This window comes from Balaenoptera ricei, chromosome 1, assembly GCF_028023285.1.
Source record: "Balaenoptera ricei isolate mBalRic1 chromosome 1, mBalRic1.hap2, whole genome shotgun sequence".
Taxonomy (NCBI): domain Eukaryota; kingdom Metazoa; phylum Chordata; class Mammalia; order Artiodactyla; family Balaenopteridae; genus Balaenoptera; species Balaenoptera ricei.
In genome coordinates this window covers 3007589-3151106 of record NC_082639.1, presented here as the reverse complement: position 1 = coordinate 3151106, position 143518 = coordinate 3007589, and the positions used below count along the sequence as shown (strand labels likewise).

The following is a 143518-nucleotide window of genomic DNA, read 5'->3' as shown; positions in this document are numbered from 1 at the left end:
CTAGATTCTAGGATGAGGCTCATGAACCCCATGTATTCATGAGCTGCTATAATCACTATCATCAGTGTTTAGCACAGGACCTGGCACTTGTGGGATGCTCAATAAATATCGGTTGCATAAATGAATGTACAGATGAAGAAATAAGGGTTATGTTTACATTGAATGCTCTTGGCCCCATTAATGGAAATAACAGAATCAGAAACTTATAGGAAGTCAGAGTTAGAAAAATCCTGAAGGAACTTAGTCTAATTTTCCATTTGGTGCAGCCATCCCCTTGCCTCTCCCTAGTAAATGGTCAGCTAGGCTGTGTTGAACCCATTCAATAATGGGAACTTACTCTTTGTCATGGCAGCCTGTTCCATTTCTGAACCGTTTTCCTGTTAGAAATCACACAGAATCTTCTGCATAACTTCCATCCATTGGCCTCTGTCTTCCCTCAGAATCTGTGTAGACAAGTGTCCTACATTCCAGTGATAGCTGTTAAGTATCCAAAGACTTCCTGCATCTCCCAAGTCTTCTTGATAATGATAACAATGACCGCTATATTAGCTGATATTTATCAGGTATTTACCTTCTCATTTGAATTTGAAAACAATCCCCTGAGATAGTTCATATTATGAGTACCACTTTAGAGACGAGGAAACTGACACTCACAGGGAGATCACAGAGAGAGAGATGCAGGAGTCCCAGATGTTTGAGTCTCCTCAGCTCAGGATCTAGACTCATGAGTAATGGAGCCTTCAGAGGGCTCCAGCTCCAACTACCATCTGACTGCAACCAGGTGAGAGACCTGGAGGGAGAACTGCCCAGCTTGAGCCCAATCCACGCTCAGCAGAGTTAGAGATAAAAAATAGAATGATGACACGTGTTTTTAACCACTAACTTTAGGATGGCTTCTAATACAGCAATAGACAACCAGACCACTGACCTCATCTCTTGCTGACCAGAGTCAGGGAAGACTCTGTACGCTCAGTAGATGTCACCTGTTGCTCTACCATGGCCTCCAGTGCATCCATTAGAGTGATGGGCACTGTACCTCAGACCCAATGTGGTAGGAGTACAGGACAGGGGTGGACTAAACCCAAGTCAGGGCAGGTGTTACAAGAGAGGAGTTGGAAATAAGAGTGTTCTGAAGGAGGAGGAATTAGAGTTGAGCTGTGCTTGGAGAGTTTGAATTATTTTTCCTGGGAGAAGAACAATCTAGGCTGAGCAAACAACTTAACGCATGGACCCCAAAGAATAAGTCATACCAGGGGGAACAATGCTTTGTTCCCTGGGGTTGAAGCATAGGACAAATGGCGAGGGGGCCAAAAAGACTGGGAACATGAGGAGGAGCCCATCAAATGTGATGTCTTTTGAGGGACAAAAGCAGCTTCCTATTGGCAGGATGTATCCAGGCTTTGGGCACACCTTCAGTTCATTCTCCTGTGGTTTATCTCACCCAAGTGTCAGAAACAAGAGGAATGGCCCCACCACCTTTTCTCAAGCATGAACAAGGGATTTATGAGATGCTAACAGAAGGACTGCAGCAGTAAAGGACAAAGCCCTGTTTTGGCCATTGTCCCATGACATTTCCAGAAGTTGACGTTATAAGGTCTTCCTTGGGCAGACGCTCCTTCCGTGCTCAGCCCAACATCCCAGACTGTAGGCGGGGTGCTGTGGGGTGCACGCCTGTGCTTCTGGAACACATCCAGGAAAGAGTAAAGCAGGGGAAGGCTGTCTCTCCCAGGTGCCCAGCAAGGGCCCCTGAGTGCCCAGCAGTTTGATTTGCATGTTTTCTGTGATGTTTGATCTTCTTACACCCATCACTGGCCAGAGCCTAGAACTTAATGAAAGGAGAAAAAAGAAATCCATTTTTGGTGGTGGGTTTCACCTTGGTCAACCCTCAAACAGGGCACAGATGACAGTCAATACCTGTAAATCACTGGCCTAACCATAAATAAATTTGAACCAGAAAACCTAGGTGCAACTGAGAAGTGAGAACCCACCATCAAGGGAAGGTGGAACATACCTTTAAGAGAATTAGGCTTTGTCTTCCATTGAATAAAATAAACCTTCCCTTGGGTATCAGTTTCTAAAGGTCTGCTTTTCCCTAGGCAAAAGGTGAATTCAAGAGCGTCCATCCCCTGAGTGAGCAGATAAAATGAAAACCCAAGCCTTCCCTAGGACTATCACAAACACAGACAGCAAATGAGTTTGGGAGCTCTGTGAAGGCATTTGGGCCAACAGAGATTTTGTGCAGAAAATATCTGAGGTCAGATTTGTGATGGGCGGTGAGAAGAGGTGAGAGGGTGGGCAGACCAACAAGAAGGTGATGCAAATGGATGGTTGAAAGGGCAGCAAGGCTTGACCAGAACAACATGGGAAAGATAGCGAGGGAGGTTCTGATCCATTACTGCGGAAGCAGGAAGAGCTATGGGGAGAACCGGCTTTCCTAGTGATGGGGACTTGATTTCTGGGTGGCCCCCTTGCCTTCCTTAGCTCTGGGCACCCCCACACACTGCTCAGGTCCCTGTCCTCCTTCGACAGAACCCACCCCAAGTCCTTCTTCACTCATTGACAAGTGCCTCTCCTGCCACCCAACCTCCAGGCAGAGACAGGCATCACAGTGGGCAATGGGCTAGATGTGGGGCCATGGGGGAAAGCCTGGGAGAATGGCGTCCTCTGGTCCTGGCTGGGGTCCTGGTGTCTGCTTTCTCCCGGACCACAGCATAAACCATCCACCCCCGCCCACCCCACCACCTTTGAGACTTGTGCCTGGAGCAGCCTTGTGCGTGGACATATTCCAGCATGGACATCTGGCTTCCTGGCCCCAGATGGTCATGGAGACGGCTCTGTGCTCTGTCCCTCCCACCTGCAGATCCTCCCCCAAGGCCGTGGGTCAGCCTCGGTGGCCTTGTCCCCTGGCTGACTGCTGTCATGTCTCCTCTCCAACCACTGGCTCTGGTCCCATTTCCCTCCAACCCACTGTCCGTGCCCTTTTATCTCAAACTCTGCTCCATTCACATCAGGCCTCTGCTCAAAATCTCCAGTAGCTCCTCAACGCCTGAGAAAGTGAACCTGCTCCAGTGGGGTACGTCTGCTTCACCTGGGACACTTTCAAAACCACACCCATTTAGTCTGAATGTGAGCCTCTTGTCCAGCACTGAGATGGTCTAGAGCGGGACCAGACTGGGAAGGATGCTTCAGTCTGGCTTGAGCTGGTGTCTCTCATATTTCCCAGGCTGTATACACCCCCACACTGACCTTGGGAGACAAGTACTATTGCCTGTTGATGTTCAGAGGAAAAGCCCCAGCTGTGACACTTCTTGCCCCACCAAGACCCATGGGTGTCTCTGCTCCACACGCCCTGCAGCCTGCCTTGAACTGGTTTCTAGTTGAGCAGAACTCCATGTTGCCTCCTGCCCTCTCTCCCAGGCCACCTCCTTCCAAACCTGTTTCCTATGTCATTGATTCCAGAATGAGATGTTCATTTGCTCTTTGAAAATAACATTCAGAACCATTTGAACAAGCCCCTTCAGCTCAGATGAATCACAGGGGACAGAATGAGAGCTCAGAGCTGTATTTCATTTACAGGAGCCCCACTGTCCCAGAAAGCACCCAGGGCTTCCCAATTGAAATACAGCTTCCTCCTTAATTTCTTTCCACAAGCCCCCTGCCCACTGCCAGCTTGATTTAAGTGTTAATTCATTCCCAAAGTGAGCAGCATCTGCCAATAGTTCTCATTATTTTTCTGCATAATGTTATCATATATAAGGACTTGGCTGAGGGATGTTCACAGCCCAACCATTACTCACCACAGCACAAGGTCTAGAAGCCCAGCCAGAGTATGTGCTACAGAATCAGGTGTCTGCTGCATTCTTCGAGTGACTGTGGTGTGATTTCTTCTCTCCTAGGGAGAACAAAACTCAACCAGATGCCCATGGTAATGTTTCCTTATTATTATTTTTTCTCCACGACCCAAAGCAATCTAGTATAATGGAGGAGGGGGGGTCCCTTGCTGTTGTGGGGAGGATGTGAAGTAATTCAGTTCACAGACTGAACAATATCAAAGCACGACTTCAACAGCATAAAGGTGAAGTGTTCTCAAAACGCTTGGGTACTCTCCTGACTCAGCTGCTTTCAGTGATGACAGCCCCAGGAAGCCTGCTGGTATTAATAAGATGCACTGGAGGTGATTTGAGGTCCTAGAAAGGTCTAGCCCATGTCTATAGCTCATTTAGTGTCATTATCCAAAAAAAAAAAAAAAAGTGCAATATCTTGTAGTTTTCCAGTTCTAGTTTGTGTAGAATGTTCTCAGCCACTGCACTCTGGGTGATTGTCTCTAAAACTACCAGCAGTATGTCTACACACTGCTTCTTCTCAAGATGTGTTATCAAGACAAAGAGACCAAGTGAACTGACTCAGCATCTCCAGCACCAAGGAGAGCTCCGGGGACCTTCTGGGCCGGGGTTTGAGTAGAGTGGCAAGCACCAGCCTAGGACCACTGCAGACTTGCCCTGCACCTCAGCATCCCCTGAACCTTCTCACCTCTGCTTCCTGCTTTGCCATCTTTGACCACAAGCCTGGAAAATCACAGCCTCGAAGGCAGAAGATTTTGCTGCCTCATTTCTGCCAAGTTCAAAGCTGAATATTTAGGAAACGCAGAGAGAGCTGTGGAGAAGAGAGAACATAAAGTGCTGGGTGCAGACAGATCAGAGGGGAGAGGGGTACTTTCCAGTTCAGGTACTCACATGCCAAAGGTGAGTTCAGGGAGAGACGAAGGGAAGAGCCCACTGGATCATGAGGCAAAGTCGCCCAAAGGTTCTCTCGCCAGGAACGGTGTCCCCCTTCCCTTTACCAACGCAGCAGACACTTACGGGGACACACTACAGATGCTGTAGGATGAACCCTCCATCAGGAGGTGTGGGGCTGCCAGGAAGACGTGAAACAGAAATAAGGAATCACAGATGCAAAAGAAGGAAAAAAGAGGCAACTCTCTGCCTTTGCAACTGCCCTCTGTGCAGGGAGTTATGTATTTAGAGTTCCCCTTTTTTCTAAGTTTTATTACCACATGTAATCCTTACAGCTGCTTCACCTTTATCTGGCAACCTGAAACCAAAGCAAAACACTATTCTGGGGACAGTCACTTTAAAACGAAGTCACTTCTTTCAAAGGCCAGCTGGGCTTCCAGATAGAAAACCAGCTGCCTCAGAATTAAAAGGTGATGCCTCCACCAGACTTCTGTCACCAGACCGCCCAGATTATATGGGGGGAGGAGAAACCTGAACCTTCCTTCTGGATTTACCCCTCCCAGCCTCCAGCTCCTCACTTTTTTTAGGGACAGATACAGGACAGGGAAAAATAGGGTTGGATTCAATCCTAGTGACTACACCTCACTCTGATCTCCCAGTGCTCTGGGCTGAATTTTGTCTCCCAAGTTCACACACGATGAAGTCCTAAATAACCTCCAGGACGCCAGGATGATACCTTATTTAGAAATAGGATCACCTAAGCTATGATAAGTTAAAATGAGGTCATCCTGGAGCAGGGTGGGGCCCTAATCCAATAGGACTGGTACCTTATAAAATGGGGAAATTTGGACACAAAATCACACACAAGGAGATGCCATGTGAGGACTGGGGTGATGTTTCCACAAACCAAGGAACCACCAGAAGCCAAGACACAGGCCTGGGGCGTCCTTCTCCAGAGCTTTCTGAGGGAGCATGGCCCTGACAACACCTTGATTTTAGACTTTCAGCCTCCAGAATGCTGAGACAATAAATTTCTTTTGTTCCAGGCTACTCAGTTTGTGGTACTTTGTTCCAGCAGGCAATAACCCAGGTTAAAAAGCAAAAGTCAAGAGAGATTGGTTCAAGATGGCAGAGTAGAAGGACGTGCTCCCACTCCATCTTGCAAGAGCATCGGAATCACAACTAACTGCTGAACAATCATCAACAGGAAGACACTGGAACTCACCAAAGAAGATACCCCACATCCAAAGACAAAGGAGAAGCCACAATGAGATGGTAGGAGGGGTGCAATCACAATAAAATCAAATCCCATAACTGCTGGGTGGGTGACTCACAAACTGCAGAACACTTATACCACAGAAATCCATCCACTGGAGTGAAGGGTCTGAGTCCCACGTCAGGCTTCCCAACCTGGGGGTCTGGCAATGGGACGAGGAATTCCTAGAGAATCAGACTTTGAAGGCTAGAGGGATTTGATTGCAGGACTTTGACAGGACTGGGGGAAACAGACTCTCCAAATTTGGAGGGCACACATGAAGTAGTGTGCACATCGGTACCCAAGGGAAGGAGCAGTGACTACATAGGAGACTGAACCAGACCTACCTGCTAGTGTTGGAGGGTCTCCTGCAGAGGCAGAGGTGGCTGTGTCTCACCGTGAGGACAGGACACTGGCAGCAGAAGTTCTAGGAAGTACTCCTTGGCATGAGCACTCCCAGAGTCCACCATTAACCCCAACAAAGAGCCTGGGTACACTCCAGTATTGGGTCGCCTCAGGCCAAACAACCAACAGGGAGGAGGGAACACAGCCCCACCCATCAGCACACAAGCAGATTAAAGTTTTACTGAGCTCTGCTCACCAGAGCAACAGCCAGCTCTACCCACCACCAGTCCCTCCCATCAGGAAACTTGCACAAGTCTCTTAGATATGCTCATCCATCAGAGGGCAGACAGAAGAAGCAAGAAGAACTACAACCCGCAGCCTGTGGAACAAAAACCACATTCACAGAAAGATAGACAAGAGGAAAAGGCAGAGAACTATGTACCAGATAAAGGAACAAGGTAAAACCCCAGAAAAAAAACTAAGTGAAATAGAGGTAAGCAAACTTCTAGGAAAAGAATTCAGAATAATGATAGTGAAGATGATCCAGGACCTCAGAAAAAGAGTACAGGCAAAGATTGAGAAGATGCAAGAAATGTTTAACAAAGATTTAGAAGAATTAAAGAACAAGCAAACAGAGATGAACAATACAAAAACTGAAATATAAAATACACTAGAAGGAATCAATAGCAGAATAACTGAGGCAGAAGAATACATAAGTGACCTGGAAGACAGAATGGTGGAATTCACTGCTGTGGAACAGAATAAAGAAACAAGAATGAAAACAAATGAAAACAGCCTAAGAGACAACTGGGCCAACATTAAACGCAACAACATTCGCATTATAGGGGTCCCAGAAGGAGAAGAGAGAGAGAAACGACCCGAGAAAATATTTGAAGAGATTATAGTCCAAAACTTCCCTAACATGGGAAAGGAAATAGCCACCCAAGTCCAGGAAGCACGGAGAGTCCCAGGCAGGATGAACCCAAGGAGAAACATGCCGAGACACATAGTAATCAAATTGGCAAAAATTAAAGACAAAGAAAAATTATTGAAAGAAACAAGGGAAAAACAACAAATAACATACTGGGGAACTCCCATAAGGTTAACAGCTGATTTCTCAGCAGAAACTCTACAAGCCAGAAGAGAGTGGCATGATATATTTAAAGTGATGAAAGGGAAGAACCTTCAACCAAGATTACTCTACCTGGCAAGGATCTCATTCAGATTCGATTGACAAATCAAAAGCTTTACAGACAAGCAAAAGCTAAGAGAATTCAGCACTACCAAACCAGCTCTAAAACAAATGCTAAAGGAACTTCTCTAAGTGGGAAACACAAGAGAAGAAAAGGACCTACAAAAGAAACCCATAACAATTAAGAAAATGGTAATAGGAACATATATATCCATAATTACCTTAAACGTGAATGGAGTAAATTCTCCAAACAAAAGACACAGGCTCGCTGAATGGATACAAAAGCAAGACCCATATATATGCTGTCTACAAGAGCCCCAATTCACACCAAGGGGCACATAAAGACTGAAAGAGAGGGGATGGAAAAAGATATCCCATGCAAATGGAAATCAAACAAAGCTGGAGTAGCAATACTCATATCAGATAAAATAGACTTTAAAATAAAGAATGTTACAAGAGACAAAGAAGGACACTACATAATGATCAAGGGATCAATCCAAGAAGAAGATATAACAATTATAAATATATATGCACCCAACATAGGAGCACCTCAATACGTAAGGCAACTGCTAACAGCTATAAAAAAGGAAATCGACAGTAACAGAATAATAGTGGGGGACTTTAACACCTGACTTACACCAATGGACAGATCATCCAAACAGAAAATCAATATGGAAACACAAGCTTTAAATGACGCAATAGACCAGATAGATTTAATTGTTATTTATATGATAGTTCATCCAAAAACAGCAGATTAGACTTTCTTCCCAAGTGCACACAGAACATTCTCCAGGATAGATCAAATCTTGGGTCACAAATCAAGCCTCAGCAAATTTAAGAACACTGAAATCATATCAAACAATTTTTCTGACCACAATGCTATGAGATTAGAAATCAATTACAGGGAAAAAAATGTAAAAAACACAAACACATGGAGGCTAAACAATACATTACTAAATAACCAAGAGATCACTGAAGAAATCAAAGAGGAAACCAAAAAATACCTAGAGACAAATGACAATGAAAACACGATGATCCAAAACCTATGGAATGCAGCAAAAGCAGTTCTAAGAGGGAAGTTTATAGCAATAGAAGCCTACCTCAAGAAACAAGAAATATCTCAAAACATCTAACCTTACACCTAAAGGAACTAGAGAAAGAAGAACAAACAAAACCCAAAGTTAGTAGAAGGAAGGAAATCATAAAGATCAGAGCAGAAATAAATGAAATAGAAACAAGGAAAACAACAGCAAAGATCAATAAAACTAAAAGCTGGTTCTTTGAGAAGATAAACATAATTGATAAACCATTAGCCAGACTCATCAAGAAAAAGAGGGAGAGGACTCAAATCAATAAAATTAGAAATGAAAAAGGAGAAGTTACAACAGACACCGCAGAAATACAAAGCATCCTAAGAGACTACTACAGGTAACTCTATGCCAATAAAATGGACAATCTGGAAGAAATGGACAAATTCTTAGAAAGCTATAACCTTCCAAGACTGAACCAGGAAGAAATAGAAAATAAGAACAGACCAGTCACAAGTAATGAAATTGAAACTATGATTAAAAATCTTCCAACAAAAAAAAGTCCAGGACCAGATGGCTTCACAGGTGAATTCTATCAAACATTTACAGAAGAGCTAACACCCATCCTTCTCAACTCTTCCAAAAAATTGCAGAGGAAGGACCACGCCCAAACTCATTCTATGAGGCCACCATCACCCTGATACCCAAACTAGACAAAGATACTGCAAGAAAATAAAATTACAAACCAATATCACTGATGAATATAGATGCAAAAATCCTCAACAAAATACTAGCAAGCAGAATCCAAAAACACGTTAAAAGGAACATACACCATGATCAAGTGGGATTTATCCGAGGGATGCAAGGATTCTTCAATATATGCAAATCAATCAATGTGATACACCATATTAACAAATTGAAGAATAAAAACCATATGATCATCTCAATAGATGCAGAAAAAGCTTTTGACAAAATTCAGCACCCATTTATGATAAACACTCTCCAGAAAGTGGTCATAGAGGGAACCTACCTCAACATAATAAGGGCCATATATGACAAACCCATAGCAAACATCATTCTCAATGGTGAAAAACTGAAAGCATTTCCTCTAAGATCAAGAACAAGGCAAGGATGTCCAATCCCACCACCATTATTCAGTATAGTTTAGGAAGTCCTAGCCATGGCAATCAGAGAAGAAAAAGAAATAAAATACTGCAAATTGGAAAAGAAGAAGTAAAACTCTCAGTGTTTGCAGATAACATGATACTATACCTAGAGAATCCTAAAGATGCCACCAGAAAACTAGTAGAGCTAATCAGTGAATTTGGTAAAGTTGCAGGATACAAAATTAATGCACAGAAATCTCTTGCATTCCTATACACTAATGATGAAAAATCTGAAAGAGAAATCAAGGAAACACTCCCATTTACCATTGCAAAAATAATAATAAAATACCTAGGAATAAACCTACCTAGGGAGACAAAAGACTGGTATGCAGAAAACTATAAGACACTGATGAAAGAAATAAAGACGATACAAACAGATGGAGAGATATACCATGTTCTTGGATTGGAAGAATCAATATTGTGAAAATAACTATACTACCAAAGCAATCTACAGATTCAATGCAATCCCTATCAAATTACCAATGGCATTTTTTACAGAACTAGAATTAAAAAATCTTAAAATTTGTATGGAGACACAAAAGACCCTGAATAGTCAAAGCAGCCTTGAGGGAAAAAATCGGAGCTGGAGGAATCAGACTCCCTGAATTCAGACTATACTACAAAGCTACAGTCATCAAGACAATATGGTACTGGCACAAAAACAGAAATAGTGATCAATGGAACAGGATAGAAAGCCCAGAGATAAAGCCATGCACCTATGGTCAATTAATCTATGACAGAGGAGGCAAGGATATACAATGTAGAAAAGACAGTCTATTCAATAAGTGGTGCTGGGAAAACTGGACAGCTACATGTAAAAGAATGAAATTAGAACACTCCCTAACACCATACACAAAAATAAACTCAAAATGGATTAGAGACCTAAATGTAAGACTGGACACTATAAAACTCTTAGAGGAAAACCTAGGAAGAACACTCTTTGACATAAATCACAGCAAGATATTTTTTGATCCACCTCCTAGAGTAAAGGAAATAAAAACAAAAATAAACAAATGGGACCTGATGAAACTTAAAAGCTTTTGCAAAGCAAAGGAAACTACAAAGTAGACGAAAAGACAACCCTCAGAATGGGAGAAAATATTTGCAAATGAATCAACAGACAAAGGATTAATCTCCAAAATATATAAACAGCTCATTCAGCTCAATATTAAAAAAACAAACAACCCAATCCAAAAATGGGCAGAAGACCTAAATAGACATTTCTCCAAAGAAGACCTACAGATGGCCAAGAAGCACATGAAAAGCTGCTCAAATCACTAATTATTAGAGAAATGCAAATCAAAACTTCAATGAGGTATCACACCAGTTAGAATGGGCATCATCAGAAAATCTACAAACAACAAATGGTGGAGAGGGTGTGGAGACAAGGGAACCCTCTTGCACTGTTGGTGGGAATGTAAATTGATACAGCCACTCTGGAGAACAGTATGGAGGTTCCTTAAAAAACTAAAAACAGAATTACCATATGACCCAGCAATCCCACTACTGGGCATATATCCAGAGAAAACCATAATTCAAAAAGACACACGCACCCTAATGTTCATTGCAGCACTATTTACAATAGCCAGGTCATGGAAGCAACCTAAATGCCCATCGACAGATGAGTGGATAAAGAAGATCTGGTACGTACATACAATGGAATATTACTCAGCCATAAAAAGGAATGAAATTGGGTCATTTGTAGAGATGTGGATGAATCTAGAGACTGTCATACAGAGTGAATTAGGTCAGAAAGAGAAAAATAAATATCATACATTAACACATATATGTGGAACATAGAAAAATGGTACAGATGAACTGGTTTGCAGGGCAGAAATTGAGACACAGATGTAGAGAACAAACGTATGGACACCAAGGGGGGGAAAGCGGCAGGGGGGTGGTGGTGGTGTCATGAATTGGGAAATTGGGATTTACATATATACACTAATATGTATAAAATGGATAAAGAATAAGAACCTGCTGTATAAAAAAATAAAAATAATAAAATTTTAAAATTTAAAAAAAAAAAAGCAAAAGCCGAGAAAGAAAAAAACCAGGGAACGGGGATCCTGCACTTTGCTGCTTGGGATGCCGCTGGTGATGCAACCATTGTCTCCTGACAGAGTTGGTGTTTTAAGGAAGATTGTACGGTCAGTCCTGGGAGCCAACCAGTGGCAGACCAGATGTGTTGGAGGAGCAACACCCAGTCTATTAAAAGTTACCCTCTGCAGAAAGAAGGTCAACTTTAACTCCCCTAAAGCAGGGTTTCTCCATGTCGGCATTATTAACATTTGGGTCGGATCATTCTTTGTCGTCCTCTACCTGAGAAAGGTGTGGCAGCATCTCTGGCCTCCACATGCCAGATGCCAGTAGCACCTCTTCCCTAATTGTGACAACCAACAATGTCTCCAGGCAGCGTCCCCGTAGACCAGGAGACTAGTAGGATCTAGAATCCTGTGGTCTTTTCCAGCCTGGGTGGTTCGTTGAGTTGCTTTTGTGGTGGACAAGTGTTCATATTTGCTGAATTGACTTCCTCTTGAGGGAAGTGATGTGGGCCCTTAGGTCCCCGTAAACATCTTTCCCTGCCCTCTCTACAGTTAGTGGTGACAGTTGCTGAAGAAACCCTGTGTCACAGGCCATGTCCCTCCAATGCTCCAAGAGGGGGAAACAACTCCAGCCATCCTCTAGCGCCAAAAGGTTTCTGCTGGGCTTGCACATTTGGACACCCATCGTGGTCAGCTCTACCAAATGTATTCAGCTATACTGAGACCCCATATTTATGTCCTTGGCTTCAGCTCAAAGGCAAGGGCTATACACACTAGCAAATGGACTCTAAAATCCCAATTTCCCCCTCTCACTGGTGAGAAAATTGAGTTTATTTTGATGGCATCCAGGCTGTTGATTTCTTTATATCAGTTAAATGACCAAAGTGGTATTGTTTTTTCTGCTTGTTAAAGACAGTTATGTATCCCATTCATCAATGTGTCTCAGGGCATTAAGCCCCTCACAGACTGAGGAGAGGTTCTCCCTGAGGAGTCCTTGGTCACCACAGCCATCTGCAGGCTCACAGCCTCAGAAGCCAACGGAGGTTCCCAGGGTGAGTGAGGAGCAAAGACAAAGGCACCACTCCGAGAGGAGACGGAATAGAAGCGCATCTGTCCCCGCTGTGCTGGATGAGGCAACATGTAAATCACCTGTGGGTCCTGCAGTGGGCACGGGGTGGGGGGTGGGGGAAGGGTGCCACCTGCACTCGGAGCTAATTAGGGGGGAAGGATGCTCATTCGGATTCGAAAGGAATCCTCTACCCCTGCTTCCAATCGTTGGCACATCTGCATCCTTGAATGTGTTTTCCTTCTCAGAAAAGATGGCCGAGACCTCATTTCGCCAACTCTGCAGACCTTCAGTTGGGGTCCTGAGGTGCAGGTCAGCTCTTTTGTGTTGCCTGATCCCTGGGACCCCAGCTTCCTGCCCCCTTCTCTCCTGTCTTCCTGAGGCTGGATGTTGGCCTTGGCAATGGATGTACCTAAAGAGGGGCCAGGAAACTTAGCAGCAGGTGAACTGTGTTGCAGAGATGTTTCTGGAGGTCTGTGAGGCCATGGCTGGAGGTGGGCAGATGGGGTGAGGCACTGGGTTCAGCTCGGCCCCACCCCCTGGGCTAGGGGCCCTGCACAAACCAGGCGAGCTCCTGGTATCTTGGGACAGCTGATGGTGTGTAGGACTTTGGCAGTGTGTTCAAGGGATTCCCAACACTGAGACCACAGCAGGTGTGTGGACAGGCGCTGTCCGAAGAGGAACGCTCTGGGCTGAGAGTGTGATTTCCTGAAAAAGAAGACGGCCTTAATTAAGGTCCCTGCTTTCTCAGACTCAACCAGAGATCCTGCAGCCCTGGGAGCAGGGAAACCTCTGCCGCTGAGGCAAGGGCATCCTCTTTTAATCCACATCAGTGGAGCAAGACCCATGCCCACCACCAGAGCAGAGTTCAGCCTGCATCCCCTGAAGGTGAGGACAGGCTTTTCAACCTGGGTGCTGTGGACGTCTGGGTCGGACTGTTGCTTTGGGGGCCATCCAGTGTGTTGTAACATGTTTAGCGACATCCTAGCTTCTACCCACCAGAATCCAGGAGCACCCCCTCCGCAGCGTGACACCAAAAATGTCTCCAGACATTGCCAGATGTTCCCTGAGGGGGGTAAGACTGCCCCTGATGAAGAACCGCTGGGCTGGTGTCAGGGTCCGTACTCACACATCATTAGCCTGATCTGAGCCCGTCTTCTGCCTCTGTAAACTCTGTGTGTTCTGTGTGTCCCCTGGCTCCAAGGATGGAGGCCCTTCCTTGGCACAGATAGGCACACAAATATAAGCTTTGTGCCTCTTTTCCTCTCGGGGGCAGTTTCCTCTGCAGGAAATCTCTGCAGATGTGAGCTGGACTCAGACCGTCCACAAAAGCACAATGGGGAACCCCCAGCCTGCTCTTGGGGGCAATTGCGGTCTCGGGTACAGTGTTGTGAGACTGTCCCCGTTGGCACAGACTCGGCTACAAGCAGCCCAGGACCCACACCCGGAGACCTGGAAACGTTTTCTTTGTGGTTGAACTGGGAAAGAATAGGTTTGGAAATAATGAATATCCAGGGAGGAAATCTTAGAATATGTGAACCATGACATAGACATGAATACTCATATTCTTAGAGTAGGTTTCAGACAATACTGTTAAAAAATAAATAAATAAACAAATAGCATTTAGAAAAAGTCATTTTGAGGTCACGGCCTGAACTAATGGTGATTCTTTTGTCTCTTTTTTTTCATATTATGTTTTTTTTTTTAATAGCAACATCAGAGTACTAAATATACAAAGCAAAGTTGATATAGGTGCTGCATTGACAATATTTTCCGAATTACATAGTTTTGAAATACAGAAACAACTTAAAAAAATCTGGAATAAAAGTTCACCTGTTTGGAAATCACACCCAGCCCCCCAACCCCCACCCCAATAGATCATGTAATTTCTGTTTATTAACATAATTATGAGATGCATTTAAAGAAAAACACAACAATAAACTACAATAATTTGTTTCAGGAAGATGATATATAAATATGTCTATAAGGACAGTTGAGGCATAGATATATATGTATAACACTTAGAGAGAGAGGCTTCTGTTTTTCTGTGGAAAAATAACAAGTGATCCATGTAAAAGTATAAATAAACAGTAAACAGTTTATTGTATCAGAAAATAATTTAGGAAAATCAAAATAAACCCAGTGTTTCTATAAATGAGTGAGGGGGGGGGAGAAAAATAAAGTTCTAAAACATTCAACTTAACAGCTGTGAAAATGAGCCAGGGTGGCCATCACCATTGACCTTCTTGTCCTGTGGTACAGGTTCATGGTTTGTGAGTTTCCTAGTTCCATGGGTGAGCTGGGGAAGAAGAGGGAGAAATGTTTCCATGTTTAAATGTATGTACTTAGACCTGGTGAATTCAAGTGTGGTTCAATTACACGAGGGGTATCGCAAAGAACATGGAGCCTTCTGGTTCTCAGGTCTTTGACCCTCAGATAGATGCCCCATGTGAAAAATCCAGCCAAGAGTTTGGATGTTTCTCTGAGTATTCTGTGTATACCTCCCAAACACCCAGATGTGCCCAGGGGCCCACGGTTGATGATGGATGTGAAAGCAAAACATCCAAATGGTTGACTGCATTTTCCACTTAGTCATAGAGGCATTCTCATGATCAGCGAAGATTTGAGTCCATGACAAGTTAAACTGGCAAAGATGTGCTCAAATGCTAATTGGACTAACTTTTTAAAAAACATACATTGGAGCCAGATAGGTCAACCATGCTTGCCATGGACAGATCTCTGCGACTTGCTCTCTCTCGCTCAGCCCTTCATGAACAGGTTCCACTGAATTAGACAGTAATTGAAGGGTTTCCGATGTTTCCCTTCTGTTTGGTTATTGATATTTTCTAAATGTTTTCAGTAAACATTTATTCCTTTTGAAAAAAAATATAAAAGACTTTGGAAAGATAATCAATGTGTAGTCTCACATTTCCTCCAATGTCCAGTTTAATGCGTTCTGGGTCTAAGTCATGTTCAAGGGTTTAACTCATGTTCAACAGTGCATGTGTAGAGAGACAGAACATCAGTTAATCTCTTGTCGATCCATGTATCAATCACGAGTTAAGTAAACTTAACAAAGTCATTCAAGGTCAGGTGAGGCTTGGCTGTTGTTCTGCTTTTCCTTTAAATAATTTTAGCTAAAGGTTAACTGTGTTCTGGGCTCCATCGCCCACCATCTTTTTTCTCCAAGGGGGGGCAAGAGGAAGAAAGGATTCCAATGGGTTTGCCCAAAAAAAGCAAAAAAAAAAAAAAAACAAAAAACAAAAAAAAAAACCCACAACACTCTCTAGTTTTTAAGAAACCAATTATCCAGAACCCAATACTGATTACAATATTTTCCCAAAATCTCAACGTTTCATTCCCAAACTTTGCAAGTTCCCACATCTCTTCTCCCCACTACTGGAGAACATCTCAGGGAGCAGCAAATGCCGTGGACAGTGCTCATCTTCCCACCAAGCAGAACACATAGGCATCTCTGAAACCTTTGCTGAACCCCAAGCCATTCCATGTCATCTTGTGCTGGGAATTCATAAAAGGATCAAATTTATGGTCAGTCGACTGAGAACTGATTTCGTTCAAGTCCTTTCACCCTTCTGGCTTCAGAGGAAGCAACCCAAATGCACATGAAAAGCAAAAGAACAAAAATAATGAAACAAAATGTGTTTTCTGTAGGTCACGACAGTTCAACTCAAGGCGTGTGTGGCCACAGGTGGGCTCTGTAAAGCCTGCTGATTTTTCAAAACCAGCCACCCATCCCTGTCTTTAAGGCCCTTGACTGGCAGTTGTGCTTGTATGTGGAAATGGCACAATACTTAACAGTGCCTTAAATATCTCTCCTTTCCAGAACTTTCATGTCAGTTCATGTCTACTTGCTGTAAGTTCATCATGAAAAAAATACTCACGTTGCCTTGTAGACCTTAAGTTGTAGGCAGTCACAACAACACTTGATGTTAGAAATCCATACGCCTAAGGGAGAGATAATACAGAGTGGAGTCCAGCCTAAAATAGCCTTTGGAGGCAGAGGGAGAGAGTTCTTTCTGGTGGTAGCTGCTGTCACAGGAAACCTTGTCAAGAACAATGCTATTGGTTCACTGCTCTACTGCTACGTGGATTCCAGCAACATAAAACTTCAGAAAAACCCCTCTCTCCTACTCCAATTAATCCCCCAAAGGCTGGAAATTGGGTTTGGGGTGTCACAATGGCTTTGAAAGTGTCCCTTTTGGCTTGGGACAATGGTGGTTGTTCTTGTAGTTTCCTGCATGGTGACTTGAAACAAGTGTATCGGGGGTCCTCAGAGAGTTCCCCATCCCAGACTTTTAGTGGCAACAAGTCTTCATGGTACATGATGATGCCCAAAACTAGAACTTAGGATTCGTTTCTCCCATGAAAAAAGTTCTCCCCACTTCTCTGGAAACAATAACTTGCCACATTCGGTAAGACTGGCATGAACAGCCAGTTCACCAATCCAAAAGCTATAAACATCAACACTAAAGAATTTATTGCAGAATTTCAAAAGTCCAACAAAACCTCACCAGTGTGGACAGTCGAGTTTGGGTCCACATACGAATGAAGCTTCTGGGGAGTTATTTGGTGTTGCAAATATTTGGGTGTTGTTAAGAATCCAGCTCTCCAGGGGATTCTATTTTTAAGACAGAGACCACCTAGGACAAAATTAACTTTATAAAGAAGGGTTTCCTACAATCTGACCTTCTCTTCGTCTACTCCATGACTCAGCAGATATTTTACTTTGAGATTCAATATAGGAGCAAGAGTTAATTCAGCCCCAGGGGATGTCTTAGCAACCCTCTTGGCTTATTCTATTAACCCATTTAATTTATGTGCTCCATGGTACATGTGTGATCTGATTCCTACCTACATGGAAGAGATAACAGGGCCATTTACAGGTTCACTGACCCTTCCCCCACCACTCACTAGCTATTTACACTCCCCCCACCCTAAGTGTTTCTAAACATTTGTGTCCCTCATGGCAGGGCCGGCCCAGTTCATACCCCCCTCTTAAGCTGAGGCTGTTCCATATAAGACTTAGATTTATGGATTCATTCAAAACTACTCTCTTGATTCTATGCCCAGTAACTCTTGGAGCATTTAACAGGGAATCCATCAAGTGGGAAACACAATGGGGCTCCTGGAAGGATTGATGTTAGCATTCCAGCTCCAACACAGGCACATATTATAACCCAGATGACCATTCTCTTCAGCTGCCTTTACAGTTGGGTGTGGGCCGTGCGCTTACAAGTGTGAAGTGTGGACCTGTCGCTGTCGTGGTGTCTGGGAATGCATGGAGAGAAGGCCCTCGCCCCCAACCCCCCTCTGTCCATGCACTACTGCCTTCAAGAGCCCACACAAGCGTCTCACCTGCCTTCTCCTTGCCCTTTTATATTCTTGGCCCCGTTGTGTGCACAGCTTTCTCATCGGTGCAGACTAGCTGTTGAACCTACTCAACTACAGTGAAGCAGAGTGGAAGGGGGTACGTGTGAGCCCACCCCCCTACCCCGGGAGGCTGGCTGCTCTGGCGGCGCTGCTCCCCTGACAAAGTGCAAATGTTACAGCTGCCCCTTTGGCATAAAGAGAGACTGGGTGCATAGTTAAATTTCCTACTTGCATGCTCACGTGATGACCGATTTGAACTCTGGAGTTTGGCTATAGTAGGCTTGCTGGCTGGTATCTTTCTAGAATCATTTGTGGTCCAAAGAAGCTCAATCTTTCTGTTTGTTTAGTGGGTGGGGTGATCTAAAAAGATTGCTTCTCTCCCTACACCTCTGTTTAGCCCACTCTTTACATTCAAATGCAAACTCGAAACACAGAAATGCAAAACTGCCCAACCATGCCTCACAGTTTTTGGAATGAAGGGCTGGGAGCATACTTCAAAATGACAATCAATCATTTAAGACCTGGATGGAAGCCCCAGGAATAACGCTGAGTGTAACTAACACAGAGATCTTGGCTCAGAGTAGGCGAAAAAGCACAAGTTGGGAAGAATAATCAAAGATTCTCAGATGGTGAGAGTTTGGCTCATTTATGTGGGCTGTGCTATTTACATTGGAAAACAAACAAACTATCAAAAAACAGTACAGCATAGGAAATTGACAAACTGCACCAAAGTAACCACTCCAAAATTACATGAATCACAGCATGTTTTGGAATAAAAGCAGATGTTGTTTAAGAAGTATGTTACTGAGTATGTTCTGTATTGAGGTTGAACTTTGGAAAAGGCAGCTGCCTTCTCTAATGAGGAGGAGTGGCTCTCCCTGGGGACCCTGGTGTCCAGTGGGCCTCCTCTCTGTCCTTGAATTCCTTTGTCCTCCTTGAGGCTTGGTTGACCTAATGGTGACTTGACAACCTAGGGATGGGGAGGGGACCTGGGAGAGAGGGGGACAGCCATCCAGGAAGAGACCAAGTTCATCACCTGGGTGATATACCTCATCCTGGTCCCATCTCTCTGTTTCCCCTGTCATGTCACTCCTTGCTAGAATGACTGAGGGGTGGAAGAACGTGTCACGACTAGGACATCTTATTCCTTGGCACTGCATTTTTATCCAGGAAATAAGAGTAAGGCGTTCTTGTTCCCTCAATCCCAGACTGACCTTCAGGAAGCAAGTGATGATTTCCCAGTTGGAAATGATGGCCAGATGAAGAAGCCCAGACAACTCCCATTTCTCTTTCTTTCTTTCCTATGATTCTGCTCTGCTGCTTTCCTATCATTCATCGTTCTCTTGAAATTATTTTGTTTGCTCTGTGTCAATTGTCTTCCTCTACCTGGCATAGAAAGTAAAACCCACAGGGGCAGGACCATGTCCATCTTGCTCCTCACTGATCACCAACATGGCAGAGGTTCAACAAGTCTTTGTTGAATAAGCAGATGGACGGATTTTCAGCTAATTGCAGGAGCCACAAAGAGATGTTTCTCTCTTAAGTGCATATACGAGTAGTGCCTTCTTAAAGAACTCCCATGCTGCAGCAAGAATGAGAGCTGAATCTCAACAGAACTCAGTATCTTTTCCCATCCTAACTTGTGCAATAGCTCCTTGGAAGAGCCAGGTAAGAGAGCCCAGTGGAATGTCAGGACTCAATTGGGCTGAGATCTCCCTGATGAAAGAGTGTCAAAATGTGGACAAAGAAAAAGTGTGTACGGATGCCGTTTTGAAATGAAAGGTTTGAGAAGATCCAGCCTGACCATAAGAGAGCTGCTGGTCCCAGCCCTGAACCTCAGCCCTGGTTCCTCTTATTATCTTCCAAGATAAGCATCTTGAGCTACTGATGATGCTGAACCATCTGGGAGAAGAAGCAAAAGAGATGGAATATCTCTATGGGCGATAGAGTCAAATAGAGACCATACAGGGCAAAAGTGTCTATTTTCTATTGTGTCCATTTCGTGAGCTAACACATGGGAGTGGACATCCACACACAGAATTCCTGAAGACCAAAACCTGTAAGGAAAGTTCTGATTGGTGTTGAAATGTGGCCGAGAAAGAGTAACAAACTTGTCAGAAGTAAGAATGTTTGAAGAGGGCAAGGTCCCTGTAGTAATTACTGAATTCCTGGTGGTCAAATTCTGAAAGGTGGCAGGATCTGCTGATGAGTGTAGGTTTCTAAGTTTAAAATGTTCCGTGGAGGACTGAGATGAATGTCTGGGAGTTGAAGACAACACACAAAGTCCACCCGCACTCAGGACTGGGAAGGACTGGAAACACTTCGGAGAAATCACGGCTTCCTAAGTGGCCTCTCCTTGGACACTGCTGGACTCTGAGTCTGGTAGGAAAAGGTCAGGAGGCTTTCCTGATCTTGCCTGGAGCATCTTCCCCTCGGCACTCAGAACTTGTAAACGAAAGGAATTACACCCGTTATTTCAACCAGATAAAAATGGCATCAAGTACACATAGAAGTGATTAAGCCTAGAAATAGACTTGACCACACAGCAGAGAGTTCCTGAAAGCCAAGCCCAGTTGTTTTAAAAGTTTTCAGAGTCAATAGGTAGGCAAGGGACAGAGGTGATGTGCTGCCCAGGGGCTGATGATTGTGGGGTTTCAGACTCCCTGAGGGGATAAGATGGAGGTGGACAAATCTTTGGGGACCTCACCAAACAATAGGTGAGTACCTTCCTTTGAGTACCTTTCTTGAAGAAGAAAAAAAAAAAAGCTAAAGCAAATGTAAGAACTGGGGCTCTGGGGCCTAAGAAGTTACAGCTCTGAGGTTGATCACAGAGGGATCGCTGATGGATTCTGAAATCCAAGGAGCCAAGGAGAAGGAACACTGACGGACCCAGGACATCACCCCAGGGCTGAGGAAGGGTAGCCGGGCCAAACTCATCAGACATAGATACATACAATGCTTGGACACGTGTACACGGGGCCTGATTCAGGAAAAAAAACCCACGTTGTATCGTTTCATAGACTTGACTGTGGGTGGAGCTGAGTTTTGTAAGCCTGCTCACTTTTCATTTGCTGTCTCCTTGTATAGAGATCGTGTTTCCAGGTAACCATTTAAAAAATAAAATAAAACATCTCTACACACACTTCCTCCATCATCATGAAATGGTAGCCTTCCCCAAAGTGGATTTGTCTTGACAGATGTTAGACTTCCCGGTGGGGAACTGCAAGTGTGGCTTGTCTGGTGGCCTTATGTGCGTCCCCCAGCCCTGCCCTGAGCGCGAGCCAAGGGGCTTGTGTGTGTGTGTGTGCGTGTGCGTGTGTGTGTGTGTGTGTTGGGGGTGGGAGGGGGTCGCTATTTTCAGGTTCCTTCGAAAGCTCGGTACCACCCGGGGCTCAGGCATCCCGAGGGCAGCCTGAGGTCCGGGGAAAGGGCCGAGCTGCAGTCAGAGGTGACACAGTAGTAGCTGAGCTGCAACCCTGCCAGGAACCCCAGGCTCTGCTGTCGGTGGTAGAACAGGCCCCACAGCTACCACCTCCGTCTCAGAGCATCCGACACAGAGCGGCAGGTTCCACGGCCCTGAAGGGTGCTGACAGCCCTCAGCTGGCACTCACACCAAGCTGTGCTCGCCTGAGTCAGGAAGGCCCCAGAGCCTCCCTCCAGCGGGAGAGTGACCGGAGGATAATGAGATGGGTGAGCTCGATGCCGGGTAGAGAGTGGTGCGCCGTGCAGTGAGTCTAGAGCCTGGAGGCGATGGATGCCAGGGGTGGGTGTTTGCAGCGTCCTGTTCAAGCTTTGGGGGGAGATGCGGAATGACAAAACGAAAACCAAAAATCCAACTTTCCTACTTTTTGAGCAGTTATCACCAATACCGATCTTAATGGGTGCGATAAAATGACGTTTTCCCTCCACTGGCATCATTTTACTCTCCCATATTTCAAAAGGTACCAAAGCCAACTTTTCAAGCACATTTCCAGGTGTTGCAGAGGGAGCCTGGTGGAAGAATCAGGTCACCGGCCTGACCAGTAAGTGGGAGGGGGGTGGGGGGAGTTAGTTCCCTGCCTGCCAAACTGGTCTGTGGCATTGCAGGACCTACTGGTGAAATCACTCATAGGGGACAGGCCACATGCACCGAATCTGGGGTCCCCATAAGGAGGGCACGCCCTCTGTCTAACTGGGAAGCACGAAGCCCAGATGGACCCCCCATCCCTTACAGCGCCCCCCCACTAACCGCACGATGGGGCATCAGGGCGCCTTTGTAAGGTGAGGGCTGGGAGGGAGTATTTTCAATGAAGTGTGTGGTTGGGATCCTCTGTAAAGAGACTCCTGTCTGGGCCCCTATTTCCACTGGGAGGCTCCACAGTAGAATTCTTGATGGCAGAGCACACAGGTTGACCAATGGGAGCCAACAAGAGACAGCATCTTTGCCACCATCTGCACCAAAATTTAAAGTCACTCTTGGGCTCAAGAAAAAGCAGGCAACCTCTGAGTGCCAACATGTGGGAAAGAAATGCAAAGCACACTGACCCAGGGATCCAGTGCTCCTTGCCAAACGAACGGGGAGCTCACATATTTCTGAGTTCTGCTCTGACATATGCACACACATTACAAGGATATATTCCTTTAATTTTTGCAACTGGAAAATTTCTTTAATTCGGTCTATGCTTGTATAACACAAAGATGGCCAAGAATCCACCAGCCCCCACCAATCTGACGCTCAGGCCCATCGGTAAGTGGCCGGCCACACACGTGTGCACATGGCTATTAGGTAGCTTCTTCAAACAATTCAATGAAAAAAGATCGTATTTATATGTATATAGATTACATATATGTATGTATGTATATAAAACCATGGCATTCTTCATTCTGGCCCAAGATAATAAATCACACATCGCGCCACTCACCAAACACCTAGCAAACGCAGGACATGCCATTCAAGGGCCAGTTGGCGTGCATCAAGGCCACCTGGCATGGATGGCAATGGGACACCAGGTCACCAGGAAGAAGACGCTCTCTCGCGGAACTGCATTTCCGATGTATGCATATATATGTGCGTACGTGTGTGTGTGTATGCGCGTGTATGCCTGTGTGTGAGTTTGCAAAGTAGAAAACACCAGTTCATTCTGTTCATACTAAGCATGTTAAAGAAATCAGATTTTGTAACCGAGAACACATTTTTTCTTTAAAAAGGAACATTGAAGGTCTTCAAAAATTGCTACAGTACAAAAAAGGGGTGTGTGTGTATGTGTGTGTGTGTGTGTGTGTGTGTGTGTGTGTGTGTATGTCTGTGTGTCTTTATATATTTATATATGTACATTAACCAGAAATAGCAACTCTATCGGAAGAGATGCCCACTCCTGTTTTCTGTAAGATTTCTCCTCATGGTTCGCTTGGCTTCGGCTTTGTCACCAAGTCTCTCGGGTCAGTACATGGCACATAATGGTATTATTGGCACAGGTTCAAAATCGCAGTACAAATCCCAGCTTCCGGTGTGTCCTCCTGCCCTTTCTCTGTCTCCAGCTCTTTCTCTTGGATCATCTTCTTTCTGTTCCCCAAAGAAGCTCTCGGAGAAGGCAGTTCCCCATAGGCGTCGGCATTTTTATAAAAATATATTTGGCCTATAGCGTCCTGCTCTGTGAGTTCCCCACCAGCAAACAGAAGTGGTAGGTGTGGGGACCCTCCCCTTAGATAGTTTAGTTTTAGGTTTTGTGTTTTTTTGTAATTTGTAATTTTTTTTTTTTTTTTTTTTTTTTTTTTTACAGGTTCACCAACGGAATCCTGCATGGAAAGAAAACAAGGAGAGATTAAATGGCAGCGAGCCGAGGGCAGGAGGTGTCTACACAACCCCTCTGAGCCTCCGTCACCGAGACCCAGGTGCACGGCTCCCTGGCTAATGACACCCAAGTGTCCTGGGGATGCCAAGCCTGTCTCACTGAACCTGGTCACCAGGGGCTGGTACACACGTTAGGAATCCCGGGGGGAACCTCGTGTTAACTACGGTAACTGATGGAGTGGTCCTCCTGCCTGCGTGGGAGGGGGTCTGGGCTTCACGAGAGGGCACTGGGCCCACCCCCAGCATTAACTCACAAGGGGTGTGGCACCCCAGGCCTGCAGGTGACTGAATGCATCCAGCATCCTGCTCGCTCCCTTTCCAGCTCCCACCACCACAGGCAGAGGGACCGCCAGCTCCGCAGAGGGACCCCCAGCTCCACAGAGGGGCTATGGGAAGCAATGGAGTCCATTTCAATCCACTGCTCAGCTGGACGCTCGCTGAGGCTGGGACTCAGGAGAGGCTAATGGATTGCATCAGAAAAACCACCTCCCGGATCTCCCCAAGAGGTGATCTTGCTGGAGAGAGAAAAACCGTGAACCACCATGCTTGCAGGCCAAGTCAGCGGGCTGCAAAGAAGCCGGTGGCTCTTGCCCAGCCTGGGGGTGCCACCTCGGAAAATGGGGACCCCAGAGTCATCCTGCCTCAGTGACAGACCCCTAAGTCAGCATCCCCCAGGGAGTCAGAGAACTACAGCCATCCCGGGCACGGCCAGGTGAGTCGGGACGCCCCACAGCTCGGGTCGGAGGGGCTTTGGCTCAAAGCTGCAGCTCCATTATGAGGATGGGGCCATGCCTCTCTCTGCTGTCACTCAGAGCCCTCACCTGCACCCACACTGCAGGAAATGCGGACCCTCAAAATGGTATAAAGAAGAAGGTCATGGCACCCTTCTTCTAAAGAGACTAGGGGGTAGGGCTCTTTCTCCTGAATCAAATAAGCCCCCTGGGTGATCCTCGACAGGACAGAGGGCTGAAGGGCGTCCAGGTGGGGGGACACACCTGCAGCCCGCAGGACAGCATCTGGTCAGCACTGACTCCGTCATCTTCTCCAAGGACATCGGCCTGCCAAAGTCTGTTCCACGTGGGGAGGGGTGGCAGTGCCTGTTCCCTCTCCAGGACCCCTCCCAGTCTGGACGAGGAAGGCAGGGCCCCTGCTCATCACCTTGCCTTGCCTTTTACCTCTAAATGACACCTGTTTGGGCAACTCCAGGAGGCCAAAATGGGGCATCTACTCATCTCTTGTGGGATGGCCTGCCCTGCTGTCAGCAGGGGTGTCATCACGTGTGATGAAACGGACATCCCGTCAGATGTGTGCTGGACCACTTTCGGCAGCATTACTCCAGCTGTGCCCCGGCCCCTCCCGCCCCCTCCGCTCTCTAGGATTTGGGGGTGGGAGGTGGTTAAAACAGAGAGGAATGTCCTTCTTGTATGTCTATCTGTTTTCTAATCTTTGGAAAGTTAAAAAAACGTGGAGACAAATCCGATGTGATCCCCCCTTATATGTGGTCCCTAGAGTTGTCGTGGAGATGAAGAGTGGAATGCTGGGTGCTGGGGGCTGGAGGAGTTAGTGTTTAAGGGAGACAGAAAATCAGTTTGGGATAATGAAAAGAGTTCTGGAGATGGATGGTGGTGATGGTTGTGCAAGCAATTGTGAATGTACTTAATGCCAGAGAACTGTCCTGTTAGAAACAGTTAAAATGATCAATTTTATGTTCTGTATATTTTACTACAATTTAAAAAATTTTTAAAATACATTGAAAAAATATGGGGACACCAAAAGCTGGGCCTCGTGACCATTTGCCCTGTCCTGGGACAGTCTCCAGTTTGAGCTGCTGCCTGCTGTCCCAGCAGGATGACCACCGCGCCCCTCTCCACCCTCAGACGGGTCCAGGGTGGGACCGTGAGCCACAGGGCCTCCTTCCCTAAGAAGGAAGGTTTCCTTGAGAACTGTAGCCTGGGGCTGCTCTCCTATCCTTTCTTGTGACCTTAACCAGACAGATCAAGGGAGGTGCTGCTCCTGCTGCTTCCCTGGGGCTAGCGTCTCCCAGGGGTTTTTCCAAACAGATATTATCTGTCGCTTAAAAGTCTTCAGTGCTTCTACAGTGGCTCCTCAGATTCTTCAGGACAAGGTCCCGCCCCCTCTTCCCCCATCCCTCCCTCTCCCTCTCCCTCTTCCAGGTGGCACCCTGGCCTCAAATCGCAAATCTCCTACCTGAAGTCCCCCAAGTTTCTGCTGATGGTCACCTCCCTGGGGAGACCTTTGTGGATACCCCCTCCTTTCCTAAACGTAGTCTCTGTTTCATTTCTGTTACAGCATCGGTTCTATGGCTTCTCAGGCACAGGACGACCTGCACTGGTTTGTATCTGAGCATGTATATGTCACATGTCACCCAGGTGTCACAGGGTGCCTGCCAGGTCCACCTAGGTTTGCCCAGGTGCCAGCTTGGAGCCTAGCCTGGGGAGAAAAATCAACACTGGATGAAACTCAGAGAAGAGGCGTCTCTGTAAAAGGAGCTTTGTCCTTATCCCCTTATCTGCCTGGAATGACCTTCACATGTTGCCTGCCTGGGAGGATGGATGGAGGGGCTCCTGGGCCACATGGGGGCCAAGCCTCTTCCAAACCTTCCAGCATCTGCTTCTATCTGGCATCTCAGGATGAAAAAAAAGGAGAGAGAGAGAGAAGGAGCGATGGCTCCAACTCTGCGCCTTGAATTGCCATTGGAACAGCAGTGCTGGCTTCCTGCAGAGGTGACTGTCCCCTGCAAGAAGAAGGAGGGGTCTGAGGCTACCTGGCCATCTCCCAGGCCTGCCCTACATTCCAGCTGAAACCCCGCTGCTTACACTCAGCTCGTGGGGGAGGGCTCGGGTTTTTCTGCTCCAAAGGCTCAGAGCAAGAGCCTCTCAGCCTGGCAATAACCCTGGGAGGGGCGGGAGGGGGAGGTGCGTCCTGCTTGGAGAAGGGCACCGGCGAGGCAGTGTACCCGGCGAGGGTGTGCATGCAAGACTCTGGGCCAGAAAGAAAAGCTGTGGCTGCTGAGAGATCTGAGCGATCGGATCCAGGATGAATTCTGACTTGGGAGAAACCAGTGCCCTCTGCTGCCCAGACGGGGATGCGCGGCTCCTGGGCACCGCCGGGCTGCGAACCACACGGGGGGTCCTGGGCTTAAAGATCAGCATCAGCTTTTGCAGAACAAAGAGAACAGGCAGAAGGCAGCAAGGCCTCCTGGAGCGTGGAGCCTCTAGTTAGTTTCTCCACTTCCTGAAAAAAACTCCTTCCCCACCGGTTTCCTTGGTGCCGGTTCTCAGCTTGGGGAGAGAATGGTTTCCAGGAAGGTCTGGATGTTGCTTTGAAGAAAATGTTCCTTTGATTTCCAGAAGCTGGATATTCTGTTAATGTATTTTTTAGAACAAAGTGGGAAGGCTCAGGTGCGTTTTCTTGTTGTTGTTTTTTTTTTTATTAGTTATATCTTTGGCGTGTTTTTGAAAATAATAATAACACATGATTTATTTCTCACTTGCTTCAGATGCAAGAGCTTTTATGACTTGTCAGGCTGGGCTCAGAATGAAGTGGCCTTGGCAAACGGAAAGATCTGAACACTGGTGAGGTTTTCTGAAGTTTACTCGCTACATGAAAAATGACAGGAAATTAGCCCAAGAGCCAATGGCAGTTGTGTGTCCAAGGTCCCTTTCTTCGGAGCAGGAAAGGCCAACTCATTTTGTCTCATCCAGAGCATTCAATCAGGCTCCACCACGGAGGGGGTTTGAGGCAAGAGTTTGCCGGAATCTCTTGTAGAGGTTCAATCTAGGCAAACAGGCTTAACTTCTGCCCAGGCTGGGTCACCTGTGTTCACAAGCCCCAGCGCATTGCTGTCAACCCGCCAGCAGGGAAGCAGACTGGGCGGGGCTCAGGTCCCAGATGTACCTGTGGGTTAGCGTGAGCATGCAAGACGGTGCGGTAACAGACTGCTGTAGCATCATTAAAAATGCATCTGGAGAGGCTTAACAGTTATGCAAGAGATAAATATCTCTGCTGGCTCTTAGACCTTAATTGAATGTTTTAGTATTAATTGCTATTTATTTAAGGGACAATAAGAACCCCAGTAAATCTGAGCCGTCTTCCTGGCTCTTCACCACTCCATCTTCATGTCCAGGCACTAACTGTAAGCATCAGGGATACTTTGAATCCAAATGCTTCCCTCCCAGTGAGTGATAAACAGTCCGTCCGAGGCACAGCGAAGGGACGTGGAAGCATTTATCAAGGACTAACAAGGCTGCTCGCGGGGTCCTCCTGGTCCGTGTCTGCGGGAGGAGATGGCTGGAGGGAGCCGTTGCCCTGAGTCTGCAGGCACGGTGTCTGAGCGTGGCCAAGCTCCCAGTAAGCCCCGTCGCCTCTTCTCACCTCCCCAAACCGCCCACCTGAGATCCACGTGAGTGGGTTGAACTCTTCCAACACAGAGGTGCCCCCTCCTGTAGATGGGGGTGGTCCTGAAATAGCTCCTCGGGCGGAGTTGGGAAGTGGGGTCCAGACACCTTCCGGAGAACGTGGTCCCCGGGGCCATCTAGGGTGGCACATGGGGAGAGCCTACCCCACTCCATCTGTGCCCCGTGCTTCTGGAGAGAGAAACAGGCTAATGGCACAGGAAGGTCTTCTGGAGCAAAGACGTGAATAAAAGCACTTTTCTCTCCCCCAGTTTGATTTTGTTTTAAAGCCAGGGAGGTGGCTCCACACGCCGATGTGAAGGAGGAGGTCCCCGGCCCAGGCTTTCGGAGGCTCGGGGGCTGGCCTCCCACCTGCTATGTCCCTGCCCTGCAGAGTCAGGCTGAGTGGCCCCAGCAGGGATGCCAAGGCAGCTGGAAAGCCCACCCTCATCTCCCACAACCCAACCCTCTTCCCACTTGGGGTCGGGCCGGGGACGGAACGGGGCAGAGGCATCCACGGGGGATGGCAGTCAAGGCTCTCTGACCGGTGGTCGGAGCATGGCCCTGGAGCCAGGTGACCTGGGGTCACGTGGCCCTACCACTTACAACCTGACTGGTCTCAGGCAAGTCACGTCCCCTCACCGGGCCTCAGTTTCCCCTGTAAGATGCACTGCTGAGAAGACCGAATGAGTCTCTAGACATCAAGAGTGCTCCAGTGAGCTGCCATGTGAATGTCCCATTAGGGAACTGTCCCCACCCCACCCCAGTTTGGGGCTACCTGGAGTGGAAGGCATGTCCACCTCCTGGGCCACAGGCCCGCAGCTCTTGGAGGAAGAGAGCAGAGGTCTTTGATGCACATGGCTGGCATCTCCCAGGTCAATGCCTTATGTGTTTATGCATATTTGAAATCCCGACGGAGATGCTGGTGCCCACCTGGCCGCCCTGCAGAGGCCTCACCAGGCAGGCAAGAACTCCGCAGCTAATAGGCAGGCTCCCCGTCGCTGGCCTGGTCAGAACTCCAAAGGGAGCTCACCCGTGGCCTTAATGAGGAATCACATCCAGGCAGACAAAGGCACAAATTTCTGGCGGATGAGCCATGCCCAGGGCATCTGGCCCTTGAATGCTGGGGACGGACCTCCTCTTACCTGTCTCACCTGCACATCTCAGCAAAGGCCTTTGGGTGGGGAGGGTCACTTTCCCTTTTAATCTCATTATATTCCTTCATCCATCAGCTGAACACAGAGCTAAGTGGATCATTTTGGCTTTGGGACAGGAAGTGAGGGCTGGAGATTTGATTTGGAGCAAAGATGCAATTCACTAGGGCTGGGATTAGGAACTGATTGATTCACACCTGCTTCTCAAAGCAGCTGGGCCCCCCGACCCCAGCTAAGTGTTGCAAGCAGAGGCCTCTGAGGGTCCCATGTGCACCCCAAAAAGACACCACCCTCACCCCAGGCCCTCCCCTGACTCTGACAATGGCATTTTCCGCTCAGTCCCCGTATCAGAAGATGAGCAAAAGTAAGGAAAAAAAATTTTTAAATATCAATAAGCCTAGAAGTTGGGTTCCCTACTCCTGGAAGGGATCTGATGACACATTTAGAAGGAATATCTGGGGGGAAAAAGATGCTCTCTGTGGATGAGCAAGATGTCATCCTTTGAAAAACCTAGCATCAGAAGAGAAAAAGAAAAAAAAACAAAAACCCTGGTCGCCTCTATTGACTGTGCATCCAGAATGTGCAGTCATGGGGTGAGATGCTCTTCCCCCCAGCAGCTCGCGTGTTTGGGAGATTCGGCACAGAAGAAAGCAATTTAACGTTAGCATCAAAGTCAATATCACTGAAAGCAAACCAAATGTTCCTATCCAGCAGAGCGTGGAAAATTCATCCTGTTTTGGTACCGGTCCCTGGCTTCAAATTAGTAGATGTCTCAACTCTTCACTTTCTTTCTTTATCATTTTCTTTCTTATCTCTTATATTTATATTTCAAAATTGTATTTTAATTCCACTCTGTGTTCTCCCACCCCTCCCCGCCATGTAAAGATGTGATGGAGGCATGACGTCTGCCCACTTGGCTGGGGCCCTGATCTCTTCTCATTGCGGGAAATGAGAAGTGTACTTGTAGCTCGTTTCCAGAACTGGTGTTTCCTGCCCTACAGACCATCCTAGGGGATGGAACGGCACTGACGGAAATGGCCAGGGTGCCAAGCAGGGGGTTCCTGAGTCTGTTACTCCCTTCCACCAGGACATGGGGCATTTCTAACGAGTGCAGCAGAGAGACCACAAGCCCGGCCCTCTGGTTTGCATCCAGAACGGTGATGCCCTTGGAATTTCACCTGCCATGTCCAGAAGGGCTCCCAGTTATCCCAGAGGCGAGACGGGGGTGGGAAAGGGGAGGCCAAGGGAAAATCAATCAAGGTCCAATAAAAGAGGTACATACCATAAAACAGACACATGGCGTCTGCCCTGCCCCCAGGAGGTAAAAAAGCCTTCGGCCAGTCAGCAGGAGATTTCAAACCATTTCTCAGACACAAAGGCCACAGGAATAAGATGCCGGTCAGAAGAAGAGGGTCTGCAGCAAGCAGAAAAAACGGGCTCACGAGGGCTGGTACATAACACCCGACAGGCAGGCCGGCTCAGACCTGTGGCAGAAGACTGGCTTCTCGAGTCGAAAAGAACCCCAGGAAGGTGATGCTCGGCCTGGACCCACTGGCCTCCCCTCCCTATGCTGCCCAGGGCTCCCTTCCATCCTGGAAGGCCTTGGAGGACATGCAGCCTGAGGGATCCACACATGGGAGGAACCTGGTGCTGAGACCCACAGTGGTACCATCTCCAGATTTCAGTTTTTGATTTCCAGGACAATGCAAAGCTCAGGGTCTCTGCCTCTGAGGGCAGAGATTCTACCCACTTTACTGCACATTCTAGAGAGGGCAGGGCCTGATGCCTAAAATGCGTACCGCCCCCCCCCCCCCCACCACCAGGTGTTTCATCCCCTTTGAGACCGAGCTACCATTTCCCAAGGCCAGTGGGAACCAACAGAGCATCACCTTCAGCCCCAGGGCAAGAACCTGTCCCATCCAGTGCTTCCACACCAGCCAGCTATGCCCCCCCTGCACGTGTACAGGGCTCTCCTAGGACACAGGGGCAGAGAGAGAGACACAGCGAAACACCAAGACCCATCCACTCCCTTCCCCTCCTTCCCCCAAAGCCTGAAGCACTGGCTGGCCAGGATTTACATCCAGACAGGCACACAAGCATTCAATGAAATGGTTTGAAAATCCTTCTGCCAATTCTTTGTGAACTCGTCCTTCTGGACGGCTGGAGTGCAACCCACGAGCTCCCCAAATGCTGTCGAGTAAAAGCAAAGTCGTTTAGAAGGATGGTCTGAGGTTTCTGCTCTCGACAATACGGCAGTGTCTGGTGTGGAGACACAAAGAGAGGAGAAGCAGAAGGTGTTTAAGGAACACCCACTCGCTCTCCAGGACGGGACAAAGTGACATTAACTACGGGCACAACAGCTGAAGGTCCCCCCGAGTCTCCTCGACCTGGGTTCTGGGAGAAGCCCCGTAGGGCACCTTGGGCAGTGTCTCCAGCCACCACTCCTGCCACTGACTGTGGGCCCCTCAGGTCAGCCTGGTGTCCTGCTCATTTCTTCCTAAGATCTTTAAGTTATTGGAGAATTCTTTTTCTTTTAATTTACAAAATGATGCATGAGTGTGTGCTCACTTTTAAAAAAAATAGCTATTGATGTTTTAATCTAATTCCGGATAAACTTTCAGAAGCTGACTCAAGGGTTTCTTAAATATTCCCAGGGATGGTTTTAGAGGCATGTCTTCTTTGAGGGATTACATATGATTCATAAAAAAGAGTGTTTAATAACCAGGAGTCTGGCTGGTATTTGATATTTTTGCTGCTGACATTTTAGTGATGGGGGTTCAGAGATATTGACCAGGGAGGGACCAATCATGATTTGTTGACATTTGGGAGGCTTGAGACTATGAGGCTGGCTTTGGATTCTGCACCCCATAATGCCCGCTCAGCCTCCACCATGTGGGATCCAGGGCCGGGCAAGACAAGTCCATCCACTAAGAGCAGGGGTCTGGAAGTGAACCCTGGCTGCTGGATGTCTTAGCACCATTTTATGTCTACTGTGCCCCTCCTGTCTCATCTCAGCAAACTTAGCTGCCTGTGTTTGCTTGGACCCTCACAAAGAGATGGGAAGGCCGCCTGACACAGATAAACAGCCCCTGCATCCCCAGGAGGGGACAACGGCCGGGTCTGGCCCAAGCCTGTGCTTACCGGTTCCCGTTAAACGTGGATTTGTACTCCCCGGCCGGGTGCAGCGTCTCGTCAGTGTACACGGGCACAGACGCCCGGACACACTCGTGTGAACACTGGAGGGTCTCGTTATAGGCCGTGAAGATGTCCAGGCTGCTGGGCACCCGGCCGGGCGTGAAGTCCGTCAGGTTCTGGCAGCTCTCCTCCTGATGGTTTGTCTTCCGCTGGTGGCTGTTCCTACGTGGGTTCCCGCTCTGGGCGCAGCTGGAGGAGAGAGAAGTCAGGGTGGGGGTGGGGGGATGGGCAGACGCCGAGACCCACAAACATCTCCAGCGCTTACACTGTGGAACCTTTATCTCCAGGCATTAATTATACATCATTTAATATTAAATGGTAATTCCCAGCCTCTTCAGAAAGATCAACCACAATCAAGCAATCAGCTCTTTTTTCAAAAAAAAAATAAAATAAAATTTGAATTTTAAATGCGGCCATTATTGCAGGGAGGATTAGAAGGTAAGGGGTTGACCTGTGTTATCGGAGAGCGGAGGCCTGGTTTGGCCAAAGAATGTCAGCTGGGCAGAGGCGCTGACTCAGTTTCCCCAGGAACACCTGGATGGGATGGAAACTGTGATGGGTGCCCACGGGGAAAGCCACGTGCACAGGTCGGGGTGGCCATCGTTCATTTGGAATGGACCATGCAATTATCTTTGGGGAGAGTGAAAACGGGGGAACCCTTATCCTCAGCCCCTCCTCTGCCCAGGCTCACAAGTTGGAAATGAAACTGGATCATTGGGATCTATGGAGAGAACTGTACCTTGTGCCCCGGGGTACCCACCTTAATTCCCTGTTCTTCTGGACCACAGAGGCTTCTAGACGCTGTGTAGACCAGACACGGGGGTCCCACCTTTGTTGGCCAAGGAATTTGATGGAGAAGGTACGTAGGGACCCCTCCCAACCCCCAGAGGGACAAGTTCACAAGGATGGAAGGAAGCGCTATCCCCACAGAGGAGGGAAGAGAGGAGGAGATGGGGGGCGCCTCCTCAGGACACCAGTTCTCCTCCTTTCCCCCCTTCACGCTCACAGCCTTTGCGAAGCGAGGGGGCTCTGCGAGGGGCGGGAGTGTGAGCCCGTCTCCCCATAAATTGTGTTAACTCCCTCCCTTGTCTTCCCAATGAGAGAAATTCTGATTGCTGGTGGGGAAGATCCACCCATAAATGAAAGTAAGAAGATGGATGTGAAAGCCAGGGGACACCCCCAAGGTCATGGAACCACTCATCCACCCCCCTGAGTTGTCCTTCCCAAAGGACTCTTTGAGGGTTTGCTGTAAACCCAAAAGTGTGGGAAAACCAAGAGGAAGCTTGCCTGCCTATTACAAAGTCACAAAGTCCGAGGTCTCCTTCGGGGGAGGGGCTTTCCCTCACCCGGATGGCCAGTGGGACTGGACCCGCTCAACACCCGTGTGGTCCAGGGCTCTGGAGCCCCTTCTCTGGACAGCCAGCCTTGCCCAAGACGCCCTGTTGGGAGCTCACAGTGGTCCTTGTCACCTGCCCCAGAAAATGCCCCGGGTCCTGGGATTGCCGGCCATCAGGAGCGTCAAGGCCTTGCTGGTCTGTTCTGGGGTGATGCCACTCCCCTCCCCATCCTCTCTAATCCTGGAGACCGGCTTTCTCTTGCATTTCCACGCATTTCTGTTACTTGGAGGCTCCAGGGCAGCTCCCTCCCATCAGCCTGTCTGACTTCCTACCGCTGGTCAGCAGGGGGATGATTTGGGTGTATGATTCTACGAGGGCCGCTCAGCTTCGATGTTAACAGGAGCCTTGTTTGCTGGAGGAGTGACTGCAGGCAGACAGGGGCCTGGGAAGCGTGCGAGCAGCAGGGTCAGCCAGAAGCTCCCTGATTTTCCCAGGGGTGTAGCAGGTGTGTACACCCAGCCAAGGCCAACCTCAAAGTAGGCCAATTTCCAGGAGGAAATAGGCAAAGACAGGCCGCCTGGAGCAAAGCAGTAACCTACTTCAGCAGACACAGAACGGCTGTGAGAAGAAGGCAGGAGAAAGAGACCAGGACAGCCCAGGACAGGGAGGGGCAGGCAGGGACCCCACCCAGGCTGCTGGTGGGAAATAAGGAGAAACGCGCTGGGAGGGTGACATTCAAAGGGGCACTGGGATCCAAGGGATGGGCTTTGGGAGCAGGACACCTGCTGCCTGAGGAACTAAGTCAAGGAGGCCGGGCTCGTGTCTTGCAGAGAAAGCCACCAGAAGGGCAGTGTCAGGGAGCGACACCCTCACCAGCCAGCCAAGCTGCCCGGGGCAAAGGTGAGCGGGTTTAGCAGATCAGGAGTTGCATGCTGCTCTCCATCCCAAACAGAGAAACAATTCCCTGGGCTGTGAGCCGAGATCGCGTGTGAAAAGTAAGGACTTTTCTGTGCGTGCTTCCCCGGGGACCCCTACTGATCCCCGTTTCCAGGCCAGAAGGGCCGAGGATCCTTACCAGTTTTTTAAGACAAGAGTTGTAATCAGAGCAGCTATGACCATGATGAGGGAGACGGTGATGGTGATGATCTGATGGACCGCCAAACCTGGAAACAGAGAAAGGGGGAGGGGGGCAATGAAACCAGGGGCATGAGATGAAGGGGCCCAGGAAGGGGGGTGTGGCGACCTGTCCCATCAACCCGGCTCTGAATCCCGGGTCCCATCATGTGCACACACCCTGGCAGGGGGCCCACGTTGACAGGGCCTGCCAGATGCTGTGGGTACCGGGGCTGCTCTCACCTGGAGCCCGGGAAGGGAGGCCCCAGCCTGGCCTCTCTCAGTCCCTGAGCTATGACCCGGCCCCTGGGCAGCTGTGTCCTTTCTTACACCTGCCGAGCCCTTCCCCTGGCACAGGTAAGCACTGTCACCCCTCCTTTCTCTCCTCCCAACCTGGGTAAGTTCTGCTCCTCAAGTCTGGGCACCAGGGCAGCTGGCCTGCAAGTGAGAGCAGGGTTTGGCCAGACCCAAGTGGAGCCAGGATGGCCCAGGATTTACTGGGAAGGTGGGGAAGAGGGACATGTATGTTGACACCCTTATAGACTCAGGCACTTGGATCACAGGGGAGCATCTTCCCCTTTCCAGAATACTTTCCAAGAAGTTCACTGTCAGATAAGCTTCCAGGGAATAAAAGATCCAGGCCCAGCAGTTGATGCTTCCCGAAGTCCCAGAAGAGGATCTGCAGTCTGGCCTCGCGGCTCCGTCTCCACTTGTGTGTGTATACGTGGTGGGGGGAGGGGGCAGGGGAAATGGCAGGACAGGGACAGCAGGACTGGCCACTCCAGAAGCAGCCAGAGCCCTGACCGAGAGCTGTCTGCAAACCCCACACGAGGACCAGGATGGCAGAGGACAGGAATTCTCTCCTCTGCCCCTCTCCTCCTGCATCATCTTTCATCAGCCACAGATGCAGAGGGAGAGAGAAAAGACAGGCCGGTAACACCTCTGGTCCCCTCCCTGGCTAGCTTCCTGACAATTCACCTGTTACATCCTTTCTGGGACGTGGACACTAGGGCTGAATCTGCTGGTCAGTGAGGGACACTTGAAAGGTCCAGGGCTCTGGCCCCACCCTCCTCCCGTCAGCAAGAACCACACCTGAGGAGCTGGGGGCTAAAGGCTGTGAGGGGCTCTGCAGAGACCCCTGCGAGTGGCAGCACCCTGCTCCCTGGGAGTGCTGACTCCCCACGTTGTTTCACCTCCGCCATTTGAGCGTCTGTCTCTCTCCACTCCTGACATCCATGTGCAGAGGCCTACCCATCACACTTGAGAACCCGGCGTGTCCTGGGGAGAGAACACCGCGTGTGCATGGTCCAGTGTGGAGGGTTTCAGAGTGTAAGATTTTTCTGGCAGCCTCTCAAGGACACAGTCTCACAAACAGGTGTTACCTCTCTATCGAATATGATCCACATGGGGGGAGTTGTTAATAAATGATTCAAAGTTGGCATGATCAGAAAACAAGCTTTCTCTTCCTGGCGGCCTCTCTTCCAGGCTATTTCTGTTTGTCCCAAGGAATTCCCTTCCTGAGTCCACAGGATAGGCACCACTCGGAAAACTGGAGAAAATCCATGAATGCCATGGGCCTCCCTTCATTCATTCTTTTATCCATTGATTCAAGAATAATTTATTGAGCACCTATTGCATGCCAGTCAGTGACAGTTTTGACTAACTCGGCCATGGTGTCTACCCTCAGGAACAGATTCTCTGGTGCCCATTTTTTAAAGTGGCAATGTTCACTGTTGGTTCTGGCCAATGGCTTCCCATGCACCTGTGCCCAATATGTGGCATGTACTATAAATCTCTAAGCCAGCTTGCCTTCCCTCTAGGACTGCCAAATCAGCTTGCCAGTGGGGCTGAAAGCTAGTTATGCCAATAGGGACCACCCTCAATCTCACCATGAAGTGCTCACCTGCCTCAGTAATCTCTATGTATTTACCAGCTTCCCTGAGACCCAACTCAGACTTTGTTGGCAGAGGGAGGTTGAAATGGATATCCAGTTTAATGGACAGCCAGGAAAGATGGCTGCTCAGTCTTCCCTCACCCTCCATCTACACAATCCTTCTGGTCCAGTCAAGAGATGGCCATGCTGTCATGAAGAGTACGTGCTCATCCTGTGTTTGTGCTTCCTGTGATGAGAAGGAGGCTGATGATGGTGATGGTGATTATGATGGTAGTGATGTTGATGATGGTGGTGATGACGGTGGTGATGATTATTATGATGATAATGAAAGTGGTGATGATGGCGATGATGATAATGTTGATGGTGCTGTTGCTGATGGTGATATTGATGATGGAGGTGGTGATAGTGGTGATGTTGAGAAAGTGGTGACGATGGTGATGGTGATGATAGTGGTGGTGATGATGATGAGGAAGATAAGGAGGATGATGATGATGTGGTGATGATGATGATGATGGTGATGATGGTTGATTGATGATGGTGATGATGGTGATGTTGATGGCAATGACGATACTGATAGTGATTATAATGATGAAAGTGGTGATGATATTGCTGCTGCTGATGGTGATGATGATAATGGTGATGGTGGTGTTGCTGATGGTGATAGTGATGATGGGAATGGTGATGGTGGTGATGATGATGGTGATAGGATGCTGGTGATGGTGATGGTGATGATGATGGTGATATGATGCTGGTGCTGGTGATGGTGATGATGGTGGTGATACTGATGGTGATGATGAAGGTGATGGTGATCATATTGATGTTGGTAGTGATGATGGTGATCACAAGTACGCTCAACAAGTATTAGCAATTGTCAGGTGTGTATTATCCCATTTATTCCTGGCAACAACCCTCAGAGGCAGATACAATCATCATAAATCATGGAAGTGAAAATCATCTGGAAAAGTTTGTGTAAATTCCTTGGGTCATATAGAATGTGCTGGTTCCAAAGCCCATACTAAGAGCAGTAGTATTGTATGATTTTGAGCTCAGACTTTGTTCATCTCAGTTTTGGCTTTGATCTGGGGTCCTTGCATCTTCCAAGACAGAGGCTGGCACCTCTCCCCTTCTATATTCTTGAGGAGAATAATCTTCTAAATTATGGAGACTGGTGCTTGAGCCTAACCACCCCTTCCATGGATAGATCTCTTAAGGAGTGCTCCAGGCTCATGCCAAAAGCCGCTCAGCCATCTTGGCAGGTCACACCCTCAAACTCCATGGCAAGAACTAAACCATTGTTTCTTGGGCTAAACATGCCATCTTCTAGGTCAGGACAATTCAACATCTATGGAGTGTAAATGAGCACACTGAATGGGAATGAGTCGACAGGAGTAGTAGGGATTTGTCCAACTTCAGGCCAAGCCCAGCTAGAAGCACTGAGAGTTCCCTTGGAAGAGCAGGGCACTCTGTGGTCCATGCCCTAATGTCTGCAGGGCCAGAGAAGGCCCAGGCCACCACCGGATTTCTGACCTCACATCTTGTTACCCGGGGAATTCTTCTGTTGAGTTGAGTATTTGCAGTGACCAAAGTCCTTGGAAGGGAAGTGTGCCATGAGCAGCTGTATCTTAGATGTTTAATTCTCTTCCACTCCCTCTGTGGGTGAGGATGGGAAAGCATTGATTCTCTCCTTCTGGTGGATGAAAGAAACTGAGGCCCAGAGGGGAAGACAGTTGGCTCAAGGGACCCCCTCACTGACGACTGCAAGAATAGAAGACCAGCCCTTTGCCTGAGGTTCTCATGAATCTTTGAGGCCCTTAAGAAAGAGCCAAATCTTCATCATCTTTATATCCACACCTACACCCCCCACCCACACACACACACATAATGCCTGACACAGTACCTTACAACAGTAGCTGTGTGGCATATTATTAAGTTGATACCTGAAAAGTAGAGAATAAAAAACTAGGGGAGCAGGGAGAAAGGTAATGACATAATTCCAATATCTGCCTTGTTCTGGAAGTCCTTCTCCTGCCTTCTGTGTGAAATTTCTCCATAGGACTTGCCAAGTTAAAATTTGGAAAAAAATGATATGTAGGTTAATAACCAGCTAGGATCATCTGGGCAGAAATACAACAATAATATAAGAGCTATGCTCTCTGGAAAGACTTCTCTATGCCTGTCTTCACACCCATGATCAATTTAATCCACTGCCCATCCTGCAGAGCCAGGACGCAAGGCAATTCTCTACACTGGAGTTCCAGGGAAAAATCAAACATCGAACTCCAGATGAACAAATCTGTAACCACATTCTTGGTAATAAAACTGGTTAGAGGCAAACTCCTTACTGCTCCTCACGTACTTTTCTTGCAAAGCAAACAAACAGCCTTGTGCTTCCACGCCTGGCCCATGCGTTTTGATGGGTCACTGGGAGCCAGGCATAAGGAATCGATGGCTACAAGAAGACCCCACAGACCCCACAGTCATGATGGTTGAACAAGGACCGGGTCTTCATGTGGTAAGAATGATATTTGTAGGAAGCAGATTGGAAGATGGAAACCCTGTAAGGATGCCTCATCTTTTCCTCTCTTTGGGAGGTCACTCCTAAGAAGATAATAGAACCACTCGTGAGAAGTTGGGTAGTGTTTCAAGCATCTGTCCTATCCTTCAGGCCTCCCCAGATGCCAGGAGTTGTTTCCCCATCTTTGTAAGTCCCTTAAGTTTGTGTGGATCCTGGGTAGGCAAACCTTGACATGAAGAGCCAGATAGTAAATATTTTAGGCTTTGTGGGTAGTATGGTTTCTGTTGCAACTTCTCAACCCTGAATAAGAGAAGCCGTGGGTCATAGGCACACCACTAAGCATAGCTCTGTGTCAATAACACTTTATTTACAAAAACTAACAATGGCCAGATTTGGCTCATGGGCTATAGTTTGCAGACCCTGATTTAGGTGAATAGCTGAAGGTGGTGTGGCTGATCAATTAAATAGAAGTATAGAATCTATTTTGAATGGTTGGTTAAAGCCGGGACTCAAACTCCCAACTTTTGGTTCTGTAGAACCTTCCTGCTCTACAATCAAAGGTCTACAGTCTTCTGAGACCTTCACTGGCCACTGTCAAGGTAATTTCAAAGACAGCCAAGCCTCCGTTTATCAAGTGGGTTCATAACAACCAGCAGTGGGCAGTTTCGCCCTACTGGGTATGTCCATGTGAAGCCAGTTTGAGAATAGATCACTCTGTGTGATACTCAATAACAGGATTCTTGATTTTTTGGAGAGTGAAGATCAGGGAGAATCTTACCCATTGAGCCCCTCCAATGGCCCTCAGAAATAATTCAGCTATGTGTCTATCTCAGTTTTTCCATTAGGGTTGAAAAGAAACCTCATTGTGTAAAAGACAGTAAGGACCTACTGTACAGCACAGGGAACTCTACTCTGTACTCTGTAATGACCTATATGGGAAAAGACTCTAAAAAAGAGTGGATATATGTATATGTATAACTGATTCACTTTGCTGTACGGCAGAAACTAACACAGCATTGTAAATTAACTATGCTCCATAAAAATTAATTTTAAAAAATGTTCAGATCATAGAACCCTTGCGTTTAGAGAGACCTTTTACCCCCACTGGTCTGCAGACAGGGCTTCCCCTGCCACAAATGGGACTGTTCTTAAGAGGACATCCTCCAAACTTCTCTTCTTCTTGAAAAATTTTTCTCAACACTCACACCAGTTGTTCCCTCTGGTCAGGTCTTTGGTGCTCATTAAATAACGCAGACAGGAACATCTGTGCCATAAACTTTACTGATCCTGGGCAAGGCCATCCTCGAACAGCCTCTGTGCCAGCTGTTGGGTGGGCTGTGATTGGGTTGACAAGGTGGTTACCTTAAGGGAATGTGCACCCTAGACCCCTAAGAAAGGGGAAAAAACAACCCACTTTCTCCTCTCCACCTTCCAAGGTCAATATTGAATTAATCTTCAAACTCTTTGCCATTCAGACATGGTTCCAGAGCACAGAGCAAGCTGTGTGGGGAGTCTTGCTTCCCTTTCCTGACAGGTGTGATTGTTCCTGCTAATTTAGGGGTTCTTCCTGCTCCTGGCAATTGCCACTGTATACCAGTGTGCTAGGAATCAGCTGCCATGCAGATAATGAAAAATTATACCCGGAATAATGGATGACGACAGATGGATTACCAAGCACTGCATCAATCAATAAGGCTTTTATGGTTATATTTGTGGTGGTTTGTAATAAGATCAGGCCCCGAAGATTGATGGGGAAATTGGTAATCCATCTCTGGGTCTGGATGAGTTTCTTATTAAATGGAGCCAAATTAACTGTCCATGTCAGGAACCAACCCCTGCAGGACCTTCCCTCCAGTCCTGGAGGGGTGGCGTGGGCTCATCTGGTGGTAGGTACCCTCGGATGGAGGGAGGAACAAGGGCCTGGAATTGAGGCAAAGAGATGGCATTTCTGGGTTTATAGTGGCTCATTTACAAAGCAGGGCTCTCGTGCGCCTGCATTATGGAAAGAAAGACCCATTGACAAATGCATCCAAGAATGTGTCTCCAGGGGTTGGACAGGGGACAGTGAGTGCCTGCAATGCCAATTCCACCGCAAAGAGACCATTCCTTTCCCACAAACACTGCAAGATGTTGACTGCACAGGACGTCTTTGACAAATGGTCTCTGGGAACATGGTGAAGCTCTCAACGTCCATGGCTGGACAGGCGAGAGGCCGGCCCCATTTTCTTGAGGAAGAGGTACCCCAAGGATGAGGGGCTCTTTCTGAGGCAGTTGGCCACCTGGGGGGTGGGGGGTAGGCCGCTGAGGGAAAATGCACCTTCTAAAACCGGGGCGTTCACAGAAAAACAAGGCCACCTGCTTGGTGGCGGGGTCACAAAGACACCATTTTCTGAGTGACCCTGAAGAGCCTTCCACGGGGTGAGTGATGGACATGCTTGAAGCCAAGACTCTGCTGAGATGATGTGTCCACCCATTGGAAGTCCCTCCAGCCTAGGGCAGGGCGTCAGTGGAGAGAACACAGGCTCACCCAGGAAACAGCTGTGCTGACACCTCAAGGAATCACCCCATAAGGACCTCAGGGCCAGGCTGACGCCTTGGTCCTCGGCCAGAGATGTCTGAACATGTCAGAAGGCACAGGGGATGGGGGTGGTCCCACTGGCATCTAGTGGGTAGAGATCAAAGATGCCGGCAGACATCCTACAACGCACAGGACGGCCCCATAAGAGAGAAAGATCTGGACCCAAGCATCAAAGGTGCTGAGGCTGTCTGCTAACAGGAGAAATGCGTGAACAACAAGAAACGGGCACCCACTTCTCAAACCCACGTCGCACCATCTGAACTGACTTCCCCGGACACCATCATTGAGGTAGCATGAGGTTGGTGGGTCAGAAACATCCTAAGATGACACCCTCTGTGGCTGCAACGTGAGAAATATGGTCCTTTCCCTGTTATGCCCCCTCTTCTCCCTCCAGCCCCATCCTCACTAATAGCAGAGATGGGGCTGGGGGCAGGGGTGCAGGACTGACTCAGGGGCTGCCGAGCCAATCCATGCAGTGAAGTGACTCTTGTTGGCAGTGATGTCACCCGTGGTTCTCAGTGAATTAGTTCACATGCAGCTCAGCACCACCCCATGAAGTGGGCACAAAGATGCTCCCCATTTCCACAGGGAGGTTGCACAGTGCAGCCTGGGAGGTCCCCAAGGCCACTCTCAGGTTCAATAATTCCCTAGAAGGACCCACAGCATTGAACAAAGCTGTTAGACTCCAGGTACGGTTTATTACAGGTAAAGGCTACAGATGAAAGTCAGCGACGGGAAGAGTCCAGGAGAGACCAGGAGCTTCCCATCATCCTGCCAGTGGAGGCATGGACAGCACTGATTCCTCCCAGTGACCATGGTGACCCCATGCATGGGGTATGGCTGGCCAGTGAAGCTCCCCTGAGCCTGGCTGTCCAGATTCTTGGTTGGTGCTTGGTCACGTCCACAAGGCTGACTTCCCACGTGGCTGGCCTTGGTTTCCAGCCCGTCCAGAGGTCGAGCTGACACAGTAGCCCAAGGCCCCCACTGTAAATCCCCTTATTAGCATAGACTGTATGCCCAGTCCAAGGTCCCAGGTAAACAAAGACCCTCTTTTCAGGCAGGACATTCCAAGGGCTGAGAGGTGACCTCCCAGGAGGTGGGGTCAGGAAATTTCCTTTGAGCAAGCTTAACCCTTTATGCACACACAGCCGAGACTCAGCAAACACAGGACTCGAACCCAAGCAGGCTTTCTTCGGGCCTGTGCTTTTAGCTGCTCCCCTGCATAGCCCACTGGAGAACTGCTGTCTTTTCTCTGCATGCATTGGCCAGTGGCCATGGAACCATGGTCCTGGGATAATGACATGCACTCTGCTGTCTACAGCCTCCAAAAGGGACTTGAAGTTAGATAACGTCCCCTGACATTAGGCTCAACTAACACTGTCCCATCCCTGGGTTGGCCACATCTGGAGGCAAGTTCCTCAGTTGAGAACTTCCTTCGCTTTTGGAGACTTGAACTTGAGAACCCAGTGCTGCAGATGAGGAGACGGAGGGAGATTGGGGCCTAACACGGTCACACGGCAGCCAGATCCAGACCCCAGATGATGCATTCAGCTACCTTAACTCTTCTCAGCACCGTCTTCTCAGCCAAATCTCAGCTCTGTCCCTTCTCAGCCCGAAGGGCAAGCTCTGCCCATTCAGACCTGGGATCTTAGGGAGGGTGGGGTGCGGGGCACAGAGAGCTTGGGAGAGCCCACTCACAGGCAGCAGGGTTTGCTCCACGTTATGGGGCTGAATTGTGTCCCCCCACTCAAAATGCAGATGTTGAAGCCCTGATCCCCACTGCCCTAGAACATGACCTTGTTTGGAAATAGGGTCGTTGCAGCTGTAATTCGTTAAGATGAGGTCATGCTGGAGGAGGGTGGCCCCTAATCCAATATGACTGGCGTCCTTGTCAACAGGGGAAATTTGGACACAGACACACACAGGGAGAAGACCAGAGTGATGCTGCCACAAGCCAAGGATCTACTGGAAGACAGGAGACAGCCCAGGATGGATGCTTCCCCAGCGCCTTCCGAGGGAGCACGGCCCTGCCAACACTGGCCTCAACTTCTGGGCTCCAGAACAGTGAGAGGATAAACTCTGTTGTTTAAACACACCCAGTCTGTGAGGCAGTATCATGGGGGCCCTAGGAAGCTACTACACCTTCTGAACTTTGTGACACTCAAGGCACGCCAGGGGGTCAGTTAGGGTCGGGAGGCCCAGAGCCTCCCCGCTACATTTGTAAAATCACGATCCACCTCACAGCTGACTTCAGACCCACAGCCTCTTTTACTTTTTTTTGCCTCCCCCACCCTACACCCTCCAGCCAGTCCCCCGACTGGGCCATCACACGGGGAGGTGGTCGTGCACTCGAGGCACGGTCTTAACCGCGCACTTCACCAGCCCCAAGACAGCCGACACCGGGACACGTGACTCGGTCTCTCTGTAGTGGATGGGACAGTGTCCCCCCAGAATCCACGTCTGCCCAGAACCTCAGAATATGACCTTATTTAGAAATCAGGTCTTTACAGATTTAACGAATTACTTAAGGATCTGGAGATGATGTTACCCTAAATCCAGGGCAGGCCCTCAAAGCAATGCCTGGTTATCCCTTATAAGGCACACAGGAGAAGAGGACACAGAGAGAACAGGGAAGAAATCCACGTGAAGATGGAAGCAGAGGTCAGAGGGATGAGGCCATAAGCCGAGGAACTGCAGGCACCAGGAGCTGGAGCAGACAAGGAGGTCTCCTCCCTGGATCCTCTGGAGAGAGCGCGGCCCTGAAGACACCTTGACATTGGCTCCTGGTCTCCAGACCTTTGAGAACGCATTTGTGTAACTTTACACCCCCAGCCTGTGCCCCAGGACACAGACACACTCGCTTTGCCTCAGTTTCCTCATTTGCAAAAAGATCCCGGGGAAGGTTTATTCGGGGGATACAGGCAGTCATTAGCTGCTCTCTCCTTAAGGGCAGGCATCTTCCTTGTGCAACTGTGAGGCTGGTCCTGGACAGCCCTGCTTCTTCTCTCCCCCATGGAAACGAATTCCCTCTGGAGATGGTGTTAAATGCAGATCCTGACTCAGCTGGCCTCCCACCCAAGGGGCTGAGATCCTGCGTCTCACCTGCTCCTGGGGCCGCTGATGCCACACTCAGAGTAGCAAGGCCTTGGAGCAGAGGTCAGAAAACTGGGCCACGTCCCGCCCACTGTCTGACATTGTAAATAAAGTTTTATTGGCACAAGGCCACGTCCATTCATTTAAATGTTGTCTGAAGCTGCCTTTGTGCTACAAAGGCAGAGTTGAGTGGTGTGGCCCAAAAGCCTAAACTACTTTCTGTGTAGCCCTTTATGGGAAAGTTTGGGACCCCTGCCCTAGGGGACAGCACCAGAGTGCATGTGGCATGACTGCAGGGGTGGGTGGGCAGCTAGGGAGAGTGAGGGGTGACCTCTGTGACCCTGCCCACCCTTTTCTCTGTGCCTCTCCTACTGCATGACCACCTGGGTCAGAGGGTAGAGCCATAGGGTCGCACCTTTCAGAAAGTGGCAAAGGCTCGGGAGGGTTTCTGAACTGGATTTAATGGCCATGCACGTGGGTCACCCATGGAAGCCAGGCCCCATCCATCTGGCTGCTCGCTCAGACCCCGATTCAGTGGGCAGCAGCAAGCAGGATGCTGAAGGGGGCCCAAGAAATGCGCCCCCAGCCTGGGGCCCTGGCCCACCCCCAACATGGGGGTCAGATCTGCTAATTAATGACAGCATTGTTTCCGGCAAAAAGGCCAGTCCCCGAGGGAAATGCAAACCATGCAGAGGGGATGGAGTCCTAAACTTCCAGGCGGTGTGCACATCAGGGCGTCTTAAGTGTGTCACCGTCCCCACCTCTCCCGTGTTGTTTGCTGATCCCCCCCCCCCCAGAGCGTGCAGGCTCATATAGGTACACACGTGCACACGCACACAGGGCATGCACACTCACGTGTGCGCGTACACAAGCGTGCGTGCACGCACACACACACACACACACACGCTGAATTTATTGCTCATCCCATTGAAGAACAGAAGCAGCTGATATTCAGCTTTGAGCTCAGTAGCCAATATGGAAATGACCCATTTCCTTCGCTGAACTCCCAACAGCATTTGAATATTTTAACAAAGGATGGCAGGCTGGGGAGGGGCGTGGGGGGGGGCAGCTGGTGGTATTGCCTGATGCTAAGGAGAGGTGGTGCGGTGGGGGGCAGGGGGCTGTGGAGGGACACACATGGTGCCCCACCAGCCAGTGCTTCCGAGAGCACAGGACCTTCTGCCGTCAGAGCGGCATGGTCCCGGGCCCCCGGCAGCCAGAGCTCTGGGTCCCACGTGTCAGCTGCAAAGTCTGTGACTAGATTACTCACCATCAGAACCAGCACCCACCATCGGGACGGAGTCTATATTTAGCCCATAAAACGGTGAAGCAATTCAAACCTCTAGGCGAAGAGTGAGGCCTGCCCACCCACTCCCCGTAGCCACCCTCACGATGCCACCTGCACGTTCCTGTTTTGCAGGCCATGCGCCCTGCGCTGCCAGGGCTCCGGACCAGGAGGTGGCGCACAGTAGGTGTGTGGAGGATAGTGGCTCACATCCTGGTGATCGTGACCCCGGAGTCTGGGCAGAGGCTCAGGCTGCCTTCCTGGCACAGGAGAGGGCTGGGCATGCCGGCTCAGAGCGTGGCCCAGAACAGGCTCCCTATAAACGTGCTCCAAATAAACAGAAGGACCAGTGCTGCATCCGTATCAGAAAGCCCCAGGGGGCCGGGAGAGGTGGGAGGGATAAATTAGGGGTTTGGGATGAACATATACACACTACTATACATAAAATAGATAACCAACAAGGACCTACTGTATAGCACAGGGAACTCTACTCAATATTTTGTAATAACCTACTATAAGGGAAAATAATCTGAAAAAGATTTTATATATATATATAGTCACTTTGCTGTACACCTGAAACTAACACAACATTGTAAATCAACTATACTTTAATAAAAAATAAATAAAAGAAAGCCCCAGGATGTTCAGAGATACCACAGCCTGGTTCCCACTCACCGTCCAGTCCCAGAGGCTTTAGTTCCACTGATCTTTTTATTTAAGGCTCTCTTTTAAAATACATTCCCTGTGCTCCAGACACCTCTCCAAATCAGACAGATGGGGCCCAGACTGTGGGGTATTTACCTTCCTGTGGTGTGTAACCTTGTCCCCTCCCTATTTTCAGTGATGTTTCAGCGTGTTGACCGTGGCCCAGGACAGACATGCCTGTCTGGTGGCTCCATCCGAGAGGAGCAGACCTAAGCGTGGCTCTGCAGTCAACAGGCAGATACCAGGCGAAGGACAGAGTGAGTGATTCTCAGATGCCGGCTGGGTACTGGAGGGGGATTCAGCAATCCCAGACAGAAGACCCCTCGCCGGTTAGTGTGTCACAGGTAAAGACTATCATGGGACAGGGACGGGTGTAATAATGAACTCCGCCATGTTTGGACCTGGCTGGACTTGCATTCCGACCTCAGCTCTGGAGCTTCGAGCCTCCTACCTTCGGAATTGCTCTGAAGGTTGCGGATGACCCACTAGCCTGGTGCACCCTGCAGTGTGGGTGCTGCCACTGCTCCTGGCCCAGGGTCTTGGGTACAAGAAAGAGCGTGTCTGGGACTTGGCTCTGAGAACATGATTTCAGATGGAAGCTGCCCGCTGCTTCCTGCATCCTCCAGGGTCACTCATGAGAACGCCTTCTGCGCTCAGGCCGTCAGGGGTTGGGGGGAACGCTGTCATTGAGCAGTGGCACGTGATGTGCCCTTTGATGAGCGAGGCGGGATGGGGCCACAACTCTGTGCTTTGCCTGTAGGACTTCAGACGGCCACCCATTATTTCCCTGGTCCCACGCAGGCCCTGACCGTCCCCCAATGAGACAGGATTGAAGGGTGACACCTCATCTGCAGATGGTCCCTGCTAGATAGGGAAGTGCCACATGTACATTCAGGGGCTCTTTATTGAGGACCTACTATGTGCAGGCACTGGGCTAGACACTAAGCTGCAGCTGGGGACAAAAGCAGGTGTGTCCCCACCCTGTGCACACTGCAGTCAGAGACTGAGGGGGCAGGTGCCACCCAACACGCTCAGAAATAACTGTGCATTGCTCTGTGACAAAGGCTCCAGTGACAAGAGGTACCATGAGGGCCTATCATGAGCCAATCCAGGAAGGCATCGAAAGGGTCCCCAAGAGACTGAGACCCTCAGACTAGCCCCCCGGCTGTGATGTCACCATGGTGGCACCAAGTGTTCTTCCCTCCCTCCATCTTTGTCACTTGGAGTGCTCCTGCCACTCCCAGCCCCCGATATGGTGACCTGCCCCAGCTCTCACCTCTGGGCTGGGCCAGTGATGCAGCAGAGGCTGGACATGGGTTTATGTGCAAGGCTGGACATGGGTTTATGTGTGAGGCTGGCTCCTTTGCATGTTGTTGCTGCCATGGGAATATGCCCAGGACACCACTGGGGGATGGGACACAGGTGGAGCAGAGCTGACAGCCTCCATCATGGGATGGAAGCCAGCCCAGATCAGCAGACAGAGCAACCCCAGCCATGTGCACGAACCCCAGGAATTTCCTGGTATGGTTGCATTCCCTGAGGTTTGGTGCTGTTTGTTACGTGGCATCTCTAGAGCCATGGCTAACTGATACACTAGGTGAAGAGGGAAGGGGATGGTTCTTCCTGGGAAAGAGGAGGAACTGCATGGGTGAAGGTCAGAGTGGGACTTCCTGGGAGGTCTTGTGGCAGGAGTGATGCGGGGGATTACAGCTCCCTGAGGGGTGTGGTCATTTCCAGTCCAGAGCTCAGAGAACCGGTCATCTGAGATGCTGCACCTAATGCTCGCAGACTTGTTCACTGTGATCACGTCCCCGACAACTACTTATACATGAGCCTCAGGCTCTCCCTTCATGAACGCCAGGCTCTGACACACAGGATGAAGGGTGAGGGCATGGGAGGATGGGTTTGATTTGCTTGGTAGAGAGAAGGGTGAGGGAGAGGGCCGTGGGCCTCCTTAAGGCAGCCTACCTGAAGGGACCACCCTGCCTTCCCCAAAGGCTCTTCTCCGTGTTCCAAAAAAACAAGAATTCTGTGCATGCAGCTTAGGCCCCTCCTAGAGATTTGTGACGCACAGGTTCGATCATCCTCCAGAAAAGAAGCCAATTTCAGAAAGCTGGTTTAACCCAGCCTTCCCCAGATGCTGAGGAAACTAAGTATCCATGTAGCTCGACAGAACGTGGGCTCAGGAGAGGAGCACGCACCCCGTCCTGTGGTTCTGCTGCTTCTCCAAATCCCGCTCACTTGCTGCTGCACCCTCGGAGGTCAACAAACGTTTGCGGATGGAGACAAGGAACTCAATGTGGGAATCGCTGATCCGGGGGGACGATCCTTGTTGCCTAATCTTGGCTGGGACAGGCTTCTGCTTTGGAGATTAAAAAGCCAGAGAAGAGCTGTCCGGGATTCCGGTCCACGACAGACCCGCCCAGAGCATCTGGAGCACAGGGTCCCAGGCTCCGAGCCGGGCAGCCATACATTCAGCCCTGCCTGAGCTGCTTTCTGCTTGCTTCTCCTGGTTTGGGCCCCCGCCTTGGGCACTGCTCTATTTCTACATTGAGAGTCATCCCATTGATGTAGGGAACAAAACCCCATCTGTGACAGCCTTTCTGCGAGCTCTAAGCCAAACTTTCAGGGTTAGACTGAGCCTGAGGGGCAGGGTGGGAAGGTCTGGCCCAGTCTCCTTGGAGCACTGTGCTAAGCTTGCAAACAGAGCCCAGCCCGGAGGCCCAGGTGGCTGTCAGGTCTGCCTTCAGAATCCACTGACAGTGTCGTCGGAGCCAGCAGGGGAGAGATGGTTATCCCCAGGTTCCATTAAAACCTCTTTGTAGCCAGAAAGTTTGGGGAAATTCCAATGCAATTTTGATGGGGGCGGTGGGGGGTATTAGAGAGCAGGGGAAAGGCATGCACTCCCAGCACCAGCTGCCCACTTTTGAAAAGCTTCTCAGTGGGGAATATCCTTAAATCCAAATAGCCGCTGCTGCAGTCTTTATGCTGCTAACTACCATTCTGTGAAAACAATAAACAAAGAGCCACATTTAAAGGCCCCCATACCACCATCTCCACCCTACAGCCCTGCCTGGCCCTCCCGCTGACCTCAGGTGGTGGTCTGATGCCCCTCGTCCCACCAGGATGGGAGCAGACCATGCCTGTAGTATACCGCAGGGAGGGGCACTAGGAGAGAACCACACCCACCCAAGGCAGGGCCACCTGCCAGTTCTGCTGGGAAGCACCTGGCCCAGGTCGGGCTAGGCCTCCCTCTGCATCTTGCCTCTCTGAGGTTGCTGCAAGGTCAGGACATAAAAGGCCCAGGCAGTGATGGCTTTGGGACCAGTCCCCGTGATGCCAGGGGAGCAGGGAGGAAGCCCTGATGGTGGGAGGCCCAGGGGAGGGGAGGAAGAAGGAAACCGATGGGAAAACAGCGGTTCTTGGCTTTGCTCTGGGGTCCCTGCAACATTCCAACTCATGTTCTCAAGACAGGCTTTCAAAGCACAAGCCTGAGACCCCATCAGAGAGAACAAGCAGAAACAGAAAAATGTTCAAGTTCAGTCTGTGAAGTCAGAAGCCAGGAATTTCCTGAGAGTTCAGAGAACAGAAAAGGCATTATCCTCCCACCCCCCCAGAGGACAGCTGCTTGGAGTCAAGGAGGCATCTGTGGGCTACAGACATAACAGAGGCTGAAACCTTCCAAGGAGGATGGCCTTCCAGAAAGGTGGTAACCCGGCTTCCAGTCTCATGATTGCAACCTCGCTGCCTGAGGAACAGCCTCTAAGCAGGGGTCTGCAGACTCTTCCTGCAAAGGGCCAGACGTTAACATTTAGGCTTGGTGGCCCATACAGTCTGCATTGCAACCATTCACCTCTGCCATTGTAGCTCAGAAGCTGCCACAGACCAACGCAAGCAAACAGGTGGGGCTGTGTCCAAAGAAAAAGTGGACACTGACATTCACATTTCAGATAATATTCACATATTATGAAATAATATCTTTTTGATTTTTTCCCAACCATTCAAATGTGTTTTAAAAAAACATTCTTAGCTCCTGTAACGTACAAAAGCAGAAAACAGGTAGGGTTTGGTCCACAGGCTGTAGTTTGGCAACCTCTAGTCTAAAACTTCAAATGATCTCTATAGCTTTTCAGATACAATGTCCAGCATCTAACACAAGATTACCAGACACTATAGGGGATAGGACCCAATGCACAAAAATCAAGAGAGAAAAAAAAAAATAACAGACAGAAAAAGTAGTCTCCTAGAATATCCAGGTTTTGTAGTTATCAGACACCACATTTCAAATAACAGTGACTAATCTCTTATTAAAGAAATCAGATTACAAGATGGAGCATTTCAAGAGAAAACTGGGTAAATACTAATATCTTATAAATAAAGAAGGCATATGAATAATTTATATATTTATGTACAAATAATACATATGAATTTTTTTGAAGAAAACAGAATATACTCCTGCTAATTCCTATGTGATTGAGCTTGGGCAGTTCTTGCTTCCTTTTGGGGTCCTGGTTTCCCCATCTGTGTAGTGGGGAACTAGGCCTACATTGTGGTCCCTATCCAAATGTTCTTCTGAGCCTTGACATTGTACCTTCTAGGGGGTCGAGAAGGACGAATAAGGAGGCTTTGGGGTCCCTATTTCTGTTCACACTGTACTGCTCCCTTTCAACCTGTTCTCCATACTGGTGATAGTAGATTTCACTAAAAAGCACTTTGAAAATTTTGGGTTGATTAGTGCACAAGGGCCTTTCCAGAAGCAAAGAAGTAAGATTCTGTGAAAGGAGGAGATGCATGATCTTCAGAGGCAGGGATGGGATGATCAGAAAAGGCCATGGAAAAGGACCTGTTGGGTGGCCAGAACGAAGGCCATGTGGCTAAGGAGCCCCCAGGTCACTGTTGGCAGGAAGTCTGTGCAAAGGGCATGAGGAGCCCTGGGCAGAACAGGACCCACTGGCACTCCTGCATCAGGATGTGTCGTCCCCAGCTTTGCAAGGTCTCCCTCTACCCTGAGGACCTAGCCTTTGTCTCATGCCTTGAATTCCACCCTTTAGCTCCTGGTCTTTGACAGGCAAACCCTCCTTGGAAGACTGAACCATTCAGGTGACTGTGATTGTGTGGGGCATGGGGAGCGTGGGAGGTCAAGGTCTTTTCTTAGCGACACAAGGGATTCAGAGAAGCAAGAAAGTCCTGGGTCCTGATGCACCTGGTGATATCGAGAAGCTGAGGAAGGATGGGGGCCGACCCTTGTGGAGAGCTCCACGCCAGAAATTGCACCAGGCTCCTTCCTACTTAGCCAGTGTAGACTCTACCACATGACAGTCAGTCCTCCTTGTTTAGCACCTGCTATGTGCCAGGTGGACCACTTAGTCTTCCCCGCTCTGCAGGATGGCGAATACAGGGCACACAGAGGTTGCATGGGAGCCCTCCCTGGCCAACCCTGGCAGGTCTCAGCGCTCTGATTGCCGTCTCTACACTGACCGTGCTGTGGCATCCTCTCTTACCAAGACCCCTCACCTTCTACATTCTTGCCTCTGCTGGGATCTCCCTGGGGAAGTTCTGAGCCCCTCATGCACAAAACAAACCTGTCCCTTCCTTGCCCATCCATCTCGGTGGACGACCTCCGTGTCTTCTGCTCCTCTCCCTCCTTCCTGCCCCTCCTTTGGTCACTGACACACTGTGGCTTTACCTCTCGTGTATCTGATGGCGTCTCCTCCGCCTACCGAGCCCTGCACTTTGCCTGGTGGCTTCCCTGGCTAACTTGCCCTGTCTCCCTGCGGGCACTGATCACCATCCAGCAGGACAGCAGCAAGCGGGGGGCGGGGGTAGGTGTGTTCGCATCAGGGGCCAGCGGGCGGCCGAGTCCAGAAACTAGGAGGTCCCCGTCCAACCCCACAGCCACTGTGTCCAGAGTCACCCATGCACTCAGCTTCTGCTCAGGCCAGGCTGGTGTGTCAGGGCCCAGGGACCGGCCCTTATCACACAGGAAGTGGGAACACATTTTTCAGAGAACAGGGATGCTTTTCCCTTGGGTTTTGTTTCCACGGCCTTCTGTCCTCCTGGGTGAAATACCATCCTCTGGGCTGCCCACGAGCCTGCTCCACCCTTCAGAGGAAAAGGCCAGGTCCAGTATAAAGCTGGGGAACAGACACCCCAGACAGACGGGCACAGCCGTGAGTGTGAGCCGCGTCCAGACTGGCACACCCTGGCGGTGGGCTGGTCCCCGCCCCCCTGGCTCCTGCTCACACCCCCAGGAGAGAGCGCTGCATCCCAGGCTCGTCACGTGACCCGATTTCTGGAACTGAACGGAATCAGAACACTCGTTCACGGCTGCCCCACATACTGCGCTGGACGAAGCTGGCAAAGTCCTTCTCTCTCTCTCTATCTCTGTGTCTCTCTGTCTCTCAGAAGGTCAGACCCCTCCCTCACTTCCTTTTGGTCCAATCAGACTTGACAGCAGGGGTCCTCTCACGGTGACGGAGGACGAGGCTTTTCACAGGAGGTTTGAGGCTCCCTGCATGCCCTCACCCTTCACCGTGGCACGCGCTCCACCTCAGCCTCCCCCAGGGACCCGCTACAAAGGATGGGGCGGATACCTCCGTCCATCAACACGACGGCTGCCACGTGTGCCGTCCACTCCGGGTTTACTGGAAAACCACTTTAGAAGTTACAAGGATGATGAGGTCAGCTGTCGGGTCCCTTTGGTCACCTCCCGTCTCCGTCTTTAGCACAAAAGCCTGGAGGGCAGTGAGGCCACCAGGGAGCCCTGCCTTGATGGCCTGAAGTGTGTCCACGCCTCCAGTGTGTCCCCCTGGTGCACACGGGTACACGCACAGGCAGACAGGTGCACACACGCACAACACGCACGAATCAAAGTGAACAGGATTGAAACAACAGAGCCCTTCGGGCTGCACTGTGTGTGGTGGTGGGTGCCTGGAATGTGACACAGGTTGAGAAACGGTGCTACAGGCTGAATGGTGCCCCCCTTAAAAGATAGGGTGAGGTCTGAGCCCCCAGTGCCTCGGAATGAGACCTTATTCGGAAACAGGGTCATGACAGATGTAATCAGCTACGAGGGCACACTGGAGCAGAGTGGCCTCTGATCCAATGTGACTGGTGCCCTTACGAGAACAGGCGAGGATGCACAAAGACACACAGAGAGAAAACGGCCACGTGACCACAGAGGCAGCAATCAGAGCAATTCGGCTCTGAGCCGGGAGTCACCTGGGAGTGGAAGAGGCAGGATCCTCCCCTAGGGCGCTCGTAGAGAGCACAGCCCGGCCATCACCTCGATCTTGATCTTGGCCTCCGGGCTCTGAGAGTCCGTCTCTGTTGTTTGAAGCCCCCCTCGCCCCAGCCCCATCTGTGGTGCTTTGTCACGGCAGCCACAAGAAACTAACACAAACAGTGAAGGTTGGATTCTGGGCTCAGGCAGCCAAGTGCCCACGGAAGGGGCTTCTGGAAAGAGGCCCGGGATGGACCTGACACAGATATGCTCGTCTGCTGGCAGCACGGAGCAAGCCCCTGCTACCCTTGGCCCCATATGCAGACCCTCCGTCCCAGCAGCACAGTGACCACAGGGACACAGCCCCTCCCGACATGGCATGGGGTGACCCAAGGCCACCAGCTGCCTCATCAACCAAACTCCCAATGTGGGGAGGCAATTTCTCGAGCTGGGGAGCATTTCCAGAAGGCAAGCTGTGACCAACCAAACGACAGGCAAAACAAATTCTGGGGTTCATTCCGTTCAACCACTACCACCCAAGCCGGGTGCCCACTGAGCTGCAAAAGAAAGGAATTCAGTGGAAATAGTTGATACCAAATGTGCCGATTTTCCTCTGAAGCCATAAAGCCTATTTTCAGTCGCGGTGTGCAATCAGCTTGCTGGCAGACTTGGAGCGGTCAGTGTAGGACAGTTTGGGTCCTTCCGCAGCTACCCTTTGTGGGGTCGTGGCTGCATGCCAGGAGCTGGGAGGCCATAACACATAGTAGTGCTTCTTCTTACAACAATGATCTTACAGAGTAGGTGTAGTGGGTTGAATAGTGCCACCCAAAGGTATATCTAATTCCTAAATACCTCTGAATGTGACCTTATTTGGAAACAGTCTTTGCAGTTGTAATTAGGTAAGGATCTCTATCATCCTGGCCCTAATCCAATGACAGGCATCCTTAGAAAAGAAAGGAGAGGGAGATTTGGGACAAACAAAGGCAGAGGGAAGAAGCCATGTGAAGACAGACGCAGAGATTGGAAAGATGCAGCCACAAGCCGAGGACCTCCGGGAACCCCCAGCAGCTGGAAGAGGCAGGAAGGCTCCTCCTCTGGAGCCTCCGGAGGGAGCCCAGCCCTGCCCACACCTTGATTTAGGACTCCTGGCCTCCAGAGCTGTGGAATGGTACTTTTCTGTCTATTTTAAGGCCCCCGGTTTGTGGTGACTTGTCACAGCAGACTTTGCTGTCTTCGCCCTGTGAGGAGGGAAGGGAGCTGGTCCCGGTTGCCAGTTGCCTGGTACACGGGAGAGCCCGTGTTCAGACTCAGCTCAGCATGATTTCAAAATCCATACTCTCTCCACAGGTCCTCAAGTCCCAGCCGAACGCTGAGCAGGCCACTCGCCCAGCAGCAGAGGGGCGTGGGGCAAGGACTTTCTCTAAGAGAATGAGTTTCCCAGGAAACTGGGAAACCTCTGCGGCTGGACTCCCCCTAAGATGCATGAATGACCCGCCTACTCTGGACTCAAAAGTAAAAGGGAGGGATGCTCACACTTTTCGGAGGCAGCGTTTCATGCCCCATCCTTTGCGCTCCACCCGGCGCTCCGGGAGCTCCAGGACATGCATAATTCATTCCTGGGCATAAATCAATCGCGAGACACGCAGCTCACTGGCAGCGGGAGGGTCCCGGCAGAAGGAGGAGGGGCCCCCAGAGGGGAGCCCCCTCACACTCCTTTCTCAGGGTTGCACTTTATTATTTCCTAATCAAAGCACCCGGACCTGTACCTGCTGTCAAAGTTGGAAGTCAGGGGCTGCGATGCCCCCAAAGGTGTGGAGAGAAGCCCAAGTTTCAAAATAGGGAGAAAACAAAGAAGCCAGGACACCTGCTCCCAGCTCGGAAGAAGGAGCCCCAATCGTCCCTGAGTCGTTTCCGTACACGTGAGCTAAGCGGAGGCCCCGGCACAATTAATTTAGGAAATTGTCATCCTAGACTCTCCAACAAACTCCAGACCTTGGAGGGTCTCCGACGACCATTTGTTATCATTACACATTGTTATTTAGCCTGATTGCCTGTGATTATTCTGATTATTTCAATTCCAGCAGCGGACGGGAAAGGCAGCTGCAGGTTCCACTGGGATTGCCTCCTTTTTTCCTTCCAAGGAGACTCTGAAGTGTTCTTTCCCTGGTGTGGTGGCACCAGCTCAAGGTGGGGAGATGGGGTCTGGATCCCCAGGCCCCACCCAGGTCCACCTCCCCTGAAGTTCCCGTGACCCACGTGTTCTGTTTCCTTTGCTTTCCCGCCACATCATGGTGGCACCTCCACCCTCGGGCAAACCACTGTGCTTGGCCTGAGGCTGCAATCTGTCTTTGCGTGGGCCCAGTGTGTGTGTACACATGTGTGTGCCGGTGCACGCGTGCCTGTGCGCACTGCATGCCTCTGGCTGGGCACACCAGTGTGCACGGTGCGTGTGCACACACGTGCCTGCATCTGCATTCAGATCCGCACTCCCCTCTCTGTGCAGCTGGGGCAGGCCTGCGTCCTTCTCCAAGGGCCCTCAGCACCATTCTCTCTGATAGAGTTCAATAATTGCTCTGCTGATTGATTCATTGACCTTGGACAAACCACTTAAATTCTCAGCCTACTCATCTGCCAGAGGAGAAAATGTGTGAGAGTCCTTTAAAAATCACGAAGCATTATACAGATATAAGGATTATATTGGGGGCTGGGAATGGGAAGAATGGCTACAGCCAGCAATTGGGAGCCAAGGCTCCTTCTGGGTCTAAAGCCACATGCACGTAACTGCCCTGGACAAAGTTACCAAGGTCCTCAAAGGGCCCATTTGGTCCACACACTCTGCTGTTCCTCGGGGGCACAGTGGCGTTGATCGGAAGCCGTGTGTCTCTGCGCTGTCCTCTCCCCCACTCTCCTCAGCCCGTCCAGACAGATCCCAAATAAGACAGCCAATCGCTTCACCTCCCGTCCCATCCCGAGCCGCAATCCAGCCTCCAGAGCGCTCGGGGGACTGTCCAACACGCTGCAGTCCCGCCTTCTCCCGTAATTATACCATCAAGACGGAATCAGCTCACGAGCATTATTGAAATCAGGAGGCCAATTATTCCCAAATCAATTTTGAGTAGGTAAGTCAGGAATTGTTCTTGGCGAGACCTCCCATAGATGGGGTTGAGACAACCTGACCTTCCCTATGCAAATCCGCCCCAGCTGCCCAGAGCACTTAAAGGTTCAGGTCAACACCTAAAAGGCAAACTCACTGGGGAGGAGTGTGTGGGGGAAGAGTTAGAGGGAACCATCCGGGCCCACCTATCCCGAGCTCCCTTCAAGGCCTCAGCATTTGCCCGATGGCCTGCTGCTAATGAATGAATGAGCGAATACATAGACACATGGGAGGGTGGGTACGTGGGGAGAGCAGGCATAGATACCTGCGGTTTCCATAACATTGGTTTTCCCTGTTTTTCCGCCCTCTTCCCCTGATTCCCTACCACCTCAGACACCATCTCACAGCCCCACCGTGGCCCTCCTCCCCCAGCCCTGCCTCTGCCCCACCACACACAAGTTCCTGGCGAAGCAGTGCTGGGTTTCCGACCTCTGCTTGCACCACCTCTGTCCTATGCCCTGTTGCCCCAGCGACTCTGATGACGCTCTGATAACCCAATAATAAGAAGCCCAAATGACCCCATGGGTCCCGCAGCAGAGAACACATTTCTTCTTTCACAAAAGCCTCTCGTACCTGGCCTGGGGCAGATGTCACTGGGGACGGGGACCACACTGCAACCACCGTGGAGCCACATTTCAGGACCCCCGAGTCACATTCTGGAGGCAACTATGGAACTAGTATGGGGTCTCCGGGCACACGGGACCTGAGGGGCAACTCCGAGAACATGCCAGCACACCGATCTACCCTTTCAGGTAACTGGAAACTAGAATACGGTCCAGAGGGACAGTCGTCTTTCCCATCATTGCCTCACCTTTTGTTTGTTTTTTCCTACAAGGATGCAGTTACCAAAGGAAACAACCCATGTGGGAATGGCCTCTGAATTCCAGGGTTTTTAGCAAAGAGTAGAAGTGTTGTCCCTGGCTGTGCTTTAACTGGGGATGGGTCACATTGTTCCCCTTTATGCCTTATGTTGATTCCAATGGCAGGAACTTTTTTTCTTGTCTGCTTCTGTGTGCACATATGCAGGGAGAGGCTTGGGGAGGAACTGCAAGAGGTGATAGGCTTTTAGATTTAGTTATTTATTTTACTTTGCATTTTGAAACAATTTCAAACTTAGAGGAAAGGCTGCGAGGACAGGACAGACACCTATGTGCCTTGTGCCCAGAGGTCCCAGCCAGCTTTGCCGATGGTCCCGGCACGATCCGGTCCTGGACCACACATCCCATGTGGTTTTGGCTTGTGTCTAGTCTCCTTCAATTGGGAACAATTTCTCAGTCTTTCCTAGATTTTCGTGACCTTGGCATTTTGGAAGCTAACAGAAAAATCAGGCATTTTGTAGCATGTGATTTTGATTTGCCCGACGTCTCCTCCTGAGTTGTGGATCTGGCAGGGGGGTGGGTCAGGGGGAATCACAAAGTGAGGCTGTGTGCTCCGTGACTCCTATCTGCCAGAGCAGAAGTTCCACGTGTCCCCTCCCTGGTGGAGCAACTAGGACCACTGGGCCCAGATGGTGTCCGCCAAGCATCTTCATTTCAGTTACTTCTCCCCCTTTGTGAAAATAAGCATTTTCTGGGAGACAATTTGAGATGGAAAGTCCCATTGTTCTCCCAACTTTCACCCATTCTTTTTATGGTCCGTCGATGTTTCTTGCCTATATTAATTATTACTGTGAAGGTGGCAATTGTTTAATTCTGTCATTCCTTCTGCCTTTATTAGCTGGCATCCTACCGTCAAGAAGAGGGGTCTCCTCTCTTAATTTCTTTATCCACTCAGTCACCCCTACTTTAGTCAACTGGTTATGCCATCATTTCTTATTTTGTACCCAACATTGTTGCAGATTCGGTCAGTGGAAGCCCCTTCAAGCTGGCTTCTCCATCTTTCAGACACATCCCTGTAGCTCTCTGAGCACTACCTTACTCTCTGGCACAAGGTGTTCCAGGCCTGACTTGTTCCTCCCCTGCCCCAGCCCTGGAATCAGCCATCTCTTCCAGGAGCCCTTGCCCTTCAATGGAGAATTCAGGCCAGGGTCTTGCTGCTCCTGGGGCCCCTTAGCTGGGGAGCCAAGAAACATCTTCATGATCACGGGGGAAACCATGAGTTTGCACCAACCCCTCCACAGTGGGTTGAATAGCCCCCCCATTCCTATCTACCCAGAACCTCAGAATGCGACCTTATTTGGAATAGCATCTTTGACGACGTGATTAAGTTAAGATGAGGTCATACTGGGAAGGGGTGGGGGCCCTACATTCAGTGACTGGTGTCCTTATAAGAAGAGGACATACAGACACACATGAGGAGATAATGCCAAGGGAAGACAGAGGCAGAGATTGGAGGAATGCGGCCACAAGCCAAGGAACAGCAGGAACCCCCAGAGCCTGGAGGAAGCCAAGAAAGATCATCCCCCAGAACCTCTGGGGGGAGCTCGGCCCTGCTGGCCCCTTGATTTCAGACTTCTGGCCCCCAGAACTGGGGGAGAATGAACGTCCATTGTTTTAAGCCCCTGTCGCAGTTTGTGGCACTTTGTTGCAGAATCCCCGGAAAACCAACACACCTTCCAAATGCAACCCACACCTTCAGATCGTCCTCACTATCCCCCTTTCCTTATCTGCACCTCCTCCTCCCCAGGAGAAACTGGGCTCCCAGCACATGCTTGCCTGTCTACTTAGCTCCATCCCGTGCAGGAAGCCATCTCTCAACCCCGCCAGTCACTGCCCTGCTCTGACGCCCCCTTGAATGGCCTCAGCCACGTGCATTGGCAGAGGGACTTCCCTTTATTTGTGGTTGTAGAGTCTGACGGCAACTCTGCGGTTAGAACCTCCAGAAAGCCTTTCTGTTTCCCATGCTTCCGACGAAGGTCGGGGCCAGAAGCAGGACACCCTGGTCCTCACCCTGTATGAAGCCGTCAGGTTTTTTGTTTTTTTTTTTAATTTTTAAAAAGTTGTGATAAAAATACACATAACATAAAACTTATCTTCACCATCTTTAAGCGCACAGCTCAGTGGCATTAAGCACATTCACACTGTTGTGCAACCATCCCCACCATCCTTCACCAGAATTTTCTTATCTTCTCAAACTAAAACTCTGTCCCCATTAAACACTGACTCCCCATCTCTCTCTCCCAGCCCCTGGCCCTCACCCTTCTATTTTCTGTCTCTATGAGTTTGATGACTCTAGGGAAGCCATGTAAGTGGAATCGTACGTGATTCGTCTTCTTGTGACTGGCTTATTTCACTGAACATACTGTCCTCAGGGTTCATCCATATTGTAGCAGGCGTCCTTCTTTTTCTAAGGCTGAATAATATTCCATTGCATGGAGGGACCAGTTTGTTTATCTGGTCATCCATCCATGGCCACTTGAGTTGCTTTTACTTTTCGACTGTTGTGAATCATACTGCTGTGAACATGGGTGGACAAATATGTCTTTGAGTCCCTGCTTTCAATTCTTTGGGGTCTCTGCCCCGTCAGATCCTGTTCACCTTCCAAGTTGAAGGGATCTGTGCTCTGCATGGGGACACCCACACTGGGGGAGGGTCTGCATTAGGGGATCCCTACACCCCAGTAGATATCCAGGTGCCAAGGACGCAGGAAGAGATGCTGGACTCTGGTGGGGAGGCAGAAGGAAATGTGCCTTTGACCAAATACACAACTCAAAGTCAGAGATGAGTGCCACTGTGAGCCTCCGTGCCATCCAAATACACAACTCAAAGTCAGAGATGAGTGCCGCCGTGAGTCTCCGTGCCGTGAGGAACAGAAGTCACATGTACAGAAGAGGCTGCTGCCTCCTCCCCATCCTTAGATGGCTTTCTTCTTTTTTTTTTTTTTTTTTTTTTGGCTTTCTTCTTTTAAAAATATGCTCTGAGGGTCATTTCTGTGCAGTGAGAGAACACGGAAAATACCAACAACTCGTGTGAAATACCAGCCAAGATGACTCAGTAAGAAAAAATAAAATGCAAATTGATCTCTGCCTCTTGGGAACTGATTTAAGAATCTGCTCAAAATCAAATTAACTTTTTGACTTATTTCCCCAGAAAGCTCAGGAGGCAGCAATGAGACCTCAGGTGAACACTCACCCAGGAAACACAGGGGTGTCGGGTGATGGAGTCACCTGATTTCCAGGGCCTGTCACCTGGCTGTCGTGTGTATGGAGGGGAGAGGCTGTGCCGGGATGGACCGGTTCCCCAAAGCTGGCAGGACCCAACCCGTGGCCAAGCAAGATCCATTTGCTTGACGGGCACCTCGGCTGGCCCCCTGTGTCATTCCGCTCCCGGTGTGCACCAGCAGTCTCAGGCTGGTGATGATGGAGAATCTGTCCAGCCACAGGGCTTTCGTGCAGGTCCTGCCCGTCTTCACTTCCCCTGTATCCCTGCAGCGGCACCCCTACCTGGCCTCCTGCTCCTGCGTCTCTCCTGAACACAGCAGCCAGAGTAAACCACGAGAACCGAGGTCGGATCTCATCGCTCTAACCCTCCAGGGCCCCTCCTGGTCTCCGGATCCTGGGGAAGTGCTGCCCGTGGTCTGAACGCCCTGATCTTCCCCTCCGTCCTGCGCACTCTGCCCCCCTCCCCACGCACTGGCTCTTCCACCTCTCCGAGGACCCCGCGCTGGCCCCATGCAGCCCCCAGGGCTCGCCCCTTCCACTGCCGCCTGGTGACTCCTAACCACTGCACCCCTCCCCAGCCACACTGACCCCCCATCGGAAGGACATTCTTCTTCTGTAAACTCAGCCTCGGTGTCCGGTGTCCTGCATGCTCACCGTGGTTTGCAATCATGCATTCGCGTGAATTCCTGTATAATCCCCCTTCCCGCCTAAGGAGAGCAGGGCCCCACATCTCCAGGGCCCGTCACCAGGCTTGCGCATAGTAGGTCCACAAGATCTGATTCTTGGTGAATAAAGTCTGTGCTCCCTGTTGGCTTTGACCTTCTTCTACTCCGGGGCAGACGTCCTGGCTCCAGGCCATCCTAAGTATGAGGCTGCAGTGATTCTAGGACCCTGGTGTTGGGTCTAACTGCACCTCTGATAGATGACAAGGAGAGAAACACCACCTTTAGGGTGAAGGAGTAACATCTGTCCTCAGTACTGGGTGAAACCAGGGCTAGGAGCTCCTGTGTCCTCAGGCGGGCTCCCTGCACATAGTAGGGGTCTAACCAGCTCTTGGGACGTGGGTTCTGGGTTCCCCCCAAACACACACGGCACCCCCGACCTCGAGTTCATGGCTTCCTCTTTTGGCCTCTGGGCAGAATTATATTTAGGTGGCTGGCATTTCTTTCCTTCTTCCCAAGCCCAGGAAAATGGGCTTCAGGGGGCCGGGACCCAGCAGCCTGGACCCGACTCCACGCGACGAGCTGAAAGCCACGTTGACAACAGTGTAAAGAGAGAACAAAGCGCCCGCCCCTGCCAGGTCCAGGTCGTCATCAATACTTGCAATTTATGGGCTTGGCCAGGGCGCTGGGCAGAGGCCAGGAGCAGGCAGGCCTCCCCCCTTACCCCAACCGGTGGCTCTGCCTTCCAGCCCCTCCCCGCCGGTGCCTGGGCTCCGACCAGAGACCCGGGGGCCCACGTGCTCCATCCACTTCCCGGCGGTAACTACAGGCTGCTAAGGGACAGGCGCCTCTCAAGGAGCAGCTCAGACCATCCCCACTTTGCAACGATGCAAAAAAGGGTAATAAGCCCATTTGCCCAACACCTGCACCGCTTGGGTCTACCTGGCCTACCCCTTCCTTCCCAGGATGCTGGATCAAGCGAAGCTCCTGCTCGACAAGGGCCTGCAAACGAGCCCTCACAGGACAAACCACCAGGCCTTGTTCCACACCCAGGACCTCTGGGACACCCGTGTCCCCGCAGAGACCTAGGCGGATCCCACCTGAGCTCTGCACCCCAAATTCAGAGGAGCTCCCCCGCCTGCACCCCCAGTGCACACGGCTGGGGGGCAGGGGGCTGAGCGGCGGGGGCATGCTCTTCATTAAGAAAATCCTCTGGGAGATCGATTTTTAAAAAATTGACTGGAGGAGAGAGGAATAAATGAGGAGATTGGGATTGACATGTACACACTACTATATATGTAATAGATAACCAACAAGGACCTACTGTAGAGCACAGGGAAGTCTACTCGATATTTTGTAATAACCTATAAGGAAAAAGAATCGGAAAAAGAATACATATACATGTATTTGCTGTACACTTGAAACTAACATGATACTGTAAATCAAGTATTCTTCAATAAAAACTATTTTAAAACAGGGCAAAAAAATCCTCTGTTCGCTTACTTATTTGATAGATACTATGGAGCACGGTGGGTGCAATTACTCTCGATGTGTTATATAAGGTGAAAAAAGAGAGCGCTTATCAGGGCTCTGCTCGGAAGGGGCTGGGGGCTAACTGGGGAGGGAGGGCCTCGTTCCAGTCTTCTTTTGCAGTAATTTCTGTAGCACAACAGGGAAGGCGACCTGAGCACACAGGGAAGGAAGAGACTACTTCTGGCCACACGGGATTAGAGAGAGATTTGTGGAAGGGGAGTGTTTGTGGCCAGTGGCTCTGGAACAGGGCAAGTACCGGAAGCAGAGGTAAGGCCCTGGGAAGGAGGAGGGTCCCTGGAGGCCACGTGAGGAGGTGACCACAGCCTTGAACGCGGTTAGGGAGCATGGACTTTTCTCGTATACAGTGAGGAGCCGTTGATGATCCCTGAGCAGGGGAGTGGCGATGTCAGATCTGGCTGCTGCGTGCAGACTATGAAATGTATGGAAGTTTATGAAATGTACGGAATAAACCCCCTTACAGTTCCTCCCGTGTGCCAGGCGTGTTCTGAGCACTTTCCAGGTATTCACTCCTGTCGTCCTCACAACACTATGAAGCAGGCATTTTTCGCATCCCAGTTTCACAGGTGAGAAAGGTGAGGCACAGAGCAGTCTGGCATTAGAACAAGGACGCGGCGGAGCTGGTTTTCAGGCTTGAGGAGACTTGGCCCTCTTCTCCTAAGCTCTGGTCCCCTGGATTGGCTGGGGGTGGCCAGGGCAGAAGACAGAGAATTAGGGTCTTTAGGAGACAGATCAGGCAGAGCCAGCCACTGACCCAGAGGCACTGGGCGGCCGGCCCCCCAGCACAACACGCCTGCCTTGGAGCACCTCCCGGGCCGTCTGCGGGCAGGGTGTGTGGCGGGTGGCAGACCCCTCTAAGGCAGAGCCCCACCCCTGGGTCCCCAGCCGGGACCCTGCGTGCCTTACCCCATCCCTTCTGGGAACCACCCATCCCCCTCTCCCAGAAGTGAGAGTCAGGACGGGAGACAGGCTGTCGTCTAGTCTGAAGTGATTTGAGCCCAGACTGCTCCTCTTGGCCTCTCCATCTAGCAGTAAGGACCCCTGGATCCCGCGGAAGCCTGGGGGAAGCCCCGCATCCACTGACCAGCTGAGCTCCCTCCACTCGCCCAGTGAAGATGGGCGGCAGCTCAGACAGCAGACGTGGACAAGCCGACTTGAGACGGGGACACGGAGGGAGGGGGGGAGGTGCGCTTGAGGGCCCTGGGGGCAGAGGACGCCCCTGGACCTTGGAACCTGCGCAGAAGGAGGTGAGAAAGTTGTCCGCCTCCCCACCCCACCCCCACCTCTGGCTCCTCCTCAGGGCTGCCTCTTTCCTTCCTTCCAAGAATGCCCACAGAGAGCTCGTGTGCTGTACGGGGCATCACCCCTGTGGGTCCCTCTGTCCAGTGGGACGTGAACTGAGATCACGTGACAGCAGGGCTGTCGTTCGTTCATTGCCCGAGGACATCGGGTTGGGTCCCCAGGCAGTTGGGGGAAGGGATGGCGTTTCCCAAAGCTGATGCAGGGGTGTTGCTATGTCGGGGTGTGGGGGCTTTCCTGCCCCTCTCATGCGTCTTTAGCCCCCTCCCTTTCCTCAGATGCTCTAACCGCCTTTGCTGGGACCTCCCGGGGCCTGCACCTCCTGGGGAAGCAGCAGAAGCTGCATTTGGGCTGCGAAGTGAGCAGCTGAGAAGGGGCTTCCCAAGAACGTCGGAACAGATCAAGAGGAGGGGGCAGGCCAGGGCCCCATGAGGGGGGATGGCAGGGAGGGAGGCTTAGCCAGGCTTGGCCAAGGGATGGCTGACTCCATACGTGTGCTCAAAGGTCCAGGGTGCTGGGAACAGCAGGCCTTTGGGGCCAAGCAGTCTGCGACTGTCACAGACTCCTTGATCTCTTTTAGTCTCTATTTCCTAATCTGTGCTATAGACTCCAAAGAGTTGTTGAGAAGATTGAAGGAGATAAAGCCCGGCGTAGTGCAGTGCATTACAATAACATCCCTGAAGCCTGGAATCCTGACTCCATCCCTTATAGGCTGTGTGACCTTGGGCAAGTCACTTAACCTCTCTGTGCTTCTGTTTTTGCCACTGCGGAATAAGGAGCAGAGGAGTGTCTGTCTCCCAGAACTGCTGTGCCTCTTTCAAGATTTAATTCAAGCCAAGAACTTAGAACCTGGCTCTTGGTGGGTATGAGATACATCTAATTATTAAGAGTGAAGGCAGGAGTTGCAAATTGACCCCCCTCCTTCATTTTCTGGGGCTCAACTCATTGTGTTGCTTTCTTCTAAGAAGGTGCAGCATCCCAGCTGGCACCTTTCTTCCTCCCCCCTAGAACAAGTGCCTGGGGTTCAGGAGATTTGCTGGTCTGTATGTGGATTTTCACTGTCATGGTTGAAAGGGCCTTTTGCAAATTGCTCCCGTTTTTCCCTGGGCTGAGCCCAGTTGACACTTGGACCTGATGGGTTATAAATGCAGCTAATTGGAGCACTGGCAAGGCCCGGCTCGTGCGGCACAGCCCTCGCGTGAACTGCTCCGTTCGGCTCTCCCCCCATCTCCTTTGATCCACACTTTGTAAGGGCATCTTGCCCTAGAATTATGAGCACAGAAATCAGAGCAAGAATCTTCCGCCTTCTATTTCTGGCTCTGACACAGACGATGGCGTGTGGGCAGATCACAACACCAGAATCTTCTCTGGCATCTGGGAAATAGCACAAGTCACAGTGGCCTTGTCCGGCCCTTGCCCTGCCACCAATGGGGGCTGGGGGAGGCTCATCCCGGACCACTCAGGGGCAGGTCAGGATACCCTGGAACTTCCCCACAGGTCGTGCCCAGTGGATTTCCTGTGCTTGGGACCAGGATTAGCTCTCCTCGCTCTGTTCTTCCAGAACAATGAGAACAGGCTTCTCGGAACAGGGAAGGCAGCTGCTCAGTTGTATTTGGTTCCCACTGGACTAGTCACGTGCTTCATGAGGACGGGGGCAGAGACTATTCCGACGACTATAAAGGTCCCAGCTCCTAGCACAGAGCCAGGCGCTCGATATATTCTGGTTGACTGAATGAATGATTTATTGAATGAAAGAACGAGCAAATGGGGTTCGCCTGGGCATTTTCTCCCTACTGGATGACCTGCTTCTACGCCCAAGATCTGGAGACGATAGTTCTCAGGGCAGCTGGGACCTTGGGCAAGTACAGACCCACATCTCCCCAATGGAGGCAGTCTGAAGGGAGCATTTCATGTCCGTGAAAAAATAAATCAAGTGAAAACCCTGAGCCAAGCCCCGTGGGGCCCTGCTGCCTCCCAAGGGCCTCCTGAGAACGCAGGGGAGATGATGACGGCACACTATAACTCACCCAGAGTTCCAGCATCCGTTACCCACGTGCCGAGGGAGGCCTGGCACGGAGGTCATCCCATTTTACAGATGTGCACACAGAGGCCCAGGGCCCCAGGCCCACCCCAGGTCCCGCAGGGGGCCAGTGAGCTATCTCAGTCCTGTGCTGCTTCTACAAAGCTGCTCTATACCAGCTGGCATCGGGCACCGTGGGGCACCCGGGGTGGGGGTGACGCTCTTGTCTATAGAAAGTTCTAGCACCCACGAGGCTGTCTGTGGGCAGAGCATAATTCGGAGTGGACTCCCCGAGGAGCCCCAGCCATGCATGGCACAATTTCCTGGGCTCCAGGACTCAGGTGAAAGCCGGTGGACCAGAGCCCCAGCAGGAGCAGAGCTGCCAGGCAAGGAAGCTTCCCTCCAGCATCTTGTGCTATTCCTCCACCCCACCCCCTCCTGGGAGGCTGGACCTTGCCCGGGTCGGCCACGTGACACCCTAGCAGGGTCCTAAGATGAGATGGCATTAGGGTCCCCTGGACCTGCACGGCCTCTTCGGTACACTCTGACCCCAAGGGTCCTACATCACCATGCAGCCCCCTTCCTCAGCCTCTCTGGGGAAGAGGGGGACACAGCTGTCCCCAAACCTGTGTGTTAAGGGCCCTCTGAGCAGAGGTTCTGGCTGAAAGGCTTGTCCTTGCACCCTGGGAGGCTGTGGAGATGCACCTCATTGGCCCCAAGAGGGAAGGCACGCTCACATCGCTCCCTCCCAGCGGGGCCTGTCTCCCTAGAGGGCACGTCCCACGGCCATCCCAAGGCTCTGGGGGTTCCCGCTCTGTTACTATCACAGCTGAGATTAGGAGGGGATGCCCTGGCCTCCAGGGAGGGGTCTTGGAGGATGGGCAGCGTGGAGAGGATGCTGCTGGTGAAGGACCTCCCAGACCCCGTCACGGTGAGTGCTGAGAACCCTGGCCCCCTAGGACGGATCGGACCCGAGAAAAAGGGGGGGGGGGCAGGGCACCATCCCAGAGCCTGGCTTCGGCTTTTCTCTAGAAGCTGCCAGCCTAAGAGGCTACTGTGTGAGCACCTCTGCCTTTGTCCCAGGGCGGCCGGGAGCCTGTAGAAGTTGGTCCTTCTGGAAATCCACGCAAACAGCACCCTGTGTCAGAGTGAGCTTGCCCCGTGGGCCTCCATATGCCACCAGCTAAGCTTTGGGGTCACGGTCCCTTAAACCACCTGCTTCTTCCTCTTTCTCAAGCTGACCTGACATGATGACTGGCTGACCAGGCCCATGGCCCCTCGGCCTGCCTGCCTTGCCCTGTACTTTTCTTTTCCTTTCCTTCAGCTTTATTGAGGTATCATTGACAAGTAAATTTAAATATATTTAAAGTGTACAACAAGATGCTTTGATATCCTGTACTTTTCTTAGCTCTCGGGGGGCACTTAAAATGCCAAGATGAGGCTGCAGCTCTTCCCTGGAGATGACATCTTGAAAGACTCTGAGCAAATGTCAGCTCTTCAGTTACTTCAAAAAACAACAATAAAATGTTCTCATAGTAAAAGCATCTGCAATCTCCTTTTAATTTCGGAAGCTGAATCTATGAGTGAGATTAAGAAGAGATACCCAAGGGAGAAGGACATACTTTCTCCTTGGAGGAAAAGGAGGAGTGCAGGCAAAGTTTGATCCAGCCAGGGAGGGGATGAGACCTGCTCAAGGACCAAGCGTCAGAGGGGGTCTGCAGTGTCTCTACTTCTCTGTGCAACTTTGGATGCCCAGCCCCTGACAGGTGCTCCAGAAATGCTTGTTGCTTCAGGAGGATGGGGCTGCCTCCATCTGGCAGGTGTGGGCTCAGCATTGCAGGACAGAAAGGGCTGGTGTTTTCCTCCTGGGGAGATGCGTCCTCCCCTCTGGCTCTGGCCTGAAAGGCGGGCCTCAGGTTCTGCGGTGCCATCTCCAGCTGCAGAACGGGGAGGCCCCGCATCGTTCCTGATGTCTGGACCAGTGGGAAACATGGCACATCTTCCAGGAATTGATATATCCAGCAGGGGAAACAGCGGCTGGTGTTTTTGCTTGTCTTTAAAATTTGTAAAAATGAGACGAGATCAAGAGGAAGGTAAGCGTTTTCCCATCATCCCGCTTCTTCTCTAGGTGAGCTGCAGATTAATCCCAGCTTCTGGAACAGCTGTGCCAAGCTCGCTGCCTAGAATTCTCTTTCAGTGTCTTGTAGAGTTGTTTTTCCCCCAAAGTCAAAGTCAACAACAAAAGCAACCTTTACAAGAACCTCTGCCCTAAACACGCTGCAGACACGTCTCTCTTCCTCCCCGTTCCTCCTCTGATAGGACGTTAAATAATCCACGTGTGGTCGAGGAAAACTTCCGGAAACTTCCGTCCTCAGGGATGAAGAGCCCCTTCCCTCCACAGCCATCTTACCAAACACCCCCTCCTCAAGGATTTGCTCTCATGGGGCTACACAGACAGGAGAAAGGAGCTGTATTTGGTTGACAATGGGGGGAAGAAAGAAGGGGGTACTTTTATGGGTTGAACTTTGTCCCCCCCCCCCAAAAGAGGCTGAAGTCCTAACCCTGAGTACCTGGGAATGTGACCTTATTTGGAAAAAGGGTCTTCGCAGATGTAATCAAGTTAAAGATCTCAAGATGAGATCATCCTGGATTATCTGAGTGGGCCCTAAATCCAATGACAAGCATTTTGAGTGGACTTGTGTCCCTCACAAAAGCTATGTTGGAGTCCTAACCCGCAGGACCTCAGAATGTTCCCTTATTTGGAAATAGGACTTTTCAGAGGTGATCAAGTTAAAGTAATGCACAGCCCTCATGCTCCAGGTGGACCACGCAAGTGCCCCGGTGAGCGTAGTGACACCCATGGGGACACAGACCCTGTCGAGGGTTCCTCCCACTCTGACTGGCTCCCCTGACACAAGAAAATGGAGATCTTGTCAGTGTGGAGGTCAGGAGCCAGGCCACTTATTCATTCACTGGAGGTGCTATTTACAAGTGGGAAGCTGAGATGGCTGAGTGTATTAATTAAGGATCCATCTCTAGGTGTTGATGCGTAATTTATTTCAATAATTTTTTTTCCCCAGGACACAACAGAACAATGGGCTCCAAGCTGGCCAGGTCAAGAAGGAGCAGGAGACTGGGGGCAGCACCCTTGGGTCCTGCAGGCCCCATGACCATCAGGGGCTGATGGGGAGATTGACGGGGGTCCTCAGGACAGAGGCGACAGGCCCAGCGAGGCTGGTTCTGATGACAGAGAGACCACAGGACAGTGGGCTGGGGGAGGAGAGGGTCCCGGGCCCAAGGTGGAGAGGAAAACTCCATGAGGGGATATGGCCCAAGATGGACGTTTCCAGGAAAGTTGCTTCTGTGGCAGAGCTGGTGCTAAAATCCGTGTTTCAGGGGAGTTGAGTGAGTTCACTGGGATGGGGCACTCAGTCTCACGGCCACGAGGAAGTGACGCCTGGAATGAGCTGCATGTGGGCCCTTCCCTAGTCGGGCCTCCAGGTGAGCACCTGGCCCGGGTGTAGGAGGTAACCAGGAGCCTCAGAGCAGTGAAACCTCTGCTCCCAGCTTGACACCTCTGGAGCTCAGAGCCCATGAGACCCCGAGCAGAGGACCCAGTGAAGGACCCACAGAACTGACAAGTAGGTGGTGTTCAGCCCCTGAGCTTGCAGACTTTGTTACACAGCACAGCTGACTATTACAGCCTGGAAACTGGGATGCCTGTAAGTGGGTCTGAACGAGTGAGTGCATAAACAAATGACCATCAGGGTGATGGGTCCAGGTGGACCGTCAGACATGAGGCCTATCCTTCCATGGCCAGGGGTACCCCTGCCTCAGCCCATTCAGAGAGAAACATCAAGCCCCTGGAAACTTCCATCTTGGGCCACATCTCCTCATGGAGTTTTCCTCTCCACCTTGTGCCCAGGACCCACTCCTCCGCCAGGAAGCTCCTGAGGGACCAGACCCCAGGAGGCCTCCTCTCCCCCCACCACCCTCCTGGCTGCCAGGTTCTTAACTCAGGAGCAGAGAGGTGCCTGTCCACCTCGGGGGGATGGACAGGGATTTTAAGTGTCCCGATGGTGATCAAGATTCCAAGGATAAACTGCAGATGGGAAGAACCGATATCTGGGGATCTGGCCAGAAGGACGGTGGGCACGAGCCTTCAGGATATCCCAGGAGTGTAAAGCCTCCCTGCCGCCCTCCACCTGCTCCAGGTGGGGCTCTGCCTTGCATGGCGCCCACCCCATGGAAGCTCACGGCAGTGGCAGGGTAGAGTAGAGTGTGTTCATTGCCTGGATGCTTCAATTTTCCTCATAATGGACTGGAGGCACCAGCCCGTCCTCAGCTGCTGGCCGAGAAACCAGAGGAGCCGAGATGCTGCTGGCCTTGCATCTGGTCGCCCTCGATGGCTCACTGTCTCCTGAGCCTCTGGAAACAGTGCCCAGCCTGATGTCCACTGACGTGTCAGCCCTCCACTGGCCAGAGGTGCACCCCAGTCTCGCCAAGCAAGCAGCTGACCACTGACCACTGTTTTGAATGCAGCACCAGCCCTGGGCCTGGGGTCCACACACCCTGAATGTCCACCCATGTCCGGGGACAGAATGTGATTTCCAATAAAGCCTGGGCCTCGGAGGGAAGACTGAGGGACTCGTTTCTAAGACTAGGTCCGAGTCTCAGCCAGGAGCAGGGCCAGTCCTGGTGTGGATTAGAGAAGACTGTTAAAGGGTGAGCTCCAGACGGCCATTCTGTGGCTGGCAGGGCCTCTAGCCTCGGGCAAGGCTCCCACGGAGGAGAAACTGACCCCTACACCTGGAAGGGGCTGACGTTTGCATCGGCTTCGAGGTGGAAGGCAGCAGAAAGAGCCTGGGATGCTCTGTGAACTTGGTGATGTTTTCCCAAGAACCGGTTTGACTGGGCAGGTGGAGGCTGCAAGGCCCTGTTAGAGGGGATGCAGGAGTTGGTACAGGGTGGCAGCTGGGATGTACTCTTCCACGTCTGCTGACCCGCAACCTAACCAGGTGAGGACAGCAAGGTTAGCTCGCCAGGTGGGGGGCCACAGGTGGGGGCCGGGTCATGCCCGTGTCAGTGTGGACAGAAGCGGGCTTGCACATTTGGGGGCAACTCTCCCGTGGCTGCTGGAACTTAGAGAAACGTCCAAACCTGCTCTTGACCAGGACCTCCGCATCCTCCCCACTTCCCTGCACGGCTCCGGTCCTCCGCCCCGCTTCTGCCCTTCCCACACTCAGCCTCACTCCTGCCAGGCGGCCTCCGCACATGCCCCTGGAAGGCTCGGGTCCACGTCTCCCACCCCCAGACACCTCCTTCCCACCAGCTCACATGCCCCACCTCCATCCGAGCTGATCTCCGCGTGCACCTGCCGACCGTCTGTCCACGCCTGAGCGGGCACAGCCTCCTCTTCACGCCCCTCGGGGACACTTCCCACCCGCGCTGGCGCAGGTTCTCAAGTTAAAAGGGGGGGGGCATCATTGGGAAAAGCAGGGCTTCCCAGACCTGCCTTCCCCTTATCACCTCCGCTCTCTCTACCGAAGACCGACTCATCCGCCCTCTCCACTGAGCACAGACGTCGGCCTCCGGCCACCAAGGCCAGCTCCTCATCCTTTAAGGACTTTGCCTCCACAGTATCTCTGTTCTCTCCCCACCGTGAGTTTTCATTCTCTGCCGGGCCATTCATGCTGGCAGGCAGTGTGCCTGAACGCTCCCTCGTCACAAACAGCAAAACAAGACAGCGAAGTCCTGTGTCACCTCTGTGGTCCTCTCCCCTCCCCTCTCCCCCTAATCCGCTCCACCGGGGCATCTTCTCACCAAGCCTCCAGTAGTCCACCCCTGACACAGGACAAGGGGGACGGTCCCTTGATTCTCACCTCCTGGCCTCCCAGGAGCTCTGACCCTGGACCACGTTCTCCTCCTCCTCTTTCTCCTTCTCTCTCTCCCTCCCCCCTCCCCTCCCCTCCCCCTCCCCTGCCCCTCCCCTCCCCCCTTCCTCTTCCCTCTCCCCCCCTCCAGGCTTCCATGTACCACCCTCCTGCTCCCCTCCCCCCCACCTCCTCCTCTTCCTCACACCTCCCGGACTCCCCAGGGCCCTGTGTCCATCCCCGTCTCATGCTATCCACACTCCCTCCAGGTGATCTCAACCCTCCACACCCAGACATCAGAGGGCTTTGAGTCTCCACCCCAGGCCAGACCTTCCCCAGCTGCAAACTCACAAGTCCAGAAATCCGCAGACGTCCCCACCTGGACAGCGCACATGGCAGCTTGACCTCAACACGGCTAAAGGGGCTGACATTCCTTTCCAATCTGTGCCCACCCACGCTGCCCCGTCTCAGTCAAAGGCACCACTTTCAGCTGAAGACACGAGCTGCTCAGACCCAACACTTGGAGGCCTTCCAGGTTGTTCTCTCTCCTCACTTCCCCGTCCGATTCTTCAGTAAGTCCACCCACTCCCAGCCTCCCCTCTCCGCTGGACTGCCTCCATCACCCGCGCTCCTGTCCTTCCCCTACGGTTGCCCTCCAGGAGCCTCTGCAGGACCACGGCGCTCTGTTCACCCCATTACACTCAGGATAAAACCCAGAGCCCTTACGGCCGCCCCCAAGCACCCTGTGACCTTGCCCCAGCCACCACTCTGACCTCCCCGACTCCAATTCGCGTGACCCGCCCACCAGAGCCCTTCTGTCACTCATCACATCACACGGTTTCCTTTGCCTCCACCTTCCATTTCCCCATCATTCCCTCCCTCTCATCATTCGGGTCCTCGGGTGGGGAGGCCTGCCTCCCCGCCCTCACTCACCCACCCACCCCGTGTGCACCCTCCTCGCACGCGTTCATACGTGGGGTTTCCTTATTTGTGTTTGTACGTGTGTCTGTCTGTCTGCTGTCCCCAGAGGGGACAAAGACCGTGTGTGTGTGTTGTCTTCTGATGTCACTGCAGAGCCTGGAACATAGTAGGTGCTCAGTAAACACTTGAACTGAATGAACAAATGAGTGAATGATGATCTACAGGGATGAGGCCAATGGGAGCTCAAGCATTTTGATCTCTGACTTGTCTGTGAAGCTCAGTTTATACAAAGGAAACTTTCTCCAAGCCCCAGTGGCTCCCAGGGCCTCTGGGCAGCTCTGGCCTTGTGGGGGAGGAGCAGTGAGGGTTGGGCTAATGCTCTCCCCACACAGGCCTGCCTACCTCTCCAGCAATGCCAGGACTGGGGGCAGATGAAAAAATCTGCAATTTTCCCTACCTCTGCAGGAGAAAATCCCCAGGCACTGCCAACCCCAGCCAGAGCTAATGAAAGCTCCTCCCATTGTAGTGGGTTCAATGGCAGCCCCTTCCCCAAAGATAGCCATGTCCTAATCCCTGGAACCTGTCAATATGTCCTTATTTAGAAAAAGGACCTTTGCAGATGTAATTACATTAAGGGTCTCAATATGAGACCATCCTGGATTATCAGGGTGGACCCTAAATCCAACGACGGGTGTCCTTATAAGGAGAGACACAGACACAGAAGGAATAAGCCATCTGAGGACAAGGCCGAGATTAGAGGGATACGGCAACAAGCCAAGGACACCGGAGCGCCCAGCAGCTGGAAGAGGCAGGAAGGGTGCTCTCCTAGAGCCTGTGGAGGGAGCCCAGCCCTGCCCACACCTTCATGTTGGTCCTCTGGCCTCTGGAACTGGGAGAGAATGAACTTCTGTGGTTTTAAGCCCCCCCAGTTTGGGGCGATTTGTTGCTGCAGCCTCAGGACACTCACGCACAGAAGAAAGCTTCTGTGTGCGGCACGCAGGTGAGGGCGAGGCCCAGGAACGCCTAGGACTGCAGCCGGGATTCTCGGGGGGCAGGCGCATCTTGGAATGTGGGGACACATTGGGTTGTCACGATGACTGGCATCAGCTGAGTAAGGCTGCGATGTTACCCGCCCTGCAGTGCGGGGGACAGACGTGCTCCCCCAGAGACGGCCCGTGTGACTGCGAACGTCCTGCCACACATTCAGGCACATTCTGAATGCTCTGAGCCCGGAGACCTTCCTTCGCCTCCACGTACAGACCCAGAGTATTCTTTGCATGATTTTAAGGAGCACCGATGTTTCCCAGAATGCAACCACCACGCACATCAAAAGGAAGCTGTATTATTTCTGTCCCCAAGGTTGCAGAGAGCTGCTCACCATTTCAGAAAGTCACCTGCCCTCAAGGCCCAGAAGACACACCTGTCTCAGCTCATGTTGGCATCATGTTCATGGTGATGTACCGGGGCGGGGGTGGAGGGTGCCTTTGACCACCTCCTTACGCTTCCCAGTGAAGATGTGCGCAGACCAGCCTTTATCATAAGTAACCTTCCTCTGTGTTGCCTCTAAATCACACTCAGGGCACCACACGAGTGTTTAGAACCACTGCTTTCGGCAGGCTATATTTTCTAGGAAAAGGTGAGGTGGAAGTGAGTTAAGGGAGCATTTGCAAATGTGTATTTGGAACTCAGGCTGTGCGTCTGGATGGTCAGGGGGCCTGCCCTAGAGCCCCGGCACTTCCTTCTCCTGCCCTCGGGCACCCTCCTCCCAGCCCAGCTTTCTCCAGCTGCCTCTATCCTCCGGGGTGGCTCCTCCTGCCCCGTATCCACAGAGGATGCCAGTGCCCTCCTTCATGCGGATGGGGGATAGAGAAGAGGACCCAGGTGTGCGTCTCTCAGGGGCTCTGCCCTCGGCCCAAGGACACACCCCTGGAGTCCTGGCCAGGGCCCTAGCTGCTGGCCTTTTTGGGCAGCGTGTGAAAGCACACCGTGTGGGCATCTGACCCTTCCACCCCCCTGGCCTAGGCTCTGCTGGTAGAGATCCCCCGCTCCTGGAGCTTCTTGAAGGCCCAAGAGGACAGGGAAGGTTCTTTCATCACTGGACCTCACACATGGCCCAGAAAGTGCAAGCAAATAAGACAATCGGCTTCCTCTCAGACTTAGGACCCCTGTCCCCACCTCACTCAGGATGTCCTGAAGCTTCCGGCAACAGGGGTGTGTGGTAGGGAGGGTCCCCCCGGAGTCACGGAAAGGGCCCTGGCCTGGGGGTGAGGAGAGCTGGGTCCGGGTCCACCCGCCCCCCGACTCTCGATGGCTGAGCCTCCCTCAGCATCAGCACCACCCCCTGCCCCCCAGGCCAGTTTTGAGAATGTGGAGAGTGAAGCCGAGCATGGAGCATGGCAAGTCCTTCCTGGGCTACTTATTAGGGGAGGGTTGTGTTCCAGGGGGGTCTGGAGAGAAGCAGGCTGTCCTCGTGCAAAGGATGCTCCAGCTCATGACCTCCCCTTGGTGTGACGCCCCCCAAACCACACACGGGGCTGCCGATGTGGCTCGTTAGGGGCTTCTGCTGGGTTTCCGGGGTAGGTCTGATTGCTGAAAGCCTTCCAGGGCAGAGGAAGGTCGCAGAAGAGTTAGAAAAATTCTGGCTGGGTACCTGCACATCCTCATCCTAATACCTTCGGGGAGCATTTGAAGGACACAAAATAAGTAGCACTTTCCCAGCACTGGTGCCATTCCATCCCCCAAGGTAGCCACCAAAGGAGGAGGACCCCGTCATCAGCTCTGCCCTGGCACTGCTGCAAGCTCTGCGCTCCACCGGGGTCAACACGGTCAAGTCTCAGGACGGCCTCGCGAGGTGGAAAGCATTTCCCAGTTCTGCAGGCAGGGAAGCCGGGGATCCCCGAGGTCACGCGCACAGTCGAGGACACGCCACTGGCCCACAGGCGGGCCTCCAGGGCCTGGGGCAGGTCCGGTCAAGGCAGGGGCTCTCCCCACCGGCTCCAGCTTTGTCCCCCACACAGCTCCCCAGACAGACTCGGCATCCCTGCTGCCAAAGGAAACTTCTGGAAAGGGAAGCTGCATCCTCTACTATCACTGATTATCATCTCCTAACCACAGACTTCAGGGCAGAGAGTCGTTGAGCCACATCGAAAGCAAAGACCGGAGGTCTGGCCTTCCTGTCTGACCACGTGGCCCGTCCATCACCCGGCAGTCGGGGCTGAGTCTCCGGAACTGGGCACGGAGCTCTGGGGAGCCCTGACCTTCACTGGGAACCTACCTGCTGCACAGGTGACGGCACTGTTTCTTCCCCAGGTGTAATCACCTGGGCCCTTTCACGTTAGTCACTGTAACCCAGGACCACTCCTGGGCAGGGGCGGGGGACAGAACGGGTGACGTCTCACCCCAAACAGAGGCTCTGAAACCCCATCTCCAGCAACCACCCTGCTGACCCCAGAGCCTGCCTGCGCCCGGGAACTGCTGGGCCCACTGCCTGGCCCCCCGGCTGGCTGGCAGGCTGTTGATGCTGTAAGCGGGGAATGCCAAAGCTCTCCAGGGCTCTCCTTTCACTGATGACAGAACAGGAGGGAAACGGCACCAAGGCCGTTCTTCTGGGGCTCAGCAGAAGTACACATGTCTCTCACATTGCTGTATCAGTTCAGAGCTGGACCAGGGACCCCAAGGGTTTTCTCTTCCAGATCCTGTTCTAGAGGTGAGAAGACAGTCCCGGGGTCACCCCCACCCCGGGCTCCCTCTACCAGGCAGGCCTCTGGGCTTCCAGCAGCGCTGGCCTCCCTGGCCTCTGCCACTGTTCACCCTCCCCGTCCGTCAGGACTCTCCTCATTCGCCCCTCCTCCCCCATCTGTGTTTCCAGAATAACACCTGAGCTATTATTGCCTATGTGGTGTTTGTGACATTTCCTCTCGCGTCCTTAACTGTCATCTGTCTCTTGTGCCCTTCCCTGTCTGGCTTTCCCAAAGAGATTTTTAAGCTCCTTGTAAAGAGGGCACAGGGATGGGTTTTCCACCCCCTGGCCCCTCCCTGCCCCAAGGTGCAGCATTTAACGTCAACTGAGGAGTGGATGGTTCGCTGTGCAATTGATCAGAAGCCAGAAACTCTGAGACCAGTTCTCTTAACATAGTCAAATAAAAATTCTAAAAATGATGTTCTGTCTAATATTTAATTTCAACACTTAAAAATCATTCCCCTGTGAGTGGATGAAACCATATACCACTGTATCTCAAAAGCATCTGTGAGCGCGGTTCCCGTGGAGGGGAGATGCATCCTACAGGGGTGTGTCTCCTGCAGTCCCCCAGGCCCTGGATCACCGGAAGCCCCACCGGCACCCTTAGAGGACACTGGTTTCCAGGTAGAGGAGGCATCAATTCAGGTCTCTTCCTGCATCTTCTGAGGGCCTGGGGAGGACAACAGCCCAGGGTGGGTGGAGGGCCACAGCTCACAGGTAGAAAGCGCAGGGGGACGGCCACCACGGTTTGGGATAAGAATTAAAGACACTTCTCGATCCCAAAGTGCTCTCAGAAGGGGAATGAGGCCCTGAGGGAAACAGAGAGCTTAAGAAGTACTCAATGCAGTAAGTCGGAGCAGGAAGCATGTGAAGGGAATAAAAGGAAGCCGGTGATAGAGTCATCTCCAGGAGAACCTGAGGCCGGCTTTAATGAGTCAGCTCATTTATCCACTTGGTGTGAACACAGCTTTGCTCAGCAAAGGCAGGGGAGCGCTCAGGGAGGCTGGACAGGTCCCGGTGCCGTCAGCAGACACACACGATCCCGACTGTGGCCAGGATGGGTCACCCTCCAGAACCAGAGCTGGCAGGACAAGCCACACCGCATCCATACGGGAAGTCCCAGTGAAGACCCCAAAGACCAGCCTCGCTGTCTACAGAGTTTAGGCTGTTTAGGAAAGCTCCACAAGCTCACTTGTTCGTTGATGCTCTTATCCCAATTAAGCCACTCAAAACTTTTGAAGTTCGTGAGTCATTTGCCTCAAATATCTTTAAATTAAGGACGGATTCATTTCCCTGGTAGCAAACACCCAGCAAGGTAATTAAAAGGGGCTCAGCATTTAAACCGCCGTCGCAGCTTTAAACAGAAGGGAAGGAGCATGTCTCTCTCCATTACATCTGCTTCTCTCTCCCTTCCCCTCCGATCCCGGCATTTAGAAACTACTCCATCATCATGGGACTTGATCCCAAGGTCTCCCCGCTCCCAGTTCAGGTCATCTGACCATCAGGGTGAGAGAAGACGACACCAGCCCCTCCCACCAAGAGGACAGTGAAGGCCCCCTGGTGACAAGGACAAAGCAACCTGGAAATCATCCTTGGAAACACGTGAGTGGATTCCAGTGTAAAAATTACCAGACAGAACTGGGAAGACATCTGAGCCATCACATCCTTGAGCTGCTGGGTGTCACGAATCTGTGATTGATCCAGATGGGGACAAATCTCGAATGACAAGGGGGACCCTGGCCCTCCTGGGCAGTGCACCTTCCCGGAGTTGTGAACACAGGCAGGTGGGGAAAGCGTCAGACGTGTCTGTGCAGGCAGGAGCCGGGGGCCAGCAGGCAGGGTCGAGGAACGTCAGGTCTGGGAAATCTTTACTGAGCACGAACTGCAGGCCAAGTGCCCAGGAGATCCCGCAGTGGGCAAACGCGGGGACTGAGACCAGCTGGCTTAAACTGCCCACAGCTCCCTTTACGAGGCTGAAGATTAAAGCCCAGGAAATGACTTTCCGTTTCTCCGTTTTTCTCCTGGGAGACACTGTAATTCCAGACTCAGAACACAACCAGCAAGAGAGCTGTCACTGGAGAACAAAGCTTCACCGTGGGGAGCCCTCTTTTCCCGACCTCAGGTGAAGTGCTGACCGTCTGACGCTCAGCCTCTGCCAGCACCGTGTGAGGCTGCAGCTCAATGCCTTGGTGAAGGCCTGAGCCAGGTGATTTTCCATCCCAAGCAGTTCCTGGCTAAGCATCATCTACACCTCTGCTCGGAGCACCAAGGTCAGGGATGAGAGTGTGGGACCTCATCAAATGGCCTCACCATGGAGCAGTAAGCCGGTGACAGCAAATCATCACAAGGACAATAATCATCACTGTCATCACATCACCAGCATCACCAGTACCACCAGCACCATCATCTCCATCATCATGATTACCATCGTCTACATCATCTCCATCATAACCATCATCATCACCATTTTCATCATCACCGCCAGCACCATCATCTCCAACATCACCACCATCATCACCACCACCATTATTTCCATCATCATCATCATCATCATTATCATCATCTCTATCTTCATCACCACCACCATCATCATTATCGTATTAACAGCAGCAAACACGTCCTGAGGAACTTTTATGTGCCAGGCACTGAGCACCTGGCATGTACTATCTCACTGAATCTGTACAACATTATGAGATTTTTAATTCTGTAATTCCCACTGGGGCACAGAGATAAGAAGCAAGCTGCCCAAGTTCACACAGCTAATACAAATGAAGCCAGGAATTGGCAGGCAGGCTGTGACACTCTCAACTACCACGCTAAAACTAGGAGAGATTTTCCAACCACTTTACATGGAGCGTGATTCCTGCTCCATGTCGAGTGGGCCCTTAGACAATTCCAGCAGCTTTTCCATATAATGTTAGCTCCTGACAGATTTCAGAGTGCCCCAAATCACCAGCCACCTGCCCTTTCTACACCCACCAATGCCTGTGCTATGGACAGACAGGAAAGTTTAGACATTCCCCTTCTAAACATTTCTCTACAGAAGCAAAAATAAAACAACTTCCCAAATGTGATTCCAAAGACACTTCTTTGGACAACAGAATTGACTTTTCAAATTCCTCATATCACTTCCTAAAGCCTTAATTCCAGACTTTGGGGCACCCCCCAGCTGTGAGTGGGCAAATCTGGGCCTGTTTGTCCTTGACACCTGTAACCCTCTCTTCAGAGTCACTCTTGCTGGGTATAAAAATATCTGGCACGGATAGAGGATTCTTAGTTGCCAGGCATCGTGTTTTGTACTTGGGGTTGATTTATTGAGACTTCACAGCAACCATTTAGGAGAGATATTTCTAAACTTTTATAAATGAAGAAAATGTAGTCAACAGAGAAGAGAACTTTCCCAGGGTCAGCCAGCTACGTGCAGCAGAGCCCAGATTCACACGCAGATCTGCAGCCTGGAAGCACGTACCGCTCACCGTGGCACGCAAGGCCCCCCAGACCACAGCTCTGGGATCCCCAAGACCACCCTTGCTGCCTTAAATCCTGTCGGAGAAGTGTGAGTAGCAGTCATACTCCAACGAGTTGGGGGGCCTAGGTCTACATCTGCTGACTAGGGGGATTTGCAGGACCCCTGCCTGGGCTCTCAGTGCCCTGGGGCCTGGATCACTTATGTAGGACCAGCTGAGCTTTGATGAGCCCGGTTAGGGGCATCGGCATGTCCTCTCTTTCCTTGCCTTGAACTCGAAGCTGAGGACCACTGGCTGCCCCTACTCAGCATCCAGCATCACTTCCCAGAATGAACATTTCTCTGCATTAGAAACAAACACACATACTTTCCCCCTTTTAAATTTGTTGTGCTAAACAAATTAATCTAGCAGCAGATTATATTATGAAGAACCGTAAATCTTTTCCAAGATAAGCATCTGTCAAGCTGGATTAGCAATATCCAATGTACTACGAATTAATTTGCTAAGCCTTATAACGCTGTCCCGGGCATTTAACTTTAGTAATAACAAATGTAATTTGGAAGAAATGCTAACTCGTTTTCTCATTCATGTCTATATAGTAAGTGACGTAGGCAGAGGAGATGACAATAAATGAATGCACCACTAAATTCTATTATGATGATGGCTTGCGAGTTTATCGAGGTAAAAACGAATGCTTTATAAACTGCTCTTGGGCGCTGGGCACGGAGAAGATGAATGGCAGGGACTGTGTGTCTCCAGATCCCAGAAGGGGGCTATGTGGAAGACAGCTGAGGCACAGCCCTGCAGACCCTCTCTCGTGACACCCCCAAGTTCACAGCCTCCGTCCCTCCATTCCGGCCCCCGGCCCCTGGCGTTGAGATGGAGCTTGGCTTTGCTTCCACAGATATGTTGCTCTCTAGGGAAGAATCACGCAGAATAAAAACTGCAGTTCTCTTATCCAGGTGAAGGAAGGAAGTAGGTCATGGAACAAAGGCCACCTACTCCATGGAAACCTGTCCAACTACTGACCATACCCTGCCTGCCGGCCGGGATACAGAATCTGGTGCACACACAGAATGCAAGGGACAGCATGGCAACCTGGCTGTGGAGGGACCCTGGGGAGCAGTTCTCTCTGTCCTCTGGGTTCTGCAGAGGATCCGTGTCAGGTCCAAACCCTGAGGAAGTGGAGAAGCAAGCCGGGGGTGGAGGAGGCTGCACGGTGCCCCCACCCCTTTGGGCTCACGCCCTGGAATTTGCATCCTGTTTTGCAAGTCAGCAGATACTGCTGCTAGTCTAGGATGTGCAGGCACGGACACAATCTGTAAACCTGGGAGTCATGGTGGGGCATAGGGCCGTGGCTTGTTCACAGAAGCCAAGGATGCTGGCAGTGGGTGGGAACACAGGGGTCCAGGATTCTGGCTGTCCCCTGGCCGGCCTGAAGCTGGGTACATGCAGCAGGCTTATCAGTGAAGGGACAAGCTTTGGCCTGGGAGATTTTCAAGGACTACTCCTTTCGAAGCAATTGGAGGAGTTACAGGAGGAGAGAGAACAACAAAACGACGTTGCAGCGAGATATTCCAAAGCCAAGAAACGCTAGTTGTCTACACGCACCTAAAATGACACGGGCAGAAGAACCAAAGCCACTTGTCTGATCTCCATCCTCCAAACACCTCCTAACCCACCTTCAGGGACAAGACACCCCCCCAACCTGAGTCAGGGCGCAAAGCCTCAGCTAACACCACAGGAAGTTCCTCCTGATACAGGGCCTCAGGCTCTCCTGCTGTTTAAGGTAACTGCTAATTCTAGGCCAGTCTGGCAGTTGCCCCTCCTTAGGGCCATACCCTTGAGGGTTTTTGAAGACGCCACATACCCTGTCTCCATCAGCAGATGTGCCCACATCTAACTCCCAGGCTGGTCCAGGAGCTGAAGTTCTGCCATTGAGGAAGATGTTTCCCTGTGTCTGGTGGGGCTCAGACACCCCTACACACGCAGGGTGGGTACAGTGCCCACTTCAGGTCCACCTCTAAGGAGAGACCCTCTCCCTGCTCCGTTCCAGCAGCTAGAAGAGCCTGGCCCTTCCTTGCAGAGCACAACCCAGATTTGCCAGGACATATACATGTGCAAGTTCACAGACACACAGCGCCCCATCTTCCCCTGAGGGGCTATGGCTTTAGGTTCCCTGCTGGGAAACGAAGAGTCTCACAAAACAGCATTCCCCGGGCACAGCTCAGCATCCCTCCTAAGCCACACCCCCCCCCCCAAATATTCCCCCCAACCCAGTCCCAACCAGAAAAGAGGTGGGCGTACCTGAGGTCTCCCCCAGAACCCGCGGGGGCTTGCTGACTTTGCCACTGTCTCTGCTGGGACTGGTGGAAGGCTCCGTTGTGCTTACCCCAACTGGTTTCCCACTCCTGGGGTCCAGGGGCTCGGTGACCCCCTGAGTCTGCAGTGTCACGGAGGTGGCCGTGGTGGCTGTGGCGGTGGCGGTGGCGGTGGCCACAGCTGTCTTCCGCGTTTGGAAGATGGAGACCTTGGTGGGGCCATAAACGCCTGGAAATGTATTGGATTCCGGGGCCTCCTCCTCCCCCGTGGGCCCCCAGGCAATGAACTCTGTCTCCGTGGTGGGCCTGCTGCCTCGGAAGTCAAAGCTGTTGAAAGCGGGCCCCTGCAGGTGTCTCTTCCCCCGCCGCAGGAGGTCCTGCTGGTCCGTGGGAGCTCCACTGCCCCCCGCAGAGGAGGAGGAGGAGGAGGAGGAGGAGCCCAGGGAAGGGCTGGATTTGGCAGCAGCTGGGGGCTTGGCCAGCCCCGCTTTGGGCCCCAGAGCGGCCACCTGGTCCCTGGGTCTGTGCGCCCGTCGGGCCCGGGGGCTCAGCATCTGCCCGTGACTGTGACCACGCTCCAAGCGGGGCGGCCGGGGGCTCCACACGGGCGCTGGGACCCGGGCGGGCTGTCCGCTCTTAAAACTCCACACGCGGGGCGGCCGGGGGGACAGCCGGGGCAGCAGCCGGAACTCGGGGCCCGGGCCCAGGGACTCACACGCGGGCAGATCCAGGGCGAGCTGAAACATGGCTATAAGGATCCAAGCATGGCTTCCTAGAGAGCAGCCGGGCCAGCGGATGAACATGGAACTGCGTGGGAAAGAGAGAAAAGCATCAGTGGGGGGGCCTCTGCCTGGGGGGCTCTCTCCACCCCCCACCAGGACGAGGAAATGCTCTTCTTGTAATAAGCGCTAATCCCAGCTTCCAAAGGGGAATGAAACCCTTCATCAGTTCACTTCAAAGGCCGACTCAAGCGCGGTCTGTCAGCATCTTAGAAGCACAGGCCAAACCACATGCGCTCAGGACCCGGCTTCGCCTCCAAGGGGCTTGCCTGCACATGGCCGGCTGAGGACAAAGCATCCACTTACAGGAGGGAAACCGAGTCTCCAAAGCCCCCATCTGTCAGCTGAAGAGATGACCTCACGGGCCTTCCATCCCCGCTTTGCTGTGACCCTTAATAAAACAGAGGCACCAAGAGGGGAGAGAACGGCAGGGCTGGAACGTGGTCCACACCCTGGGTCCAAGGCCGGGCACTTCCCTCTAGGTCACAGACGTTCGCGGTCCGCGGTGGGTGACGCTAAGCCTGCAGTCGGCAGGGCCGAGGTTTGGAGGGACGGGGGTTTCAGCCTGTGGGGCTTCACGTGGAGCAGAGTCCCAGCATCTACTGCTCCGGGCCAGGCCCCGCGCTCTGCCAGCCCCACCCTCTGCCACCTCGTATCTCAGTTGAATGTGCCGATTTGAAAGCAGGCTCATGGCCTCAGATGCCGTTACACACGCACGGGGAAAGCTGCTGGTTTGTGGCCTCCTCTGGATCTCGCTCAGGAAAAGACACGCTGCGGGGAAGCTGAAAGTCCATCAAGGCGCCCACTCTGCCCAAGTGCTTGTTCTGCTGACATTTTTCTCCCGTGCAGGTGCCCTTGGGGACCCTGTCCTCTACCTCCTCAGCGCGGGGAGGCTGGGGAGGGCGCACCCGCACGGCCTGGCGAGGGCAGCGAGGCTGAGCGCGCCCTGGGCCCGGCGAGGATAGAGCCAGCGGGGGATGCGGTGCACATGGAGGGTGGGGGGACCCGGGCCCCGCACCCTGCCGCCGGCTTAGGGAACTGAGGACCTGGGACAGGCGCCCTTCGAAGTCAGAGCTCATCACCAAGGCCACGTCTGGAAATTGACACGAAGCCAGAACTTAGGGACGGTCGCAGGTGGGGGTGGGAGAGCATGTGCTTTGCACTGAGTCGCCAGCCCAGAAACACTGTGGAACCAGGCCTGGGGAAGCGGAGTTTGGCAGGTTTTCTTCCAAGGGTGTCACGTGACTTTCAAAGGGACTGAGTCAGTCCATGTCTGTGTGAGTGTGTCCACGTGCCTGGGGCTGACTTTTCCCTCACCGACACTTAGGAACGTGCTGTCCCCCCGGCATGTTGAAAGGAAGAAACTTGTATTAATGAGCACTAATTGCCGAAAAGGACAAATCCTCAAATAATAAGGCCCCAGGTTTTCAATCAGAACGCACGTGCCTGACTGCGGAAATTAGGAACTGCTCATCACGCTAATGCCTCCGCACCAAGAGGCTGCCGGTGTGCGATTCCTCTGCACAGCCAGCCCCGCGTGGTGCAGGGACCAGGCCAGCCTCGCTGCACACGGAGATTTAGGTCGGCGCAAGGTGCCCCCAGGCGCACACCAAGGGCGGCTCCTCTGTGGCCACAGGTGGCTTAGTGAGGGGGATGCCTTAGAAGCTCAAGTTCTCCCACCTCTCTGTGCATTTGGACACAAGTCCAGCCCTCAGGGAAATGAGATGTTGCTTCCCACAGGTGTGGTGCCTCGGCCTGGGGGTCACCACTGGCCACCATCAGGTACCACAAGGCACTGCTGGGCACCCCCAGGCCTCACCATGTCCTCCCAGCCTTCACCAGGTCCCACCACCTCACCAGGCCTAACCAGATCCCTCCAGACCCCACCAGTTACTACCAGAAACCCCCAGACCTCACCAGGTATTATCAGGTTTCACCAGGTAGGACCAGGTCCCAATAGGCACCACCAGGCCTCACCAGGACCCCCCTGGTACCACTAGGCCTCGACAGGCATCCCCAGGAATCACCAGGTACCCCGAGGCTTCACAGGGCACCACAGGTCTCCCTATACCCCACCTCCTCACTGTGTCCCACCATACCCCACCAGTCACCACTAGGCTCCACCAGCTACTACCGGAACCCTCAGGCCTCCCCAGGTACCTGCAGACTTCACCAGGCCTCACCAGGCCCTCCCAGGTACCACAGCCACACCAGGCCTCACCAGGCCCTCCCAGGTACCACAGCCACACCAGGCCGCACCAGGCCCCACCAGGCATTACTAGACGCCACCAGGTAGCACCAGGCCCTGCCAGGCAGGCTGAATGAACAGCAGTCACGCAAACCTGCCTGCCGCCACTACCTGGAGCAGCGTCGCCCCAGGAAATTGAAACCGCCGCCCCTGAGCCTGTGCCTGCCTGCCCCGCACAACTTCACATGCAGGATAGTTCTGCCATTTTCCACCAATCGTGAGCTGTAACTGGTTACCATGGAAACCCTTCTTTTTCCACGCCACCCAGCTGTTATGCAGAAAAGCCAACCCGTCGCAACAGCGGGGAGAGTTAGATTTGTTTTTCCTCTTCAAGTCCATTTTCTTCCTTTTTGAACTGGTAGATTTGTTCACAGAGGGAAAATAAAGAGGCAGGTGAACAGGTCAGGACAGAGGCTCCACCCACACCCAGGAGCCAGGAAATGCAGGGCCTGAGTGGGGGAGCAGAGGGAGACCCTCCCATAGGGAGGCCAGGGACCGATTCCGCGGCCTGCAGGGGACCCATCATTGGTCTCTCTACAGGGGCCAAAGGCCCCAAACCCTCTGCTCTGTCACCAGGCCTGCTGCCTCTGTGCGCAATCTGGACCTTCCCGCACTCGCGTGGGGGATCCCCTGGGGTGAAGACGCATCTTGGTGGGAAAGGATTCAGCCACATCTGTGAGGACCACGTGAGGGGCGGCCAGTGACCTCTGTCCTCATCCCTCCAGCTGGTCCTGAAACCAGGCAGGACCCCAGAAACACTCTGCAGTGTCCCTCTGACACTGCTAAGCACAGGGCTGGGAAGCCCCCAACTCCACTCTCGTTTCACGGTTAAGAGGTTCTTGGAGGACCACTCACAGATCCTCTCACCCAGGAAGGCATCCACGGTGCCATCAGCCATTTTTCAAGATGGCAGAGGACCCCACACATCTGCAGGGGAGGCCCTCAGAGCCACTAACCATCAGAGCCAGTGGGTGACACGCCAAGGAGGCCAGGCCATGGTGCAGGCCGAGTGCAGCTGGCTTCCCCAAAACTCTGGGGCATCCACAGACGCCTTACGAAAGTGCCACCGCTTCAGCCCCACGAGGATGGCTACAAACAGAGGGACAATTCCGAGTGCTGGCGAGGATGTGGGAAGACTGGAAGTCTTGGGCATCGTTGGTGGGAATGTGAAACGGTGCAGCCATCAGTTTGGAAGCTCCTCAAAGTGGACCCAGAAATTCCACTCTTGGGTGCAAAAATGCGTACACGAACGTTCGCAGCAGCATTATTCCTAACAGAGGAAACTGGAAACAATCTCAGTGTCCATCAGCTGATGAGTGGGTAAAGAAGGGTGCTCCAGCCCTACAGTGGAACGTTATTTGGAAAGAAGTGCTGATATACATTACCACGTGGATGGACCCTGAAAACGTCACAAAGAAGCCAGTCACAAAAGGCTACAGGTTGTACGATTCCGTTTACAAAAAATGCCCAGAAGCAGTCAATCCACAGGGATAGAAAGTAGATTGGTGGCTGCCGGGGGGCTGGGGGCAAGGGGGGTAACGAGTGACTGCTAATTGTTACAGGGTTTGCTTTAGGGGTGATAAGAGTGTTCCGTAATTAATGGTGGGGACAGTTGCACAACCTGGTGAATACATTAAAAGCATTGACGTCTACACTTCAAAGACGTGGATTTTAGGGTATGTAGTTTAGATCTGAAGGCATGGATGTGTGCCGGGGTAGTGGGTAGACAGACTTGGGGCACACTGCATTGCGTCCTAATCCTGTACTCTGACCCTGGCAGGTAGGAGGAAAGAAAGGATGCTGGGGCCAGAGCCAGCCTTGGCAATGGACGTGCAGTGGAGACTTCAGATTCGTCCACACGATCCTTGCTTGAGCGCTCGGCTGCCGCGTCTACACCCCGTGACAGACGGGCCCCGGATGGCTCCTCCCTCGGCAACATCCCAGCCTAGGCTTTCAAATGAAGAACAAAAGCCCCCAGCCACCCCCACCTGATTGCTCCCAAATTGGGAACTACTGCTCCATCCCACTTTATTTTCTAGTTGGCAGCTTTTTTGCTTCTCTCCCTTTTAAATTTTTATTGAAATCTTTTCTCCCCAAGAACAGTTTAATAAGATTCAGCAAATTGAGATTCAATTTGATACCTTCTGTATATTTTCTTCACTGAAGAAAATCACTGTCAATTAAGGGAGACAAAGACATCTCTTCCACTTAAGGGTGCGCTTTGCTCCGAGCAAGGAGTTTGCAGGGCTGCCTTCTGCGAGCAGCTGGTATCCACTTGCCAGAGCACTGGGGCTGGGCCGGAAGTTTATGCAGGAGTCTGCACGGCCCAGAGGCCATCCCGGAATCTCCAGGACAGGGCAGAACCTGAGAGGTGTCCGACAGGTGGCCGGCCTGTCCCAGCCCTGCCACTGGCAGTGACAAGCACCCCACGTACAACCCCAGCATTGGGTGACTGAGGAAGACCCCCACCCGTGATGTCTCTCTTGGGCTTGCCATCAGCTTGTTCGGGGGACAAGCCACAGTGGGAACAATTCTGTTTGAGGTTGGCCTGAGCATGGGCTTGTTGCTTCCACTCCGCAAGCCCCAGGTTTCCATCCTTATACGAGATGGTTGGAGCAGGTGGCACTGAGGTCTCCTCATCTTCTAAGAAGAACCGTGCATCTGTGATCAATAATGGACAGGGTACAGCCTGAAATGACTCCGAGGACACAGGTGGGACAGACACACATGTGCTTCCTCCAGCACAGAGCTGGCTCTGGGGGAGTCCATGTTCCTATGTGGACGTCACGAACCCCCTGCAGACATGGGCATCCCTTCACCTGGGGCCCCTGCTGAGTCTACCTGCCCCTCCTCAACATGATCCTGTGTCCAGACGCCTCTTGATCCCACCCCACTTCTGTTGGTTTGTTTGTTTAAATAAGCTTTTCTTTTTAGAGCAGTTTCCGATTCATAGAAAAATTGCACAAGGGCACCGAGAGGTCCTGTGTACTCTTCTCCCAGAGGCCTCGATGTGAACATTCCACATCACCATGGGGAATTTGTCAAAACTAAGGGAAAACACGGGTCCATGATCATGAACCAAATTCCACACTGTATTAGGGTTTCACCAGTTTTCTGTTCCAGCATCCCACATAACATTAGTCATCACGTCTCCTCGGGATCCTCTGGGCTGTGATGGATGCTCGGACTTGCCTTCTTTCGATGACCTTGACAGTTTTGAGGAGGACAGATCAGGTAGTCTGTAGGCTGTCTCTCTACTGGGATTTGTCTGGTGTTTTTCTCATGGTTAGACTGGGGTGATGGGTTCTTGGGAGGAACTTCAGAGGCGCAGCCCTCCTGTCACATGGTATCGGGGTGCCTGCTGTCAACACGACCCACCTCTGCTGATGACCTCAGCCACCTGTGGTGTCCTGTCTGCCAGGCGTCTCCACTGAAAAGTGATGACCCTCCCCTTTCTGCACACTCATCTTAGGAAGCAGGACCCCAAGCACAGCACACACTCTGGGGGGAAAACCCACTTTGTTTTTAACTCCTCAAACCTCACCAGTTTTGCAGTCAAGCCATGGAATGGGACAAATCTAAGGAAGCCACTGTCCCAAACGAAGAGGATGGTGGGTGACAGGAAGGACTTTCCCTTCCTTTAAAACCTACGTTCCAAGTGCTTTCGGGGTATGGGCTGGCAGCAAGAAGCTGGGGTGCTTCAGCCGTGGGATCTCCACTCAGGGAGCTGGAGGGAAGAAGTCATGAGATTTGCTCTCAGGACATTCAGAGATACCCCCTCTCCTAGAGCCTGACAGACAGATGCTGCTCTTCGCAAAGACCAGAGACCAAGGGGCGGCAGGCTTGGGGTCCAGGATGGATGGAGGAGGCAGCAAGCCGTCTGAGGACAAATCCTGGACCCCAAAGCTGTGGCTAAGGGGAGACGGCGGCCACACTCAACTCTGACCTTTGGGCAAAGTGAAACTCCCAGTAGGTGAGCCTTTGTTTCACCACCACATCTTCTCCTGACAGAAGGCACGTCCCACCAGGAAGAGACATTCGGTTCTAGGTGAGAAGGGAGAGCTTGGGGCCTGGTGGGGGAAAGGTCCTGGTATCCCTGATTCCGTGTTGCCCCAAGGTCTCTGCCCTGGAGAGAGCGGGACGCGGCCTTCCAACACCATGAGATATCCATCTCCCCCCGCCCTCTGTATAGGACCCTCTGGTGCCCAGGAGCCCTCGGGGGGGCCTCTTTCCAACCCGTGTCCCCCCAGCCCCCCATCACCAACAGGACAGTGCAGCAGGGGCTCCGGCTACATTTCAGGAGCAGAGACCCGCCCTCCCCTCTCACGGACACAGGTGGCTCAGCCTCTATCCCCCCGCACCAGCTCAGGAAGGGAGCAGAGCACGCGCTTTCTTCTGGAAAGCAGTAACTGGTTCAATTTTCCTAATGAAACAAACGCAGCCGTGAACCACTCGACTGGTGCTCCCAGCCCGATGTCACTGTGATGTCCTGTAGGAGCGGCTCCGCACTTGGCCCCAGGACCCGCGGGGATTAAAGCATCCCTCCCTTTCAGGAAAGGCGCTCTGGGTGCCTAGGTTTTGGTCATCCGTGGCCCCAGTGGATGTTGGGCGCACACGTGGTTTCTGACACGGAGAAGGAGCAGTTCAGGAAAGAAACCTCCAACATGACCAGATGTCTCTGGCTACTCTCCTTTCTGGAATGTGGGGTCAGCCCCGGGGGCTGGGGTCCTCTTGACACCCTCCTACTCCTGGGTGCCTTGCAGTGGGTGAAGCACAGGGAAACCAGTCTCCTGACAGACCCCTTTGTCCTGGAGCATCTGTGGGTGGGTGTCTTCATCCCAAACCCTCATTACCCAGGTGTGGACAACAAGAGACCCACAAACGAAGGGGCCTGGCTGGGGTCGCCACGAGTCCAGGACTCAGGGACTTATGATCTCTGTGCTCAGAAACTAGGTCCCAACACCCCTAGACCTGTGGGGACAGGGACACACTAGAAAAAGCAGAGCAAGAACCAACCCGCTATAACCTGTAACCACGGTGACTCCACTCCCTGGACAGTCTGCACAGAGGCTCCGCCCACGGGGAGGCGGCTGGGTGGGTGCTGGACCTGAGCAGGTGGGATCCACGCCCCTGGATCTCAACCTCATCCAGCCGTCAGGGCCCTGCAGGTCCCAGGGAATTACTTCACAAGCTCTTGCGGAAGACGATAAGCCCTGGCACGTCAGTGACGCTGTACGGTCCTTGCAGTGCATTCACACCATCGGTGCTCGCACAGGGGCAATCATGCCTCCACGGGATGTTCGGCAAGGTCTAGAGACATTCCTGGTTGTCAGCAGCTGGGGATGGAGGCACTGCTGCTGGCATCTAGTGGGCAGAGGTCAGGGAGGCTGCAAAACATCCATGTGCACAGGACAGGCGCCCACAAAGACTTATCCAGCCCTAAAGGTCCACAGGGCTGAAGCACACAGATGGTCTGCTCCTCCTGGGGCCTGGTGAGGTGAGAATGACCATCTTTATCCCCAGGAGGAGAGAGACTTGGAAATGACTAATCCACACAGGCTCCAGAAGCGGCCTTGTGTGGTGGTGACAAGCCGACCTTGTGTGGCTACTTGATTTCCAACCTGCTAGCCCCGTGAGCTTGGGCAATCAGTGGAACCTCTCTGAGCCTCAGTTTCCCCACCTGTAAAATGGGGTGAACATGGGTACCCACACCACAGTGTGTCACGGGGACTCCATGGTGAGTGCTTTAGGCTCAGCTCCCAGCCGTGGTCCCTCCGCTCCCCCCGTGGCTGTGGATGGCACCCAGGGGCCCATCTTCCTTTCCCGGGAGCTCCGGAGGGGGGCGTCTGCAGAACTCGGAGCACGGGGGCTGGTGCTTACAGGCTTCACAGGTGCTTGGAGGAGACTGAAGGATAGCAACGCGCTGGCATTCTGGTTGCCTGGGCAACGCGCCCGCAAGCATTCCGGAGGAGTGAAGTGGTGACAAGCGGTGGGTGGGTAGCCCTGTGGGTGGGAACGCTCTCTCCCCAGGAGTGGGGAGCAGGGCTTCTGCGTGTCTGATGCTACAGCCCCTGCCGACGTGACCAGGTCCCCACTGCCTTCTTGCAGCCTTGCTGCTGCGGGACAGCAGGCAGGCCGTCCAGGAACGGCAGCCCCCAGCCACCAAAGTGCCCCCAGCCCAGCTGGTCCTCTCGGCTCAGCTACTGACCCCCCAACATGGTGTCTGTTCCCTCTCTGGGCAGCACCCAGAATGTGACCGGCAGCTGCCCCAGCGGCTGAGGAGCGTCCTCGGGTCTGCCAGCCCGCCTTGTCAGGTACCCTGGGCCATCCCTCCCATGCTTCCTCTGCAGGTGGGGGCAAAGGTCTGAGACAGGCCCCCAGCATGAGCTGGTCCATCCCGGGGTCAAGACTGTCTTCTCCATATCTCTCTGGGCAAAGGCAAACAGACATGAGCTGGGTGAGAATCCTGATTTCAGTAACCATCCCCACCACCGAAGCCAACTCAGAACAAGGTCTAGAAGACCCTGGAAAGGCAAAGTCAATTCTGCAAATTCCCGCCAGTGGTTCTCAGCCCAGGCCTCACATGAGGACCACCTGGTTGGGGGAAAGGATGGTTACAAAACTCTGAGCCTCAGCTCCACCGCAGCAGACCCACTAATCAGCATCTTTGGGGAGGAGGCCCAGCATCAGTAACGTTTTAGGAAGCTCCCCAGAGGCCTCCAGGGTTGAGAACTGAGGAACGTCTCCTGTTCCTCACCGGGACCCAGTTTAATCCTGTTTTATGTCCATTTTTAACAAGAAATATAGGATGGGTTCAGCGGGGCAGAAGGGATGCTGTAGACCAGTGACCCTTCAGCACACGGGTCCCCGGTACCATGGGCCAGGGCTGTCAGGCCGGGAAGATGCTCATGGGAAAGTTCTTACACAATCATGTGAAGAGATAAGGGCCACAGCACAAATGCATATTTATGGAAACAGAGCTGATCATGGACAGAAAGGGCTGAACAGAGCTGATCATGGACAGAAAGGGCAGAGTGGGTGCCAGAACCATCACCCACACAGACTAAGCACCAGCTCTGCGCGGGGCTCTGGGCTTAGTGCTCAACACGAATTGTCTCATGCTGCTCGCACGGTAACCCTCTGAGAAGAACGGCTGTTACTCTCATCTTGCAGAAGAAAAAAAAGCACAAAAATAGTAGCTGTGTTTTTCTCTGGAAAGAAGTCTCTTAAAAATACAACTGAAAGCAGCTGATGCTGAAGGAGATAAATATTCAGCCCCGGAGGGAAGTTGGTACTGGGAAGGATGTGTTCCTCCAAGGTTTCAGGTTTTGAGAACTGTCCCATCGTCTCTCCGGCGCTGGGAAACATGCATTCCCCGTAGAGAACATTCGTGTAATCTCAGACACCGCTCCTGGTGATAGATGGCTCGTTACTGATAGTCTTGTCCCTAAAAAGTGGACTCGAGAATAAATGATGCCAGCTTCCAAAGCACCCAAAGAAGTTCCTCTTTCTCACGGGAAATATCTATTTTAGTTGTGTTGCTATTGTTACATCGTATTTAGGAAGCTTGTTACACGTGCCTGGCACTTTGTAAGCCAACCAAGAAGGGTGGAGGACAGTGGAGGCATGGCTGCTTCTCAGAGTCTCAGAAGCGGGTCTGTCGTGGGATCTGCAGAGATAACGAAAGGATACCCTGATGGAGGTGGGGAGGGCGGGGCATAGGGAAGGAAGAGCGAGATGGCTGAGGGAGAGCTCTGGGGTCAGGCGGATTTGGGCCGAAAGTCCAGCTCCATCACCCGCTCACCCAGCGTATGGGCTGGGGCAGGTCCCTCCACCTCCTCTGGGCACTGTCTCCTGAGGTGCTCATGTGCCCATCTTGTGCAAGCGGGAGGTGGGGAGGAAAGACAATGACAAGATGCTGGCAGAGCTCTCGGCAAAGGGCCCAGCTACGTGGCTTAGGAGTCAAGAGGAGGCTGGACTCTGGCCACAGGAGGTGAAGGCAGAGGAGCTGTGTGTCCAGGGACAAAGAGTGGGGGACCTCCAGAGGAGCCCCAGGGACCAGTTCAGGCTGTGACCCCCTAGTTCTCTCCAGTGGTCTCCAGGCCAACCCTGCCCATCTCTGACCTCCAGAACCCCCGGGACCATCCCTTAGGGAAAGCTGGGGCCACTGCTCAGAGGGGCTCAGTGTGGCTGAAGCATGGTGGGTCCCTGAATATCAGAAGATAACCTATGAGGAAGACAAAATCGATAGTTTAAGAGTTTGGAGTGGGCGTTACGAAGGAGGTGAAATTACAGAAGAACCTGGAGAGGTCTGGAACCTCGCAGGAGGCTCCGGTGTTGGACCAGGAGCATCGCACAGAGGACGGATGACAACCGTCAGGCAGCTGGGGAGGGTCCCCTGCAGCCGATGGGGGTGGGGGAGGGCAGATGACCTTGAAGCTCCTCCTGAGTCTGTGAAGGGCAGATTTCAGGGAGGAGGGAGAAGGAGGGTCCTCCTCACACAGTCAAAAGCAGACCCAGCCCACTTAGGGGACCCGGGGAGCCCGGAAGTCCTCAGGCAGCAGTCTCCACCCCTGGCTGCAAGCACATTACCATCCTCAGTCTTTTGTACCTGAGTGTAAATGAGGCTGAGGTGAAACGGGGCCTTTGCAGGGGATGGAGGGACCCATACGGTGGCCTGCACGGGGTACAGGGTCCTGAGAGGGGGCCTGGGGGCCAGAGGATGGTTGCGTCTGTGGATGGGGGAGAAAGAAAATGGTAACTTGGAAACGAGCCGGCACTGCCGGAAGTCCATGAAGTCATCTGTGCAAATCCTACAACGTAGGTCACGGTTCTGTCTCCACTACAGCAAGTTCCTGTGTCCCCATCAGGAGGGGACTTGACAAGAACAGAGGCTCTGCTGCCGATACCCCACCCTTGCCCAACCGCACCGAGAGGGGGAGAGCCTAGACCCAAGTCCCACTGGGCTGCGGGCGAGGCCATGGGAAGTGCCGGGCGTGATGCCGGACAGCCAGGAGCCGAGCCTGGGCCAGCCCCCCGGTCCCCGTTGGGCTGGCCATTTACCCCAACCACACCCCCCGAGAGAGGCAACCCCACTCCGCCACGTTACCCACGAGGGGATGTACGTTTCAGAGGTGTCGGCGCGCCTGCCCCAGGTAACCAGCCAGTGGGCGGTGCCTCGGGGACCTGACACACGCCTGCAGGACTCGAGCCCACACTGCGGCCACCTGGCCTCACCTCCCCCCGGGCCTGGGTGCAGAGTGAGGAGGCCAGGCTCCAGCCAGCCTCGCAGGAAGACAGAGCCGGGGGACATCCTGCCTGACGGACGTCTCTGCTCTAACCCCTGCCATCCACAGCTTCCCAGCCTCAGCTTGAACACAAACGGTGACGGGGAACTCACTACCTCCACAGAGCACTGAGCGGGTGTAGGGTGGGGGCTTGGGTAGAGATCCTCCCCGGGTCATTTCCACCTCCCACCCCAGCTGTCCTGCTGGGAATCAGGACTCTTCCAACCCCCGAGAGGCACTCCACGTGCAGGCCACACAAGCCTGGACCACACGCGCATGCACGCACGCACATGGACACACACAGACACATACGGACACACAGGTGAACATGCGTCCCCAGCCATCCCTTTTCCAGTTCACCCAATGTCCCCTCCTGTGGCCCAGCTGTGAAACCCGCCATCCCGGGCACCATCTCGCCTGAATCTCCAAGTCGAGTGTCCAGAGCTCGGCTGCAAACACAATTTGGCATAAAGCTGATGGGGCGGCCACCACTGGCAAGGGGACAAAACACTCTTTGGGGAAACTCTTCCCAGAAGAACCCAGGGAGAGATGAGTGTCAAGCTTGGCAGATGGGCTCTGCCATTCACCAGCTGCCTACCGCTGCCCCGCAAGCAATGTCTCCTCTTGGGGTCAACCTCCCCCCTCCCTGAGGCCCTGTTATAGGCCGAACTGTGTCCCCCCTCAAATTCATACATTGAAGTCCTGACCCCAGTATCTCAGAATGTGACTGTATTTGGAGATGTGATCTTTAAAGAGGTAATTGAGGTAAAATGAAGTTATAGGTGTGTGATCTTAATTCTGCATGACTCCTGTCCTCAGAAGAAGAGATCAGGACACAGACACACACACAGGGACAACCATATAAAGACATGGGGAGACGACAGCCATCTACACGCCAAGGAGAGAGGCTTCAGGAGAACCAGCCCCGCCCAAACCTCCAGGACTGGGAGAGGACAAAGGTGTGTGGTGACCGTTATGGCGGCCTGAGCTGACCAGGACAGGGACCTCTCTCTCTTGCTGCTCCCGCCCGGAGGGCTGAGGGCTCAGTGCCTGCGGCGGGTCCTCACTGTCACTCTCTCCTGGGGATCCAGCACCACGGTTCCAGATACTGTCCCTGCAGGGGTCACTCACAAGCACAACCCCCCCTCACAGATCTGGACTCAGCTCTCCAGCCCCGGGCCTGACCACCCTCACGGCCAGCTCACAGCAGAACTCAGCACAGCCCCTGCTAAGCCCCTGCCCACCTCAAAACGGCACACCCATCAGCGCACCCGGGGGGCACCGCCGTTTACCAGGTAGCACAGCCAGAACTCTGCCCTCGGAGCCCGCCGCCCCTCCCCCACACCAAACATGTGCTCAGCGGGTCCTGCCCATCCCTCCCTCCCGCGCAGGGGTTCTCAGCTTCCGCACGTGGACATCTGGGCTGGACCACTGTTTGTGGGAGGACGTGGCCTGAGCACTGCAGGACGTCCGGAGGCACTGCTGTCCTCTATCCAGACGATGCAAATGGCACCCCAAAGCTGTGACAAGCATTCCTGACGTGGTCACTTGTGTCCTGGGGTCGCAGGTGCCTAACACAGGTAGGCAACTCCCTCTCTCGGCTCCCTGGCACCCAGGGCATGTGTGGTCAGCCTCATTTGGAGAAAGAAGGGCCCCTTTGCAGCTGGTGGGAGTGGGGGCTCTGGTGCTTCTGAGGGTGTCCTCTGGGCCGTCTCCTCCCCACCACCTCGAGGAAGCCAGCCACGACTACCTCCCACCTTCCTCTCTCCCAAGTTTCCTCTGAAGCTGAGTCCATCTCCCCCAGTGCCTGCCCATGACAACCGGTGACCACTGCCTGCCCCCCCGGCCCCACCCTGTAAAGTGGGTCTCTGCATCCCGCCAGCATCACAGAGGCTTCTTGGGTTTCTTCAGACGCTTTCTCCCCATGAAATGGGAGAGGAACATGACCCCACCGACCTCCCAGAGTCCTGATGAGGGGGAAAAACTGCAGCCTGAGGTGGACGCTTATTGAATTTGATTCTTATTTAATATTAATTACGCTTTAATACTAATGTTAACTGTGCTTGTTAGTTTTTGTTTTTATCCAATTATTGCACAACCCTTGATTACACAGCTACAGTGATGGGCGCTGGGGATCTGGAAACAAAGAGACAGTGTCCCCACCCTCTCTGATTAGTGCACACCTTAGGGCCTGGCTCACAAATGCACGTTCATTCATTCTTTCATTCTTTCATTCATTCATTCAGGGAGCAAACAAATAAATGAATGGATGAATGAATCAGGAGCGCGCAGTCCACTTGGAAAAACAAGGGTTTTACCTGACAGATAACCCAGAGGCAAGGCAGTCAACCTGTTGGGGCAGATTCAGCTCTGTCTGGATGAACCTGGAGGGCTGCTCAGAGGAGGTGACAGGTCTCTAATGCCGTTCGACGTTTACCAGGGAGGGGAGATGAGGAGAACAGAAGGAATGCCATGGCTTGACCTCCGGGGTCCACTCGGGAAGGCCCAACAGCAGTCAGGAGGGCTGCCAAGGAAAGTGCTGGGGGTCGGAGGCCTCCCAGGACCCGTGTCCTTTCAGGGTGTAGAAAACCCCTCTCAACAGTCACCGAGCACTTCGCCTGGGGCAGGGGTGGGGCTGGGCTCTTACATTCACGAACTCAGTCAGTCCCCACGATGACCTGATGATGGAGGGACAGCCGGCCTCCCCAGCCTCAGTTTCCTCATCTGCACATCGTGGGGAGGTGACCTTCTGGGTGCACGCGGTTCAGACCCTAATGGCCCTGGGGCACCATGGCTCTGCTAGCTGCCTCATGGGTGTGGAGGGTGAAGAGATGCACTTGGCGAGTGATTCCTGGAGGAGGATTTGGGGAGCCACGTTGAAGCCCTGCAATCCCGGTGACCTCGTGTGGTGGTGGCTCCCAGCCCTGGGGTCCCCGGGGTGTGGCTGCTTTTCTTTTGACCAGGAAACTCTCCTGCTCCCTCTGTTTGTTTTATTCCCAGGCAGCCCTCCCTTGGGACCTGCCCAGCAATGCAGTGAAAAGTCACCCTGACCGTGAATCACACAGACGCACTTCCCTCCAGCGGCCCATGCCCATCGCCTCCCAGGTGTGGGTCTGGGGTCAGCAGGAGGGAAGGTGCTGAGCGAGGACGCGGAGGAGGGGAGAGGGCAGCGACCCAGGCACAGGAGAGATGACCCAAGTGCCTGGCAGCCCTCTTCTCAGGAGGGACAAGCGCCAGACATCTCTGGGGCTCACACAGTCCAGATGAATCAGGAGACCCGGCACCCCACCTTCCTCCCTGGATCCCCCTTGGCTGGCCCAGGACTGGTGCCCAGTAACTCCCCGGAGCTCTGCTGTGTGCCCCACCCTCTCAGGGCACATGGGCAGCCGAGGACCGAGGGGGCAGAGGAATCCGTCCACCCACAGCACCAACCCCTGCTGACCGACCCGCACCATCCACAGACCCCGGGGGATGAACCCTGCTGCCCAGAGGGGGACCAAGGGAGGTGGCCAGTGGGCCCTGCCCAGCTCCGGCCTGAGAAGGATGGGGGAGGGAGGCAGGGGTGCTGAGAGCGGCTGGACACTCCCAGCCCTGGGCAGGAACGGAGTCACACAGCCTGGGGACTCTCCCCTTCCACCAGAAATGGTTCAAGGACCTCGAGTGTCCTGAGAACTTGCAAAGTCCCATTTCTCCTTGTGGACTGTGCAGCCTTGGGCAACGGTTTAAGCTCTCAGCGTCCCCCCCTGTAAGATGGACAGAATGCCTTCGGTGAGGAGTAAATGAAACAAGGTCAACCTGGGACCTGGCCGGGGCATATGCTCCATCAATGGGGAAGAGCCGCCTCTCTCAACCAGGACTGCGTCCGGCGCCCGCCAGGCCCGGCGGTGCAAGTGCGAACAGTGCCGTCTTGCACCCGAGGGCCTCCTTGGGGTGCCCGGGGCAGCTCCAGGTTGCAGATCCCTGAGGACGGGAGGATGCAGCCATGGGGGCAGCCGATGGCTGCTCGCTGGGCCCCCATCCTTAAAACAAGAGGTCATACCCGTCATAAAGCGTTGGAGAGCTCTGGACACCTTTGCAGACATAGCTCAGCACCCCGGACTCCGGAGGTGAGGGCAGGGTAGTGGCCAGCCCTGCCCAGGGAACAATGACAGGGGCTGGAGCCTGGAAAACTGCGTGTGGGGGGTCTTGTTGGGTACAGTCCCTCCTCGGGCCTCCCGGAGGAACTTGGGCACACTTCTGTCCCTGGGCAGTGGGGAGCCCCCCCCCCCCCTTGACTCTATGCTCCTCCAGGAAAAGGCCGGGTCTTGTTTGTCTCTGTCCGGCAGCAGGAAATACATCCATGAGTCCGCAGGGGTGCACTGGGTGCCACCTGTGCCCAGAGCTGGGGAGGTTCTGTGTTACAACCTGGGGCAGCGGTGAAAGCCAGATGCTGCCCTCGGGCCAGGCAGCCCCCCTGAGGCAGGCACCCCTCTTCTCATCCGAAGGAGAGGAAGAACAAAGCTCTCCTCTGACTTGCCTCTGCCGGGGGCTCCCACCCCTCACAGGGATGCTGCCGGCCAGCCCCGTTTCTCCGTCCCTCCTCCACCTTTCACAGCTGCCCTTCACGGAAGCCCAGCGCTTCGCTGCGTGGAAAGCACATGGTCCTTCGCGCTGACGCTGGACACTCACAGCCCGATCACGTCTCAAGGCTGAGGACACTGAAGCTTGAAATCCAGACTCATCCAGGTGCAGCCCCCACAGAGGAGCAAATCCAAACCCCAGGTCTCGGGGGCCCTGTCCTCAGCCTGCATCCTGGTGGCTTCCTGCCGCCACCCCTTTCAGAGGGAAGCTACCGGAGGGCCTTCGGTGATGGAGGGTCTGGTCCTCACTCTGCCGTATGCGCAGAATCTGCCGGGAACGCCCTCTACCTTCTGCAGGGAAGGTGGGCTGGGTCTCTGGACCAGCCTCCACCCGCTCATGGGGGCTCCGCCAGGCGCCACTCACTCTGCCATCAGCTCGGAAAGTAGGAAAGTAGGTACTTCAGGTGTAACAAATTGCTTGTTTGGCTGTTAATCGGGCCACCCTTTGGCAAGGGCACACAATTTAACCGCCTCAATCAGTTGAATTCATACTGGGAGTGCTGTTCTGATTTATCGGTAATTGTGTCTGAAACCTCTCTGGGGCAGAAGGATGTCGGTGTGCTTCTCTCTCTCTTTACTCCACCAGGAGCTGTTCTGGACACCCCGTTCCCTCTACGTGGTCTCGGGAACCCCCCATGGGACCCCTCTACGTGCTCTCGGGAACACCCCATAGAGAACTGAGAGTGTCCTGGACCAGGGCCGCTGTGCCAGGTCAGCCAGGAGCCCTAGTGCCCCCAGACAGATGGGGTGACAGAGGACGGGGACCTCGTCTCCCACCCCACTCGCCAGGGAGCCTCAGACGCCCGTGGGCCTGAGCCCCGACGAGTCTTTCCTCCTCTGACGGGTGTGTGCTGCCCGCGTGCCCGCTCTGAGCGGGGGTCCTCGGGGCCTGCAGTGCCTCTGTGCCTCGGTCTCCCCATCTGTAGAGGGGAATGATGCTCTCGGGGACGTCCCTGCACGTTGGGAGTTGATATGAGCCCAGTACGCAGGTCATCTGCGCAGCGAGGAAAACAACGAGAGAAAACATCGAATCGGGGCTCTTTTTTTCCCCCAGAATTCTATTCTCAAGTTAATCACTTGTTTGTTTTTAAGTGAGAAGCTACACCTTGAGTGTTTTCACTAAATAAGTCTATGTTTGAATGTATTTTTAAATTTCTCACATGTTGCATTTCACCTAAGGACATCTCTCTCTCTCTCCCTGTTTCTCTCTCTGTCTCTCCCTCTCTGTCTCTTTGTCTCCCTCCTTCCCTCCCACCCTCCTCTCCTTTTTGGACCCACAGTCCACCGATGAGCTAACAGACATCAGCCGGACCAGCTCCCTGTTGGACGCTCCCGGGCCTCGGCCGGCACGTGCCTCCGAGACCCGGGCATGCTGAGCTGGCCCAAGGCCTGGCCAGACCGTGGAGGAACCACTTCCTCCGAGCCTGAGAGTGATAGGGGTTGGGCAACCATGCCGCCTCTCGGACCATGCAGACGTGGTCACTCTGCGAGCATGTGACGCTCCCACGGCTCGGCCAACACCCGGGCCACGCGCCATCGACCCCCACCCGGTCTCCGCACGCCCCACATCCGACCCTACGGGTCTCGCGAGGCCGCTCTCGGGCCGCCCCTCCAGCCTTGTGCAGCAGAGCCCAGCCCCAGCGCCCTTTTCCCGTCCTCACCACCGCTCCTGCATCCTCTGGCCTAGGCGTGAATGCCTCTTCCTCTGAAGGCCCTCCTGCATCCCCGGGAAAGGCCGGGCCCAGAGAAACCTTCTCAAGGCACAGCCCTCGTCAGTACCCACTTAGAGCTGCATCCCTTTTCTTGGCCGGGGGCCCCTGAGGCTCTGAGCTCTGTCCTGGTCTGTATCCCAGCCCCCCTGATGCCCAGCACACAAGCATCAGGTGGGTGGATGGATGGATGGATGGATGGAAGGATGTTTGGATGGATGGACAACACCTGTGTTGGTCCCTCTGTGGGGTGCCTCCCTCCATTTTCTGTCTGCACTGACCACCCCAGTCCTGGGGGTGAATGACAGTGCCCTTCTCTGAACGAGAGCCATGTTCATCGCATAATTCAGTTCACCATTTCACAGCTGTGGCCCAAGCGGTTATAATCCACACATGAACGTTCTCTCTTCTTAAAGAGGCCTTAGTTATGGGGGACAGAAACTCCCGCTATCATCCCTTCAAACTTTGTCCGCTCTCTGCCCCACCCGGTACCATTTAACCCTTGACACCCACCGTCCGATGATAAACGCAGATAAGACGTTAGGCCCTTCATTTCCAATCAAAAAGGAAACCAAGACTCAGGTCCACCACACAAACCCCAGGGGTTCCGGCCCCCATCCAGAGGCTGCCCACCAGGCTGCCGCTACCCAGGTTGACCTCACACGGGGCCTGATGTGCTATGGCTGGATTGGTGCATTGAGGCTGACGGAAGGTGTGCTGGTGTTTCTATACTTTTCCACGTTGGGTTTAAGGGAAACCTGTTTCTGAATTTCAGCTGAGACAACAGATAATTTTGGGAGAGACTGCAAAAACAATCCATGGCTTCCCTAAATTCCCCCAGGATTCTGCTATATGGTGAGTGAGTGCCCACGTGGATTTCATGAGGTTTCTAAGCACTTCATCCTACATTCTCACTCTGATCGTGGCTCTAAAAGTCAAATACTTTTCTATGTTTGTTGAGTGGATTCTACAAAGAGAGAGAGGAGAGAGACAGACAGACGTTCATCAGTCTTTCAGGAAGAAGATGCCAAGCTAAAGGTTGTGGAGGGAGGGACCAGGACTCCTGGGTCTTGTCACCATCCAGGTTCTTGGTCCTGATACACCCTGGGTGGGGGCTTCCTAGCAGGGGATCTGGTTCACGGATGACGGGCAGCTGCCCTGATCAGCTCAGGGCAGGGAGTGGGCAGCAAGGATACTGGTCCAACTTAGGGACACTACCTCTGTCGACCCTGATCCCTCTGCAGAAGCAGAGACTATCTTCTGCTTGAACACTGAAATCCTAAAAGCAGGGCTGATACAGCCCGTGAGTCACACTGAGGGACCACAGGGATTGGTGGCTGCTGGAAGGCCAAGGGGACACACAGACCAAGGGGTTCATCTTGCCCAGAGCCAAAGGCTGTGGCCAGTGGTCCTGACTGCAGCTGGGAAGAGCAGATAAAACATTCCAGAAGGATGGTCTGTCCACGTTCGCATCTAAGTGAATCTCCTTTTTTATCTGCAGGCTTTGAGATGGGCAGAATAGCAGCGAGGGGATAAATTCCTACTGGTGCCTCCTGACCAGAAAGGCTCAGTGGGGATCCGGCCCAGGCTTACCTGCTCCCTCAGCAACGGTGAGGGATCTAGGAAGATTGGGGTTTATCATTTCATTTACTTACTGAGGCTGAATAACTGTGCGTGGGGCACTCTTTTGGAAATGGGGTTATGCTGGGGACACAAAGGAATTAAGGGTTCACACTCTCAGGGAAGAAAGAAACCTTGACCCCAGCCCTGCTCAAGGTTCCAGGTGCAGGGAGGGAGATGGTCATCAAGGTAGGAATCTGGTCCGTGAAGCCCAACAGTCCTGGGCTGAAGGCCAGCTCGCCTGCTCGCTTCCTGGGCCAACCACGCAGCCTTCATGCATCTGCCCCTCTGTGGGCCTCAGGGTCCTCATCTGTAAGTTGCAAAGGACAGAAGGTGCCTGGTAGGGTTTCAGAAGGAACAGGGATGATGGATGCAAAGTCTCCAGCACACAGCAGGAGCTCAGTGTGACAGGCCTGCTGCATAGGCTGAATGGTGCTCCCCCAAAAGAGATGTCCGCCTCCCAACACCCTGAACCTGAGCGTGTGGCCGTATTTGGAAAAGGGGTCCTTGCAGATGTGACAAGTTAAAGACCTGGAGATGAGGTCATCCTGGACTAGCTGGGTGGACCTTAAATACAGTGACAAGTATCCTCATAAGAGAAAGGCAGCAGGAGATTTGGGGTGAGGAGGAGAAGGCCACGTGGAGATGGAGGGATATGACCACCAGCCCAGGAATGCGTGGGACCAGTAGGAGCTGGAAGAGGCAGGAAGGATCTCCCTTAGAACCTCTGGAGGGAGCACGGTCTTGCGCACACCTTGATTTCAGACCTCTGGCCTCTAGAACCGGGAGAGGATATATTTCTGTTGTTCTGAGCTCCCTAGTCTGTAGTTATAGCAGCCCCAGGACACTCACACAGGTGTGATCACTTGATAAGGGGGCACTGAATGGAGGAGACCCTCCCTACCAAGAGTTTTAAGGAGGAAGTAAACATGAGGCTAAATTGTTTCATCGCTTCAGCAACTATCAACCATCAGCTACCTGACACGTGCTTTTGGGGTAAAGAGCCCAGAGGCGCAGAAAAGGTCCTGAAATCCAGGCTACAGTTTGGGTTTTCCTGGGAAAACAGGAGGCAATCCCTAAAGAGAGGGATTCTATCAAATGTGGTGTGTGTTTCAATGGCTGCCTGGGTCCCTGTGTCTGTCACCTGACCCTTCCTGCCAGCTCCAGCCTGGCAGAGGTTGCAATAACCAAGCAAACAGACCTTCAGCCCTGTAGCCTCAGGTTGACCAGATGGCTGATGGCAGACCACCCACAGCGCCTGCCCGTGTAGTGGGTGGAATGCTGGGGTTGGGGGGCAAGGGGAGGCCCCACAGTGCACGTTAAGAAGGCACCAGGGTGCGGTCTTCATCCCGCCTGTCCGTCCCCTGCCTGGGGAGGGGGCTGCAGCCCCAGAGTTCCTGGTCTCGGGAAGGAGCGCCTGCCAGCAGCAGCTTGAAGACGGAGATGCCGCGTCTGGTGACTTGTCAGCATTATTAGTTAGGATCGTGGCTGCCACCAAAATCCCACCAATTGTGAAACACAAATTGTTAGCAGCTTGAAGACCATTTGCAAATAAACCCCGGCAGTGAGGCATTAAAAGATCCCCTAAATAAGCATCTTCATGCAAGGCAGTGAGGTGGGAGCTTGTTTATACCCTTTTCTGCTCGACACTTGTTCCATCAAAGGAGGCCTCATGCGGCCTGTGGAGGGGCTGTGCAGGCAGCACCTAGAATGCAAAGATCTGCTGATGTTTCCTACGGAATTACACAAATGGAACCGCTCTTTCATTTTATGATTGAATTGGGTAATGTATCGATGGTGCAGGAAGAACCAAGGTTACGTCCTTGTTTTTCATGATTTATGGGCTGCGAGCATTTCGCAGCTCCTTCTTCTGGACACAATCGCGCTAACACGGGCCTTCGGAACCCAGGAAGGCTGGCTGTCACACAGACGCGGGACGGCGGTGGACAGGCTCTCTCGGTCACTATCACGCCCTGCAGAGAAGGCCTGCTAAGAGGGGACACTCCGGCAGCAGGAGGCTGGCTTGGTCATTCTGCTTTTTCCCCCCTGCCATGATGACTTACAGTGACAGAACGCTGAAGACAATTGCCTGGGACCAGGTCTGAGTCCATCTCCAAGGCCACCAAGGAGCCCTGCTCTCCCAAGGAAGAAACTGGCTGGCTCTCCAGGGGCAGGTGAGCTCACAAGATGGTCTGATCCCACCTCTGTTCAATCGTTGTACCTGCTCTGCCTTTACTAGCTGCCCTTAGACAAGTTGATATCCCCGTGCCTCAGCCTTCCCATCTGTGAAATGGAGAGATGCCCGACTGTCTCCGATGGTTAGGACGCAGCTCTGTTTGGAAGCAAGTGATGAGCCCCAGGTGCCTGCAAAACCTTCTCATCCCAGGATTCTACCCAGGAAAGGCAATGTATCTGGAATGTCTAAGAAGCAGGAGGGAAAGAGCTCCCTGAAATCAGGACATACAGGGCATTTGTTCACATTCCTCCCTCCCCTCCCCTCCCCTCCCAGCTGCTCCAGCCCCTCCAACCCCACCCTCTGCCCCCCACAGGCAGGCCACTGAGCTGCCCTGGGTCTTGCTCCCCTGAACTCTGCCTCCTGCCGCTCATTAAGCTGATGGTTGTGAAAGCCGCGCTCACAGAGGTGGCGGGCAGCTCCCTCGCCCCAGGCACGAGGCGGTCTCCCGGCCCACTCCTTCCCACCTGCCCTGTGAACTCTTAAACCTGCAAGAAATGCTGAGCCAGGAGCAAATGAAATGGAGAACAATTTCCACTGAGGACAATTATCAGCTCTTTAACAGCTGCCGCCGAATAGCCGGGATGCACTCCCCACCCTGCACACGCGGAGGGAAGCACATTTTCTGAACCCTGGAGCTTTGCAGACAGGAAACTAAATCTGTCCAATGAGCCTGGCCAGCCCAGCCCTTGCACACCCAAGGGCCCCGCCCTCCCTGGCTTTATGGGCTGCTCCCCTGGGCTCCCCGCCCACCCCGCATGCCCTCCTTGGGCCCCCAGCCCTGTGCATCGCGCTCTCCTGACCCTTCTCAGAGGCACCTGTCCAGGTCCCACCCGGGGCTTTCCCAGGCAGGGATGGCCTTTCCTGCCCCTGTGGCCCCATCTGTACCCACTCTGGAGCTGGCACAAGGCAGGGACCTCAAATGGCAGCGGAATGAATGAGACAAAGGGTGAGTGACAACTTCATCTCGTCCTGAGTCTCATGGTGATTTTGCAGCTCTGAGGCCAGAAGATGTGCAAGAGCCCCCCAGGAGGACCAGGGCTGCAGGCACCCAGTACAGGAAGCCACGTCCCCCACAATGCACCGAGAAGCCATTTCCCACATCTCTTTGCTCTCCTAAGTTCGTGGAGTCACCTTGCCTTCCGCACACACCAAGGTCACAGAAGACCCACTGAAACGGAACGGACCGGCTCCGAGGCTCTCAGAGTGGGCCCCTGGCGAGCGGCACCAGCATCACCTGGGAACTGGTAAGAAATGCAAATTCTCAGGCCCCAGTCCAGACCCACGCGATCAGAGACCCTGGATCTAGGAATCTGTGTTTTCACAAGCCCTCCAGGGATGGGGGTTCCGAGCTCTGCGGCCGAGTGGGAATGCCAGTGGCCCTTCACGGAACAAGGGCTGCAGGCAGGCACTGTGCATGGCACTGTAAAGGCCTTAATTGAATCCTCTTGTGCCCCTGAAGGACAGATGCTGTTACTAACCCTCTTCTACAGATAATGGGAATGAGGCACAGAGAGGGTGATTAATGCACCTAAGGCCACACAGCAGGTAAGAGTCCAGATTTGAGCCATCTGACTCTTACAATTAATGCAGAACTGGGTCTCTGGCAGGTGGTGCAGGTGGAGCCCACACACCGCCCACTGGGCTTCACAAGGCAGAGGGGACCTGGCTTGACAAGGGGAGCTTGACAACGATGCAACCTTACTCCTTACAAAATCATCATCGTCACGCCCCCGTCCAAAGCCCCATGAAGGCTCAGCATGGCTCTGGGTGCTGTGTGGGTGGGGATACAGGAAATACACAAGGCACCTTGGGTTTGAAATCACACAAAACCAAGCAGATGCTCTGCAGGCACCCAGGAGCCACCTGGGAGAAGCAGCTGGGAAGGGGCCCCTGACAGCCAGGGCTGGGGCAGTGGGGACGGGAGTTGGCCTCTGAGGGCTGATGTGGCCTCGAGCCTGGAGAGCAGAGGAAAGGTGGTCCAGGTGCAGGCACAGGTGAGGGTGGATCTGGGCGGGGTCGAGGGAGGGAACTACACGGGGAAGGTGGAAGCAGGACAGGTGGCCAGGCTGGACCAGGGCACGGGCGGAGCAGCCCCGAGCAGGGAGAGGCCACTGTAGCAACGACAACCTCAGTAGTGACAATGTGTCACCGTTCACAGAGACCCTCATCAACCAGCCTCACACCCCTGCAACACCAGCACCTCCACTTCCACGATCCTAAGACAAAAGCTGCCTGCACGTTTAGCATCTCCGAATCTATGGCACCACAGCCCTGATGGGCCATGGTGTTACCCACGGACCCTCAGCCAGACTCCCTAGATCGATCCCAGCCCTGGCCCCTCCTGGCTGTGTGGCCTTAAGAACTTACCCTCTCTGTGCCTCAATTTCCTCACCTGTAAGACATAGGTCATCACAGGGGTGCTAGGGACTGACCAGCATGTTGTCCAGCACTCAGCAGGCTGAGAGATGCTGTCACCACGGCTACCGTCACCCTCATCATTTTGCAGGTGGGGAGATCCGGGCAGAGACCCTGACAGACTTGCCCGGAGTCATGAGCTGACAGTGTCCCCCCTCTGGTCTGTCAGATCCAAAGCACACGGCTTCCTGGTCGTGGCCTGCCTCTCCTCTGCAGGGGACACAGCCAGAGGTGCCAGTTCAGGATGTGGCATTTCTAGAGAGGCCTCTTCTCCACACCCATGATGGGGCGCAGGCATTTCTCAGAATGAGGAGCTTCTGTCCCGGGATCGCCTGTGTGCAGCCATGTCCCCTCTGCCCCAGCTGACTTGTCCGGTGAGGAGTGGGCAGAAAGGCCTGGAGCAGCCCTGCCTCAGGCCATCCCCAGAGGCCCTGGCGCCTCTTCCTGGAGGCCTGCCAGAGGGGCAGGCACGGCTGCATCCCGGCCTGACTCTGGCAGGCGCTTGGCCTCCTCTCCTTGGCCTGTGGCTGGCAGACGGGGATGCCACCAGCGTGGCCCAGTGGACACCCCTCTCTGTTGCAGTCTGTGGCAATTTTGCACACTGTCCGCGGTGCTGAAAACACGAGCTTCCAAGGGGCTTTACCAAACAGTGCGGGCATTCAGCAGGCTGCCGGTTAACAGTGGGCATTTCATCAAAACGTCTGAAATAACACTTGACGTTTGTCCAGTCTAGACAAAGGGATTTTGTATGAGTCTGGCTGTTTAATCTAAAAACTGCACCTGTCTCTTTGATTTATTTAATTCTTCCCCTCAGGATTTTAAGCCAATAACGGGTGCTGGAAAACACTCCATTTGAAACAGAACTTGCTCAGAAGTTTATCTTCACAATGTTTCCAAATCCACCCGAATTCTAATGTCACAGACCTATTATTTAGCTCATATACTGTATACGTTGTAAGACACTGGACTATAATCCTGCAGAGAAATGGTCCATTTCTACTCCCCTTCAGCCAAAAGTCCATATAAAAACACATCTAGAAAGATGCTTGTGCTGGAACCCAAGCTCCTAAGTAGCAATGCTACAGTGACTTTGCATTCTTACTGGGGTAGAAACAAATTTTTTTTGTCTAGATATAAAATCCCCAGTGCACCTGAAAATACAGCTGTAATTCTCCATCCCCAGGTGGCCCTCTCTGCCTGGCATGTGTACCAGCCTCGAGGATGGCTTTGCAAGGGAGTGAAATGGACAGTGGGGCCTGGATGGTGGCCAGAACCAGGGCCAGCAGGGTGGTGCCTCCATGCAGTCCCGTGATGGTCATTCACACACGAGCATCTACTGAGGAGAAGGCCAGGGGCCCAGCAGACCCACAGCTGAACTCCTTCCTAGATTTTGCCTCCCAAGGGGGTAGAGTGGGATAAATAGCATACCCCAAATTGATGTCCACCTGGAACCTCAGAATGTGACCTTATTTAGAAATATGGTCTTTTTGAAGATGTAATTAAGATGAGGTCATGCTGTACCATGGTGGACCCAAAATCTAATGACTGGTGTGATGTGTAACTTTATGTGTCAACTTGTCTTGGCCAAGGGGTGTTGGCTAAATGTTATTCTGAGTGTGTCTGTGGGGGGGTTTCTGGATGAGATTACTATTTGGATCAGTAGACTGAGTAAAGCAGATTGCCCTCCCTGCTGTGGGTGGGCCTCATCCAATCAGTTGAAGATCTGAATAAGACAAAAAGGCTGAGTAGGAAGGATCTCTTTCTACCTGACCTCTTTGAGCTGGGACGTCAGGCTTTTCCTGCCTTTGGACTTGAACGGAAACCTTAGTTCTTCTCTGGGTCTCAAAGCTTACTGGCTTTTGGACTGGAACTTACACCATTGGCACTCCTGGGTCTCCAGCTGGCCGAATGCAGGTCTTGGGATGTGTCAGGTTCCAGAGTCACGTAAGCCAATACCTTATAATAAATCTCTTTTTATGTGTGTATACAAATACATATATATATATATGTATATTCTTTTTGTTCTGCTTCTCTGGAGAACACTAATACAACTGGTGTCCTTATAGGAAGAAAGTGAAGGCACACAGAGACACAGACAAAAGTAAGCCATGCTAAGACAAAGGCTGAGATTGGAGTGATGCAGCCACAAGCCAAGGAATGTTAAAGATTGTCAGAAACTGGAAGAGGCGAGGAAGCATTCTTCCCTAGGGCCTTCAGGGGGAGCGTGGCCCTGCTGACACCTTGGTCTTTGACCTCTGGCCTCCAGAACTTTGATATAATAAACTCCTATTGTTTAAAACCCCCACCTTTGGGGTCCTTTGTTATGGCAGCCCAAAAAAACTAATCAGCTGGTGTCACTTATGATCTGAGGTTCCTACCAAAGAGTCCAAGACATGAGGATCTTTCATTCATTCATTCACTGACCCATCAAATATTTAGTGAATGTCTGCTCTTTGAACGTCTCTGTTCTGGAGTCTGGGGACACAGGATACAACTCTCTGACCTCGTGGGGTTTACATTCTAGGGATAGGAGACAGGCAAAACACAAATCAAGTAAAAGGTATGGTGGACCAGACAGTGAAGAGGGCTGTTGAGAAATGACTGCATTAGGAAGCGGTACAGAACACTCAGGAGGGTGCTGTCTGAAGTCAGGCGGTGTACCTTTAAGACTGGGAGGAGCCGGGGATGCATGGCATAGAGCTGTCCCCCAGGGTCCTAGTCAGCAGCTTGTTCTTGGCCTTCAGGGGTGAAACAGGTATGGGTGTGCACACTTGACCTCAGATACCTGCTGTGTGTCTTTGGGCAAGTTACTGAACCTCTCTGAGAATTAGTTTTCCCAGCTGTTAAAAGGGAATGATGATAGGGTTGTTGTGAGTATGAGATGTTTCAAGGTAGGTGCACCTTGCCCATCGTCCTATTATGTTCACAAATGTCAGCAATTATTTGGAACCCCCAGCAGAGCAGTTTACCACAGCGGTGGACCATCCTCATGGTCTCTGCCTCCTGGTATCCATGCCTTATATAATTCACTCCCATGAGTGTGGGTAGGACCTGGGACTCTCCTCTAACCAACAGAAAGCAGGAAAGGCGGTGATGTCACTTCCGGGATAGCATCACTTAAGATTTAACATCCCTCTTGCTAAGGGACGCTCCCTCTCACTGGCTTTGAAGAAGCCAGCTGCCACATTGCAGGCTACCACGTGGAGAGGGCCACAGGGTGAAGGGTCGACAGCCAGCAAGAAATGGAGCCGTCGGTCAGGCAGTCTTCAAGGAGCTGCAACAGCCAGGGGCTTGGCAGTGGGTCCTTCCCCAGTTGAGCCTCAGAAGAGAACACAGCCCCAGCCTACAGGTGACGACAGCCTTGCCCAGAGCCCAGCTAAGCCAGGCCAGGCTCCAGACCCACAGAAAGTGGGGAATCATACATATGAATTGTTTTAAGCCACTGAGTTTGTGGTGCTTTGTTATGCAGTCATGGATAACTAATACAAACACTGCTCATCTTTAGAAACAGGCCGGGCCCTGCAGGGCACAAAGCTGGACCAGATTCACTGATGTGAGTGATACACACACTTTCTGTTCCAGGCACCTTTCTACGTGATTCAGAGATACACACTCTTCCTCAACTGAACCTGCAAAAATCCCACGAATTGGGGGTCAGAGGGAAAATTCATAAGGGAGAATTTGATGTGGCCCCTAGTGCCGAAGAAAGGGTCATCCCTTTACATGTTGCAGGAGATGCTTCAGTCGGTCCCACTGGGGGTTGCTGAAGCCACCACTTACTGGTTCCCTGCACTGATCCACACTCACCAAGCCCCCTACAGGAAGAAAAGTCACTATTCACGAGAACAACAGAAGTACCACACTCCACATTTATATCTTATACTTGGCCATGCAGCATGGCTTGAGGGATCTTAGTTCCCTGACCAGGGATCAAACCCAGGGCTCTGGCAGTGAAAGGTTGGAGTCCTAACCACTAGACAGCCAGGGAATCCTCTAATATTTCTTCTTAAAATCAGTGAATTGGCATTCTGATTTGAACCAGTAGTTAGCTCCAAGGACCACCATGGACAGAGGAAAAAAGTGGTTCATTTTCATCATTTATGGGATGGATACATTTACTATTGGCTCTTAATGACCGGAACATGTACTCACACATACATTTTTTTTTTTTTTTAATTTCATGTCGTTTTCATTGGGAACATTGGCTGTTTCCTTCTTACGAGGCCAGTCTCTTCCACCCCATGTGAATCTCCGCCGACTGACTTGAAAAGAGTTTCTCCTGCAAACCACAGCTTCACGCCCACTGCAGGCCAGGTTTGGTTTCAGATGTTAGGTTCTTGGGTTTTTTTTTTCTTTTTAATCCTTCTTTCCCTTCTTAACCCCCTCTCTGTCCTCCACTTGGCAAAGCAGAGTGGGTCAGGAGAGGGTGGGGTCCCCTCTGGGAAGAGAAGAGAAAAGCCACTGGCCATCTCCCGTGGAGACCCTCCTCTGTTTGAACAGCTCACTTACTACAAATAAAAGCAATTAATCTCAGCAGCAGGCTCGACAGGGGATGCACACACCAGGCAGCCTCTCTATTAGGGGAAGCAGGGGCGTGAGGTCAGAGTCCTCAGCCCTTGGGAGCCCAACAAGCTAGAACGCGCCTGAGGTCACAGCCCATCCCGACTGTCTACTGGGGTCTCCCCTCTGCACCGTCCCTGCCACTTGCCACTCAGCCCGGGCTTACACGCCTCTTCTAGCGGGGAGCTCACTCTCTCCATGAGCGGGTGATTGCATCACTGGACACCTCCTGCAACAATGACGTCATTGTTTACCTTGAACTAATCTCAGCCACCCTGGGACTCCTGCCCACGTTTCCGTCCAGTCACAGGGTCCACACACAGGCTCCTAAACAGCCCTGCTGACTGGGAACCTCAGCTCACACAGCGCAGGTCCCCTCCTGACTCTGCCAAGCCTTCCCTCCTCCTAGATGAGCAAACCGCTCCAATGTGCCCATGTGTTCAGTCCGTCTATCACTCATCCGTCCACGACTGGGTCAACCAACCCTGTGCAGACATCTGCTGAGGATGCGCCAGGCCTATGCTGGGGGCTGGGACCCAGCAGGGGTGAGACTGACAGAGCTCTGCTCTCCTGGAGCACCTGTCCCAGTGGAAGGAGCCAGAGGGTCAACGAGGCCACGTTAGGTGGTCCCCAAGATCCTACAAACACGGAACTGTGGGATGGGGTCTTGGGGGGGCTTGGACACGGATGGCCAGGGACATACGTCAGGACAGAGGTCTGGGGGTGAGAACAAACAAGCCAAAGAGAACACTGGGTACTGGGACCCTCCAGATGGTCGCTTCTACTTCTGGAAAGTTCTCTCCATGGTTCCGGGTGGGACAGGCTCAGCCTGGTCATCTCTGTGATGGAACAGGAAGGAGGGTGGTGGGCATGGGTCAGGGTCTCTGCAGTCACCTTCTGACCTGCCCCCCGAGTGTGGGCAAGACCACCAGCAGGGCTGCCTCTTTGCAGGCAGAGCCTGGCACCGTCCTCTCCACGAAGGGCCGGGACAGGTGGGCGGGGCTGGGAGGGCACAGCGGTCGGTCCCAAGAAGCCAGGATGAGTCAAGAAAACAAAAGTGAGCTGGTGCTTCTGCAGGTGGAGACTTTTACCACCTCCCTCCCTTCCCCACCAAAATCGAGCCCCAGCCCCCAGGACTGGGCAAAGGCCTAACCTCCTACTCACACCCAACAGAAAGCAGCTCACAGTGGCAGTTTTGTCCATTGCTCTTTTTTTTTTTTTTTAACTTCTGGAGCCAACACCACTGCATCTATATTACCCACCCTTAGCAAATTCAATAATGCAATACCCCCATTGGCATCTAGAGGCTAAAATCCTCACGTTGCCCTTTTCTGGTGCCTGGGCCTTGGCGAGACACTGGAAGACAAGGCCTGTTTGAGGGTTGTGTCATCCCTGAAACCCGGATGACAGACGCACAGGGGACCCAACGATCCCCGGTCTCTCTCCCTCGGCCCATCTGTCCCACCCCCAGATCAATGTCCAGGGAGTCTCTGGGCTGCAGTTCCCAAGAAACTGCCTTCCTTCTTTCTGATGTGTGTATTATTTGAAAGCGGACTTCACAGGGTCCCTTTACTGTCTCTGAGAAGGGCTGGTGCATTAGTTGACCTCGGGGACCCCAGGAGGACAGAAGCGAGGGTCGGTCTCACCGGCCAGCTGGACCGGAAACTTCACATACGACGGTGACGCAACAAGACCCATCTCGGGAGCCAGTAGCCTCTTCTGGAATTCTTTGCCAAAGTTTGAATTTGTCGTAAATCAACTCAATTTTCACTCCCTTCACACAAATCATCTTTTTTTGGAACTGGTTTAAAAAAAAAAAAAGAAGATGAAGAAAAAACAAAAAAGAACCACGAGCAAGTGCATAGGAGATGAGGGAATCGGAGGAGTGTGACTGATACACAGGCACCAAAATGAAACGAGGCGAACACACTGTGTCCACTGATCTCTGCAGCACGAGAACCAAGCGGCAAAGGGTCCTCTCCTGAAAGAGGCCGAGCATCCAAAAGCCACAGAGGAGGAGGGGGAGCAGTGAGTGACCGACAGGACTGCTGTCCCTGGGCAAGGACACAAGCTTCCTCTCCAGTGCAAGTGTCTGAGTCCCTGCAGGAAACGAGGCAGCTTTGATGCTGTTTCTTGCAGCAACTTCACTGGACACCCCAGGACGTCCTGCTGATTCAAGGAGAAACCATTCTCCATCTGTTATTCTGCCCAGGAGGCCTTCGGGGCAACATTTAACTGGCTTTGGCTACACCACTGTCCACAGTGGGATTATGTGGGACCCTCAGACCCCAGTGTAAGACACGCTGTGTAGTAAAGGATGTAACCATGACCAAGGAGGTTTGCCCTTTGCCTATGGCCACTGGGAGGTGGGTCCAGGCCCTGGGAATGTCCTGCCTGATAAGAGTGTCTGTGTTTTCCTGGGGGCTTGGCCACCAAACAGTCTAACAGTCTGATTGGGGGGGGGGGGAGGTTGGGTCTCACAGTATCTGCTTGACCTCCCAAGGGACTGGAGACTGAGGTCAGCCATGTGGGCAGTCAACCAGGTGTATGTGACCGAGCCTCAGAGAAAACTTTGGACACCAAGACTCAGGTGAGCTTCCCTGGGGGACAACACTCCACGTGCACTGCCATACACTGTCACCAGGAAAGTGAGATGTCCTGACTCACGGGGAAGGGACAGCTGGGAGTCTGTGTTTGGTTCCTTCCTGCACTCCACCCATGCATCTCTTCCCGTGGCTGCTTTTAATCTGCATCCTTTCCCTGTAATAAACCTTAACTGTGAGTATAAGAGCTTTTCTGAGTTCTGGGAGAGCCTCTAGCAAATTACTGAACCTGAGGGTGGTACTGAGGACCCCCAAATGCTGCAGTTGGTGTCAGAAGTGGGAGTGGTCCTGGGACCCCCGAACACCGGACCTCACATAGGAAGTGACAGTGATCCTGGGGATAGCGCCCTCTGATTCTGCATAAGCATGCTCCCATCGCTGGCCCCTGAGAGGCTCAGGAGAGGGACGGTGGCTGGAGAGCTCTGGGTCCTGCCCCCTCCCTCCTGTCCTGACGCTCTGACACCTGGGCCCCATGGGGAAGGGAGAGCGCTCTCCAGCCTGCAGGAGATGCTGGAGCCAGCACCCCAGACAACGTCTCCATGGCCACATGGCAACATGATTCACGCCCTGTGCAGAATCTGTGTTTGAAAACGCTGAATGTCAAGAAGGAAGAGCAGAAGTAGGCAACGAGACAGAAATAGGCACATGCAGATGAAAGGAGGCTTTTGTTTGCACAGAACTTTCTGCCAGAGACCCCGAAATATGGAGATGGGAGGCAGAGGAGGGTGTAGCCTGCTTACTCCACCCTGTCCCCTGTGCAGTCAGAACTGGGGCTCTGCAATCTTCTCCTCAAACCTGAGCCCCGGACCAGCGTCCAAGAGCTTCTGCCCACTGTGTGCAAAGCCCCGGCCAGCTGCCCTTCTGGTCAGAAAGTCCACCCTTGTGTCTGACTTCAGTCCTTCACTCCACTGCCAGCACCTCTGCTTTCCCTCTGACCTCTGAACTCACAGCAGGGATCACCAAACTGTTTCTGGAAAAGCCCATAGAGCAAGTGATTAAGGCTTGTGGGCTGGGTAGGGGTCTCTGGCACAACCACTCAATCCTGTTCTTTGTAGCACAAAAGCCATCACAGACAATACGCAGGTGAGTGGGTGTGGCCATGTGCCAATAAAACTTTATTTATAAAATCAGGCAGCAGTGGGATATGGCCCTCAGACTGTGGTTTGCTGGCCCCTGACCTACATAATAGCTCCTAAAGCCCAAAGGTTCTCACTGAATCCTCTCTCCAGTGCCCTCTCCCTGCCCACTGTCCTGAGCTGCAACCCAGGCTCTCAGCCTGTTTGCAATCTCCAGGACTAGGGCAGCCAGATTTAGCAAATGAAAATACAGGATGCCCAGCTACATTTGCATTTCAGAAAACCAACAGCTCTTTCTTAGTATAAGGATATCTTGTGTAAAACTTGGGACATACTTATACCAAAAATGCATTTGTTGTTTGTCTGAAATTCAAACATAACTAGGCATCCTGTATTTTACCTGGCTGCCCTATGTGGGGGCAATGCAGTTCAATGCAGTCCATGAAGGCCCCAAATTCTCCACTCCTGACTCAGGAGTGGAGCCTCTCCTGAACCAGTAATTCTGAGAAAGCCTTAGGAGAGGGAAGGAGAGAAAGGAAGAAAGAAGGGGATGGGGAGAAAACAGGAGAGGAGGAGTGGGGCAGGGGGAAGAAAACTGGACATCAAGGACACCTCGTTACCTAAGTCATTTGTATCAGTCAGCTACACTGCGTAACAAATTGCACCTGTACTACAAACTTAGCAGCTTGAAACACCACAGAACCTCAGTTCTGTGGGTCTGAGTCCAGAGTGGCGTGGTTGGTCCCCTGCTCAGGGTTGCACAAGCTCACATCAAGGCACTGACAAGCTGCATCCCCTTCTGGAGACCCCAGGGAAGGGTCCTCTTTTGAGGTCACTCAGGCAGCCAGTAGAATCCAGTCCCCATGGTTACAGGACTGAGGTCCCTGTTTCCTTGATGGGTGGTCCTCTCCATATCCACACCACGTCACACCCTTCTAATGGTTTGAATCTCCCTGCTCCCCTGCTACATCTCTCCATCTTTCTGTCTCAGTATTTAGGGACATGTGTGATCACACTGGAGCCACTTGGATAATCCAGGATAATCTCCCTATTTTAGGATCAACTGATTAGTGACCTTAACTACCTCTGCAAAGTCCCCTTTGTGGTCAGGTGGTGTATTCAGGGCAAAGCATCACATCATAGTCACAGACCAGGACCTGTTTGGGAACTACAATTCTCTCCCATCACCCACTGGGACATACACCACTGGGGACCCCATAGTGCACCAGACAGACATGGTCCCTTCCCTGGAAATGATCTTGGAGAGAGCAGGCATTTGCAATGGAAGCACCTCTACCCTGGGTTCCGGTCCCCGGAAATGGCTGCTTTGGGGGTATCTGAGGAGTTTCTGCCAGACATTCTGCTCCCAGACTTTCAGGCTTAGAGGCTTACCATCATCGGAAGTACAGTGCAGGGTCCCAAACAGAAACAGACTATATCCCAACACCATATGGGCAAAGCTCCTACAGAAACAGTCTTCCATCCCTGTAGAGCCCCCCAAGACTGGAACATCTGACTGTGTGTGGCCCTGTGGCTCCTGAAGGTTCGTTTGTTTCATTTTTGTTCAATGTGTGTGGAGCCTTTAATGCTCCAGTGATTTGGGGTCCAATAGCCTTGGTAACATTTGGCAGACAAAAGGTCCAGCCATGGAAGGTCCGAGCGACCCCGACTGCCCCCTCCACCCAGTACAGACATGGGCTCCACGACAACCCCCCATCATGGTCCACACCCGGGAGACAGCCAGTACTTAGCTTAAATTCCATGTCCTAACAATTCCCAAGCAGCTCAGAGAGCCTCAAGCCACAGAAACCAGGGATGGTGGCTGAGGGGTTCTGAAAGACTCCACCAAATGGGGAAGGACAGTGCTCTGGAGAGCTCACTTCCAAAAGTAACATTCTTGCCACAGCACCTGCGTGCAAGTGGGAGGTCTGCACTGCAGGTACCCACTTAGACCATCACAATGAAAGCAGGCTCTAACCAGCTTCCCTGTGAAACTCTGTGTTCCCATTAATTACATTTTCTGGTTACCCACGGATTCAATTTTGTTCCGTCTGCAGATCTACAAATGCAGGAAAAATAATAGGCCAATACCTTTTAGATTTAGAAGCATGGCTAACGAGGTTTCCATGTCATCATGTCAACGTCCTTGTATGAACGGGGATATGACGTGAGCACAGAATCGGGAGGGCGTTTGGAGAAGGACTGCAGGGCCTGGGAGAGGTCCTTCTCCTCCACCTCCTGGGCTGTGATCGGGAAAGGCGGGCCTGTCCTGAGCCCTCGGCCCCGCACCTGTTCGATGGGAAGACCCAGATTCCGACGCTCCGATGGGCATGAGTGTTAAGAAAGACAGTGCATTCATGCTACGTGATACATCGTAAACTCCTGGTAACAGTTGCCTGCTATTGCTATTTTTTATGAAGGCTGTCATCCTTGTATCAATATTATCATCACCATTATGCTTTGGACCTCAGTTTCTTCCACTATAAAATGAGCAAAATCACCCAACTTCATTCATGACTGTGAACAACAAGGGAAATGATGCATGGGATGTGTGATGCAAACTCTAAAATACCAGCAAGTGTTACTATTACCATCACCTCCACCGAGGAGGAATGATGAATAAGGTTCAGGACATTTTCTCAAATGATCTCCGTGCCAGGACATCCCTTAAAAGATGTTTTCCTAAAACTTAAATCCCCCTATTGACATGGTGGGCTGTTGTTTGCTTTTTCCGTTCCTCCAAAAGGGAGAGGGCAAAAGAACATTCTGGAAAACGATGTTCCAGTTAATTTGGGATTGTTCCTGATCTCACACTTTTTCTTCACACGTCGCCCAGCAGGTTCTTAGGATTGGAAACCACAGATGGATGAGGTCGGGTGGTGAGACCTTCACTGGGTCGCTTATCAGGGACCTGGGCACTGGACCAGAGGGGTGGCAGTGTCCCAGGAGCCAAGAGCAGAGTGGACATCGCACTTCTGTGCTAGCAAGATGCAGCTCTCAAGGAAAGGCAACAGGCTCAAGAAGCCGGGTCATCACTGGGGAAACTCCAAGTTCACAGCCCATGGCTGGGTCACAGAGGTCCCACCTAACTGCGGGATCCAGGCTGGCATCTCACTAAAAGGATAAACGTCGGCTCAGGTGTTTTTCAATAGACCACATGGCTCAGCTCTGAGGTCCAGGAAGAGGGGAAAGCAAAAGCCACCGAGAATAAGATTCATCCCAGGGGCAACTGCTTTAATCCACTCCCCAAATGGCTCATAATCCCTCTTTAGTGTAGAGCTTATAAAAAGTGCTGCTTCTCACCCGAGCCTCTCCCCTAGGGATGTGTTAGGAGTAAAGATGAAACAGCTGCTCCGTGCCCAGGGCTCCAGCACTGGGACCACAGGCAAAGCGGAAACCTGGCTGCTCTGTGATGGGGTAGGGGTTGGGATCGGCTCTGTCACTGGGCTGCCAGGCGCTGGGCTGTGTTTTTCACGCAGTGACCATCCTCCCAGCCCCACATGGGGTGACAGCCCCATCCTTCACATGAGGAAACCTGGAGGGACCATGGGAACTGCTCAAGATCACGTAAGTGGTGCAGCTATTTCCAACCCAGGCAGGTGTGGATGAAACTCGTGTTTGGGAAGTGCTGACACGTAGGCACACACCCCCAAAGAATCAAAAACAGGGTCTGAAACAGACACTTGTACGCTCACGTTCATAGCAGCACTATACACAATAGCCAAAGGTGAGACAACCCAAATCACCGCCAATGAATGAATGGAAAACAAAATGTCGTCCATCCATACAATGGAATATTATTCAGCCATAAAAAGGAATGAAGCACTGACTCCGGCTACATTTGGATGAGTGAGAGAAGCCAGACACCAAAGGTCACATACTGTATGATCTCATTTATATGCACTGTCCAGAATAGGCAATGCCATAGAGACTGAAAGCAGATTGGTAGTTGCCAGGGGATGAGGGAGGGGAAATGGGGAGTGACAGCTAATGGGTACCAAGTTTCCCTTTGGAAGATGAAAATAGTTTGGGACTAGCTAGTGGTGACAGTTGCACAATATTGTGTTTGTACTAAACGCCACTGAAATGTACATTTTAAAACAGTTAATTTTGTTATGTGAATTTCACCTCATTTTAAAAAAGAAAAAGGAGTGTTGGCTGAGTCTGGATCCCTCCTGGTGGCCGAGTCTGGGTCCCTCCTGTGAAATCCAAAGATTCCCTGTGGCCACTGACATAAATTCTACCTGCTTGTGACTCAGTAGGACTCTGGAATTCCTACACAACAGGGGGTCTTAGCATGATGGAAGGGGCTGAAGGAGATTATGGAGGGGGCTGGTTCGAAGTCCACCCTTCCCATCACCTCTAGGAGCTGCCATGGACATCAGCCCTGGAGGCACCCCGTCTCCCAGGTGGGGGCTCCCGGCTTCAGGACACGCACAACACACAGAACAAGAGAAGGATGTGCTGTGCTGTCCCCGGTGTCCCCCTCCCAGGACTGGGGCTAGACAGCTGGCTGCCCAGGAGTCTGGTCAAGTTCCTTTGCTGACTTTGCAAGACCTTAGGAAAACTGCTTAACCTTGCTCTGCCTCAGTTTACCCATCTGTGAAATAAAGCTAATGATGTCTCCTGACCTTGGAGAGCTGTTGAGAGATTTTGTCAATTAAAGTTTTTGAACTGCTTGGTAGCTGATGGATGAAAAGGGCAAAGATTTGTTAATTGGGGATTTTCACGTCCACTGATGCCTTACACCCACTCCCCTATACAACACACACATACCACACACACCCCACAGACCCAGATACAAAAACACACACACACCTACATGTACACACCCCTACGCACATAGAGACACACAAAGACACACAAAACCTAACATACACCCCACAATCATAGACAGACACACACACACACCCCACAACACACAGACCCCCGCACACGCCTATATACATACCCCCCACATACACACACCCCACACAGATACACACCTCCACCCACACACCTACACACAAACCTATACACACCCCAGCTCTCTCCTTAAGCTACTTTACGAAGAGGGCCTTCATCTTTTCTGCTACACAGGTTTGGACCCACATGTGGGCAAAGGAAGCAGCCACCGCAATGACATTATTTGAGGAGGAACCAATCCCCCAGTCCTCCCTTTCCTACTGGAAATTTCCACCTTGACTAGGCACTGTCGGCTGGTCACCTGGCCCTGCCCACTCCCGGCACCTGTGCTCCTCCTAGGGGTGGGGGGGCATCCTCACAAAGTCACTGACCCTTAGGTGCCCCCAGGCCCCTGGCTGTCAAGCACATGCACCATAAGTGCTCCTTGATCAACAGCAGCCACCCTGCTCCCTCTGTCTGGACACACCCTCCTCCTCCTCCTCCTCCTCCTTCCAGATGGGGGCCGAGTGCCACCTCCTCTGGGAAGTCTTCCCAGCAGCTCCTGCTTCTTCCTCTCAGCTCCTGCAATTCCACCTGCACCTCTGCTCCCGCTCTGATGAAAAGCCCCTGCAAGGCCAGAGAGGGTCCCTTGTCTTTGTGGCCAGCACAGCACAGCACCAGGGGCAGGCCACCATGCCTGCTGAATGAAGGCTGCAGGAGAAACTCTCCCTCGGCCCCGTCAGGCCTGGAGCCAGCCTGAGGTGCGGTCCTAGGGCAGCACACCCTTGGGGCGCCACGCTGCAGGCTGGTGCGACAAAAACACAGCCCTGACCTCGCCGGTGACCCTGGGGACGAGAGCCTGGGAAACGGATGCCAGCTTGAGCCTCAGGTTTTCTAAAGCGTCAGGCTTCTGTGAAGAGACTCAAATTAGCCTGAAAATGCTAAGGGAAGGAGGAAGCTGGGGACAGGGTAGTAACGGGCAGTAAATTAGCCCAGGGCCGGGCTTTCATCAAGGGCCTGCCAGCGCCCCCCGATACCCGCCCGGTGTGATACCACAGCACTACGGGCCGCCGCCTAATGGGGCCATTCCATCAACATTTTCTGGGATTTTGAAATGTGGTGTCATAAAAATAAACATGCTTACTCTTGTCTTTGCATAATTGGCTCCCTAAAGAATCCTTGCATTCTGAAAGCCACCGTGTCCCTCGGCAGGAAGCACAGCTTTTTTCAGCATCTGGGTACAGTCCTGCATTTTCTCTGTACAAAAAAGAGGGGGGTGGGAGGAGTGAGGGAAGCAAACTCCTGGGTGGATCCTTCCCCCTCATCACAATGTGCTCCTTGCTAAGCATGAGAACGTGGTCTTCAGTTGGTCTGCAGGCTGAGGCTTTTGTCACAGTCTGGTCCCATGGTTTCTGGAGGTTCCTTGTCAGTATGCAAGACATAACCCTACGTAGTCACTGATCCTTATTTAGAAAAGTCAGTTTTGTAAAACAGTGGCTGTGCACCGATGAAGCCCATCGGCCATCCCCGGGTAATTCCTGGCCTAAGATGGCTTTTTGCATCAGTTTGGGAGATTGGATCCACAGGAGAACATTCACTTTTGATCATGGGTACAGCCAGGCCGGGCGGGCAGTGATGAGAGTCGTCAAAGTGAGCTGTGTTATCCAGGTGCTCGAACGGGACCACAAGGGAGCCCAGCGGAGCTTCACCCAAAGGTTCATTTAAGGAAAGAGAATCAGGTGTGGACTCGCCCTGCTCCATCTCCAAAATCACGGCTATCTCCCAGGACCATCCTTGACCTGTGTGAGGTGATGTTCCCAACCCACCCCCAGTAGGTGGGCGTGGTCCGGAGGTTCTGCAGCCAACACGGCAAACCCAAAAGCTCTGGACCCGCACTGTCTCTTTCATCTGAAATGATAGCTGTGGTTGGAAGATATTCCATGAGGGTGGATTTCCCTAAAATGGCACCACTGCCCCACTAGAAGAAAGCACAGGATCCCAAATAAGCACAGCTGCCCCCCTTAGGCTGCCTCAGCTACGCCGGCTGAGTGCAGGAGGATGCTTTGTGGTGGGGAAGCGTTTTGCAGGACCACCTGCCAACCCCCTCCCCTCCACCCCCAGGCCACAGGCTGCCTCCGTCCAGCCATAGGAGCCACCCCCAGGCCAGCTAGGAGCCCTTGCTCTAATGAGTCAAAATGTTCCCCTTCACAGTAGCTTTGCACCAAGGCAGAATGGAAAACTTTGTCCTGGTCTTTATCTCGCCAAAATGCAGCACCCTGGGGAGACACAATCGACACTCAGTGAATGTGCATCACATGAAACAGGAACAAATAAACAATGGCTTATGTGTAGTCAGCTCTTCTCTTCAGAGCGAAGGGAAGGAGCAAATCCAAAGCCAGAGGTGGAATCCCTGATACCTGGCTTGTGCATTTCCACTAAATGAATAACACACCAAGGGCTTCTCTGACCCCCACCCCTGCCAAAGCATTTACATCGATGGCTACAAAGTACATGGGCCGGAGAAAGAAATGCAAACAATGCTCACAGCAGTGTTATTTGTATCAGCCACAAAGTCGCAACAAGCCAAATGCCCATCAAGAGATGAATGGATAAACCAAGTGCGGTATGTCCAAAAAATGGAATGCTACTCAGAAATAAAGAAGCCCACAACGTAGACAAACCTCAAGAACACTATGCTAAGTGAAGAAAACCAGACAAAAAAAGTCTGGTTCTGTTTAGAGGAAATGCTCAGAACAGGCAAATCTATAGAGCCAAAAGTCAGATGACGGGTTGCTTGAGGCTGGGGGTAGGAATGGGATTAACCGTGAAGAGTACAAGGGATCTTACTGGGGGGAGGGGGGGGAATGGGCATGTTCTAAGATGACTATGATGATGGTTGCACACACAGTAAGTTTACTGGAAGTTTAATTGTATACTTAAAATGGGTGAACGTTATGATACATAAATTATACCTCACTAAACGCACGCACACATGCACGCAGTGGTGGGCAATCCTTTTTATCCAGACTTCTAAGTTATGTTAAACCCAGCTTTCTCAGTGTGGTCATTCATTAATTCCCAGTTTAATTTCACAAGAGCTTTCAAGAGAGGCTTCCTTGGATTTGGTGACATATTTATTTTTAATTATTAGATAGATTGAATAGCTGTATCTGTGGCACAGGTATGTTTTCATCAATGACATTTTATGAATTCTTTGCTGCAAAATCATCTCTCACTTAGACTACAAAACTTTTACCTAAAATTGTGGGTGCCTGAAGGACTTGTAATGTCAGAGTCAGGGCTAGATCCACAAAGCGCTGACCTGACATCACAGCATCTGGGTCCTTCTCGGCTTTATGTTTGGTTTTGTTTAAATCTTATTTTGTTACTCTCAGAAGGGCAATATGTGACTTAATCAGGGGAGTGAGGAGATTTTATATAAAACATGGGAGCCATAGGGGACAGTGGGAAGAGCATGCATGGACCCTGGAATCCATGAAACTTGGATTCAAATCTCAGCTCCCCCACTAGCCAGCTGTGTGACCTTGGGCAAATCACTTAACCTCTCTGAGCTACAGTTTCCTCCTTTGTAAAATGAGAGCAGCAACACCTGCCTTGCAGAGTCGTCATGTGGATCCTGAGGACAGACTGAAATGGTATAGATTGGCCGGGTCACTTAGTGCAAAGCTGAGTTATGGAAAGGTCTGGAACTACTGTGTTTCAGTGCTTCCTAGCTGAACATAAAAGGACAGAAAAAGAGAAGTAACAGGTCTGGTTCATGGGATCTCAGAGGCTCACAGTCAAACCTGACATAGAGTTTCCCACTGCATAACCCAACTTCATTCCACAAGCATTAATAAAGCGCATATGTACGTACTCACTCACACACACACACACACACACACACACACACACACACACTCTCCAGTTCTTTTATCATAAAGACCAAATGAAGTGAAAACAGCAAAGACACACACGAACACTGTGCCTTCACAAACTTGAGGCTCTTGTCTTACTGATCTAGAAACAAGAAACCAACTGTTCTTGTGTTTCCTTGGAGCATGGTCTTGATGCCACCCTATGTGCCAGGGCAGGAAAGTGGGGCTGTCCCCAAAAAGGCTGCACTATTTTCAGAGCTGACCTGATTTATGTAAGGATCTGGACAGCTCTTCTTATCCAATAATTATGTACCAGGTCATTCATTACTGTCACTGGTAAAGGATCTCATCACATTAGCAACACCGCACGTTCATATGCTTCTGTATTTTGCATGCTGAAAAGTGTGGCAGAATCACAACAGCAAATTTGGTAATTTTTTTACCCCTTTCCCCATTTCCACATCACCTATGACTGTCATTAAATCCAAATACATGGTGCCTAAAGAGGGAACACACACACACACACACACACACACACACACACACACACACAATCAGATGTTAACCTTTGACAGTGAGGTAGAGAATACTAGTTTAATGAAACTTTTTATTTTGAGTTAATTATAGGTTCACAAGTGCTACAAGACATAACACAGAGAAATCCTGTGCACCCTTACTCAGTTCCCCTAGTGGTAACATCTTACAACACCACAGTACAATGTTATAAGCAAGATACTGACAGGGATGCAGTCAAGACAGAAAGCTTCCCATCACCACCAGGGTCCCTGAGGTTGTCCTGTTATAGCTATTCTCTTCCCTTCTATATCCCACTCTCTCTCTAACCCCTGACAGCGAGGACTGTGTTCTCCATTTCTATAATGTTGCCATTTCAAGAATGCTATGGAATCATCATATAGCATGTAATCCTTGAGGTTGGCTTTTTTTCACTCAGTGTAATTCTCTGGAGGTTCATGCAAGCTGTTGCATGTACCAATAGTTTCCTCATTTTTATTGCTGAATACTATTCTGTGGTGTGAAGGTACCATGATGTGTTTAGCCATTCACCTCCCTTAAGGGCACCTGGGTTGTTTCCAATTTGAGACTTTATTTATAAAAAAAGCTGCTATAAACATTCACCTACAAGTTTTTGTGTAAACAGAATTCTTCATTTCTCTGGCATAAATGCCCAAGAGTGAAATGCTCAACTGTATGGCAGCTGCATGTTTAATTTAATACGAAACTACCAAAGTGCTTTCTGGAGTGGCTGTAACATTTTACCTTCCCACCAGCAGTGTATGAGGGATCCAGTTTCTCCACATTCTCGCCAGGATTTGGTGTCAATAGTTTTAATTTTAACCATTCTGGTAGATGAATAGTAATGTCTCATTATGGTTTCAATTGCATTTGTCTAATGGCCAGTGATGCTGAACATCTTTCCACATGCTTTTTTACCATCTAAATATCCTCTTTGGTGCAACACCCCATCATGGCTTTATTTGTTTCTAATTAGATTGTTCCATTTTTTTACTGTGAGTTTTGAAAGGTCGTCATGTATTTTGGATACTAGTTCTTTGTCAAATATGTGGTTTGCATATATTCTCTCCTCCTCCTTCCCTGAAGCTTGTCATTTTATCCTCATAAAAGAGTCTTTCACAGAGCCAATTTTAAAATTTTGATGACGTCGAATTAATCAGTTTTTCCTTTTATGGATTGTGCTTTTGGAGTCAAGTCTAAGAACTATTTGTGTAGCCCCATATCGTTCAGATTTTCTCTTTTTTTTCCCTAAAAGTTTTATAATCACATTTTACATTTAATTGTGTGACCCATTATGGGTTAATTTTGTATAAGGTGAGGATTTTTTTTTTTTTTTTTTTGGCTATGAATGTCCTTTTGTTCCAGTACCATTTGTTGAAAATGCTATCTTTCCTCCACTAAATTTGCACCTTTGTCAAAATCAACTGTGCATATTTGTGGGAGTCTATCACTGGATTCTCTATTCTGTTTCATTTATCTGTATATCTACCCCTTCACTGATACTACACAGTCTTGATAATGGTAGCTGTATGTCTTACAATCAGATAGGCGGACCCCTCTCATTTTATTATTCATTTTCAAAACTGTTGCAGTTATTCTAGTGCCTTTACGTTTACATAAAAATTTTAGAATTATCTATATGTGCAAATATTTTGCTGGGATTTTGATAAGAATTGTGTTAAACCACTATATCAATCTGAGAAGAAGTGACATTCTTACCATGTTGAGTCTTCCCATCCACGAACATGGTATGTCTCTCCATTTATTTAGACTTTCTTTGATTTCCTCCATCAGCATTGTGTAGTTCTCAGCATACAAGTTGTCAGCATAAGTTTCGTTAGATTTACACTGAGATATTTCATTTTTTGAGCAACTGTAAATGGTACTGCATTTTTTCATTTCAGTGTCCATGTGTTAACTGCTAATAGATATACAATCCATTTTTTTACATTTATCTTGTATCCTGCAACCTTGCTGAATTCACTTATTAATTTTAGGAGGTTTTTTAACAGATTACGTGAGATGTTCTATGTAGACAATGATATCCTCTGCAAATAGGAAAAGTTTCATTTCTTCCTTTCTGTATGTCTTTTATTTCCTTTTCTTCCTGTATCACACTGGCTACAATTTCCAACATTATGTTGAATAATAGTGGTGAGAGTGGACATCCTTGTCTTGTTCCTGGTCTCAGGGGAAAAGTGTCCAGTTTCTCAACATTAAGTGTGAAGTCAGTGGTAGTTTTTTATAGATGTTTTTTATCAAGTTGAGGAAGTTGATAAAGTTGCTCCTCTATTGCTTTTTTCTAGGAGTTCTTATCATAGATAGGTGTAGAATTTATCAAACACATATGATCATATGATTTTTCTTTTTTAGCCTTTTCTTATGATAGATTGCACTGATTGATTTCCAAACATTGAACCATCCTTGCATCCACGGAATGAACCCCACTTTGCCGTGGTATACACTTCTTTTAATATATTGCTGAATTTGCATATTTGTTAATATTTTGTTAAGGATTTTCTTGGTCTATTTTCACAAACCATATTGGTCTATAGAATTGAGAATGTTAGTTCCTGGGGTTTTTTGTTTGTTTGTTCTTTAATAGCACTTGCCTGCTGCCAGAACTTCTCCACTGAGACCTTCCCTTCCTCCAACCTAAGCATTCTTTTTTAAGGACCAGGGATTCCATGAAATAGCATGAAAATTCCATGCAGGGCCTTGGTATACTGTGGTCCATCAATCACTATTGAACTCCTGAGATACCACTCCTGGAGACACTGGTGATTAGTCCTTCTTCACCCTTCTTTTGCTAGAATCTTCACAACAGCTGACAAAGCATTATGTCCACTTGAAGAAGCTGCACCATTGGATTTGGTCAAAAGAAGGCATTTGATCTGCAATTCAGTTGCCCCGAAGTTCCCTAAGATTGAATTTAGGGATCTTACAATGAACCTGTGCCCTGCTTAACTGCATCTGTGCATTCAAAAAGATTTAGATGAGATCAAAATGGGAGCTTTCTCAGAGCTCAAAGAGTTTACCACTTAATTTAGACAGAACTCCCAAATTGTGGAATTGACCCACAATACAAATTCTTTATTTGTATTGTGAAGGAAAGGATGACCACTCAGGGCACCTCAGCAAAGTACACTCTCTTCACAAATCATGCCCCACTGCCAGGAAGCCGTGCCCAGTGCTGAGGCCTTGCACTTAGTAGGTGCCCCATCAGTGTTTTCTGAAGGCACAGAGTGAGCTGGTCAATGCAAGGGCGCTCCCTCCAAATCCCTTCAAGAGCCCCGTCACACCCGTGCAGCATCGGTAGGCAGCCCAGCAGCCCCAGTGAAATAAGCTTCCTCTCTGCACATTTGTCAGAAGCCAGGTCCTAATGTGGTGTGTTCCAGGCTTCCTCATCCAGACCCTCAGTCTGGTGAACATAGCAAGTTCCCTCCTACAGGAGTTTTGTTTAAAACCTGATCTCTTCACCTGGAGTTGGAGGTCCTGATAATAAGTGCTTTGATGCCCACTGGTCCCTAAACTCCCCAAAGACACACCCACTCCACCCACACCACACACACATGCACACATACACACACACACACTTACTTCTACAAAGTTCCTAAAGGTCTTCATTGAAACCAGGCCTTGGTGATTCACCATCTCTCCTCCTCCCATGGGCCCGAGGTGTCACGGACTCTCAGCATTGGTAACAGATGCTGGGGGGGCAGGAGAGAGGATGGAGGCCCCTCCCTCAGGTCAGGTCCAGTGAATGTGCGCTGCTGGATCTAGGAGGGGCCACCAAGATGTCTGTCACCCCAGGGTGTGTTCATTCCAGTTGCTGGCTCTGGGGCACATTTCGGGAACATCCCTCCAGGAGGTCAGCTCTCCTTTCTGACAGGTGACATGGCTTCTGAGTTCAGCAAGCTCTTTCACTGGTCTTTCCTCTCCATCAACTGACCCCGGCCTGTGACACCTCTGTTACAAACGCCCTCTTCAGTTCTCCAAAAGCGTTTCATTACAGTATGCGACCCCGGCCGGTATGAAGGACCTGCTTGCACAGCCCAGCTCCCTCTCCAGACCGAGGGCCCCTGATGGCAGCAGCCACTGCCCCTGCCCCAGCTCATTGTTCTGCCTCTGGCCCTGGCACTGACCTGGCACAGAGCTGTCATCAGCAAACACCCACTGTTGAATTAGGAGGGCTGCTAGCCAGACTGGCCCTCCTCGGAGCTCTTACTAAAGGAGCAATGGTGCCAATATCACACACTGGCTGGGGAGGTGGTGGTCTCTAAACATTTACTTTTCTCACTTCTGAATTTCCATAGGAAAACGTCCAATATGACAGCTTCTTACCCACGGGTCCATTGAGCCCACTAAAAGTGACTAGTTTAGCAGGAGATGTGCTGTGAAAATAAACCACACTCCTGATTTCCAAGACTCAGAGCAGCGTAAGAACACAAAATGAATCCTCATTAGTACCATTTTAGATTGACTACACCTTGAAATGATATTTTGCATATATTGGAAAAATTAAATATGTCATTCAAGTTGATTTCACCTTTTTTTTTTTTTCTTTTAATGTGGCTACTGGAAATTTTCAAAATACCAACGTGGCCCGTATATTATTTCTACCAAACAGTGCTAATCTCTACTCCGATAAGAGTATTTTTACCCCTGCACTTATTTCCCCCTCCGTTATTGGAGTGAGGGGTCTTTAGGGGCAGAAACCCACTCATTTCCTGGTCTGCACGGCACCTGCTCAGGGTCAGGCAGCCCTGGGTGCTCAGGAACTGAGGAATAAAGTAAATGAGTGATATGAGTGAACGCAGAGATCAGGGCATTTCTCTACGTTTTACAGACATTTACAGCAGACATGTTTTCTGGACTATAATCATGATGCTATACATGACATCCAGTACATGACATCCAGTAAATAAATCAGTCCTTCCCAGGACTGATTTATTTTATTACTGGAATTTGTACCTTTGACCCCTTCACCCATTTCACACACCCCCACCCCCACCCCTACCCCTGGCAACCACCAATCTGTTTGCTGCATGGCATATTTGAAAGTTGTTGAGTAGAACTCAAAAGTTCTTTTTTGTTTGTTTTTTTACTTTTTAATTATTTTTTTAAATTGAAGTATAGTTGATTTACAATGTCTTGCTAGTTTCAGGTGTACGGCAAAGTGATTCAGATATAGATATATAGATAGATAGATAGATATTCATTCCTTTTCAGATCTTTTTCCCTTATAAGTTATTACAAAATGCTGAGTATACTTCCCCGTGCTATATAGTAGGTCCTTGTTGATTATTTATTTTTTTTTGATATTACTTATTCCTCACCCTGTGTTCATTTAGCCTCTTTTTTTAAAATTTATTTATTTATTTATTTATCTTTGGCTGTGTTGGGTCTTCGTTTCTGTGCGAGGGCTTTCTCTAGTTGCGGCAAGCGGGGGCCACTCTTCATCGCGGTGCACGGGCCTCTCACTATCGCGGCCTCTCTTGTTGCGGAGCACAGGCTCCAGACGCGCAGGCTCAGTAGTTGTGGCTCACGGGCCCAGTTGCCCCGCAGCATGTGGGATCTTCCCAGACCAGGGCTCGAACCCATGTCCCCTGCATTGGCAGGCAGACTCTCAACCACTGCGCCACCAGGGAAGCCCCTGATTATCTATTTTATATATAGTAGTGTGTATCTGTTAATGCCAACCTCCTAATTTATCCCTCTCTTCCCCAAAAACGTTCTTATCTTAAGGAAAAAAATCTGTAACTATGTGTACTGATGGATGTTAGCTAGATTTACTGTGCTGCTCATTTCATAAGTATGCAAGTATGGAAACATTATGTTGTTCACCTGAAACTAATATAATGTTTATGAAAGTCATACCTCAATTTTTTTTTAAAAGCATGCACATTTTATCCAAATACAGTGCAAATTCCATAGCTCACATTTAAGACAGGAGCAGACATGTCAAGGTGCGTATGTGTCACTAACTTTCCTCAACATCCTCCACCTGCCCACCTGGACTCATACTGACCAGAACCTTCTCTTTCAGGTGAACTAGCCCTGCCCCTAGTTTGTCCCTAGTAGGTACGTAAACTGTCGCAGTTCCCCAAGAAAGCCGACAGGGAGTGGAGACCTCAGCCCACTATAAGGACAATAAGTTTGCCTTTTGCCCCTGATCTGCACCCCCGTACCTCCCGGTCCTCTCTTGGTGATACCTTAGTTCCTCCATCCCACTGCCGGACCTGTGCCACCTGCCTTCATGTTCTCTTCCCTTCTACACCCACCTTTCCTCTCAGAAAGTTACGAAGTAGACGTGCTCGCTCCTACTGAACTGGTAATAACTGAAAGCACTCAGTGGGATAGTTTTTCGTGAACATGTCTACATTCCACTTGTGACTAAATCTCAAGCCAAATGAATGACTCTCTAATGGTGGAATTGTGAGCACTACTAAGTGAGGTTAAAGAAGTACTATATTTATTGGGGGCAGGACAGAGTCTCAACCTAAGGCCAGCCCTGGCTGGGCATTCCTTTCCTGAGTCTCAGTTTGGAGTCAAGGATGAGTAACTACAAGGGCAAGACTTGTAAAGCAAGGGCACTGTGCCAGGCAGCAAATTGACTCATTCACAGCTCCTGAGCATCGACTAAGTGGCAGCACTCTTCTCAAGAGGTGATGAAGGATGAGACAGTCCCTGCCCTCACGAGCCCACAGTCCACAGATTGTCCCTACTGCCAACAAGGGAGCCTGAGCACAGGTGCACCACTGCCAGCTAAAGACCCTGAGGTCACACACAGGCCTAAACACCAACTCCTTGCGGAGGGCAGGCAGGGAGGGCTCACTGGCCACACGGTCCAGGCTGCTGTCCATTCAGGGCTGGAAACGGTGGGAGCAGCAAGGTCTACACACCAGCCCTCCTTGGCTGGCCACCCGAGAGAAAGTGCACCAAATGGCAGAAGCCCCAGTGAGTGGACAGAACCAGCACGTGAATGGTGGACGGGGAAGGCTGGAGCACAGATGGACCCCGCACGGCTGCCACCCACCTTTCTTGGGTGGGAGGGGAGAAAGAAAGAAAGTGACAGCCTCTTGCAAAGTGCACGCATGGGATGGAAATGCAAATACAAGCCCCAGCCCCTCCTCCCCCAGCCCCCTTGGTGCTGCAGCAGGACCCTATTCTTTGCCAATACATGACACCCTGGTGGTACCCAGGTCAGTGGGCTGGGGCCGACCGGGCGGGATGGATGCCACCGTTCCCACCGCCCTCTACTCCGGCCTCTCTTTGGGTCACGTTGGAGATATCTGTCAACTATGAAGATCCCCACAGATGGATGGTGGGTTTCTGACCCCTCACCATCCACAGGGCCCTTTCCAAAGACAGAAGCAACACTCGCCACCTAGCCACTGCCTCGCACCTGCTGGGGCATCCAATTAAGTCGGCTGCTGCAGAGGCTGCTGGGAGACAATCGGTGGCCAGCCCCTGCTCCCTCCCCTGCCCACCAGCAGCAGTAGGGGTGAGTCCTGCACGCTCTTCTGTAACCAGGACCCAAGGGCCCCCAGAGCTCTGACGTGGGTGGACTGCAGCCTCTGACTTTCTATGAACTCAGAGTTAATCCAAGGTATGTAACCACCGCTCCCCACTGGGCAGCCTTCTGACTCACTGGCTCCTTAGAATTCCAGGGGGTCTCGGAGAGAGAGAGAGTCAGGGGGCAGTGGGGTGTGTCTACTCCAGCGGCAGCGAGCCCTCCTCCTGCCTTCCCCTCCTGTCTGATTGGCATCGGGCAGGAGAAACCCTCTCGAGCCAGACTTCAAACACGAAAATCTAGATCAAGGATATATTTGGCTTTCCAAGCTAATCTCTACATCAATTTGGTCTCTACTGAGTTGTAGCCCTTTGAAGAAAACTTGGCAACTACGTTTGGAAAGCAGATGACTCTTATTACATAACCCCAGGCAGGAGCCCAGGGGCTCTGGGAGGCTCAGCAGTGGTCGGCCGGGTCGGGGTTTCGTGTTCACCCACTTCATCGTGACCCAGGGTGCAGCTCTGACCCACCATGCTCTGGGCACCCTGTGGTTTTCCTACAAAACAGCCGGGGAAATGAAGGACTGAGGAAGCACCACCAGCCCACACCTGCCAAACACCTTGATGGTGCCTGGGTCAGTGGGCTGGAGACCATAAGGGCGGGACGGGATTCCACCGTTCCCGCTGCCATCTGAGGGACCCCATCTAGGAGGATGCAGGATGTGGTGGGAAAGCAAACTGCTCCCTCTCCAGGGACCAGGAGACAGGCATCTCAGGGAGGTGTAGAGCTGTCTCTGCTTGCAAGCTACCTTGCCCTGCTCCTCACTTCTGTGCCCTCTTTGATGCACAGAAGAAAAGGAAGCAGATGATTAAAAGAAATCAACCGAAGGGACAGGCTGGAAGGAGCGCACCGCCCCCTCCTCTGCTTGGACAGTGGATCCCCTGGGTGGGGGTGGGCGTGAGGGGAGGGGGATGTACCCTCGTGGCAGGAAAGATGTGAGCTGCCTCCGAAAATGGTGATTAATTCCAGCAATATTGTCCCGGATGAGTATCACGGCCACTGACACTCAAGGGATTCCAGGGGCAATCAATTTGGTACCAGCAGCTGGAAGTGGGCACGAGCCAGGACTGACCAGGAGGGCAATGTCTGTGGACAGAGCCTCTGACTCCATCCTCCAAAACCTGGATGCACAGCCCCAGCTGCTGGAGGACTTTCCAGGTGGGGATGGGGACAGCCAATCCACTGGGACTGTTCACTGAGGCCTGAACGTGGTACCCCGTGGCCGGCAGAGGCCTGGGGAGCTGTGAAGCGCCCAGTGAAGGAAGAGAGTCACATTACGTTGCTATAGACCCACCCCCCAGGCACACCCAGGGCCTTCAGAACAGAAGGGGCGACAGAACCTTAGGCTGGAAGAAGAGGCAGAGGGACAGCAAGGGACACAGCCTGGGAGGAGCATGGCACCAGCTAGCCTTTGCCCCCCTGAGGACACCTCAAGGCAAGTATACTCAAGGCAAGTGTCTTGCAGGCTCCGAGCCCCAAAGCTGCGACGTGGAGGGCCGTGGCCTCAGAGGCCACTCACAAGCAGACAGCCAAACTCCAAAATCTGCACTGCTTGCTGCGTAAGCATCCCCTCCAAGCTGCTCCTAGAACGAGCTCCGATGCAGCTGGCCAGGCTCCGGATCCACCTTCAAGAGGTACCTTTATCTGAGCTGATAGACGGTATTTTTGGAGCTTTGCTACAACGACCACCAAAAAGGCATAAAAACAGCTCCAAAAGACTCAATCGGTTCCTCCTCCTTGGAAGAAAAGGCTCCACGCACAGCTCATTTCCAACACAGGAGCAAAAATCCAAGCCCAGACTTTGCCTCGGAAGTCAGAGCTGAGAGCCCTCACTCAGGTCCTGCCCAGAACTGCCTTCTGTCACCTGGGCCCCAGGTTCCGTGTTTGCCTGACCTAACTAGGCCTGAAGCCGGGCAGCAGGATGCCCAGCGTTCACCTGGGGAGCCATGGAGGGGCTTGGGAGCAAAGGTGACGGGCTGTGTTCAAGGAAAAAGCACATTACCAGGTCTCAGGCAAGCCACCCCTGGTTTTCAGTGACTGTTACCCTGTGCCTGATGGGATGCGAAAGCACAGACCCTCCAAGCACGGCCCCTTCTCCTGGCCAGGGGATGGCTCTCAGACACGACAGAGCTCTCTCCTGTCAGCCTCCCAGAGAGGTGACAGCCCGTCCTCAGAGGCACATTTACAGAAAATCTATTGTGCTAACACTGAAGGGAAAAAACCAAAAGGTCAAACTTCAAAATCACCAACAGAACTATTTCCTAAAGCAAAATCCCAAGTAGATCTCATTCGGGGATGCTTTAGAGGAACTGTTTTAGTGAATTTTGAACCCGCAGAGAGGTTTTTTTCTGTGATATTTACTCTCCTCTCTCTTTATCAGAATGTACTAATCTTTCAATCTAGCAAGTTAGTAATAAAAAAAGATGTCGGTTCAAATAACTTGCCGGCAGTCAATCAGGAAGGTAGTGCCAGACAGCAGCTCAGGAGGCATCTGGGAGCTGAAGGTGCACCCCCCCTCCTCCACAGAGCAGGGACCCCTTTGATCTTTCCAAGGGCCCTGGGGTCTGGCTGAGACCCGGGACGCAGATGGCAAGGCACCTGGAAGGGGTCACCGGGGCAGAGCTGCCCTCGCTCCATTTAGTCTGCGTCCCAGAACGGCTGAGCCTAAACCTTATCTAGTCTGAGCACAGGACATCGATTCAGGCAGAGCCAGTATCCAACGCAATCCACTTCAGGATTAACCTTTTAAAGCCCAGCCCACTGAACACGACCCGGCCACCAAGACAAGGAATGCCCCTTTCCAGAAAAACGCCAATGATAACATTTGACAGTTTTCACTAGATGTTTTAAACAGTCTTTACCCCCAGGAGTGGGGAATTGTCTCATAAAACAAGGGTAGCTAGGAAACGCTTGGCGGGCTCCGTCCTCTTCCAGTTTCTCAAAATCAGGACGCGCATTTGATTCTCCCTTCAGCTCGCTCCCCCCGAGCTTTTATCGGGTGTTGATGGGGGCGGCTCAGGCACCGGCTCCGGCAAAGACCGGCCCCTTTCTCCCCAACGCAGGAGCGCAGTGCATCCCAGTGGACAAACTCGAGAACGGCACGCTTGCTTTCCCTGCCTCCGCCTGTGTCCTCCTAGGTCTCGGATGCAATCCGGGACCCAAACGCACCAGCTCCGCGGAGCCCCCCGGCAGGAGGGCGACGTCTTGGAGGCACTCTGCCCCGCCAAGGGGACAACTGCCCTGCCGGGTCCCAGACCTCTCGAGGCAGGGGCTGAAACCCGAGCACCACTGGCAGGCAGATAAAGTTTGCCGAAAAGGGTCTTCCTGGGTACCCCCACCAGGGGCTCCGAGCTCCAACCCCCTCTTCCAGCCGGCCCTGAAGTCCGGAACACAGACAAGCCCCCGGGGGCGCTCCCGGGGTGTTTGCCTGCGGAGGGGAGGGGGTGCCCGCAGGGAGTGCCCGCCCGCCCTCCCCCAGAGCCCCAGCGCCTCCCGCCCCAGCTGCCCGCCAGCTGTGCGCGCCCGTCGGGCCCGGAGGTCACCGGCAAACAGCTGGATCGGCAGCTGGGAGTCCGGCAGGCCCCTGCTCAGTCAGCCACGGGGCCCCGAGAAAGGGGAAAGGCGGGCGGCGTGGCTATCAGGCTTTGGTTTGCTCCAACTCCGCCTGGCAAGCTCTCGCCGGGAGACCGGAGCCCTGGCTTTCCCCGGCAGCCCCGGCCCCCGCCCTGGGCCCATGGCCCGCCGCGCCCAGCGGCCCGCGACTCGCCTGGGCCCCGGGGAGGAGGCGCGCCGGGGCGGCCGGCCAGGACACTGCGCTGCTGGCGCCGGGAGCCGCGGGTGCGCCCGGCCGGCCCCAGGACCCGGGAAACTGGAGCGGGGCGCCCCTGCCCCGACCCGGACGCTCAGAGCCCGGGAGAGCCGGCCGCTCCCGGCGGGGCCACGGGGCTCAGAGCTCCGGACCGGAGTCCCGACCCGGCTCCAGGGGCACCGGCTGGCTGTTCGCGGGGAGCGGAGAGGGGGTCCCTTTATTCGCAACACCGAGCAAAGCGCCGCTTCAGCCCGGCTCGGTACCCACGCACCCTCGCGCCCACACGCTCCCCGGCGCCGGCCGGGTTGCTCACCTGAGTCCTAAAAGCTGTTGAATCCACATGGTCACGTTTCGGGGAGCAGAGCCTCAGATCTCGCTCGCCCCGGCCATCTGCGCGGCGCCCGCGCCCGCTCGCTTCCGTCCCGCGGCGCCGGTCTCCGGCTCTCGGTCCGCCGCCGCCCGCTGCCCGCCGCCCGCCGCCCGCCGGCCGCGGGGCGCAGAGCGAGTCAGAGCGCGGCCGCGCGGGGCTCCATGCCGGCCGGCGCGCCGCCGCCGTTGGGGCGCATGGTTCAGGCGGGGCGGCCCGCGGGGGCGCACATCCTCCGGCCCGGGCGCGGAGCTCGCGGCCCCCTCCGGGGGCGACCCGGCGAAGGCGGCTGCGAGGCGGGGGCGCCCGCTGCCGGCCCGGAAGGGGCGCGCTCCAGCGCCGCGGCCGCGCGGCGAGGGTCGGGGGAGCGGCGGCTTCGCCCTCCGGGGCGGCGAAAAGGGAGGCGGGCGGCGCCGCCGCGCACGGTGCGTGTCTCGCGGCGCGGCTCTCGCACCGGCCCGAGCCCCGCGCCGAGGGGGCGGCGAGGTCCGGGGGTGCGGACAGCGGCGACGCTGGCGGCCGCAGGTCCCCTCCGCGCGCCACCGGGCCGGGGGGCTCTGCTGGGGACTCCGCTGCCGCTCGGCGCCGCTCAAGTTGGCCGGGGGCTCCGTCTGAGCGCTCGCTCCGCAGACGGCCGCGGCGCGGGAGGCCAGCAGGAGGCGGGCGCGGGAGGCGCGCGGGGCGAGGGCGCCGTGGAGCGCGGGGCGTGGGGACGCGCGGCGGCGGCGCCGCGCCGAGGAGGCGCGCGGGGATCCCGGGGCCCCGCCGCCCGCGCCCACCGCGCCCGCCGCAGAGCCGCCCGCGCCGTTTGGCCGCCTCCCTCCGCGCGTCTGCCTCCCCGCGCGCTCGCCCCCGCCTCCCCGAGCGGGTCCCAACTCCGCCCGCCCGGCCCGGCTCACGTCACCCTCTTCCCCGCCCCTCAAACTGGAGCCCGAGCCCCCTGACCGGCCCCGGCTGCCTTTCGCCGCCCCGCCTTGCGGTGGCCCGCCTCGCCGCACGGGGCTGTGCCCGGCCCTGGTGACGCCGCAGGCGGGGCCTCGGCCGCCCCTTCCCCAGCCCCGGCCTCGTCCCGGTCCCTACCTTGGGAAAGGCTCGAGAGAGGCCGCTGGCTCGGATTGGACCGCTGGGCGCCGCCGGGTGGTGTTGCCACGGTAACCGGAGGGCATGCGAAGCGGTTCGAGGTTCTGACCCGGTTACCGGTGCGCCCAGTGCACCGGGAGAGCTGGTTTTGGGCAGGGGGCGTTCCCGAGGAAGCACTCGGGGGGCGCTTGGGGCGGGGGCTAGGAGAAAAGTTTCCTACTGGCGGAGCTGCGCGGAAAAGGCCGCGGGAGCCTGAAGGAGGCGGGGAGGGTCCGCTGCTCGGGATTCCTCTCTCCCCGCGGACTGGGCGCGTGCCTCGGGCCCTGGCGTAAGAAGTCTCTGTGTCCCTGGTCAGAGCTTCAGCACCTTCTGCCCCCTGCCCAGCCCGGTCGGTCCTGCATCCCGACGCTGCAACAGGCCCCGGGCTGGGCGTCCGGCAGCCCCGGCTCGCCCGACTGCAGCTGCTGCTCGTCCAGGCCGTGGAGGAGGACTCCTGCGAGTTCCAGGACGCCGCGCCCCAGACTCTTGGCCCCAGGAGTTCCCCTGGGCCTACCTGGTTAGGCTGTACTTGCAAGGCCTTGACTACAGGAGAAAGGGCCCTTGGCGGGGTCCCTTACACTGAGAGAAGTGACTACAGTGAAACTCCTCATTGAAGGCCAGACCTGCTGACTCCGTGGGAAGCCGCGGACAAAGCCCTGCTTTCAACTCTCAGCGCCCCCAAGGGAGGTGCAAAATCAGAGGCCTTAGAAATCAGCTCTTGTGCTGCGAGTGTGGATGTGGGGGTCCGGGGAGGGGAAGCGAGAGGTGTTCTATGCAGGTGCCTCCCCCAGTGAAGCTCTGTAACCGCCCAGCCCACGTGAGAGACCCCCAGTAGCAGGAGAGGACTCCCTGGGGAGGGCGTTGTGGAGGGGGGGGGTGGGAGCCGGTTGTGGGGCGGAGCCAGGCCCAGCGCCCCTGGACTCAGGCAGGCCCTTCATCCCTGAGCCTCTAGGTCCTTGAGAGCCGTAGGGGTCTCCTCCACCCAGGCAGGAGGACAGAGTGGGGCGACCTGCTTCCCGAAGGAGAGGGGCAGGGGACAGGGAGGTGTGGTGGCCAGATCACAAGTCTTGACCCGGGCAGCCCAGGGGCCGCTGTTCACTCACTGTGGGGCCCTGGGCACATTATCAACCTCTCCGGTCCTCAGTTTTCACGTCTGTGAAATGGGTTCCATAGTCCCTTCCACACAGAGGTTTTTGTGGGGGTTAAATGAGATTGCCTCACACACAGTTTCACTATTATTGTCCGAAGAAGCAGCCGGCTGAGTCAGCACTTTGCCTACCTGGCCACTCCTGGCTGATCTTCCCCTGGAGCCCTCTCCTTCCCTGAGGGCTTTCGGGGGCAGATCCCAGAGGGACGTCCTGGAACAAAGGGCTGAGCCCCTGCAGCTGGGAGAGAAGCGGTGCCCTCACTGCTGCCACCTAGCGGGACGAGGGGGGTTGCTGCACCAGGGAGGCCCTTCCAGGAGCCAGAATAACCCTGGAGGAGGCTGAGGGGCCCGCTGGGCCTGGTGGGACCCCGACCCTCTCTACTCCAGGCACCCCTTTGGCAGCCTTGTGCAAACCCACAGACCTTGTCTCAGAACGTTTTTTAGTGCAGAGACGAAAATGCACAGGATTTTTAGGAAACCAAGTGTATTGAAACACATTATCAAAATATTAAAACACATTTTTGATATAGCAATGTACATTCTTTTTATCATGTTAGGGAACGAATTGCCAGATCCAAAATGTGCCACAATTTGGGTGTCCGGACACCTAGCAGTAATAGTTTGGGCTGTCCACAATCGTGGCAATGCACGAAGGAAATGGCTGCAGTTTCTGTGTTTAGTGGTCACTGGTGTGTCATACCACCTCGCTCTGCTGCCTACGTTTATAACAAAGAAATGTTGGGTTTCGGATGTGATATTTTTCACCATCCAAGTGAAAAGACTCCTTGAATTCTACCCACTTACCCTGGAGGATTCCCCAGACCTCAGGTAGGAACCTCTGGGTTGAAAACACAGTAAATAGAAGTGTTTTCGGGAAACAACTGTGAGGCCAAGCAGTGACAGAGTCAGGAGGGGAAGTCACGCAGCAGAGGTGCACCAAGATAGCCCTGGCCGCCTCAACCCCTGGAGGAGGGAGGTTGCCCTCCACCCCCACGCATGGTAGAAAGTCGGATTTAGGGCAAGGACCCACTAGTTTCTATTACCCTTGGGCACTGGTCACTCCAACTCCTCCAAAGAGAGCGACTGTCTATTATTCGGTCTGTTTTTATTTTTTCTCTTGATGCGAACATTGTCATATTTTACAGGCTGAAATATAATAAAACCACGACATATTTCACCATTAAGGTAACTGGTTTCTTGTACTTGGACAGCATCTCATATTTCTGACCGGTTCATTTTTCTCCTCTTTTGGGAATCTGGGAAGGAGAGTGTAAGTCATCACACACACACACACACACACACACACACACACACACACACACAAAGCCTACCAGCTTCAGCAAGTGCAAAACGGAAGTTTTCAGACATACCCACTGTGGAAAGATCACCTGGTCCCCTACCAGGAGAAATCGGTGCCCAGGAACCTGGAATCACAGGCTGGCCCTGGCCCTCCAGGAGTCCCCTCGCCTCTGCCCTGCCCTATTTTTCCAACAAAGGAGCTGGCTGACCCCCCAGGAGGCTCTCTTTGAAGCTCTCTTAGGCCATTTACCTAATGGCCTTCACAGACTTGACTATTTTTAAAACCCATTCAAAGCCAAATTGAGCTGCCATTTTTCATTTTTCTCCCAAGGAGGTAAATGTGTCTTAAGCATGACATTTGATTAAGTAGCTAAGTTTGTGATATTAAATGGAAGGGAAATGCTGATTAAAATTATTATACATTTCTTTAAAGCATTCATGCTATCTTCTCTGCACCCCGGCCTTACTAGTTTCCCCCACCTATTAAAACGTGCAGTGGGGAGGAGGGGGAGGGGCAGGGGGAGGAGGGGGAGGGGCAGGGGGAGGTGGGGGAGGGGCAGGGGGAGGTGGGGAGGAACTCCAAGGCACTTTTCCTTCTCTGGGGAGGGTAGGTGCCCTGACTTTGGAATCCTGCCCTTACCACTGCCCACATCTGAGTTGTTCCCAGGCGGGTCTGCCCCCAGCCATGAACTCCACCTGAGGGCAAGGGCGAGGCTGCGGGGTCAGGGGTCAGAGGCTAAGAGGGAAGCTGAGATTTCCCCTGCCTCGCAGGACAATCGTGCAGCACCCCAGGCCTGGCCAGAGGAAATGCCAGGTCTCTACTACCCATTCAAATACCCTTGTGTACCTGAAAGAGAAAAAGATGGTCCCTCCCCTTCCTCTGAGCAAGTGATGGGTTCCTACCACAGGTGGAAAGAGGGCTGCCTAAGAATTTGATCTGGTCTGGGATAGAGAAAAACCCTCATTTCAAGGCTTTTAGAAATTCTCTGTGATGCCAGATTTGCTGATTCGATTTAGAAGGACAAGGGTGAGGAGGATGAGGGTTTATTTGCATCGCAAAATAAAGTGGCAATTTGGTCGCAGTCCTTCGGCATTACGGGATCTGGAGGTTTGGGGCGTGAAGCTGGAGAGGAGAGGGTCTGGAGGGTGGGCAGACACGGGCCGGAAGGCAGTCAGGGCTGGGGTGTCCGGGGGCTGGGGCCGTCCAGTTCAGTCCTTACATATTCTCATAGGACTGAGTCCAAAGTCTGAGGTTTTTGTCCTGTGTGGCAGTTCCGCTCCGGGTTAGTGGTGCTTGTGTTGAGGAGAGTTAGGGAGTGACGCGGGCAGGATGGTCTCTGCTGTGGGGCAGGTGGGTGCGGGGGGAGCCCACAGTAGTCGAAAGAACCAGGAGGAAGAATGGGGACGTGGTGACTAACTCCAGAAGAGATGTGAAGAAAACGCCCTTCCTCCCTCACAATCCGGAAGACTCCGGGCCTTGGGTGGTTGGGGGCTGTGGTGGCAAGAAGGGCTGCCTGACTTCACAGAGTTCTCAGGATGGAGCTCTAGATGGATTATCTGGGTATTAAGGAAAATCGGGGGGTCGGGGGTCAGGGACCTGAAAGGGTCAGACCCCTGGTTACACTTGCAGACTTAAAAAAAAAAGGCACAGCATGTGAGTTGTGAGTTAAGTTTTATTTGGGGCAAAATGAGGAAGCATTTCAGATAGCTCTGAGAAACTGCTCCAAAGATGTAGGGGGGAAGGTCAGTATATATGTGATTTTGGTGAAGGAGGAGTCCATGCAATCAAGCACATTTTTTTTTTTGCAAAAGGTTTCTGCTAGTCATGAGGAGCAGTCATCACCATGAAGGATTTTAGTGCTTTTCTAGATATGAGGAGATAGAAGAATTAGGCTCATAAAATTGGCTCCTGAAAGTATCTAACTATCTGAAGCCCTGTTCTGCCAGCTTTTCCCAGAGCACAGAGGGCCTCATTTCTGCTCTTCACCCTGAACTCCTTTCAAGAGGTGTTGAAAGTCAGCAAGCTGCAGCAGCAATGATTTTATCATTGTAGAGGTAGACGGCAAGTGCCAATGGCAAGTACCAATTTGT

The 143518-nt window shown here is 52.4% G+C and overlaps 1 protein-coding gene across 1 annotated transcript; it reads right to left on the bottom strand.

Moving 5' to 3' along the window:
• Window positions 1-22856: 22856 nt before the first annotated feature.
• Window positions 22857-137944, bottom strand: AJAP1 (adherens junctions associated protein 1). Its single transcript, XM_059894556.1, has 6 exons — window positions 137809-137944; window positions 83650-84470; window positions 35228-35315; window positions 32762-33004; window positions 30903-31034; window positions 22857-23996 (listed from the first exon to the last, which is right to left on the bottom strand). The coding sequence occupies exons 1-5, from the start codon at window positions 137835-137837 to the stop codon at window positions 30962-30964; spliced, it is 1254 nt and encodes a 417-aa protein (XP_059750539.1). The 5' UTR covers window positions 137838-137944; the 3' UTR covers window positions 22857-23996; window positions 30903-30961.
• Window positions 137945-143518: the final 5574 nt, after the last annotated feature.

Bases quoted from the DNA above. Each gene is read 5' to 3' on its own strand.
- AJAP1 (XM_059894556.1), bottom strand. From the start codon at position 137,837: ATGTGGATTCAACAGCTTTTAGGACTCAG. The intron at 84,471-137,808 runs GTGAGCAACCCG...TTTCCCACGCAG, and splicing joins CAACAGCTTTTAGGACTCAG to TTCCATGTTCATCCGCTGGC. The intron at 33,005-35,227 runs GTAAGGATCCTC...TCTCTCCTCCAG, and splicing joins ACTCTTGTCTTAAAAAACTG to CTGCGCCCAGAGCGGGAACC.